This window comes from Notolepis coatsorum (assembly GCF_963971535.1).
Source record: "Notolepis coatsorum genome assembly, chromosome: 8".
In the NCBI taxonomy this organism is placed as follows: Eukaryota; Metazoa; Chordata; class Actinopteri; order Aulopiformes; family Paralepididae; genus Notolepis; species Notolepis coatsorum.
In genome coordinates, this window is record NC_140172.1 from 33,116,775 (window position 1) to 33,260,953 (window position 144,179).

General features: G+C 44.2%; 2 protein-coding genes across 3 annotated transcripts in view; one reads left to right on the forward strand and one right to left on the reverse strand.

Moving 5' to 3' along the window:
* Positions 1–63,130: 63,130 nt before the first annotated feature.
* On the reverse strand, positions 63,131–114,223 carry dtx2 (deltex 2, E3 ubiquitin ligase). Of its 2 annotated transcripts, XM_084320268.1 has the most exons (9): positions 113,630–114,223; positions 106,790–107,372; positions 95,197–95,255; positions 89,697–89,894; positions 84,005–84,072; positions 81,524–81,691; positions 73,856–74,017; positions 69,400–69,489; positions 63,131–67,113 (listed from the first exon to the last, which is right to left on the reverse strand). In XM_084320268.1, exons 1-9 carry the CDS (start codon positions 113,958–113,960, stop codon positions 66,841–66,843), a joined length of 1,932 nt encoding a protein of 643 aa, XP_084176394.1. In that variant the 5' UTR covers positions 113,961–114,223; the 3' UTR covers positions 63,131–66,840. The 2 variants fall into 2 exon arrangements, with proteins under 2 accessions (XP_084176394.1, XP_084176395.1); XM_084320269.1 differs by lacking the exon at positions 89,697–89,894.
* Positions 114,224–140,968: 26,745 nt separating this feature from the next.
* The window catches only part of clip2 (CAP-GLY domain containing linker protein 2), a 74,484-nt gene continuing 71,273 nt past the window's right edge, over positions 140,969–144,179 (forward strand). The window contains exon 1 of the mRNA XM_084320922.1: positions 140,969–141,354. The gene's annotated coding sequence lies outside the window, so the exon portion shown is untranslated. The remainder of the gene's footprint in view (positions 141,355–144,179) is intronic.

Sequence of the window (144,179 nt, forward strand, 5' to 3'; positions counted from 1 at the left end):
ACCACACTATACCATACCATACCACACTATACCATACCATACCATACTATACCATACCATACTATACCATACCATACCATACCATACCACACTATACCATACCACACTATACCATACCATACCACACTATACCATACCATACCATACTATACCATACCATACTATACCATACGGTATACCATACCACACTATACCATACCACACTATACCATACCACACTATACCATACCACACTATACCATACCATACCACACTATACCATACCACACTATACCATACCATACCATACCATACCATACCATACCACACTATACCATACCATACTATACCACACTATACCATACCACACTATACCATACCACACTATACCATACCACACTATACCATACCACACTATACCATACCACACTATACCATACCACACTATACCACAGTATACAAATCCACACTATACCATACCACACTATACCATACCACAGTATACAAATCCACACTATACCATACCACACTATACCATACCATACCACACTATACCATACCATACTATACCATACCACACTATACCACACTATACCATACCATACTATACCACACTATACCATACTATACCATACCCCACTATACCATACCATACAAATCCATAGTATATACCATACCACACTATACCATACCATACCACAGTATACAAATCCATACTATACCATACCACACTATACCATACCACACTATACCATATACCATACTACAGTATACTAGGGCTGTCCCCGACTAAGGATTTGGATGGTCGACTATGATTGGCCAAAATGTGCCGTTAGTCGACTATTGGTCGACAAAAAAAAGTATATTATTTTTACATAAAAAAAGAAAAAATATATATTAAAATTTTTGTATAATTCCATTTGGGCTGTGGGGGTGCTTAATGTCTGAAAGAGTCGACTGAAGGCTTCTTGTCCTCTGCAAAAGCATGCAATTGGTCCACTGATGGATACATCTTGATATTTGTCTAGTCTAGTGTGTTCATTAGATGGGTGAAATCCTCTTTCAGTGCCTCTGTGCCTGTTTTCGTAGGCAGTTAGCCTCTGGTATGCGTGCCATTAGCGTTAGCCACACTTCTAGGCCTCTTTTCTTTTGGAAAGAATGATAAAAAAATATATATATATATATATATATATTTTTGTATTCGACTAAGAGGTTGGCTAGTCGACTACGGCTCCTTTCGACCGATTAGTCGACTAATCGACTAATAGGGGTCAGCCCTACAGTATACCATACAATACTACACCATACAATATCATGCCCGAATAGTATATAAATGCTCACACTAGGTTTTTATTTTAGACAAATCCTGTTTTTCATTGTTGCCAGGAAATTATTATTATTATTATTATTATTATTATTATTATTATTATTATTATTATTATTATTATTATTATTATTATTATTATTATTATTATTATTATTATTATTATTATTATTATTATTATTATTATTATTATTATTATTATTATTATTATTATTTCAGACATGGATTGCCGGTAGTAGCCCGTTGACCTCATTGGTTAACTGTAATTTTTTATTTTTTTTTATGTCAAAGACATTGGTAACGTCATGTGAAGTCCCAGTCCGACATTCAACACAAGACGTGGAAGCAGATGTAGCTAGCTACCTACTGTAACTAGTTTAGTAATAGTGAATTTGCCAGTGCTGATGGGCAACAAGACAAGTATGTTGAAACGTTAGCTAGCACTATATAAAATTACTGACTATTCTGAAAGAGAACGTTGTCAAATTGGTCATTAGTTCCATGGTGTTAATAATAGTGTCAAAGAACGTTAGCTAATGTTAGCTAGCTGATGCTATTCGCTAGTTAGCTATCAAGCTAATGTCAGTTCAGCTAATGTTAGCTAGCTAGCCCAGCTAATCTGCTTGCTACAAAGGTTTATTGCTGCCATGCAAAATGAAAGAAATATGTCGTGGCCTCAAAATGTATTTAGTTACCTCAAATTAATCAATTTGGGGTCTCAAAATAATATTTTGTGGCTTCAAAATAGAAAAATATTTTGTGGCTTCAAAATAGAAAAATATTTTGTGGCCTCAAAATAGTTACCTAAAGTATTTTGTTCCCTCAAATTCCTCAATTTGAGGCCTCAAAATAATATTTTCATTAATGTTACCTAAATGTCATAAGTGAATTGTATAGAAAAAACTCACCAAAATGTACTATTGCACAACTGATTTGACAAAGAAAAATGCCAATGCTCTAGGGGCTAAGCCCCCCTAAAGGTCTGATGCTAGAACTGCCCCTGGTTCAGACTGAACTTGTCAAACTTTGAATGTCTTCAAATGGTTGGTTATCCCTTTTCCCCACTCTCTAGGCTGTGTCCCCACATTCATTATCTTCCCTACTCCCTAAGCTGTGTCCCCACATTCATTATCTTCCCCACTCTCTAGGCTGTGTCCCCACATTCATTATCTTCCCCACTCTCTAGGCTGTGTCCCCACATTCATTATCTTCCACACTCTCTAGGCTGTGTCCCCACATTCATTATCTTCCCCACTCTCTAGGCTGTGTCCCCACATTCATTATCTTCCCCACTCTCTAGACTGTGTCCCCTCATTCATTATCTTCCCTGTATCCCCACATTGTCCTTTTCCTTTTTGTTTCCTGTCCCTTACTTGTTTGTAGCTTAGGTAAGTTAGATAGGTAGTAGTAAGGTAAGTTATTTAGGTAAGTTAGATTTTTTTATTTTGATTTGATCTTTATTTATCTCAAACAAGCATAAACACACAAACTTAATAACAAAAAAAAAATATATATATATATCTTCCTAGACATGGAAGCAATTGTCAACATAGCTCAAGACAAATGGTTTTGTTCGAGAAGGGACAGAAAGAAGCAAAGCTTACTGGTCCTGCCCCTTCCTTACAATATCATATTAATATGTAATAAGTTATCTATCAATATCAAAAGTAATATACCTATCCACTACAGCAAAAGATAAATAAATAATAATAAAAATACTAGTTCACGTTATTTTCAAGGTCCTCTAACTTATACTTGTCCAATAATTCCTGTTTATATCTGCATTTAAACATTTTCAATAGTACTTGTTTTTATTGCTACATCAAGGCCATTCCAAATGGATACCCCACAAACTGAGATGCACTTGCTTTTGAGAGTAGCATGGCCAATAGGTCGTTTTAAATTAAATTCCCCTCTTAGATTATAACCCCCATCTCTGCCCATAAAAGTTTTTTGTATGTTGCCCGGGACTATATTTTGTGTTACTTTAAACATGAATTGTGCAGTTTAAAAAAAAAAAAAAATTTAATCCACTTTTTCCCCCCATTTTCTATTTTTCTCCCATCCCAATTTCGTATATTCAATTCTTCCCTCCCCTGTCTCGAACGTTGCTAGACTATGCCTCCCACAGGTCGGTTGTAGTGAGGACAGAAGCCTTGCATCACGTGTCCCCTCCGCGTGAATACTTTCGGCAACCAACTTGTCCTTCCGCATTGCTCTGATTGGCCGATGTCCTTCCGCATTGCTCTGATTGGCCGAGCGCGCGCATGAGCCGCGACGGGCTCCTCAGCCAGGCAGGAATACTAAACTCCGCTTAAGCTCCAGGAGAGAGGAGAGAGGCTGAAAACCCGCAGTTCTTGCCCGACTGATGGGAGCCGAATCCCGGATCCGATTTTTCTGATGAATACCCCCAAAACATGGAGGTCCCGAACGCAATTTATACGCTGTAACGAATCATTAAAAAAATATATCGTTAACTGGAATATGTTGTTTTTTTACACATATGTTGGATTATGTAATATAATATATTATGTAATAAGGCGTAACACAACAGTGAACACACTGATGTAAACAAGACAAACGTCTTTCTCTGGTCTGCATCCCCTTAACAATTGTGTGTATTGAGCCGTACTGTAATGTACCCATTCTGCAATCTGTTAAATAAAGTTTTCATTCATTCATTCATTCATTCATTCATTCATTCATTCATTCATTCATTCATTCATTCATTCACGACTGACAGATGCATTGCACTATGTGTTCACTGTTGTATTACGCCTTCTCGGCATAAGCCCCATAATAAGACTTTCCAACGGACACCAGAGCTCAGCGATGCCGCTTCATGGCAGCATATTCTCCCCGCTGGCGATCGGAGCACGGAGGGTCGTGGACCCGCACCGCAGCCGCGAAGCCGGCGAATACGGCGATGCGATTTTTTATTGGTTTGTCATGACAAACCAATTACATAATCCAACATATGTGTAAAGGCACAACATATTCCAGTTAAGGGTATATTTTTTTAATGATTCGTTACGGCGTAATCAATACTTCCATTTGTATAAATTGCCTTAAGCGGAGCCTGGCTGAGGAGCCCGTCGCGGCTCATGCGCATGCACGCGCTTGGGCAATCAGAGCAATGCGGAAGGACAAGTGGGTTGCCGAAAGTATTCACGCGTCCCCTCCGGTACACGAGGAGGCAGCCTGTCGCATTTTTTCACCGCAGCAGCTAGAACTCTCAGTGGCGAGGAGTAACGCGTGGGAGGCTCACTCTGCCCCCGTCACTTCCTGCTTCCATCGCACCGGCGTCACCAAACCGACATGTAGGAGTCGCTGTCCACAACGTCAAATCCCCACCCTCCGGCTTTCCCACCCTCTAACACTTGCCAATTGTGTTAGTATGAATGACCAGCCAGCCGGTAGCAACGCCGAGAGCTGGGCTCGAACCCAGCGTCTCCTGCGTTAGAGGCGAGCGCCTTGCCCACTGCACCAATCAGCCGCCTGAATTGTGCAGTTTTGAATTTAACCAAATCTTAAAATTTCAGAGTTTGACTTTTAACAAATAAACAATTGGTATGATCTCTATAACCAGCATGATGTACAATCCTTATAGCTCTTTTTGCAGTGTGCATATATTTTGTAGGTTGGTTTTATGTATTTCCCCAAACTTCAACACAATATGACAGGTGGGGTACAATGAGTGTGCAATACAGTGTGTACAGTGATTTCTGATTTAAGATGTATTTCGTTTTACCCAGAATTCCCAAGCTTCTCGCAATTTTTGAGCATAGATATTTTATGTGTGGTTTCCAACAGATGTGGTCTATTAATAAGACACCCAAAAACTTTATTTCATATACTCTAATGATTTTGACATTATCAATCTCCAGATGGAGTTCTGTATTTATTTTGCTATTTCCAAACAGCATGAACTTGGTTTTACTCAGATTTAATGATAGCTTGTTTGTATCAAACCAGCATTTTACATTTTGTAGTTTATATAATTCCTTCTTTGCCACCTTTAAAAGCTGCTGCAGGAGATATGTAGTAAGGTTGGTTATTTGAGTTCTTAGTGTGTTTCCCTTTGTCACCCCCCTTGTCTGCTTGCTCGACACATGGTGGTCCATTAGGGTGGCAGCCAGGACACTTTTCAGTACCGTGCAAAGCTTTGTGCAATGCAATTTGATGTGATTGCATGTCATTGTGTAATCACGGACATGAGTGCATGTTCAGCCCTGTGACTGTCTGTAATACGAGTGTCAAGTCTGAGTGGCTCTTAAGAGCGTTAAGAGCATGAGTAAGTGTTAAAGTTAGAGGTTCTATGTAGGATTGCAAGTAACTGTCTAACTGTATTTAACTGTTTCCACTGACTGTACATAACTGTTTCCACTAGAGGGCGCTATAGGCGGAGCCACTAATGATACCACCAGGTGGAGAGTATTTAAGGAGATGTCTCCTCCCCCTCTACCTCTTTCCCACCTGCCTCTCACGGAGAGGAGAACTCATGTATTGCTGCCTTACCATGAAAATAATAAACCACGCTGATTAATGGCTGAAGGTAGAAACCATGCCTCTTGACCACATTATTGTCACCCCATAGCCAGACTCTGTCAACACTACAGTAAGTATAGGCATAATATCCACTTGTGGATGGCGCTTTACACCCCAAACCTTTGCTGTGTGGCCATTGGGTGTTACAATGTGTGGACATGTGTTGCAATCGTGTCTATTTACTATTGTTGTGTGTGCCGCCACTTTCTGCGCCATCCAGGTATATACACGTTTTTGCTTTATTTTTATTTTAATATTCTATTCAATGTCATGTCATTTTGATTGACAAGCTAAAAGCAACTGGTTTTGAGTTTATCAGTGAGCTGGATGCAATCCTACCTGGAGGGGAGATAACAGATGGTGGAGGTAAACGGCACTCTATTCCCCCCCCCCCCCCCCCCCCCTCACAGTGAGTTGTGGTGTTCCACAAGGAAGCATACTAGGACCGCTACTGTTCCTAATTTATGCAAATGACATGTCGTCAGCTTGTGACTGCAACTTGTTCTTGTTCGTGGATGACTCAGCCCTGCTGGTCTCTGACAAGGACAAGTTACAGGTTGAAAAAACCCTCAGCTCTGAACTCGGCAGAATCTGCACCTAGCTCGCTGATAACAAACTATCATTACACCTGGGTAAAACAGAGTCCATTCTCTTCCGATCAAATAACAAACTCAGCAAGACCGACAGCTTCTCAGTTACAGTGGGTGACAATATTGTCACAAGGAAAGATGAAATTAACTACCTAGGTTCCATCCTAGAGGCAAATCTTTCCTGTGACAAAATGGCATCCAAGGTAATAAAAAAAGTCAACCAACGAACTCGATTCTTGTACCGGATCTCCTCTCTGGTAAACAAGAATACCCTGAAGACTCTGGCAGGAGCACTCATTCAAGGGTACTACGATATGCTTGCACCTCATGGTACCAAAGCACCTCAAAGGCGCTAAAAACAAGATTACAAACATCACAAAACAAACTGGTCAGACTTCTACTTGACCTTACCCCTAGAATCCACCTCACCCCTGCCCACTTTGACAACCTAGGATGGCTTAGAGTAGACGACAGAGTACAGCAACTTGCAATGGGCCTGGTCTACAAGATACACTATGTGTATCTTGTAGACCAGGCCCATTGCAAGTTGCTGTACTCTGTCAGGTACCCATGTACATGAAAAAAATACTTCCCAAAGGTCAGTGAATACCACGACCACAACACCAGAGGAAGCTCAACAAATCATGTTAAACCCAGATTCGGCTCAAACAAGGGACTAAACACGTTTCGCAATTATGCCACATCAATGTGGAACGCCCTACCCAAAGCTGTAAAGGAATGTGAATCCCTACCCACATTCAAAACCGCTCTTAAAGAGCACCTATGGGAGGCTGCAATTCGAAACTGGCCACCGTAAATGTCCAAACCCCCCCACCTAATAGACAGTCTCCTCCCCACCGCATGTATATATTCTCTCCCCACCGTATGTATATTTCTCTCCCACCCACCCACCCCCTCCTAATGTACAGTCTCCTCCCCACCGTATGTATATATTCTCTCCCCACCGTATGTATATTTCTCTCCCACCCACCCACCCCCTCCTAATGTACAGTCCCCTCCCCATCATAACAGAATATACAGTACTGTTACCCATAGATCCTGACAGAGTATATACATATTATGTATATACTCTGTCAGGATCTATGGGTAACAGTACTGTATATTTGAATATCGTATATGTCACAAATGTAACAGTACTAAATACCTGTATGTCATGTATGTCCCTATGCCATAAATGTCATGTATGTTGTGTAATGTCATAAATGTCACTATGAATTGAAAATGGGGGACCCTGATGTAAACAAGACAAGTCTTTCTCTGGTCTGCATCCCCTTAACACTTTGATTGCCCAAGCTTAATTCCATTTTACCCCCTTGAATGCCCAGCACCACTTCAATGTTAGCGTTAATATCGCCTAATCTATGTTTTAAATTATGGCTATGTGTCTAATCTGCCCGTCGCTTATCAAAGACTCATTTTCCAGTCAACATTGTCAAAGCAGATTGTTTTTTTATCGGTTCATTTCCGTTTTCTAGCATTTTGAAAAGCACTCAATTTCACGGAAAAAATAAGACATTCTATGATAATAGCCCTTTACTGGAATATTCTAGAACGGTCATTTTTTGGCCTATTTATGAATCGTTTTAAAATAAACGCTAGATTATCGATAGTATGTGTGCGCATGCACGCTCGTGCCGCAAGCTGAAAATCGATTCTCCTAGTTACTGACCGCTCGCACAGTGAAACAGCCATATCACGTAATCACATAAAAGCTTATATCTCCGTGAAAACGGATCTGATTATCCTAAGCCTGGTAACATAGATTCCTTACCTGAGATCAGATGGTATCCAAATGGATTATTCCAATTCCTGGTCGCCATTCGAAAAAATCGATAATTTTATTGATTTATTGTGATGTAAAAACACATAATCTCCGCTGCTCTGATGCTCCAGAGTGAAACTGGTCGAAGGCGGTTGCATGAGTGAGAAGTAAAACATGGATTCCGGGTTTTTTTTTCTCATACATTTTCATTGAGTTCAATCCAAAAGGGTGAATTACCATCTGGGAGACGATAGGGGGCGCTTTTTCCACATCTGAGCGCCTGGAGTGGTTGATTTTCCAACGGTAGACTTGGTTGATGAAATATGATTTCAGATCGCTAAAAAAAAAAAAAAAAGGAGAAAATACGAGAATTCTCGTGATGGGCAGTCAAAGTGTTAATACATTGTGCGCCATAAACGCCGTAAGTCGTTATTTCCCGCCATGCGTTGAACGGCAACAACGGCGTACAGCGTTTTTGGGATCAATATTTAATTTTTTCGCCATGGCATTCATAATTCATCCAGCCAACCTCCGGACTCCAGCGGGACCCTGTATGAGATGCAACGCCTCAATACCGCCGCCTGGTAGATGGTCGGGTGAGTTACACTCTCGCCGAAACCAGAAGTGCCGATCGGTGCGTCGAGGAAATCCCTCCGGCACTCACATCTTGTTACGGGACTCCAGACAAACACTATAGTGCATTTGGATCGCTTCCATAATGCAATAATCGATATGATTTCAGTGTTTATTGCGCCATACAAACCGGAAATGGATGTAGGAGATCAGCGTCAAATAATTGGGATCTTTCTCCTCCAGTCTCATCGGCGCACGGTAAGAGGACACTAACGTTATTTTCAGCCCGATTGTTTATTCATTTCACTGCAAACCATCTGATCAGCGTATCAACCCATAGTAAATAAAGCCGTTACTGACGATCAAGGAATTATAAACGACCCCCCCCCCCCCGCCCTTTCCTTCACGGATGATGAAGCATAATGTATACCGATCATATACATTTGAATTTTTTAATATAGCGTGTATAGGAAAGAAACGCCAATCGATAATCTATATATGCTTCAGGGCCTACTGTTTTTGGAATTATAGCAGAAAAGATTAAAAACATACTTATGGGGGCGGTCAGGTGGCGTAGCGGAGATTGTGCTTGTCACCAATGCAAGAGGCTGCGGTCTCGACTCCCGGAGAGTCAACATTGCCTTGGCTCGGGCTGATCGCTATACTAACTCGTTTGGCTGAGTTAGGGGGAGGGGAGCCGTGGGTGGGTCCTGGGCGTTGTGGACAGCGACCCCTACAGTTCGGTCGGGGGGCCTGCTCAGCAAGGGTAGGATCTGGAGAGAGGTAGTGCGACCTTCCACACATTACACTCTCCCGGTGAGAATCTGTGCGGCCACAGGCTGGCTGCCGGCTGGCTGCACATGCGTCGGAGGAAAGCATGTGACAGTCTCTGGCCTCTCGGACCAACAGTAGGGGAAAGTGCGCAACAACCAGGAAGGGGGTTGGGAATTGGCATAACGACTAACAGTGGGATGGGAGAAAAAATCGGAAAAAGAAGGAGGGGGAAAAAGAAAAACATACTTATATTCTTGACGCTAGTAACACAACAATGTATGAATAAAACAATATAACGTTCCCACATCCTGAGCGATAGATAATCGATGTTGAATGGGCCATAGTAATGTCAATATAGCAATACAATTTAAAAAGTTATAGCCCTGCAAAGAAGGTAAACATCTTCATAGGCTTTCAACGGTGGCAGACTGGCTATATTGATGGATATAACCCATGGCGCCCAATGTGTTAACAATTGTGTGTATTGAGCCGTACTGTATTGTACCCATTCTGCAATCTGTTAAATAAAGTTTTCATTCATTTCATTCATTCATGGACCTGTATGTTGCCGTTAACACTTTGGATGCCACGCCCGAGATTTCTCGGGTTTACCCCCCGACCGTTGAATGCCCATCACGAGATTTCTCTTTTTTTTATTTTATTTTTTTTTTATTAGCGATCTGAAATCGTATTGCATCAATCGAGCCTACCGTTGGATGGGCAGTCAAAGTGTTAATACATTGTGCGCCATAAACGCCGTAAGTCGTTATTTCCCGCCATGCGTTGAACGGCAACAACGGCGTACAGCGTTTTTGGGATCAATATTTCATTTTTTCGCCATGGCATTCATAATTCATCCAGCCAACCTCCGATTTCACCCCAGGCTCTCAGATGTGGAAAAAAGCGCCCCCTATCGTCTCCCAGATGGTAAATCACCCTTTTGGATTGGACTCAATGAAAGTGAATGGGATAAAGGATTTCTGACTCCACATTTTACGTCTCACTGATGCAGCCGGGGTTACCAGAGTTCATTCTGGAGCCGCTGAGCCGCGGCGATTATGTGTTATACTGTACACACGGTGGATCAATACAATTATTGATTTTTCCGAATGGTGATTAGGAATTGGAATATACCATTTGGATACCATCTGATGTCAGGTAAGGAATCTATGTTATCAGTCTTAGGATAATCAGACTCGTTTTCACGGAGATATAAGCGTTTCCACTATATGTGATATTGCTGTTTCACTGTAAAAGCCATCAGGAAATAAGAGCAGCGATTATCAGCGCGCGGCACGAGCGTGCGTGCGCACACATAATACTATCGATCATCTAGCGTTTATTTGAAAACGATTCATAAATAGGCAGACAAATGACAACGTTCTGGAATATTCCAGTAAAAGGCGATTATCATAGAATGGGTCGTTTTTTTCGCGAAAACAAGTGATTTTCAAAATGCTATCAAACGGAAATGAAGCGATAAAAAAACAATCTGCCTTGACAATGTTGACTGGATAAGCGACGGGCAGATTAGACACATAGCCATAATTTAAAACATAGATTAAGCGATATTAAGTTAACATTGGAGTGGGTTTGGGCATCAAGGGGGTAAAAAGGAAAACACGGTGTGGCATCCAAAGTGTTAAAAGGCATACTGGGACCCAGAGGGTGTAGTACCGGCCAGACCCTGCTAGATGGCAATATTGAGAGTGCAGTAAACCCTGTTCCAGACCGTGTGTTACATTTAAACCCCACCGGGCAAATATTTTTAGTCCAGGGAAGCCTAGAGGTTCACTCGATCACATTGAAACGTGTCCAGGACACTCGATGCATGTGTTGTGCCGGATTATGTCGTGGACCAGATGGACACCAATACTGGAAATTGTGATCAAACAATTGGAATATTCTTTTTGGAATACCCCCGATCAAAGGTAAGGACTATCTGACAGCAATTCCAGCTTGATCGTACAATGTTTTCATATCGATCCAGCTGATCAGAGTGTGTGGTGTTCAATACGAATGCCGTTACTGGCCATCAAAGCATAAAAAAACGACCCCCCCCCCTTTCATGCATTCATGATGAAACATAATACCTATTATATACATTTGATTTGGAAATAGTAGCGTGTCCAGGCAATAAACGCCAACGCTTATAGTAGAATTCACGTAGCGCCCTATAACTCAGCTTTTCAGGAATGATCCCGGATCACTCCTAAACTATACAATATTCACCACGAGATAACGCGCAAACGTATACATGAACAAATTATATCTTTTTTGCATGTTCGACGGAAGAAAGTCACTGTCAAATGACCATAGTATTGTCTCCATAGCTATAATATAGAATATAGATATAGCTCTACAAAAAGGTGACGCACCCCTATCATTAAAGCATGGCCTAGCTAGAACGGGATGAGGATAATGGCCGGCGCTGAATGAGGGTGCCTCTATTACTATCGCTTAAATGGTAAATGGTGCATTTTATATAGCACTTTTATCCAAGGCACTTTACAATTTGTTCCTCACATTTCTACCCATTCACTCACACATTCACACACCGACGGCGGAGGCAACCATGCACGGTGCCAACCTGCTCATCGGGAGCAGTTAGGGGTTAAGTGTCTTGCTCAAGGACACTTCGACATGCAGCCCGGGAGGAGCGGGAATCGAACCAAGAACTTGCGGTTTACCAGACGACTGCTCTACCCGAGCCACTGGCGCCCTGTTTAGTGCTGGTAGGCCAGGGTACCACCTAAAACCTTCAGTTCAGTACACCAGCAAGCAGCCTTTATCCTGTTGTGTTTTCCGCACATTGTAATATAATTTCCAAATAAAGATGTTAACACCTTCATCTGTTGTCTTGCTGTGTTACTGTGTTGGGAACCTGTGGAGACTAAGTCCAGGTCGATTTCCTGGACCTGTCTGTGACATCAATACAAATTGGCTTCTCATTCAGTGCACCGTACTCGAGCACTTTTGAATGCGGTTAAATATCCAGTTGAGGGCGTGCACACTGCATGAGATATTAAGAATAAAGCAGTTTGGATGAATAGATAGACGACAGGACACACACACACACACACCGGTGAGTGGCTTCTTAACATGGTTGTTTTTACAAAGAGGGATTTATGCCCGTAGTGTAACCTGACGTCCCCCGCGGCAGCCAGCACTTACAGGCCTAACACTCGTATATCATTCTAGGTGGAGTCTTCCTAATAGGTTTTGTGTACCGTCTCTTTATTTATTCATGATAAATAAGAATGAAGTGGCTGAGATGAATTCTTTATCGTGGAGCTGTCATTTGACTTGCCTGTCCCCCCCGCAGATGGAGAGGAATGTTTATGCATCCTTGGTTTGGAACGCTTGATGGAAATAGTCTATTCAGTATATCTATGTTCATACATACATGAGTTACATGTGATTCCATGTGAAGAGTAACAGACATGTGCACAGATAGGGTCCAAAAGGGGACTTAAAGGGTAAGTTCAGAATTTCGACCCCTAGCGCTGGCCTACTTCCACTATGATGGCTTCAGAACGTCCCACTCCACTGACACATGCCTTCTCTATTTAAACGACCACATCAAACAAGAGGTGGACGCGGGCAAATACTGCGGCATGGTCATGCTGGACCTACAAAAGGCCTTCGACACTGTCAATCACACCATTCTGATTAACAAGCTAAAAGCAATTGGTTTTGATAGTCTATCAGTGAGCTGGATGCAATCCTACCTGGAGGGGAGAGAGCAGATGGTGGAGGTAAACGGTACCCTATCCCCCCCCCCTCACAGTAAGCTGTGGTGTTCCACAAGGAAGCATACTAGGTCCGCTACTGTTCCTAATTTATGCAAATGACATGTCGTCAGCTTGTGACTGCAACTTGTTCCTGTTTGCGGACGACTCAGCCCTGCTGGTCTCTGACAAGAACAAGTTACAGGTTGAAAAAACCCTCAGCTCAGAACTAGGCAAAATCTGCATAATCTCGCTGATAACAAACTATCATTACACATGGGCAAAACAGAGTCCATTCTCTTCGGTTCAAATAACAAACTCAGCAAGACCGACGGCTTCTCAGGTACAGTGGGTGACAATATTGTCACAAGGAAAGAAGATATTACCTACCTGGGTTCCTTCCTAGAGGCAAATCTTTCCTGTGACAAAATGGCATCCAATGTAATAAAAAAAGTCAACCAACCAACTCGATTCTTGTACCGGATCTCCTCACTGGTAAACAAGAATACCCTGAAGACTCTGGCAGGAGCACTCATTCAAGGGTACTACGACTATGCTTGCACCTCATGGTACCAAAGCACCTCAAAGGCGCTAAAAACAAAATTACAAACATCTCAAAACAAACTGGTCAGACTACTGCTTGACCTTACTCCTAGAACCCACCTCACCCCTGCCCACTTTGACAACCTAGGATGGCTTAGAGTAGACGACAGAGTACAGCAACTTGCAATGGGCCTGGTCTACAAGATACACTACAGTGACTACACGACCAAGGTACCCATGTACATGTCAAAATACTTCCCAAAGGTCAGTGAATACCACGATCACAACACCAGAGGGAGCTCCACAAATCATGTTAAACCCAGATTTGGCTCAAACAAGGGACTAAACACGTTTCGCAATTATGCCACATCAATGTGGAACGCCCTACCCAAAGCTGTAAAGGAATGTGAATCACTACCCACTTTCAAAAACACTCAAAAAACACCTACGGGAGACTGCAATTCGAAACTGGCCCCTGTAAATGTCCTAACACAACCCCCTCCAATGTACAGTAAATTCAATATTCCAATGTACAGTTTTGTTTGTATAGTTGTACAGTGTCCCCCACCCACCCCTCCTACCCACCCCCCCCCCCCCCCCCCCACCCACCCACCCAACCACCTCCAATGTACAGTCCCCCCCCACCTACCCAATCCAATGTACAGTTTCTACGCCAAATGTATATACTCTTTTTTTTCTGGACTCTTTTTGTATCACAAATAGTACTGTATTTGCAAATCTGGTATGTCATAAATGTATAGATGTAGCAGTACTGTCTATCTGTATGTCATGTATGTCATATATGTTACGATGAATTGAAAATGGGGGACCCTGATGTAAACAAGACGAAAGTCTTTCTCTGGTCTGCATCCCCTTAACAATTGTATGTATTGAGCTGTACTGTACTGTACCCATTCTGCAATCTGTTAATAAAGTTTTCAATCAATCAATCGATGTTAGAGTAGAGTCCGTTCTCAGCACAATCTATGCTGTTCTTGATAAGATAACATAACATAAGTAACATAACATAAGTAACATAACATATACAGGCAGGGTAATATAAATTGGATTGGATTGGATAAATGACAATACAATATAGAGAATAAACATTTCTGAATAGGTAAAACAAAACAAGATAAAATATGAATTAGAAAATAAAGGTGAGGGTGTGATCAGCTGAACAGGTGAGACATATATATACTCTATTGATAATAATAACACACTGCGCCAGAGTCCGTGCAGGGTTCAGTATAAGAGTCTAACACGTTGGCACATATCAACTTTATTTTACCATCACCTCCACTTAGAACGGGTCAGGATATGAATCAAAACAGAGGTGCTCTACAGTATTTAAAAAGGACACCCAGGCTCTCCGTTTGATGGTACAATTATAGTCAGAGTAATTATCATGGTTTCACAGTATTACAATTATTATCCCGTCATTTATTTTGCAACGTTATGGACGGGGAAAGACAGCATTTCTTTGTTATAAAAAAAAAATAAAAATAAAAAATCTGGTCCTGCAAAGGAAGAAGTTGGCCCAGGTTTAGGCTAAAGTGAATAACTGAGCTTAGCTAAAGAATGCTAAACAATATCATAGAATATTGTAGACACAACGACACGATAGCTTTGAAAATGCTAACCATTGTCACACTCTTCACTCACTCCCACCTAGCCTGCAGTTGCCTTTCTCTGCTCTCTCCCTCTGATTGTCAGGTGTGCAGGAGTCAGGCTACCAGCTGTTTGTCGTTGTAGCTTGTCTGCCAGCATTATATTCTTGTAACTGTTCCGCCAGCGTAATACTGTTGTTGCTGCTGCTGTGCCAGCGTTCTACCATGTCTAATTCCTGTTTTGAAGATCCTGTCGGACTCTACTAGGCGTCCTCCTATCTCTGGACCCCTTACCCCCCCCCCCACTTGAGAAACACTGTTGCTGCTGATAAAACTGTATTGCACATTGCATTTTACCCACTGCTAATTATTGCACATTGCTCATTGCACATCACACAACATACTTTTATTTATTTTTTCTAGTTGGAACTGTACATATACATACAATACATTTTATGTTATTTTATTTTTATTCTATTGTCATTTTATTTTATTTATATGATTGGATTCTGCTATGGTTACTCTTTTTTTTACTGTAAGGTACTGAATGACGTGACAATAAAGGAATCTGAATCATCCCTTGCCCCAGCCTGCTCTACCCTCTCATCCCTGGCCCCTCATCCTTGACCAAGCCCTGCCCGCTTGACAATAAATACACCCATTCATGAGTTTTACCTACAACCTGCCTCGGTCTCTGTGTTCTGGACTTGTGGGTTCTTTAGCTAAACCTTGACGATTGTTAATTAACCTTGACCTGATTACCCTTTTTAAAATCACGGTTAATAGTGAAACCGGCTAATTGTGACATCTCTACTTCCCGTTCTAGATTTTGGGATTTATAGGATTTATATGGAGCCTCTGCCCCCTGTGCACAGTCCTGGACGTTTCACATGTGAAGGAAATTAAAATGACACAGGGAATCATCTCCATCACATTTTAAGTGTTCCAAAAACACTGTGGAGTGTGATGGAGTGTGATAGCACGCCAACACATGATCGTGTGCCAGGAGACGTCTGCAGAAAAGTGATAGGCAGAAGTTACTCATCTTCCTGGGGAATGTTTGCACATGTCTTCACAGTAATTACCCCCCATGCTAATGAAATTAATTTGACAAGGAGATGAAAATTCTACTCAAGTCTGTATTCCCTCTGCCATCTGTCTACTGGTACATGTTGCGTGAAATTAACCAGATTCTTATTTGCCATCTTTTAAATGTCTGTGCAAGACAGTTCAATGATTATCAGTCCAAGGATTAGAGAGGACAACGCCACCCAAGGGTTTCATACCACAAGGCGCTTCGGGCACAGTCCTTTGTGCCGTGGCGGTGGCAATCAGGCTCCACAACCAGGCAGGGCCAGGATGGGCTAACTGCCGTGGACTGGAGGAGCTGGGTTGTGGACTGTAACCAATTAATTATTTAACATCACGATTGGACTTGTTTATTTTTCTCTTCTCCCATTCACCACTTTTAGCTCTATTTTAGCCCTATTTTTTAGCCCTATGTATTTGTCCATCTTTGTTTTTAACACATACTAAATAAGTGTATGTTATGTATTAACTGTTTCTATTAATAATTGCTGTGATGGACATCTGAATCTCCCCTATGGGATAAATAAAGGTTTTCAATTCAATGAGCATACGGATCTCTGAATGATATGTAACGTATAGATTCCTTTTAGTTCAGGGTCAGTGGTGAACAAAGCAATAGACATATAAAGGATTTCTTTTACATTCTCTCATAAATCAAATAAACCAGAAGGCACAGGAGGCATCGCAGCCCCAGAGGCAGGAATTCATTCTTCTTTGACATTAAACAAGTTGCTCTCATTCTAGCTTGCAGCAGAATTGGTGAAAACCTGTTACAAGAAGCAAAGCTGTTGTTTGTTTGTTATTTCAACACATCTGGATCTGAACGTCAGAATAATAATAATAATAATAATAATAATAATAATAATAATAATAATAATAATAATAATAATAATAATAATAATAATAATAATAATAATAATAATAATAATAATAATAATAACTTTATTTATATAGCACCTTTCATACATGGATTGAAGCTCAAAGTGCTTCACAGCAAATAGCATAAAACATAGGCATAACATTTGCATACAGTTGACAGAATAAAAGCAATGCATAAAGTGCAGACATAAGAATAGGTATAAAAGACAATAAAAGTAGTGCAATGTAGAAAGTGCAGACATAAGAATAAAATAAGTACAATAAATACAGTGTTGCTCGAAAGCCCTCGGAACAGCCAGTCCCCCAAACACCCCAAACATCAATCCCCCATCATATCCCCATTCAAGACACACCCCCTGATAAAGCATGTCATGACCGAAGGAAAACACAAACAGCCCGCGCGCCACTCACACCCCCATGCATGGCAATGGGAGTGCCACCCCCGCGGGCCGCACCATCTCCCCCGGTCCCGGCGACCTTGCCACCACGAGGAAACCCGCTAACTCCATGACACATCACGCACCCCAGGACCTGCAGCCACGCCAAAGGAGCCACGCAGCAAGGCAACGACTCCAAACACTCAAACAGACAGACACAACAGCGGTCAAATGAAAAGACATGCAGCACCACCAGGCACGTGCACACATAGAGCCCAAGGGGTGCTTGAGCACCTGCCCTTTTGAGCCTCATAAAAAAGTGCCCTTTTTGTATTTTATTTTTGTTTATTATTTTTTAAACAAACACATAAACAAACATGACAACACACGATAAGATATATATTTAAGTGCCCTTTTTAAAGCCCTTTTTATTTTTTTTTACCGTTACAGACGACACCTTCCAACTGAAAAATGTCAGGATAGAATCAAAATATTAGGTAAAGAGAGAGAGATGCCCCATATTCCATTGCAGTTTGCACGGCCTCCTCAGCCTGCCTCTCCGCGGACCTATATATTTTATGCATAGCGTGGGTGGTGATGATTGATGATGATAGAAACCCATGGGATTTGGGAATCTCAAATACAAATCGGGATTGGAATAAAAAATGCATTTATATTAAACAATACAGAATATACAGCACTTCTTGGGGTCTGTAGGGTAAGCACTTATTCCCTCCCCCCTGAACATTTATGGAGATGTATGGGCCTTTTAAGTCAGTGATAAAAGTGTCTTTCAAGGATAAGTGAGCTCCTGCACTGATTATTATAGTTCAATATTCAATATTTGATCACCAAAACCTCCCAAAAAGCATAAAAAGCCAAAAAAGGGCCCATAAAAATCTGGCTTGCGCGCTTCTCACGCTCGGTTAAAACACACACAGGTATAGTGCCCTTTTCAGCCTTTGAGCACCTGCCCCTCTAAAGTCCTGTGCACGTCCCTGAGCACCACGGACGGTCCGAGACAACGCCGGGACACCCCGGGACACCCCGGGACACCGCAAGCCCCCCATGCAAGGAATCCCCAAAATGCCAGCGAACCGAGGGAGCCCAATGATGAAAACCAACCAAAATCCATCAAAACACATGCAAGAGACCAGCACCCAACTCCAGGAAAGGTCCGGGAAAGGCCCAGCCAAAACCATGGGCTCCAACCAAACCCCCCCAGACCTCCCCCAGAGCGGAACACCAGTCTTCCGTACGCACCCCGACGGTCCCCGGCCAGTCCCCACCACTGAACTCCCCCAACCCACCGACACCCCAGGGACCCCCCCCCCCCGCTTGAAGAACCCACCACAACCCCCACAGCACCCCAAAGGTCCCAGTGACACCCCAGACCACCCACAATGCCACATGCTCCCCCCCCCCCCATTCATTGTATACTTGTATGCCGTGACAATTAAAACTCTTGACTTGACTTGACTTGAACTTAAATCAGAGTCTAAAATAACACCTAAGCTTGTTACTTCTGCTTTATTTTGTAGAGCCAGATTTCCTAGCCTATTAAAAAGTGCATCCCTTTCGGCTTTAGGGCCAATTAAAAGTATTTCTGTCTCATCCAGTTCCACAGGGGAGCTGCCTTGGTCCATTATTATTCTCACTATGTATGTTTCCATAGTTACGCAGATGACACACAATTGTACAAATCTCTGCTGAACCAAATGATCACACAGCTATTAACTCCATTTCCGCCTGTCTCTTAGCAATAAACAAATGGATGACGAACAACTTCCTAAAATTAAATGTGGGCAAAACTGAAATCGGTCCTATAACAAAAAGAGAAATGTTACAGAGCAATATGGGGCAACTTACTCCTTGGATCAAACCCGAAGTTACAAGTCTTGGTATATATATATAATATAATAGACTTTAAATCACACATCAACAAGGTGACAAAAACAAAAAATGTCCACCTTAGAAACATAGCTAAGGTACGGCCGTTTATAAATCAAAAAGACACTGGAAAACTGATCCATGCCTTTATCTCAAGCCGACTTGACTACTGTAATGCACTCCTCACTGGCCTCCCAAAAAAAACGACTCCAACTCATTCAAAACTCAGCAGCTAGGCTACTATCTAGAACCAAGAGGAGAGACCACATCAGTCCAGTATTAGCTAACCTACACTTGCTCCGGTAAGATTTAGAATGGATTTCAAGGTCCTCCTCCTTATATACAAAGCACTAAATGGAACAGGACCAAGCTACATTGCAAATTCTCTAGTCAACTATGTGCCTCCTAGAACATTGCGATCATCTACTACTGGTCTATTGAAGGTTCCAAGCCACAGTCTAAGGAAAATCGGAGATGCAGCGTTTGCAAACTATGCACCAAAGTTATGGAACACTATGGACATCAGGGAAGCTAGATCTCGGGTGTTTTCACACCTAGCTCGTTTGGAGCTGTTGTTCCGGAACCTGGAGTGTTTACCCCCTATTTCGGTTCATTTGGGCATATATGAACACAGCAATCGCATTCTGTTGCGGAAAAAAACAAGCGGGCCGAGACCGCCTAGAGAGGGTGGTCTCGGCGCACTTCCAACCGAACCGAAGCGACTCGTATTCTCATGCTGTGAGAATGCAATCGACTTAACAAACAGACACAACTCACTTGCCGTACTGTATACGATAAAATAGTTTTATCGTATACATATATACCCATGTACATGTCAAAATACCACGATCACAACACCAGAGGGAGCTCCACAAATCATGTTAAACCCAGATTCGGCTCAAACAAGGGACTAAACACGTTTCGCAATTATGCCACATCAATGTGGAACGCCCTACTGTAAAGGAATGTGAATCACTACCCACTTTCAAAACCACTCTCAAAGAACACCTACGGGAGACTGCAATTCGAAACTGGCCCCTGTAAATGTCCTAACCCAACCCCCTCCAATGTACAGTAAATTACCTAGTATGGTTGTCAATATTCCAATGTACAGTTTTGCTTGTACAGTTGTACAGTGTCCCCCCCCCCCCCCCCCCAAAACATTTTACCTCTTCACCATACCCTTCTAATACACTAGCACTATTTTACTCTGTCCATTCTATTGCATAATTGTACTATATATTCTATTCTATTTTATTTTCACTATATTATTTTACTCTGTCTATAACTTTTTATTACAGGTTCAAAACTGTCAGGTATTAAACTGTGTGGGTATCAAACGAGGAGGATTGCCCTGAGTGGGAGGTTCGAAGGGTCAAAGTGGGTATAAAACAGGCGGGAAGACTGTCAAGTTTTAAACTGTGGATACCAAACAGAGAAGGTAAAGACGACTTTGAACTGTTGAACAGTAATCCAGAAAAATGTTATTGCACTGTAAAAAAAAATATTTTATCTATTCTGTAACTGAGGGGTACAATTCCCTGACTGTATTGATAAGTATGGTATCATTAAACCACTACCGCTTTATGTACTTTAATTACTGGCCATACAGTACACGATATATGAATATGATGAACACTTCCCACAATGAAATCGGTTCCAGTCAAAGGTATTAATCAAGTATTTAATGGAGCAAAAGGTACATAGGATACTTTACATTATTCTTTGAATGCACTTGTAAGGCAAAGGAGTATGCGTAGGCAAATCAATAACGAATGTCCATTCTCTGGTTACGCAGGAGGTAATTATACAACCTGAATCTTAGGGAATTATATCTATGGTACACTAGTAATAGCGGGAGATACTGGAAGGGGTTCCCACTGGTTGTAAGCCAGCAAGGGGGTAGAAGATCTGTCGGTAGTAGGACGTCTGGTCAACGATGACTAGGGAGACTTCAGGTACAGAAGCCGGTGCAGTAGTCTCTTGATCCACAGACGAACACAGCTTGGTTCTCTTGTAGACTGTAGCTCTACAGTGAAGAAAGCTAGGCGGCCTCAGGCTCTCTGAGCGCCGACTCGACTTGACTCCTCTCGGGGTAAATCCAACACGTGCAGGCGTCGGCGATTATCCGCTCCATAAATCATAGGACCAAAGCAAATATATTCCAGCCGCAAAGGGCTATGTAGACGTCGGGTAGATTAATCCAGTGTACATGTCCATACGGTTCTCGCCTAGGTCTCCTCGGGTGAAAGCGCCATGCGGTCGGCCCAGCCTGGATAAGAACTCTAGCTAATACGAGAAAGCGTTGGCGATGCTGGTCACTATAGAATTCTAACCGCACGATACACTATACACAAATAGACTATTAAAGACTCAATAGAAATATGTCGCACTCGACAGTATAGCGCCAAACTCTGACAATTCAGTTACTAATTCGCACGCGGTCTCGATGCTCTATTCTGAGGCCAAACAGGCCATACTTCACCGCACGTTGTATCGTGGGTGAGGCTTCACTTAGTGGGTAACATACTAAAAGGACGAAGGGTACGGAGGTAAGGGGCTATGGGGGTTTCTACATTCACCTGCGCCGTATTTATATGCACGGTGAACAAATAGTGCCACTCTCATTTCTGTCGCCGTATCCCTGGGCAGGGCCGGGGCAAGTACAGACATGTCGTGTCGGTGACTTTGAACTTGGCTCCGGGGGCCGGTCCCTGGCGCCGGTGGACCACTGTCCAATAGGAGAATGAAATATTATGGGCTGGACTAAAGGGATATTCCGTGTATATGTACAAGGAATATACAGGGGATATCAAACGATATACAAATACTATGCAATATATATCAATAAATAAATATATATATTCGGTTTAATCTGATCCTTCGTAACAGCCGCCCCCTAATTAGTCCCACCTAATTAGCTAAACAGAGACAGATTAACCGCACTGTCCACTACTCAATGTCTGCTGTGAGGGTCAGTTCACAAAGTCATGGGGTCATGGTCGTCATCGATAGTATCGGGGAGCCTTGGCAGTTCTATTAGCCTCGCCACGGGTCGGGTGTAGGTCCGCCCTTGGACAAGCACTTCAGCTGCTCGGACCTTTCCGTCGGCACCGGTGATCACTTTGCTTACGCGGCCAGCCGGCCACATAGCTCGGGGTAGTGACTGGTCGATAATCATGACGACTGTTCCTTCTGTCAAATTGTCTCTCTCTTTTACCCATTTCTGGCGGGTCTGTAGAGATGGTAGGTAGTGGAGTAGGAAGCTGTTCCAAAACTTGTCAGCCAATACTTGACTGTACCTCCACATTCTTCGGCCGTTCGCTTCTTCAGGCCTGTACATTGTCTGGGGTAGCGCGGGGTCCAGCCACCCCATCAAGAGTGTGTTGGGGGTGACTGGGTCGACATCTGCTCGGCTTGAGACGTAGCCGAGGGGCTTTGAGTTCAATACTCCCTCGATCTCCGTGAGGACTGTCATTAGGACTTCTTCCGCCACGGTCTGGGCCCCAAGCACGGCGTACAGGGCTGTCTTTATTGAACGTACTTCTCGTTCCCAAGTTCCACCGAAGTGAGGTGCGTTCGGGGGATTAAACTGGAAGTCAATCTGGTATGGAGCGAGGTGGGTCTTAAGTTCTGGGCCCATAGCTTGGAAGCTCTCTCTCAGCTCTCTTTCTCTGCCTTTGAAGTTTGTCCCGTGATCAGACAACAATATAGACGGTTTGCCTTTCCGCGATGTGAATCTTCGGAAGGCCATAAAGAATGAGTCTGTGCTCATGGTTGGAAGGAGTTCTATATGTATCGCTCGGGTGGTCATGCATTTGAATACAATACCCCACCGCTTCTCGGTTCCTCTTCCTTTCTTTATATACAGCGGGCCGAAACAGTCCATACCGGTGGAGTGAAAGGGCTTGTCGCCGAGTCGGAGGCGACAGGGAGGTAGGTCAGCCATCCAGGGTATACTGGGCTGCGCTCGCCACTTACGACAGTCTAGACAGGTTCGCTGGAAGCGCCGCACTGCTTCTCTCCCTTGCAGTATCCAATAACGACGTCTGATCTCCGCGAAGACTCTCTCTGCCCCGGCGTGATGCACATCCTCGTCGTATTTCTTTATGATCAGCTCTGTGACCTTGTGTCGGCTGTTTAAGACTATCGGGTACTTGACGTCATCCGGTAAGTCTGGGGCTCTCCGCAAACGACCACCCACTCTGATGAGACCATGGGCGTCGCTCTCGGGGGCTAGGTGGAGCAGTCTGCTGTCTGATGGGACGGGCTTTGCTCCCTGTAGACAGTCTAGCTCATCGGGGAACGAGTCTCTCTGGGCTCGTTGTAGTAGAAGAAGTTCCGCTTCTTCGTAGTCAGCTGCAGTAATGTCAGTAGTGAGCTGAACCTCTGGGTGGTGCCACAGGAATGTCTTTAGCTGCGCACTCTCTAGGGTGAGGCAATCGTCTATGTCGGGGTCTGTGGAGACGAGTGTGTTCAATCCACAGCACAGATTTCTTGTTTTCGGCCTCCTCTTTACTCGCCTCCCGTGGGGTGGGTGTAGGCCACTCTTCTTCCGGGAGCTTGAGAAACTCTGGTCCGTCACTGTATGGGTTGTGACGGGTGAGGTCATCCAGGGACATTCCCCGGGTGATGACGTCAGCTGGGTTGTGTTTTGTGTCCACATACCTCCAGCTTGCTACTTCTGTTAAATCTTGAATCTCTGTGACTCTGACCCCCACGAAGACCTTGTATCTGCACGAATCAGACCGGATCCATGAGAGTACTGTCGTGGAGTCTGACCACAAGATTGTTCTTTGCACCGGAATGGTGAGTTCACGTTGGATTAACGTGGCGAGGTGCGCTCCTGCTAGGGCTGCGCAGAGCTCTAGACGCGGGATAGATTGTTGCTTTCGTGGGGCTATTCTTGAGCGAGCCAGGATGAAGGCGGTATGTATTTCTCCTCCCTCCTCTCGGGCACGCAAGTAGGCCACCGAGCCGTAGGCTACTTCGGAGGCGTCGCTGAAGACGTGCAGGTCCATCTGGCACGTCTCCGGCCTCACTGTGGGTGGGAAGTAGCTGCGGCGTATGTTATCACCTGGGAGTGAGCTGAGTTCCGTCTCCCACTCTCTCCATGTGGATGCAAGGTGTTCGGGTATGGGGTCGTCCCAGCCCTGGTCCTTGTCCCATAACGCTCTTACAATCATCTTTGCCCTGGTGGTGTAAGGTAGAATACATCCCAACGGGTCATATTGTCTGGCGAGTGTTCTGTATACACTCCGTCTGGTGGTCGGTAGTGCAGTCGACCTTCCCTGCTCCTTGGTCAGGGGTGTGTGTTTATAATGGAGCGAGTCTGTTTTGAAGCGCCAGACTAGTCCTAATGTCATTTCTTGGGCTTCTCCTGGGATGGTCGCCATCCAGGTTTCGCTGCTTGCTGCCTTGTCCTCGGGGGAGAGGCTGCGCAATACTTGCGGGTCGCTGCTGGCCCACTGCCTGAGATCAAAGCCGCCTTTGATCAGGGAGGCGCGGAGCTTGAGTAGAAGGGCCTCGGCTTCTTCTGGCGTCGAGACGCTTTGCAGACAGTTGTCCACGTAGAAACTATTTTCTACACTTTTTCGGACCTCTTCATCAGCTGCTGGGTCCTCTGCAACGTGTTTTTGCAGTGCAAACGTAGCACAGCATGGGCTGCATGTGGTTCCGAAAGGGAGGACTTCCCATTGATAGATGGCTGGTTGCTCATCCCCGATCCTCTCTCTCCATAGGAACCACAGCAAGGGCTTGTCCTCCTCCACTAGTCTCACCTGCAGGAACATCCCATTGATATCCCCGCTGATGGCCACCTTGTCCTGGCGGAAACGTAGTAACACGCCTAGTAGGGAGGGGCCGAGTGTTGGGCCGGGCAAGAGCTCTTTATTCAGATTTTGTGATCCGATCTGGTAGCTGCAGTTGAACACAATACGATCCTTGCCGTTGTGGTGGACTTTGTGGTGCGGCACGTACCATGATTCGGTCGTCTGATCGGATGTCAATTTTCTTTATGTGTCCCGCTGTGATTAGCTTGTTAATCTCAGCGCGGTACACAGTCTCTTGAGCGGGGTCTCTGGCTAGGCGCCGCTCTGTGTTCAATAGATACCGCTCCGTCGCTTCTTTTGGGGCGTGGAAGGTGGGCATACCCTCTCGCCTCAGGAGTGGAGTTGCGTATCTCATCACTCCGTTGACTTTGACTCTCTTTGTCCCTTGCTCGAGGAGTGCTATGGCGTAAATGTCTTCCTTGGAACGAATGTCTTTCTTTTCGTTCTTAAAGGGCATTGTCTCTAGTGTCCATAGCCTCTCGACATGCTGTAGGAGGGTGGTGTCTTCTTCTGTCACTCTGGAGTGGAGGCAGCTAGTGGCTGCTGTTCGGTTAAGAGACTTAGCGAGGGGGCCTTGTAATGTCCATCCTAGGCGGGTCTCGACTGCTGCAGGACAGCCTCTGGGCCCTGTGTGGACCCGGTCTATCGGGACTATGAGGTCTGCATGGTCGGAGCCTATCAGCAGGGTCGGGGTGGCACCGTCTATGAGCGGGATAGGTAGTTGACGCAGGTGCACATATTTATCCATCAGCTTGGCGATGGGGTAGGTGTACTGCGACAGGCCTATTTCTTGGCTGGTGAAAGCATTAGTAATCCTATACCGTCTCTCTGGCTGCCCGCTTGCTGCGATAGTGAAGGAGACATTCTCGCCCTTTATCGTCTTTAGATCTCTTCTTATTGTCCGAATCGTCATCTGGTTTTCGCTCCCCCGCAGCCCCAGCTGGGCCGCAGCGGATGCGAGGAGAAGGGTCTTCTCTGACCCGTCGTCAAGGACGGCGTAAGTGTCCATGACCTTGTCTTGGTAACTCAGTGTTACGCGGACCACCTTTAAGAGCACTCGGGCGCCCCCGCTGCTGGCGGGGTCAATGTACATAACACTTGCCTTTGTGCTGCTTGAGGGTGCGGGCTTTCTTCTGTTACTGTCGTGTAGGACATCTAGGTGGGCTCCGTCACACCGACTACACCTCTTCTTTAAGCGGCACTCGGCTGCCATGTGACTGCGCGCACATAACAGCGTCGGTTGGACTTTATCCATTGACCCACTTCGTCGGCAGTCATCTTCTTGAATGTGTCACATTGTGACAACCAGTGTTCTTTCTCGCAGTACGGGCACACCATCTTCCACTTCTCTTTCATCGAGGGGGTACTGTGGTTCTTGCTGCTCGGTACTGGTTCTGATTGGTGCATGACAGTCACCAATCTTCGGCCATCGTTTGCTCTCCTAGGTCCCTCTCTGGAGCTTGGTGTGCTCCGCACGAACGTATCCAATCGCAGGCTGCTGACTTCTCTCGCCAGGAAGTCGGCTAGGTCTAGGAGGGATGGCTCGGGACCGTTAGGATCACGGTGGTCTCTTTGCCGCCTGAAGCGCTCTTGTCGGGCGGGCGGAAGCTTCTCTAAAATCCTCTCGACATTAGAGTTTGCGTATAGTTCGTGCATACCCTTTTCTCGTTGCGCCCCCAGCATCCCTACCAGGGATTGTACCTTGATAGACAGGTCGTCTAGTGCAGGGGTTCCCAAACTTTTCAGGCCGGGGCCCAGAAAATAAGGCGTCAGAGAGCCGCGGCCCAATGCACATCGTCTGGCTTTTTTTTTCTTTTTTTTGCCAGGCGACCGATTTTTTAAGCCAAATATCACTTCAATCCTATTAAGTTAGTTCAAGTTAGTTATTCATTTATATGTGCTATTTATGAGAGGGCTAACTTGTTGCAAAATAATAATGATAATAATAATAGCCTCATTAAAATACTATTGTTGCTTCGGTTGTTTTCAGCGTTTTATGTGCATAATCTGTTATTTAGTTTGAAATGTTCGTTGAAATAAGTAGATTTTTCGTTTTTGTTTATTTATTAAGTTAATATAAAACCATATAGTCACATTTTAGAATACAATAGAAAATAATTTTAGAATACAACTAGAAACACTGTCCTGGCCTGCTTCTAAGTTCAGTGGCCTGACAAAATAAAAAATAAAAAATAAAAAAAAATAAAATAAAAAAAATGTTTTATTTTTATTTTTTTTTAGTTTTTTTTTAAATCATCTCGCGGCCCATCCGTGGCTGCTCGCGGCCCAACTTTGGGTCGCGACCCCGACTTTGGGAACCACTGGTCTAGTGAGCGATTGTCTGTTGCTGGGGGTAGGCGGTCAATATGCCTTATCTCTTGTATTACGTAGTCCCATATGCGTCCATATCTTTGGTCGAGTGCTGCTAGAGCCGCTGTGTATGGGGTAGTAGAGGTGGCATAGGCCAGCGCTATATTGTGCGCTCGGGGCACCTTGAGGTGCTTCAATAGGATAGCATACTTGTGGCGTTCATCAGCTACATCAGCCATCATTGTCTCTAAGCACATCCGTAGCTCCGTGTACTGTGCTCTGTTCTCATGGGTGAAGTCTGAAAAACGTCGGTGTGCCAATGTATGATGCCGTAGATGGCTGGCACATCGGTGAGCGTTGGAAGAGAGGCCTCCTAGGCGAGTCTCCTCTTACGCCTCTCGGTGGGCTGGTACCGGCAGGGTACCATGGCCCGCGTATCCAGGTGCTATTCCTCGGGACTGGTCGTGCGTCAATCTCACCCGTGAATTGAGTCGGGGGTCTGTAGCGCAGAGCCGCGGGGGTAGAGCCTGGGCTGTACTGGACCTCCTGGTCCTGTGGAGTACTGTGCTGCTGTCGGGCTTGACTCTCCTCCTCTCCCTCTTCTTCTTCCTCTGTCCGGTCCTCTAGATCCTGTAGTCGTCTATTTAGCCTCTCCGCGGTGTATACCGTTCCTTCCTTGTAGCTGGGTCTCACTGGGACCGGTCGGGGAAGGAGTTCGGAGGGGGGTATAGGCTCTCTCTGGTGGTCGGGCTCAGGGTCGCTTGATCGGTTAGGGGAGGGTGCCCTTGACCCGTGTCTTGACGAGGCCCTGGAACCCCGTGCGGAGGGAGGGGGTGTTGCCCTGGCGATCAGCTGCTCCATTAGCTGCGCTTGTAATCGGTCGCGCTCGGCTTCGCGCTTGGTGAGAGCGATGTCGCGCTCTGCTTCTCTTTGGGCACCGGCAGCGGCGCGCTGGGCTTCGGCGGCGGCGCGCTGGGCTTCGGCGTGGTCTCTTACCATATTCTCTTCCGTCTGAAGGCGTCTAATCTCTAGACGTATACGATCTTCGTCGCTCCGTTGCTGCGCTTGGAGGCGTTCTCTTTCCATGGAAGAATGTTCGCGCTCACTAAGCGTCTGTGCTTGGAGTCGATCGCGCTCTGTTGAGGCTGCTAGGCTGGCGAGGAACGCCTGTGCCAGCATCTTGTCCGCCTCGCTGGGGGAAGACGCTGGTTGAGGTGATCCGCTCCTGGCAGTACTCGTTGGAGATGCGTTCTCCTGCGGGGAGTCCTGGAGCTCTATCTCCTGGGCGCTCTCCTCTTCTTGTACCGGGCAGAGTTCCATCTCTGGAGGGTTGTCTTTCTCCTGGAGCTCTCCGGGGACTACTTCTTCGGTCTTGGCGGGGGGTAAAGTCGTGTCAGTTCCCTCCTGGTCCCTACCGTGAGCTTGGTCAGTTACATTAGAACCCACTAGGGCCTCTGTTGGCGGGGTAGCCTGGTTGATAGGGTCGGACATAATTTCACTTTCTACTTTTTCCGCGTTTACCGTCTGTAGAAGGCTAGGTAGTATACTGGCAACGTAATCCTCTAAGTACTGAGGTGGCTGCCGTCTACGCTGCGGGCGATCTACTTTAGGAGAACCGTTTTGTGGAGTGTTCATCATAGGCCATTTCAATATTAATACCACTATATTAATATTACACTAGTTATTCTCCGGCTCGAAGGACCAATTGTAACTGAGGGGTACAATTCCCTGACTGTATTGATAAGTATGGTATCATTAAACCACTACCGCTTTATGTACTTTAATTACTGGCCATACAGTACACGATATATGAATATGATGAACACTTCCCACAATGAAATCGGTTCCAGTCAAAGGTATTAATCAAGTATTTAATGGAGCAAAAGGTACATAGGATACTTTACATTATTCTTTGAATGCACTTGTAAGGCAAAGGAGTATGCGTAGGCAAATCAATAACGAATGTCCATTCTCTGGTTACGCAGGAGGTAATTATACAACCTGAATCTTAGGGAATTATATCTATGGTACACTAGTAATAGCGGGAGATACTGGAAGGGGTTCCCACTGGTTGTAAGCCAGCAAGGGGGTAGAAGATCTGTCGGTAGTAGGACGTCTGGTCAACGATGACTAGGGAGACTTCAGGTACAGAAGCCGGTGCAGTAGTCTCTTGATCCACAGACGAATACAGCTTGGTTCTCTTGTAGACTGTAGCTCTACAGTGAAGAAAGCTAGGCGGCCTCAGGCTCTCTGAGCGCCGACTCGACTTGACTCCTCTCGGGGTAAATCCAACACGTGCAGGCGTCGGCGATTATCCGCTCCATAAATCATAGGACCAAAGCAAATATATTCCAGCCGCAAAGGGCTATGTAGTCGTCGGGTAGATTAATCCAGTGTACATGTCCATACGGTTCTCGCCTAGGTCTCCTCGGGCGAAAGCGCCATGCGGTCGGCCCAGCCTGGATAAGAACTCTAGCTAATACGAGAAAGCGTTGGCGATGCTGGTCACTATAGAATTCTAACCGCACGATACACTATACACAAATAGACTATTAAAGACTCAATAGAAATATGTCGCACTCGACGGTATAGCGCCAAACTCTGACAATTCAGTTACTAATTCGCACGCGGTCTCGATGCTCTATTCTGAGGCCAAACAGGCCATACTTCACTGCACGTTGTATCGTGGGTGAGGCTTCACTTAGTGGGTAACATACTAAAAGGACGAAGGGTACGGAGGTAAGGGGCTAAGGGGGTTTCTACATTCACCTGCGCCGTATTTATATGCACGGTGAACAAATAGTGCCACTCTCATTTCTGTCGCCGTATCCCTGGGCAGGGCCGGGGCAAGTACAGACATGTCGTGTCGGTGACTTTGAACTTGGCTCCGGGGGCCGGTCCCTGGCGCCGGTGGACCACTGTCCAATAGGAGAATGAAATATTATGGGCTGGACTAAAGTGATATTCCGTGTATATGTACAAGGAATATACAGGGGATATCAAACGATATACAAATACTATGCAATATATATCAATAAATAAATATATATATTCGGTTTAATCTGATCCTTCGTAACATATTCTATTCTACTATTTTATTGCACTGCACTATTTTATCTATCGATCTATTTTATCTTACTCTTTTTATCATTGTCTATTTAAAACTGAATCAAACCATAAACAAGGTGGCCTGTTGGGATGTTAGATCCTAATGTGAAAAACTGTGATTTTATATGTCTGCACTTTATGTGCTCATTTTACGCCTGTCTTTTTTCTGTTGTGAAGCACTTTGAGCTGCAGTTTCTGTATGAAAGGTGCTATACAAATAAAGTTTATTATTATTATTATTATTATTATTATTATGATTATTATTATTATTATTATTATTATTATTATTATTATTATCCGGATCAGGATCTGAACTAAACACACTTAAAGTTGTGTTGCTATTAACACATAATTTGGGTTGTTTTTCAAAAGGGGGAAGTGAGCTGCCAGTAAATGCAAGAACAATAAAAGTTTTATATAGGGAACTTTACAGTCCAAAAAGAAATTCAACAAGGGAAACGCAGCGTTCACAACAAAATTCTAGAATCATTCAAATGAATTTAGACTGAAAAGAAGGCTGAAAGCCAGTATTCAAGCATTTTAATATGAAAATTCAACAAATATTTGAAAATAATTTGAATTAGAAAATTCAAGTAAGAAAACCCATAGCATTTGCAACAAAATTCTAGAAATCTGAAATAACTCCCAAGATTCAAGTGTAAATTAATGAAAGAATTTCAATCCAATTTACAATTTAATCCAAAGTGTGGCCACGTGTAAATCGATTTAAGAATCTTAAATCAAATTCCGAATAAAAATTGGGTATGTGTAAATAAAATCCAAGATTTACACATAAATGTATGTAGAATCTTACACCCAATTTCCAATTAACTTTAGAGTGCATTCAATTAGGAATTACATTCAACCACCCAATCAGATCATTAGAAACGTATAATCAAAGTCCGCCTCAGGTTCTCAGGATCTCGTGCGTCAGTGCGGCCCTCTCTCTCTAAATGTTGGTTCAAGACCGAGAATCTCTCTCTGGAGCCGCCAGTCACCGCCCTCCGCTAATGGTCCCCCTGGAGATCCTGCCGACAACGCCAAGTTCTGTGGAGGAATTTTAGCTAACAATGACCCAGTTGGAACTGTGAAAGAATGATTACTTGAATCAAGGATATAAGCTGATAAGATACATTTATTTTCTGTGCACAGAGTATCAGTTCAGTTTACAAGGTGTAGCTGAAAGGAGCCCCGATTGAAGATCGGACTCGGTTTAAATACAAAGAGACAAACAGGGGGTGGGGGGCAGGGGGCTGCCAAGAATCAGACATTTCTAAGAAGCTGCGCTTCGTATGTTAATGCTGGAATTCAGACATGGCCATGTCTGGACTATGTAAAATGCAAACCTGCAAATGCAAATTTTTTACTAGACATCACTCAGGTGTATTATTGATGCTCTCATTGATACTATGTTTGTTTCTGAAGTGTGTGTGTGTGTGTGTGTGTGTGTGTGTGTGTGTGTGTGTGTGTGTGTGTGTGTGTGTGTGTGTGTGTGTGTGTGTGTGTGTGTGTGTGTGTGTGTGTGAGATATATAGAGAGAGAGGGGGGGCTTTGGTAGACTATTGCATTGGTCCATTCAAATCAAATCAAATTTATTTATAAGGCCCGACAACACACGTTAATGTCCCCATGGGCCGTACAGGTCTTCTTTAAATAAGTCAAGAAGAAAACATAACAATAAGTCAAGAACAGAACAAGAACACCATAAGGTCCAAACATTTTTAGATGAATGCAAAAAAAGTTAAAAATTAAAAAATTAAAGAATGCAAGCACTCCCAGACATACCCCACACGAAGGTAAGGAAAAACTCACTAAAACCTAACAATAGGGAAAAAAGCTCCATTCATTGAAGATGAACGCAATGCGACGCTCACCCACCAACAGTGCAGGTGCTGAACTGCTGATCCGAATGTATAGGTAAAAACCATATTATGCGTTTTCATCAATAAAAAAATGGCCAAACAATTTTCCGCTTGCGCACTTACGCGCGCTCGCATTCGCTGGGGGCCTACAAATACATTCTTTCATGGGGCCCAGAATCTGGAGCTACACCCGTGTGTGTGTGTGTGTGTGTGTGTGTGTGTGTGTGTGTGTGTGTGTGTGTGTGTGTGTGTGTGTGTGTGTGTGTGTGTGTGTGTGTCTGCCTTTAACCCTTGTATGACCCCTGCCACTGAAGACAGGACACTAAAGATGACCTACCGCTAAGAGGCTTGGTTGCCCCTTAAAGCCCCAATACATGTTTTCTTTTTCTTTACCATATCAATGTGGGGTAAATTCATATACATTCTTGAAGTTTCATCTGTAGAAGGAAAATACAACATACCCTGTATTTTCACCATATAACATGTCTTAACCCTGTTGTAAATCAGAATTTAGGTCTATTTAGTTTTACTCTAGTATTTACAAACATAAACCAACATAAACAAACCTTTTGCAACCACAAAATACAGCAATTGCCATTCAAACTTGTCTGTTAGTCACAGTATCTGGAGAATGAAAACATGTCTTGCTAGTTCTTATTTTTAGTGTGCAAGGCGTTTGTTTATGTTTGGATCACAGATTGGGGCTTTATGCACCTTCCTTGGAGGATTAACTGAATTACGAACTATATGAATTCGCTCCTTTAATCTCTCGGACCTAATTCCCATGTCTTGGCGATACTGTATACTCATGGGAGAACGGCACAGATCTTTTTAAGGTATTATCCAACATTTAGATCCGGTGGTGGAGCTACCCATCTGTTTACCCCTTATATATAAAAGCATCATGTTACTTCCATAAAAGTGTCATGGTATTTCCATAAAGGTATCATGGTACTTCCATAAAAGTATAATTTTACTTCCATAAAGGTCTCATGGTATTTCCATAAAAGTATAATTTTACTTCCATAAAGGTCTCATGGTATTTCCATAAAGTTATCATGGTATTTCCATAAAGGTATCATGGTATTTCCAACTAATTTCTTGGGTGTGCTGTATACCTTTGCCCTGCATAGAATGTTGGCAGGCCCGGACGCTTCATTACTTCAGGCAACCAACTTGCGCCTAGCCACGCCCCCGCGGCGACGCGGCAGCGCCAGAGCGGAGCGGCAGGCGGCAGCGGCGCGCAGGTTGCCGCACGCAATCCCCCCTGTTTTAACATCGACGGTTAGCTCAACTCGTTCACCGCCTTGCTGTGGAGCCTGCGGTCCAGTTGGTGACAAGTTCAAATCACTTCATTTTTTTTATTTTTTTTTTTATGTTTAATTAATTTATCGCCTCTCTATATAAACGTCTTTCTTTCGCCGGTTAAGTTTAGGCATTCTTTCAGAGTTGGTTAAGTTTAGGCATTCTTTCGGAGTTGGTTAAGGTTAGAGTTTGTCTTAGAGAGTAGCATTGCTAGTGCCACAACAGTTTTATTTGAGGTTCATAACAGTACAAATTGTACTAAGCAATTGTTGGCTCATTAGTTTGTGATAAAATTTCACATGCACTAAAATTCACCAGAATGCAGGAAATTAAGTCTTTGTAACTAAAATTCTCCTGGTGAGGGACCACCAGACCCCCCGCTTAAAAAGTGGCCTGACTGGGGCTATATTTCGCGCTATATCTCCCGGTATGAATTATTTCCCCAGTTGGGGAGTGGTTACCATGGTTACGTGCTGCCTTGCAAGTACCTTTGACTAAGAAAAATATATTACACAGAATAATATTACTGTATTGTTTGTTTATACTTCAGAAGTATTATATTTAGACTTGGTCCTCAAATTGAATGGAAGTGAATGGGGAGCCTGACACCTGGGAGGAATGGTGGTGTTGACAGCGGACAACAGGGACAGCAGTGGTCACCAGCATACTTGTAGATTACTTTAGATGGAGGTAAGACTCTACTAAAGTGGACCATGGTGAGGTGATACATAACTTTTACCATGGTCAATTATTTATATATGGTAAAAGTGAAATGACCATAAAACGTCATTTTTGTAAGAATCGTTTGGATCACTGATTGTGCCTTTAAGACTTTAATAATTTGGTCCCTTCGTGGTCTGAGTGCCCGCGAGGCACAGCAGCGGGGACACCACTTCACTCATGGCCAAGAATAGCATGTTTACTCCATGTCCCTGTGCCCAACGCTTTTATTTTTATGGATATATATATATATATCACTACATGGATGCACTTAAAACAACACAGAATGAATGCACCAAAAAGATCATGGCTGAAGTACAGTCTCCCACACAAATTATTTATAGTCTCACTCTCTTCCAAAATCGTGTTTTGCTAACAGGTGGGGGAGGAGGAGGACTGAGGAGATGGCTCTTCCAATTTAAAAATTACGGAGGTCGCTGAAGCAAAGTCATCGAACAATCCCTGTGTTGCCAGGAAATATGATGTCACTGAAAATAATTGGTGAAGGTGGCAAGGAAAGTCATCGTGCATTGTTCTTCAAAACAGCCACCCCATCCCCTGACACAGACACACACACAGGGTGTAAAAAGGGGTGGACGTCGTGTAATCATGGCTGCCTTACATATAATAATAATAATAATAATAATAATAATAATAATAATAATAATAATAATAATAATAATAATAATAATAATAATAATAATAATAATAATAATAATAATAATAATACATTGTATTTGCTTTCTCACATACAAAAAGAAAAAATTATCATAAATGTACATATTCAAGGTAAGCTCACACACAAAATCCAAAATCAACGACCGAAAAAGAGGAATAGGCTGAAGCACATGGTTATTTTTGCCTATCCTTTACAAATTCTTAAAAACTAAATATATTGTAAATATTAAAAACAACATTTATAAATATGCTGCAAAATATAATAATAAAGAAAATTTGATGTTTTACTCAACTTTTTTATTATTTTATCCTTTAAAGCTTTTTTAAATCTCCCCTGAGAAGTACACAACTTCAACCCGTCACTAAGGCTAATCATCTAACTCCCCAAATTTAAACACATCTAGCTTTTACATTAGTTCTTACTTTTTTACATGTTTTAAAAGAATACATAACCCTCTTAAATTATACTTTCCTTCTCTTGGTTTAAAGATACATTGAATACAAACTGGTAGGCTTTTACTCTTAGCACGACAAATTATTTCCAAGGTTTTTATGTACACCATATCTACACATTTGAATGCAAATTTTATTCAATTTTAATACTCAAAGCACTTACAGTTGTAGGGGAGAAGATTCCACAGACGAGGGGCAGCAGCGGAGCGCCGTCACCCACAGTTCAGAGTCTAGTTTTTGGGCTAGTGAGGAGTTCAGACAGGAGAGAGCAGGTAAGACAGTATGGCTGGATGAGTTCAGACAAGTAAGACAGTATGGTTGGATGGGTTCAGACAGGTAAGACAGTATGGCTGGATGAGTTCAGACAGGTAAGACAGTATGGTTGGATGGGTTCAGACAGGTAAGACAGTATGGTTGGATGAGTTCAGACAGGTAAGACAGTATGGTTGGATGAGTTCAGACAGGTAAGACAGTATGGTTGGATGAGGTCAAGGTCCTGGCGGGATGGTGCCAGGAAAACAGCCTCTCCCTGAACGTCAGCAAAACAAAGGAGATGATTGTGGACTTCAGGAGGTCGGGGGTCAAGGACTACAGCCCCCTCAGCATCGACGGGGCACCGGTTGAGAGAGTCAACAGCTTTAAGTACCTCGGAGCCTACATATCCGAGGACTTGACATGGACCACACACATTGACAGTGTTGTGAAGAAGGCACGACAACGCCTCTACTTCCTCAGGCGCCTAAGGAAGTTCCAAGTCAGCCAGAAGATCCTTAAGAACTTCTACTCATGTACAATAGAGAGCATCTTGACCGGCAACATCACCTCCTGGTTTGGGAATAGCACTGCACAAGACCGAAGCAGACTACAAAGAGTGACACGTTCAGCCGAACGCACAATTGGAGGGGGGCTCCCCACCCTCCAGAACATTTACTACAAGCGTTGCAAGGGCAAGGCTAAGAGAATCATTAAAGACTCCAGTCACCCGAACAACTGCCTCTTTGAACTGCTGCGGTTAGGCAAGCGATACCGGAGTCTCAAGGCGAGCACAGAAAGACTCAGAAGAAGCTTCTATCCCCAGGCCATCAGGCTGCTAAACGAACAATGAATGAACACTACACAACAACAACCACCAAACGCACATAGCACACACATCCACACGCACACACTCACTTTAAACAAACACACTGTAGCACCCACTCCACACACTTTATAGCACACACCCACTTTAAACAAACACACTGTAGCACCCACTCCCCACACTTTATATTTATGGATGAAGGATTGCACTACAACTCGTACACCTTACTGTAAATTGCACCTAAAATTGTACCTCATCCCATTTCTGCTTTGCACTAGATAGTACTGTACATTAGTACACTGCATAGTATTGTGTATTGTATATTATATGGTAACTCAGAACATTGTACATATGTCTATACCGAACACTGTGACCTCATTTTTCTTCTTCTAAATTCATGCTATATTATGTTATTATGTTATTTGATACTATCTTGTCTAGCACAGTCTCTGGAGCGTAACAGTAAGAAGCATTTTGTATGAAAGTATTCTGTACTTCTGTATGACAACTATTAAAGAACTTGAACTTGAGTTCAGACAGGTAAGACAGTATGGTTGGATGAGTTCAGACAGGTAAGACAGTATGGCTGGATGAGTTCAGACAGGAGAGACAGTATGGTTGGATGAGTTCAGACAGGTAAGACAGTATGGCTGGATGAGTTCAGACAGGTAAGACAGTATGGCTGGATGAGTTCAGACAGGTAAGACAGTATGGTTGGATGAGTTCAGACAGGTAAGACAGTATGGTTGGATGAGTTCAGACAGGAGAGACAGTATGGTTGGATGAGTTCAGACAGGTAAGACAGTATGGTTGGATGAGTTCAGACAGGTAAGACAGTATGGTTGGATGAGTTCAGACAGGTAAGACAGTATGGCTGGATGAGTTCAGACAGGTAAGACAGTATGGTTGGATGAGTTCAGACAGTATGGTTGGATGAGTTCAGACAGGTAAGACAGTATGGTTGGATGAGTTCAGACAGGTAAGACAGTATGGCTGGATGAGTTCAGACAGGTAAGACAGTATGGTTGGATGAGTTCAGACAGGAGAGACAGTATGGTTGGATGAGTTCAGACAGGTAAGACAGTATGGCTGGATGAGTTCAGACAGGTAAGACAGTATGGCTGGATGAGTTCAGACAGGTAAGACAGTATGGTTGGATGAGTTCAGACAGGTAAGACAGTATGGTTGGATGAGTTCAGACAGGAGAGACAGTATGGTTGGATGAGTTCAGACAGGTAAGACAGTATGGTTGGATGAGTTCAGACAGGTAAGACAGTATGGTTGGATGAGTTCAGACAAGTAAGACAGTATGGTTGGATGAGTTCAGACAGGTAAGACAGTATGGCTGGATGAGTTCAGACAGGTAAGACAGTATGGTTGGATGAGTTCAGACAGGAGAGACAGTATGGTAGGATGAGTTCAGACAGGTAAGACAGTATGGCTGGATGAGTTCAGACAGGTAAGACAGTATGGCTGGATGAGTTCAGACAGGTAAGACAGTATGGTTGGATGAGTTCAGACAGGTAAGACAGTATGGCTGGATGAGTTCAGACAGGTAAGACAGTATGGTTGGATGAGTTCAGACAGGTAAGACAGTATGGTTGGATGAGTTCAGACAGGTAAGACAGTATGGTTGGATGAGTTCAGACAGGTAAGACAGTATGGTTGGATGAGTTCAGACAGGTAAGACAGTACGGCTGGATGAGTTCAGACAGGTAAGACAGTATGGTTGGATGAGTTCAGACAGGTAAGACAGTATGGCTGGATGAGTTCAGACAGGTAAGACAGTATGGTTGGATGAGTTCAGACAGGAAAGACAGTATGGTTGGATGAGTTCAGACAGGTAGGACAGTATGGTTGGATGAGTTCAGACAGGTAAGACAGTATGGTTGGATGAGTTCAGACAGGTAAGACAGTATGGCTGGATGAGTTCAGACAGGTAAGACAGTATGGCTGGATGAGTTCAGACAGGTAAGACAGTATGGCTGGATGAGTTCAGACAGGTAGGACAGTATGGCTGGATGAGTTCAGACAGGTAAGACAGTATGGCTGGATGAGTTCAGACAGGTAAGACAGTATGGCTGGATGAGTTCAGACAGGAGAGACAGTATGGCTGGATGAGTTCAGACAGGTAAGACAGTATGGCTGGATGAGTTCAGACAGGTAAGACAGTATGGTTGGATGAGTTCAGACAGGTAAGACAGTATGGTTGGATGAGTTCAGACAGGAGAGACAGTATGGTTGGATGAGTTCAGACAGGAGAGACAGTATGGTTGGATGAGTTCAGACAGGTAAGACAGTATGGTTGGATGAGTTCATACAGGTAAGACAGTATGGCTGGATGAGTTCAGACAGGTAAGACAGTATGGCTGGATGAGTTCAGACAGGAGAGACAGTATGGTTGGATGAGTTCAGACAGGTAAGACAGTATGGTTGGATGAGTTCAGACAGGTAAGACAGTATGGTTGGATGAGTTCAGACAGGTAAGCCAGTATGGCTGGATGAGTTCAGACAGGTAAGACAGTATGGCTGGATGAGTTCAGACAGGTAAGACAGTATGGTTGGATGAGTTCAGACAGGTAAGACAGTATGGTTGGATGAGTTCAGAGAGGTAAGACAGTATGGTTGGATGAGTTCAGACAGGTAAGACAGTATGGCTGGATGAGTTCAGACAGGTAAGACAGTATGGCTGGATGAGTTCAGACAGGTAAGACAGTATGGTTGGATGAGTTCAGACAGGTAAGACAGTATGGTTGGATGAGTTCAGACAGGTAAGACAGTATGGTTGGATGAGTTCAGACAGGTAAGACAGTATGGTTGGATGAGTTCAGACAGGTAAGACAGTATGGCTGGATGAGTTCAGACAGGTAAGACAGTATGGTTGGATGAGTTCAGACAGGTAAGACAGTATGGTTAGATGAGTTCAGACAGGTAGGACAGTATGGCTGGGTGAGTTCAGACAGGTAAGACAGTATGGTTGGATGAGTTCACAGGTAAGACAGTATGGCTGGATGAGTTCAGACAGGTAAGACAGTATGGTTGGATGAGTTCAGACAGGAGAGACAGTATGGTTGGATGAGTTCAGACAGGTAAGACAGTTTGGTTGGATGAGTTCAGACAGGTAAGACAGTATGGTTGGATGAGTTCAGACAGGTAAGACAGTATGGTTGGATGAGTTCAGACAGGTAAGACAGTATGGCTGGATGAGTTCAGACAGGTAAGACAGTATGGCTGGATGAGTTCAGACAGGAGAGAGCAGGTAAGACAGTATGGTTGGATGAGTTCAGACAGGAGAGAGCAGGTAGGACAGTATGGCTGGATGAGTTCAGACAGGTAAGACAGTATGGCTGGATGAGTTCAGACAGGTAGGACAGTATGGTTGGATGAGTTCAGACAGGTAAGCCAGTATGGTTGGATGAGTTCAGACAGGTAAGACAGTATGGCTGGATGAGTTCAGACAGGTAAGACAGTATGGCTGGATGAGTTCAGACAGGAGAGAGCAGGTAAGACAGTATGGTTGGATGAGTTCAGACAGGAGAGAGCAGGTAGGACAGTATGGCTGGATGAGTTCAGACAGGTAAGACAGTATGGCTGGATGAGTTCAGACAGGTAGGACAGTATGGTTGGATGAGTTCAGACAGGTAAGCCAGTATGGTTGGATGAGTTCAGACAGGTAAGACAGTATGGCTGGATGAGTTCAGACAGGTAATACAGTATGGCTGGATGAGTTCAGACAGGTAAGACAGTATGGCTGGATGAGTTCAGACAGGTAAGACAGTATGGCTGGATGAGTTCAGACAGGTAAGACAGTATGGCTGGATGAGTTCAGACAGGTAAGACAGTATGGCTGGATGAGTTCAGACAGGTAGGACAGTATGGCTGGATGAGTTCAGACAGGTAAGACAGTATGGCTGGATGAGTTCAGACAGGTAAGACAGTATGGCTGGATGAGTTCAGATAGGTAGGACAGTATGGTTGGATGAGTTCAGACAGGTAAGACAGTATGGCTGGATGAGTTCAGACAGGTAAGACAGTATGGCTGGATGAGTTCAGACAGGTAAGACAGTATGGCTGGATGAGTTCAGACAGGTAAGACAGTATGGCTGGATGAGTTCAGACCGGTAAGACAGTATGGCTGGATGAGTTCAGACAGGTAGGACAGTATGGTTGGATGAGTTCAGACAGGTAAGACAGTATGGCTGGATGAGTTCAGACAGGTAAGACAGTATGGTTGGATGAGTTCAGACAGGTAAGACAGTATGGCTGGATGAGTTCAGACAGGTAAGACAGTATGGCTGGATGAGTTCAGACAGGAGAGACAGTATGGCTGGATGAGTTCAGACAGGTAAGACAGTATGGCTGGATGAGTTCAGACAGGTAAGACAGTATGGCTGGATGAGTTCAGACAGGTAAGACAGTATGGCTGGATGAGTTCAGACAGGTAAGACAGTATGGCTGGATGAGTTCAGACAGGTAAGACAGTATGGCTGGATGAGTTCAGACAGGTAAGACAGTATGGCTGGATGAGTTCAGACAGGTAGGACAGTATGGCTGGATGAGTTCAGACAGGTAGGACAGTATGGCTGGATGAGTTCAGACAGCTAGGCAGGGGCAGCTGAGTTCTGCACATGTCGTAGTCTGTTGAGCAGGTGAGGGGAGACTGCTGAAAAGGGCAGCCGAGAGGAAATGAGTGCATGTATGACTCATTCGGCATCGAAAAAGGAGAGTAGTGGGCGGATCGGGGCAATTAGCTATCCTGTCTTGACCAGTGTTCAGGACTGGCTCATAGACCCATGTTTTGCTCCTGAAACGCAAAAAAAGACAGTGTGCATGGCTTTTAAAGAAAAATCAGTTGTGTTAGAGTCCTCAAATGTGTTTCTGGGCGGGGAGGAACTTGAACTTGTGTCAGAGTCCAAGTACCTCAGGGTCATGCTAGACTCAACCTTAACCTTCAAAAAACATGTGAAGAAAGTTACAAACACAATCAAATTCAACCTTCAAAACTTCAAACATGTTAGACCCTTCCTGACAGTCAGTGCTGCTAGATCTTCACTGCATGATTCTATCACACATACTGTTCTATCTATCATACTACTTCACAAACTGGTCTTGCACAGTTGTGACGATTCTCAAACCCATAGAACAGCTATACAAGAGTGCACTTAAAGTATTCGATAAGAAACCTCATTCATATCACCACTGTCACATTCTTCGGAGGAAAATGTTTTGAGTTTTGCCAATTTAAACGTTTTTAAACAGGATATTGTTATATACAAGGCCCTACATGGTCTGTGCCCGCCCCCTCTGAGGGAATTCATAGAAAGGAAGCCCGATAGAGGAATCAGCACTAGAGCAACCACTAGAGGGGATTGCGAATTGCCCGGCCGGCAAACCGCCTTTGCTAAAAACACCCCCTCAGTCCAGGGCTGTTTAATCTGGAATGATCTACCATTGACCATAAGAGATTCTATATAATTTCCATCTTTTGAGTTCAATCCAAAAAAAAAGAAGTTACTCGACAACCAAACCTGTGACCATGTATAGTCAAATAGTATAGTCGTGCACCGTGACAACATCCTACAACTTTATACGTTGTACTTTGTTTTTTTTGTATGTATGTTTTTATTCTTTGTCTCGTAGCATAATCAAATCAAATCAAATGTATTTTTAAGGCCCGACAACACATGTTAATGTCCCCATGGGCCGGACACGTCTTCTTTAAACAAGTCAAGAAGAAACATCACAATAAATCAAGAACAAAACAAAAACACCATGAAGTCCAAACAATTTCAAATAAATGAATGCAACACTCCCAGACATACCCCACGCGAAGGTAAGGAAAAACTCACTAAAACCTAGCAATAAGAAAAAATCCACCACAGGCAATGTGGAGGAGAGAAACCTTAGAAGGGCCGTTCAAGCATGTTATGCTTCACTTGTTAGGGCAGAGGTGGCGGAGCCCAATAGCAGAATACAGGAGAAGAGAGGGCAGACCCCAGGTCCTGGTTGGCCCGCTCCGACTGGCCATTGGTCTGCGGGTGGTATCCGGAGGAGAGGCTGACAGTGGCCCCCAGGGCCTGGCAGAAGGCCTTCCAGACCTGGGAGATGAACTGAGGCCCTCTGTCGGAGATGATGTCCACCGGGATCCCGTGGAGGCGGAAGACGTGGAGCACCATAAGGTCCGCAGTCTCTGAAGCAGAGGGAAGTTTGGGGAGAGCGACAAAGTGAACGGCCTTCGAGAACCGATCGACAATGGTGAGAATGACTGTTACCGTGTGAGGGAGGCAGACCGGTGACGAAGTCCAGGGCGACGTGTGACCAGGGCCGGCCAGGAACAGGCAGCGGACGGAGGAGCCCGGCAGGTGGTCGGTGGGAAGCCTTCCCACGAGCACAGACGGTGCAGGCAAGGACGAAGGCACGGGCAGGCCCGGACTGGCCATCGGGAGCACCGGGAGTTTTCCCGGTGGCCTGGCCTGCACAGATAAAAAAAAAAATTATATAAAAAAAAAAATATATATATATATATATATTTTTTATTTTTTTAGCCAGGCCATTGTTTCTAGTTGTGGCGGCGGCGCGGCGCGATAGTTAGATAACCTAGGTGAGTGGGGAACAACCAGGATTTCACTGTCTGCGACAGAGTTGGAGAACTATCTCTCTCTCTCCCTCACGCGGATCACACACAGAAATGGAGCCGTGCTGCTGCTTGTGATTGGTGGAGGCGGGACCAGACGATACAACTGATTGACAGCGGAGGCGGCGAATGGAATGGCAGATAAAGAGAAAGTCAAAATAATTCAAAGATAATTCAAAGATTACACACCTTTGCCACATTGGCTACAAACAATCACTGTAAAGTTATCAAAAAAATAAGAATCTGATCAGACACAAGGGTTAAGTTGTTGTTCCCTTTCTAATTTCCTCAAAAACATCTAGTCTAGTTAATGTGATCAATATTATTTGACAATTGATGCTTTTTGTTGGAAATTTCAGTCAGTGAGCTCATACTTTGAGCTCATTTTATAGTTAAAATGATTGAGACAACGCAATCTTCTGTCTTCGTTGTGCATGCATGCGTGTGTTCACCACACGCGATACATGTGTCACTATTCTGGCAGTGGCTACTGTTATTATAGTATTGTAATGAAAGGTCTGTTATTTAATGTTTGTGTAAAGGGCTATTTTAACTGTTGATGGGTAGTGCATCAGTAAAGTGAATATGGTATTGTGCTCTTGCTCTGTGAGAGTGGTTAACTGTATTATAATAGTAAATAGAAAAATATGTTGTGCTCTTGCTTTTTTCTTTTTGAAGGTGGAGAGAGTAGCATTGCTAGGGCCACAACAGTTTTATTTGAGGTTCATAAGAGTGCATTGTACTAAGCAATTGTTGGCTCATTAGTTTGTGATTCACATGCACTAAAATTCACCAGAATGCTGTCTTTGTAACAAAAGATTTCCGGGTGGGGGACCCCCAGACCCCCGCTTAAAAAGTGGCCTGATTGGGGCTATATTTCGCGCTATATCTCCCGGTATGAATTATTTCCCCAGTCCGGCCCTGGGCACGGGTGTCTTCCCTCATGGAGACCCACCAGAAGTGCCGCTTCAGTAGGGACAGGGTACGGTCGACCCCAGGATGACAGGCGAACCGGGAGGCGTGGATCCACTGGAGCACCTGGGAGCGGACAAGGTCGGGGACAAAAAGCCGGTTAGGTGGGCCGTTACCTGGATCAGGCTGAGCGCGCTGGGCCTCTCGGACGACGGACTGGATCTCCAAGGTGGCGGAAGCCACCAAGCAGGAGGAGGGGAGGATGGTGTCAGGGTGTGAGGGACCCCCTTCGGGGACAAACTGCAGGGAGAGGGCGTCCGGCTTAATGTTCTTGGAGCCTGGCCTGTAGGTCAGGGTGAAATTGAACCGGCCGAAGAACAGCGCCCAGCGGGCCTGGCGGGAGTTCAGGCGCTTGGCCGTCTGGACGTAGGCGAGGTTCTTATGGTCCGTCCAGACCAGGAAGGGGTTCTCTGAGCCCTCCAGCCAGTGCCTCCACTCCTCCAAGGCCAGCTTGACTGCCAGGAGCTCCAGGTTCCCAATATCATAGTTGACCTCCGGCTGTAGTCCCTGATGAAACGGCGATAGAAGTTAGAAAATCCCAGGAAGCGTTGGAGCTGCTTGACGTTGGTGGGTCTGGGCCAGTCCGACACTGCCTTGATCTTCTCGGGGTCCGCCCGGATTTGGCTGCCCTCTATTATGTAGCCGAGGAACCCGATGGAGGAGACGTGGAACTCACACTTCTCCGCCTTGACGAACAACTTGTTCTCCAGCAGGCGTTGGAGGACCCGGCGGACATGCTGGACGTGCTCTTCCATAGAGTGGGGAAAAATCTGAATGTCATCCAAATAAACAAAAACAGAGCGGTTAAGGACATCACGGAGAACGTCATTGACAAGGGCCTGGAAGACAGCAGGGGCGTTGGTCAGCCCAAAGGGCATTACCTTGTACTCGAAGTGACCGAGCGGGGTCTTAATGGCTGTCTTCCATTCGTCCCCCTCCCGGACACGGACGAGGTGATAGGCATTCCTGAGGTCCAGCTTCGTAAAAATGGTGGCACCTTGCAGGGGTTCAAAAGCAGAGTTAATTAACGGCAGGGGGTACTTGTTTGTGATGTTGTTGAGGCCCTGGTAGTCAATACAGGGGTGAAGTAACAAAAAATAAACCAGCGCCGACAGGAGAGGAGGAGGGGGTGATAATGCCCGAGGCCAGGGACTCGTGGACGTATTTCTCCATGGACTCCCTCTCCGGGCGCGAGAGATTGAACAGGCGACTAGCGGAGAGCGGGGCTCCCGGGAGCAGGTCAATGGCACAGTCGTACAAGCAATGGGGTGGCAAGGAGAGAGTATGCTGTTTACTAAAAACAGCCTTTAGATCATGATAAATTAGAGGGATAGCGGAAAGGTCAATGGGTTTGTTGGGAACGTGAGAACCAGCGACCTCCAGTGGCGGCCGAGCAGACTGTAGGCAGGTGGCGTGGCAGTGAGCGCTCCAGCTCACGACCGAACCAGTTGGCCAGTTTATCACTGGGTTGTGTAACTTCAACCAGGGCATGCCGAGTACAATAGGATTATGGGGGGAATTAGTGACGTGAAAACGAATAACCTCGTTATGATTCCCTGAGAGCAGCAGGCGGCGTGGCATGGTGTGGTGAGTTATCCGTGAGTGTAACCTCCCATTTAGACCGTGTGCATCGCGGGGGATAGGTGAAGCGTCAGTAGCAATACGGAAGCGGGACACGACGCCAGCGTCAATGAGATTTTCATCAGCGCCTGAATCAACCAGCGTGGACAGGGGAAGCGACTGGCCATTGCAACACAGCGTGGCACTGAATTGCATATTGGGACCGGAGCTAGGTGCATAATTTAGGCTCGAACATGCGCCCAGCATTACTGTCGAGCCCTGCCTTTTGGGCGAAGCGGGCATGAATCGAGGAGGTGGCCGAGCTGACCGCAGTACAAACATGCCCCCGTTTTGAGTCTGTGGAGGTGTTCGTTGGGATGGAGATGAGAGCGGTCAAGTTCCATTGGCTCAGAGGGACGCGGGCAGCGCGCTTGGGGGGAGGAGAGCGAGATGAATTGGGCAATGGAGGGCGAGTGCCGCTAGCCTTTTCACGACGGCGCTCGCGAAAATGCGTGTCCAGTTCTCTGGCTAAATTAATTAGCTCGTCCAGGGAGGTCGGTTTCTCTTTAGACGCCAACTCGTCTTTTAGAACGTCGCTGAGGCCTTGACGGAATGCCCCTCTTAACGGAATGTCATTCCACTCGGAGCCCGCTGCTAGGATACGGAATTCAATTGCATATTCGCTCACGCTGTGGTTTCCCTGACGGATAGTGAACAAGCCAGCAGAACTATCCGAGCCCCCGGGAGGGTGGTCGAAGACCTTTTGCATGTCGTCGATATATGCGGAGAACGAATTGCAGAGGGAGGACTGACTGAAGTGGAGAGCTGTTGCCCATTCTAACGCAGGACCCTTGATCAGACCCGACAGGTAAGCGATTTTAGATTTATCACTTTGGAAGGTGTGTGGCTGTTGTCCGAATACTAGCGAACATTGAAAAATAAAGGCACGACATTTAGAGACGTCCCCGTCGTAACGTTCTGGGGCGGGGACATGGGGCTCTCTGTGCGGGGCACAACAGGTGGGGTTAGCTGGGCAGAGATGTATGCATCAAAACGGTTACATTGTCTGTATCGCTCCGCAGAACTGAGTGTGAGAGCGCCAAGTTGGGCAGTGGTCATTCCTAAGCAAAGTGTGGGATTTATCTATTTGAACTTGTGCTTGACTTTGTGCGTATATTTAAGCACAGGTCGGACCATGCTTAGCTGACGCCCTGTGGTAGAATATGGGGACTGCAGACGGACGGCATAGATCAGTTGCATGCATTAGTTTCAACGCGGAAATAAGCTTGACTGACGTGTTCTGTATGACCCCCGTAATTCATTATAGTTCATTGTGAAATAGCGATATTAGTGTAATTATTGTCAAACCCTAAATAGCATGTGGAATAGGTCTTTCTCTCCGAATGAATGCAGGTTTATATATATAGCGTTATCGGGTGCACTGACTGCGCTCGCAGGAACTGTTTTCAGAGATAGCATCAGATAGGGATGAATGAATGAATGAGGGGCAGTCTAATTGCAGAGAGAACATAATATTAACTAGAGTCCACTACCCGAGACACCTCCTTCATTTGTACCGCAATTTGGGACCCAAATTGGAGCTATACGCTTAAAAGCTTTTCCGTGCTTATTTGAGAAGGTCCAGCTGCAGAGCTGGAGAGACAGACAGCAGAGAGACAGACAGACAGACAGACAGACACTGTTCTGACAGTGTGTGTGTGTGTGTGTGTGTGACCACTAGTCTCCTAGTAGAGACCCCCCCCCCCTCTGGACCACCTCCCAGTAGAGACCCCCCCCCCCCCCCCCCCTCTGGACCACCTCCTAGTAGAGACAAGTTTTCTGAAATTTATGTTTATATATGCAAATGAGGCACTTCTCCATTAAATATGTGGACATTTATGGATGCAATAAGGCAAAATGAAGTAAAATAAACAACTAAATGTGTGTTATTGACGTTTTATTGTCACTAGTTTCATAGAAGACATGTTTAGGAAGCAAAATATAACAAAATCTCAAAATCAACAAAAAAAGAATATTTGCCTATTCACCTGCAGTGTCTCGCCTTAATCCTCATCTTCGTCTTCTTCCTAGAGAAGTCTCTACTAGGAGGTGGTCCAGAGGGGGGGGGGGGGGGGGGGGGGCTGAGTCTCTACTATTAGACTAGTAGTCACACACACGCACGCGCACACACACACACACACACACACACACACACACACACACACACACACTGTGGAACAGTGTCTGTCTGTCTGTCTGTCTGTCTCTCTGCTGTCTGTCTCTCTGCTGTCTCTCTCAAAATAGTATAAGTGCTATCTTGGCCCTGAGAGTTGCTCTCCGGCTCTGCAGCTGGACCCTTCTCAAATCAGCACGAAAAAAGCTATAAGCTTATAAAACGATTTAATATGCTAAACTTCGTTTTAAATTCTTTAATTCACTTTTGTTTATTTCATAAAGATTTTCCCGACATAATGCTACCTGCCCCGACGAGATCCGTGACTCTGTTGCGATACAGATGAATTATCTACTCAGAATAGTATTATAAAGTGGCTATCTTTTATGCTGTAGATCACTGCTGGTATGTGCGTGCAGAACCTTTATTTCAGCGGGGACTGTAGTATTTATTTGACGTTACTGTACAATATATGTGTATTAAAAGACGGAGCTGTCTTTTATTGTATTATAATAATTATTAATATTAAAAATAAATTAAGAAAGGCATTCTTATTCCAGCATGCATTAATGACACTAACGGGCAACGGCAAAACAGTGGTTAATGGTCTTTATTAGTGTTTGCAGTGTCCAGGCAGCAATGGTCTTTTAGGAAGTTAATAGATATAACACCCTCGCTTAGTCCACTTTTCCACATTTCATGGGGGTGTCCATTACCGGTTAATCGGGGCGGTTCTGGTATGCAAATACGTGAAAGTGAGCACGAGCCTCGGCGTAGGACCAAGGTGATATTTATCATGACAGGTGTGTGTAGGACCTGTGTATGCACGTGTGATGAATCCAGTTTTTTTTGTGCGTGCACACATTCTAAATTCTGTGCTTAAGTATGGAAATAGAACATTTTCTACGTCACGTTGATGAATGAGGGCCCAGTGGTCTAGTGGTGATTAAGTGGGGGGGAAGGCCAGGGAGAACAGGTAGGTTTTTAAAAGTGATTTAAAAGCCTGCACGGTCTGGGCGGCCCGTAAGCTGAGGGGGAGGCTGTTCCACAATCTAGGCGCTGCGGTGGAGAAAGCTCTGTCTCCCCTAGTCTTGAGCCTAGTTCTAGGCACCACCAATAGCAGCTGGTCAGCTGATCTGAGAGATTGGTGGGGGGTGTGGCGGTGCAAGAGCTCGGATGGATAGGGAAGGGCCGTGCCATTTCGTGATTTAAAAACATTTAGGGCTAGTTTAAAATCTATTCTAAAACGAACAAGTAGCCAGTGGAGCGAGGCCAAAACTGGGCTGATGTGCTCATGTTTTTTTGTTTTGGTGAGGAGGCGCGCGGCTGCGTTCTGCACCAGTTGTAGGCGGCGAAGCAGGGATTTGTCGATGCCTATGTAGAGGGCATTGCAGTAGTCGAGGCGAGTGGTGACAAAGGCATGTATCACCGTCTCTAGGTTACTTTGGGAGAGGTATGCCTTTGTCTTCGCCAGGAGTCTGAGGTGGTAAAAACTGTTTTTTGGCGCTGACCTGTTTGTCGAATAAAAAATTGCTGTCGAAGATGACCCCGAGGTTCCTGACAGAGGTGGAGAGGTTTGGACCCAGGGGACCAAGTGCGTCAATGAGGAGGGCCGGGGGGGCACTATTAAAAACAATGGCCTCGGTTTTTGTGTGTGCTGGTTTACCAGAATGGCGTGTCCGTTGACGACGGTCTTGAACTCTTTCTGGAACTCTCTCCATTCTCCGGAATCCTGAGATGCTGGGCTCGACATTTGGTCACAGTGTTCTGTTAGGGCAGAGGTGGCGGAGCCCAATAGCAGAACACAGGAGAAGAGAGAATGGAGCATTTTAGGTTGGATTTAATAGTAGGCACCAAGCAGACAGGTATGACAACAGGAATGTGCAATAGACGTGAGCAGGTGCACTCCTTGTGCAGCACAGGAGCGTCCAGGTGGGTGGTGTCTCGGGAGCGGTGGTCCTGGGCACAGAGAGAACAAGATTAGGACAAGGTATTTCAACAAGGACAGAGTAGCAAGGCTAGGGTTCGTCGTCGTACCTAGGTTGTTAGGTTAACACTGCGACGAGGGAGAGCAGGATCCGTGGGCTGAAGTAGGGGTCTGATGATGAGGGAATCCCTCACAGCCATGTTGATTGATCTCCCTCCGACAGCGTGGGAACGCAGGGACCGGATGCTGCCCATATAAGGGTACGGAAGGACGAGGGGTGAGGAAGGCTCTCGCCGTGATGGTGTGGAAGGAGGAGGGGTGAAGAAGGCTCTCGCCGTGATTATGACATCACTGCCTGCCTGTTTCGTTTTTTATGCTTTGTGTGGGGACTGTGGATGAAAATTTGCATCCTTGCTAAATCCGGTGTATTTACACTGCATTTATTAAATAAATAAAATGTTGGAAGAAGGATAGCTGTCAAGTTTTTGACAGGGGGGGCACACACTGTGTATGTAGGACAGTGGATGGGTGTGACTGGACATAAACTGTTGTCGGTTTGTGAGATAAGATTTGAACCAGGAAAGGATGGAGCCTGAGAGCCCGGAAAGGCTTTCAAATAGTTTCAGTAGGATGAGTCAGCAGCCACCAAGGGGTCATTGGTCACTCTGACCAAGGCTGCTTCAGATTGAAATGGGTCAAGTAGCATGAAATGGGGCAAGAACATAACATGCTCCAGCACTTCGGAAAGGAAGGGGAGGTGGGTTATGGGCCTGTAGCTGGTCAGAGCAATCAGGGTTGAGGCCTGTCTTTTGAGAACAGGTGTGATGGAGCCAATTTTCAGAGCAGCAGGGACTGAATGAATGAATGAATGAAAACTTTATTTAAACAGATTTCAGAATGGGTACAATACAGTACGGCTCAATACATACAATTGTTAAGGGGATGCAGACCTGAGAAAGACGTTTGTCTTGTTTCCATCAGGGTCCCCCATTTTCAATTCATATAGACATTTATGACATACACAACATACATGACATTTATGGCATAGGGACATATAGGTATTTAGTACTGATACATTTGTGACATAAGCGGTATTCAAATATACAGTACTGTTACCCCTAGATCCTGACAGAGTATATACATATGATGGGGAGGGGACTGTACATTAGGAGGGGGTGGGTGGGTGGGAGGGAAATATACATACGGCGGGGAGGGAATATATACATGGGGTGGGGAGGAGACTGTCTATTAGGAGGTGGTGGGGGTTTTGGGCATTTACGGTGGCCAGTTTCGAATTGCAGCCTCCCGTAGGTGCTCTTTAAGAGCGGTTTTGAATGTGGGCAGGGATTCACATTCCTTTACAGCTTTGGGTAGGGCGTTCCACATTGTTGTGGCATAATTGCGAAACGTGTTTAGTCCCTTGTTTGAGCCGAATCTGGGTTTAACATGATTTGTTGAGCTTCCTCTGGTGTAGTGGTTGTGGTATTCACTGACCTTTGGGAAGTATTTTGACATGTACATGGGCACCCCGTCGTATAGTGTATCTTGTAGACCAGGCCCATTGCACGGGACATGACCGTGTTCAGTGGAAAAGTGTATCACCTTTATCGTCAGTGGGCACAGCTGGGATAGACGGGCTTTGACCAGAGTGGTAGTCATGGTGTCAAGGTGGCAGGTAGTGGAGTGCAGCCAGACAGTATTACGGTGACAGCAGGCTCTTCAACCTGGTTGAATGCTGTGAGCAGGCAGTCAGGCGGTCAGGCATCACATGTGGTGAAGGTGGGGAGCCGAGTGTAGAGATTACTTTGGAGTGGTTTTTATTGCTCTCTGTGATGGTGGAGCAGAGTGGGTGGATTTCAGTGCCTCTCTGTAGGAAGCAAAGTGGTGGGCGTGCATCTGGTCATGGACAACAAACCCAGACTTTCTCTACTGATGGCCAGCCATCTTTAAGGAGTGCAGCTTTATCTGTGTACATGGGGGTGGAGTGCTTGAAAGAGACTGCCCTGGTCTTGAGAGGGGTAAGCTCATTCTGGGTTTGAGAGCGAGAGAGAGAGAGACAACTCGCGGCCCGTGGGCCAATTGCGGCCCGCTGGATGATATTTTGCGGCCCCCTACTTTTTTTGTATCTACTTTTTCTCCTCCTTTTTTTCTGTGATTTTACTCCCCATCCAAATTTACCTCTCGTGCCAATTCTCCCTCCCCTGATCATTGCTCGCATATGCCCCCCACTGGCCGGTTGTAGGATATAAGCCTTGCATCACATGTCCCCTCCGATACATGTGGAGGCAGCCTGTCACATCTTTTCACCTGCCAGTGCAGACTCATTTGGCGAGGAGTAACGTGTAGGAGGCTCACACTGCCCCCACCATTTTCCTGACTTTGCTGTGCAGGCGCCCCAACCGACCTGTAGGAGTCGCTGTTCACAACGACCAGACTACCACCCTTCGACTTCCCACCCGCTAACTCTGCCAATTGAGTTAGTATGATGGCCGGCCCAAGCCGGAGGCAACGCAGACAGCCGGACTCGAACCCGGTGTCTCTTGCGTTGGTGACGAGCGCAATGTCCGCTGCGCCACCCAGCCGCCTTTGCGGCCCCCTACTTGACATCAAAGTTTAGTGTTAGTTTGGAAGTTTTATTTATTTTATCACTTGTAGGCTACCATAGCGCAGGCTCATGATAGCAACGTTACGTTAGTGACTTGGTTGAAACGTGATTCCGGAGTGATATACCAAGTAAAGTGGAAGGAAAATATATCAGTCACCCAGTGCGTATGGCAGGCATCCTCAAAATTCTCCGCTATCTCCTCTGCAAGCACTGCTCCACTATCTGTGTCTGTCTACTCTGGTCCAATCACATTCAGCTTCCCGTCAGGATTCCCCCCCCCCCCCTCCCCCCCACTAACCTCGTTCCCAGCTTTATCTCGTGAGACGGAACGAGTGTCGTCTCTTTCAGCGGTTAGAGTCAGAGCGAGAGTTGACAGCGCATCTACAGGTAGTCTAATCTGCAGGTACTGTAGCTAGTAATCTCGTTCCCAGTTTTATCTCTGTGAGATAAATGTAGCTAGTAGCCTAGTTTCGCCAGCAGGCAACTAGTAGAAAAATTTGGCATGTTCAAAGATGGCCAGTAAAAGAAAAGTCGACAGTGAAAATCGCTGCAATTCAAAGGTGAATGGACTGAAAAATATGCGTACATCCTCCCAGCACCAAACCAATGTGCCTAATATGCCAAGAAACGGTAGCTCTTGTGAAGAGTGGCAATTTGAAACGCCACTATGAAACAAAACAGTTGTTTTGAATGATGCAACCTTTCCTCAAAATTCAGTGCTAAGAACCACAAAAATAAATGGAATGAAATCATCATATCAAGCTGCAAGCAGAATTATTGTTAAATCTATGTCACAATGAGAAAAAGCAACCAAGTTCTCACTCAGTGGCATGGGTTTTGGCTAAACACAAGAAGCCGTTATCTGATGCATACATAATAAAATTATGTATGACTGAAGTGATGGAGACCATGTTTTAAGGCAAACAAAAGCAAATCCCCCTCAGATAGTACAGCAACCAGAATAACTGAAATACTGGCTGGTGATTTGATTAAACAGCTTTGTGATAGAATAAAAAAATGCACAGTGCATTTCCATAGCTGTGGATGAGTCCACTGACACCACTGAGAAGCCTATGTTCTGTAGAACCGTTCATGTTTTTTTTTTTTTTTTTTTTAACCTTTATTTACCCAGGGTAGGTTCGCTGAGCACAGATGCTCTTTTTCAGGAACGCCCTGCTTCACATTCACACAGTTCCATTCACACCTGGGAGCTGCCCAGTACAACCACAGTTGACACCATTGGCCACTGAGCAACTCCACTGGAGCAGTTGCTCAAGGGCACTTCAGCGGTTGGTGTTCCTGCCGGTCCCGGGGATCGAACCGGCAACCTTCCGGTCACAAACCTGCTTCTCTAACCTTTAGGCCACCGCTGCTAAAGATTGAGAAGATTGGATCAGTTGTACTTTTTTTTTTAATACTTGAAACCCCTTTTTTGTGGAATATTTGATGCGGCCCAGCCTCACCCAGACTCTACCACCAGCGGCCCCCAGGTAAATTTAGTTTGAGACCCCTGCTGTAAAGAGACACTGTATCCTCACTTGAGCTGGGTAGAGGGGATGAGAGGTTGAGGGCCATAGATTGTAATCAAATGACCCGAGATTGCGGAAGGTTACAGTGCATTTGACAACATGGAGGACAAGATTGATGTCCATAGAGATTGTTTTGTGGTCAGAGAGCCCCAGGTCGGCACTGGGGAGTTTGTTGACAGGCCATTTCAACACACCAGGTTGAGGATGTGACCGTGATTGTAAATGGTGAAATCAATGAGTCGGGTGTAGCCAGCTCAGCGGGGCACAAACATTTGTTTGCCAGGTTACAGGTGTCTGAGTCCATGTGGATGTTGAAGTTACCCTGTGAGAGTGAAACAGAACAGAGGGGGCTGAGAGAGGTGATGATTTCAGAGAACTCAGTAAGGAACACAGGGTTGGGGGTTTAGGAGGGTTTGATTGATTGAAAATTGTATTAACAGATTGCAGAATGGGTACAATACAGTACAGCTCAATACACACAATTGTTAAGGGGATGCAGACCAGAGAAATACTTTCGTCTCGTTTACATCAGGGTCCCCCATTTTCAATTCATCATAACATATATGACATACATGACATACAGATACAGTACTGCTACATCTATACATTTATGACATAACAGATTTACAAATACAGTACTGTTTTTGATAAGAGTCTAAAAAAAGAGAGTATATACATTTGACAAAGAAACTGTACATTGGAGGAGGTTGGTAGGTAGGAGGTTGGTAGGAGGGGGTTGGGTAGGTGGGGTGGGTAACTGTACATTGGATTATCGACTAAACCTTACTTGGTCCCAAGAAGAGGGTCTTGTGTATTATTGGGTTTAATAGGAAATTTATTGTACATTGGAGGGTGTTGCGTTAGGATATTTACAGGGGCCAGTTTTGAATTGCAGTCTCCCGTAGGTGCTCTTTGAGAGTGGTTTTGAAGGTGGGTAGCGATTCACATACCTTTACAGCTGTGGGTAGGGCGTTCCACATTGATGTGGCATAATTGCGAAACGTGTTTAGTCCCTTGTTTGAGCCGAATCTGGGTTTAACATGATTTGTGGAGCTCCCTCTGGTGTTGTGATCGTGGTATTCACTGACCTTTGGGAAGTATTTTGACATGTACATGGGTACCTTGGTCGTGTAGTGTATCTTGTAGACCAGGCCCATTGCAAGTTGCTGTACTCTGTCGTCTACTCTAAGCCAGCCTAGGTTGGCAAAGTAGATTACGTGGTAGGTAGGGTGGTAGATTACAATAATCAATCACAGCCAAACATTAAAAGAAATGTACAGTGGGCTGGTCGATGCATAACCAGAGGGAGCAGCGTGGTTGAGTTGGTAGCTGGGTCATTGCCATGTCTCGGTCAAGTATGAAGTCAATGTTATTGTTAGAAATATTTGCTGATTGTTGCCTTGTTATTTCTGAAACAGATTTTTGTAGAAGGCAGTTTTGGTTGTTGTTGAAACAGGCGGGGGTCCAGAGAGATGGGAGCTTGGCCCGGCATCTTGACACTTGAGAAAGAATTGCCTCCCAGAGCTGCGATGGATATACGCTGGTGAGCGTTTGATGCCAACAGAGTAAAGCGAGTTGATAATATGCGAGCTCGGCTGCCATCGTGATTTAGGCTGAGTAGTGCAGCGGTAGAATGCCTGATCATCCTTGTCAGTGATCAACAGCGGAGTTCACAGGAGGGAGGAATAAAAATAAAAAAACAGAGTAGTCCAGCTTCGCTGTTAATTACAGCGGGGGATCGTCACAGAGCTGCGGTCTCGGCGGGGGCTAACCGCTACAGACAGGCTGATCCAGGGCAGCGAGGAAAAGAGAACTCACCCTGCTGGGATAATTGAGCTTTATGGTCAACAACCAATCTCCGCCGGTGGTAGAAAGCCTCTCCAGGCAGGAGGCTCCAGACATGGACAGATGTTAGAAGTTCGATCCGATACGGCAAAACGGGATCAGCATCAATCACAATCATTAGTTGAAGCGACAGCGATTGATCCTATACTTGGGATGGGGAAAAGGCAGTGGGTCCGCAGCAGGTGAAGCGAGCCAGGTAGACTGATGGGAGTGTTTAGACCAGAGCGCGCTGCAAACCGAGCTAACGCACCGATCAAAGGGAGAAGACGACCCTTACACAATGTTCTGGCAGTTTGGGTCTCGGTTGAAGAACTCGGCTAGCAGCCGCGGGACAGACGAATGAGCAAAAACACCAGCAGAGAAGCGGCGGCCAACATGCTCGATTTAACTCTCACGGTATGGTGCTTAATTAACTCTCACGGTATGGTGCTTAATTAACTCTCACAGTATGGTGCTTAATTAACTCTCACACTATGGTGCTTAATTAACTCTCACGGTATGGTGCTTAATTAACTCTCACGCTATGGTGCTTAATTAACTCTCACAGTATGGTGCTTAATTAACTCTCACGGTATGGTGCTTAACTCTCACGCTATGGTGCTTAACTCTCACGCTATGGTGCTTAACTCTCACGCTATGGTGCTTAACTCTCACGCTATGGTGCTTAATTAACTCTCACGGTATGGTGCTTAACTCTCACGGTATGGTGCTTAACTCTCACGGTATGGTGCTTAACTCTCATGGTATGGTGCTTAATTAACTCTCACGCTATGGTGCTTAATTAACTCTCACAGTATGGTGCTTAACTCTCACGGTATGGTGCTTAATTAACTCTCACGGTATGGTAACTCACGGTATGGTGCTTAACTCTCACGGTATAGTGCTTAATTAACTGGTGCTTAACTCTGACGGTATGGTGCTTAATTAACTCTCACGGTATGGTAACTCTCACGGTATGGTGCTTAACTCTGACGGTATGGTGCTTAATTAACTCACGGTATGGTGCTTAATTAACTCACGGTATGGTGCTTAACTCTCACGGTATGGTGCTTAATTAACTCTCACGGTATGGTAACTCTCGCGGTATGGTGCTTAACTCTCACGGTATGGTGCTTAACTCTCACGGTATGGTGCTTAATTAACTCTCACGGTATGGTGCTTAATTAACTCTCACGGTATGGTGCTTAACTCTCACGGTATGGTGCTTATAATGATACTGACCTTACATGCTAGAGGGGGTATACTATATAATCTATGGCACAATGATATCTAATGAGAGGTATGTGGCTGGTTTTCAAGGTTTCAACCAGCAGATATATTCTATCCATCTGTGTATCTAAAGTGCTATTCTGATGTCATGCTGAGTATTTAGTCGGTTTCTGTATTTGTGGAGTACAAAACAGAGATTCCCATAAGTAAGTGGTGCCAAACTGAATCAACACATCTACAGCTGTAATAGCCATGAGAGAGTGCCCCCTACTGGAGATGAGCAGTCCAAAACTGATGATAGTCTCAATCAGCGTCGTACTGCCATCGTTGACCTGCCTGCAGTGTGACCGGCTCTGACTTAAGCTGCGGTTACACTAGGCCTGGTTTTCGTTTCAGTTTTCAGTTTCAGTTTCGCTTTTCAGAACGCTACGTAATGGCAGGCAAGTTAGACATCGTTTTTGCCTCCTGAGCACAGTGATGTATATACATGTAGTACAATGCCAAAGCAGTAGGTGGCGATGTAGTTCAAACATGAAGGCCATTTTCAACTAATCAGAAAAGTTGAATGTGCCAATACACTTCCTGCTAAAAATCAACAATCCACCATCTTTAAATGCCTCGCGTGAGCCATTTAGCCAACGTAGCATTTATTTTTCAGCAAAGAAAGTGCAATAAACAAAACAGATACATTCACTGTGTGTTCTGCCTCTCATTTGTTGATGAAACAAAAGCAACATCAACACAATTTACCACCAGGAGCGTATAGTTTAGTCTCACAAAAATATCGCCGATTTCGTTAGTTCACTTTAGTAGAACCTGTCAAGTTTCAGCAGTCTTACCGCTATGTAAGTGCATCTACAAGTAAGCTAGTGACCACTGCTGTCCCTGTTAACACCAACATTCCTCCCAGGTGTCAGGGTCCTCATTCACTTCCATTGATTTTGAGGACCTAGTCTAAATGTTATACTTCTGAATTATAAGTCACGTGAATGAGGCATAAGGTGTAAAGCACTTTGGATTTGGAAAAGAAAAAGCGCTATATAAATGCAGTCCATTTGAGAGCAGGATAGGAACAATGGGAAGGTGGAGCTGGAGGAGATAGGAGAAGGGGTGGAGGAGGTACTGTCAGAGACGGGAAGGAACAGAGACACGGAACGCCCTAGCTACTTCCGTCACCAACTCTGGGAAAATAAGCAGACATGGGGACCCTATGAAATTAATCAAAATGACTTATACCAGTAAAGGTAGAAGTGGCTTATTTCATTGAGCAACAGATTTGCCATGTTAAGGGTCTTAGAAACATATTGAGGAATAATTAGGGTAAGCTAGGCTAACGATCTGGCCAGGGGCGGAGCTAGGGGGTGGCTACCTGGGCTCAAGCCCCGGATGTATTCTGAAAAGCCCCGAATCTATTTAAAAAAAAATTAAAAAAAAATTAAAAAAAATGATTTTTTTTTTTTACAATTCATCATTGTTACATGAAAATATGTTTGCACCAGATTTAGCAGAAGCTAATTTCCATCTGTGGTCTATCCAGCTGCTAACTGTATTTGAGTGAGTTAAGTCTTGGTGTTATGGTAGACTCAGACCTAAGCTTTAAATCACAATCAACAAGTTGACAAAAACTTAATTCTTCCACCTTAGAAACATAGCTAAAGTACGGCCATTTATAAATCAAAAGGACGCTGAAAACCAGATCCATGCCTTTATCTCAAGCCAACTCGACTACTGTAATGCACTCCTTACCGGCCTCCCGATTAAATACGATGATAACTATTTTATTGCAATGCACTATTGCATTATTTTATTCTATTTTACTAACTATTTTATTGCACTGCACTATTTTACTTTGTATCAGTGAATCATAGACGCCTGGCCATAAGAGCATTCGGAGCATCTCTGCTCTTCCACTATTGAACTTGGGGGAGCAAAGGTATAATCTTGCTCCACCACTTTTTGATTATATGGAAAATATGATATATCCCCCCCCCCCAATATATAAATCTAACCATAACTACGTTATGGTTAACTGAGTTTTATAGTGAAAAGAGCAGCTTTATTGGTCAAGATTGAAGGCTCTATATTGCAGGAAATTGCACATACAGGTTCATTAAATTCAAAAAAATCTGTCGTGGAGGGGGTCGTGCCTGAGCCCCTCCAAACCACCCCTTGCATGCCAAAAAAAATTAAAAAAAAAAAAAAAAGGGGGGGGGGGGGCCCATCTGGGCTAAGCCCCGGATCTCCTACAATCCTATCTGGCTAGTTTTGACATCAAAATTGAGAAAATAACTAAATTACATTCCTGATATTTAAGCAGTTGCTATTGAATACGGTAAGTCAGTTTCTCCGATGACATGAATGACGTGTGTTGGGTTTTCAGTGAGGACATCATCCTCCTATTAATTTTCCCACCCGCCTTCCCTCTTCCTCTTTGGTACCGTACCATGAAGAAGCAGGATGAGATGGGAGCAGAAGAGGAGATGGGAGCAGAGAGGGAGGGGGTACCAATGTTGGAGGGGCAGGATGGTGGGGAGCAAGTGATGAAACATACGACCTCCTCTGAGCTTTTAAAAGGCAGAGCAGGAAGCACGCCATGTCTATATAGGGAACCTGAACAGCCAGACTGTTCATCCACTAGGGTTCTCTTGGAAGTGGGCCAGTGTGGTAATAAATATCCAGAAAGGGTTGCTCAACATTCCAAGCTGGATAAAAAACAAAATCATTTATCTATCAGGGAATGTCAGCGTTGAAGATAAGGGGGCGTGTGGATGGGGTCAGAGTGTGGATGGGGTCAGTGTGTGGATGGGGTCAGCGTGTGGATGGGGTCAGTGTGTGGATGGGGTCAGAGTGTGGATGGGGAGCGTGTGGATGGGGTCGGAGCGTGTGGATGGGGTCAGAGTGTGGATGGGGTCAGCGTGTGGATGGGGTCAGTGTGTGGATGGGGTCAGCGTGTGGATGGGGTCAGAGTGTGGATGGGGAGCGTGTGGATGGGGTTAGAGTGTGGATGGGGTCAGTGTGTGGATGGGGTCAGAGTGTGGATGGGGTCAGCGTGTGGATGGGGTCAGTGTGTGGATGGGGTCAGCGTGTGGATGGGGTCAGAGTGTGGATGGGGTCAGTGTGGATGGGGTTAGAGTGTGGATGGGGTCAGTGTGTGGATGGGGAGCGTGTGGATGGGGTCAGAGTGTGGATGGGGTCAGAGTGTGGATGGGGTCAGTGTGTGGATGGGGTTAGTGTGTGGATGGGGAGCGTGTGGACGGAGTCACCGTTTCTCAGGATCCCATCTGCTTCAGCATTTTCCCTTGGATGAAGTCACTCTTTATATACACAGAAGAACATTATGTGTGAATTCTTCAAATGGGTGGTACTCCCCTTTAACGGTAGGTAAAAAGAAGTCCGAATTAGTTCTGAAGCAGGTGTGTGCAGACAGTGTGGATGTGGCAGAAAGACTCAATTAAAATCACGGACATGTTGTACTTCACTTGAGTATTTCCATTCATTCATTCATTTCCATTTCATAGTCGATTCATTGATTAAATCGGTCGCTTTGGTCTCATCAACTAAGTTGATTGGAATTATAACCCTTTCAGTGCCGCACTATCAAATGGTTAACCTTTTCACTGCGACAATACAGGTTAACCATTTCACTGCAGGTTAACCCTTTACTATCACACTACAGACAGTAACCGTCTGTAGTGTGATAGTAAAGGGTTAACCTTCTGTAGTGTGGCAGTGAAAGGGTTAAGAATGTTATTATTTTTTTTATACTGAATGAGTTAAATCCTGGCTTTCAAAAGGAAATAATTAATTTATCTGAAGCCTGCTTTTACTAGTTACTTTGAAAAGGAAAAAGGGTTTTGCAAACCAAACATGATGAGTTGAACTTTTGAAAGGAAATACCTAGTAGGCTATTACTGGACCAGCACCCATTTCACCTGTAGCTTTAGAGAGGTCAAGACAGACAGGATCCCTTTATATGATCAGTTCTTTATTGCAGAGAACATTTATTTTTCAGTTACGCTTGCATACATCTCAAGACTCAGTTAAACAAATGTACTGCAATATTGTGGGTAGAGTTTAAGTGAACAATTCTACCCCCCCCCTGGTTTAAAGTGTTTAAACCACGGCTGGTAATTATTACATCAAGACTGGTCTTGTAGGCAACGTTTTCATGACCTTGATTGTCACACTGTCGAGTCGCTCGGCCAGAGGTTCTCAATAGCCTGCTGCTCTGCTCGGACGAAGGGGCCAAGAGGTCAAGCTATATTTGTATATATATACACAACCTTGCCTTGTCTCGTGTTAAGTAGGGACACCGACCAAAACATGTTGATAACAAAAATAATTATTCTGGAATTCTCAAGGAACCAATCAATCGTTAGATTCAAAACGATAAGTAATCACTGTGACAGTGCATTAGACATCTGCTTGTTGTCCAGTTAGAGCTGCTACACATAGGACTTGTACACCAATAGACCACTGTGAAGAGTGTAGAATTACAATTTAAAAAAAGATGGTAAAGAAAAAATTTAATTAAAGAAGCTGAAAGTCACCGAGAAGATCAGCAACTTCCATAGATTGCTTTTCATTTTCAAACAACCTTACAAGTTGTGTATTGTGTTTCGTCTTATCATGCAGAAGGAAAAAATAAAAATATATTTTTGATTAAAAAAAACTACGTTGCTGAAGGTTTTTTTCCCTAAAAAAGAAAAGAGATAACAGTAATGGTAAGGGGTTAATGTTGTGAACAACTACTAGTGACGTAACCATATTATTATTATTCATATTTTTCTTAATGAAAACGGTAAGATTTGGCAGATACTCCGAGACAAATGGATAGAAGAATATTGGAGGGGAGTTATTGTCCCTCTGGTCCAGGGATGGAACCGGTGACCCTCCCACTTCTCTTAGCCGTTAGGCCTTGACCCCCGAGGGCAGCATGTTCTGGGCAACGCTAGGGCTTTTCTGTGGTAATAACACATCAAAATATATTTGATAGAAATGTATTGATGCGGAAATCATACTTGTAGCAGCTTAACGTAAACACATCAGATTATAGCAAAATATGGTTCAATTATAACAGTATTTTATGTTATAAAATACTGTACCTTTAAATGTATGCTCCTGAACTGTCATGTTTAGACAAATTCGTTTTTGTCTTTGTTTTTTATTTGATTTTTTATTCCCAACTTTTTACATTTACAACAAACTATTGCCTTTACCCACCAATTAGGCATCATCAAACATATACCTTACATTGCTACTATTTTATAGAATTTTCAGTGTGTCCTTGTGCTAAAACACATGGCCTTTCAAAAGAAACAAATGTCCAACTGCATACGGTTCCCAGTTGGAAAAGAAAAGGGTAATCACAAAACCTGTTAATTAAATGCACTGTAAAAACTAAAGTGCTTTAATGAGATTTCTAGTTTTTTTTTTTCCATCCCTCGTGTTAGCTTCCATTTTCATGGTGCTTGTCAAAAGGATGCAAGTGAGGCTGTTTATGATTTTATATATATATACATATATATATATATTATATATATATATATATATATATATATATATATATATATATATATATATATATATATATATATATATATATATAAGAAAAAACACAATCTGCAAATTGTGGAGGTGCAGTGAATCTGGTTGCGATGTAAATTAGCCTCCGACGTAATCTGTATTCACAGTTTCAAATGTACTGCACATTTAACAGGCTTGGATACACGAGCAGGAATGTAAAGGAGCGTAAACTCAGGTTAATGCCGTTATGATAACTCTCTGATGAGCACAGCTGTCGGCACCTCGTCAGTCACATGATTCTTAGAGGCGCTGTAAAGAGGACATGAAGCAGCCATATTGTCAGTATGGTATGTCGATCTACGTACAGAACAATACAGAACCCACCTACTGTAACGCGTTAACAATTCTTTCATGAAATGGATGTTTTTACCAAGTGGTTTTGCGATAGAAGTGTGCTGGCATTTTGACCGTGGCATCGCAGAGTCGGTTGGTCCACCTCTACTGTACTGTAGGGTACAACAGTTTTGAAGCTGGTCTGATAAGAGGAAAATTATTAAAAATAAATAATTATAAGAAGCGGGATGAAAACGGGGTCGGATATGGATCAGTCACACGATCTACCTGTTCATCCCAGTGTGCTTTCAGGCTGATCATAAGTTCATATCCATCTATTCAGCAGTGTAGAAAACTAGGAGGCAGTACCATTTCCCTCTATAGCACAGTTTACACAGGTAATACTGACCTTCGCCACAAGAGGGGGCCCGTCAGCTTTCCTTATGATAAGTCTAACACACACACACTTGTGCCCAGAGATGGTGTGGTGGTTAATGCCGGCGGGTGGGGGCCTTACCAAGGCGGGTTACGTTTTTTCCGACCGGTCAGTGTGCGTGGCCTGCTCCGGGGCGTCGCCCACAGGTGCCCCTGGTGGCCTGGGATTAATCCCACCAGAACCCACTCCCCAGTGTCTCCCTCTCAGCCTTACACCTGTCTCAATGAAGAACCTTCTCTCCTGTGTCTCCACTACTGTCTCAATGAAGAACCTTCTCTCCCGTGTCTTCCCTACTCTGTCTACCTCTCAGCCTTCCTACTGTCTCAATGAAGAACCTTCTCTCCCGTGTCTTCCCTACTCTGTCTACCTCTCAGCCTTCCTACTGTCTCAATAAAGAATCTTCTCTCCTGTGTCTTCCCTACTCTGTCTACCTCTCAGCCTTCCTACTGTCTCAATAAAGAATCTTCTCTCCTGTGTCTTCCCTACGGTCTCCCTCTCAGCCTTACAACTGTCTCAATGAAGAACCTTCTCTCCTGTGTCTCCCCTACTCTGTCTACCTCTCAGCCTTCCTACTGTCTCAATAAAGAACCTTCTCTCCTGTGTCTTCCCTGCTCTGTCTCCCTCTCAGCCTTCCAACGGTCTCAATAAAGAACCTTCTCTCCTGTGTCTTCCCTGCTCTGTCTCCCTCTCAGCCTTCCTACCGTCTCAATAAAGAACCTTCTCTCCTGTGTCTTCCCTGCTCGGTCTCCCTCTCAGCCTTACAACTGTCTCAATGAATTAAATAAGTAAAAGTCTGGATATCATTATCAATATAGTTCTTTAAAATGTTGTTGCGAAACAAACTTTTCCTGAGGTGTGATTGATAAGTGCAGCAGCAAATAACCTATGAGAGCTTCCCTGATTAGCTTAAAGTGTTAGGGGGGGGGGGACTATTTCAGAATGCGGAAAAGCTCCAGTGCCCCCTCCAGTCTCCCCCCTCTGGTTGTGGGAGACATTTTCTCTAAAAGATTCAACATTTTTACTACCCAACATTGAAACCCACAATCATAAAACAGTTCAAACAAACGGTTGTAACACTTTCAACCTTGCCTAATAGCACTGTTTGTTGAATCACCGTTTCCTGGTTTCGACAGACACAAAGGGAACCTAGTTCTAACCCAGGGGTCAGCAACCTTTACTATCAAAAGAGCCACTTTTCCCAGGGAGCCGCACAACCTATTTACCCTTAAAATGAAGATAACACAGTGTATAACGTTTTATATATCCCCAAGCATAGCCCACATTTAGCATAAAACGCCTGACAATTGCATACCCAAAGTAATTTGCGATTTATTATACTTTATACTTATAGCACACAAGTTTGTTGCATTAATGGAATTATAAAGCAACAAAAAGAAAAATGTTGACTTTTTATTGCTGTTTTTACCTGTTATAACAAAGGAAAACCTCAAACTCTTATGAAGAGGAGAAAAAATACTGGCTGTGTAGACTTATTTTTAAATAAAACACAGAAGAGGAGACAAAAAAAACTGAACTATGCAGCTCTATTTGAGTCCTTCCCTTATTTGTGGAAAATCTATAAAATAAAAAGTAAATTTTTCGTTGTTCGCAAATTTCGCACCACATATCAGGCATACAGGTAAACCTGCCTCGTTAGTCGTGAAAGCAAATTAATCTGTCCACGCTGAATTAAACCCTCTATTTTCCTCAGACTTTCCTTTTTTTGGATTTATCCATGGTTAGTTTACTGGGGGGTCGGAAACAAGATTAGCCACTTGCAGACGGCAGGGAGAGGCGCGGGGTGTGACGTACTGTATATTTTAGTTGATGAAATATTTTTGTTGACTAAATATTTTTGTTGATGAAATATTTTTTTTATGACATCGATCTAAAAAATAAGAGACTTTTTTTTTTTTTTTTTTTGGGCCAGGGAGCCGCAGCTGATTGGCTAAAGAGCCGCAGGTTGCCGACCCCTGTTCTAACCGATTATCACCAACCGACCTCATGTGTCTTGTGAAAGAGAAGTACCAGGGAGGAAGGGGGAAGTATCGTTACAAAGGAAGTACCAAGCACTGTACTTTTAGTTTTATGTCATCTTGACTATTGCTCTGCGATGTGGTCGTCTGCTGCCAGTGGTGACCTCAGGAAGCTGGTGGTCCAGAACAGGGCAGCACGGTTGGTACTGGGCTGCACTAAGGTCTAATGTGAGCCGTATGCATGCCCGCCTCTCTTGGCTTAACTTTGAAAATAGATTGTCTTTTAATATACTTGTGCTGTTCAAGTTGGTCATGAGCAGTAAAACTCCTGTTTTTATACATAATCAGCTTGTTTTTTAGTAATACTGTGCACGAGCATTACACTATAGAGGTTCCAGTAGTGGGCAGCTTGAATTGCCAGGTCCTAGAACCAGCGCTTTGGGGAGCTCTTTTATTTTTAGAGCATTAACTCTTTGGAATGGCCTGCCTCGGAACCTCTGCTGCATTTACAGTAGATTCACTTTTAAAAATAACCTTAAATTGTTTTTAAATTGTTTTTAACACTGTAAAGTAATTTTTTGTTTTTGTTTTACACTAATGTAATTTTAGCTATCTTAATTGTTACAGTAGTTTCATTATGCATTGTGTGTACTGACTTTTAATCATTTTGTTTTTGCAATAGTGATTGTTTTTGTATGTTTTTTTGTGTGTGGACCCCAGGAAGACTAGCTGGTTGCTATCGCACCAGCTAATGGGGATCCCTAATAAAATCAAATAAAAATGTACGTTTATTGGTAGTGTCGTGTCATCTGGTGAGCTGAGCGTCCGTTATTTTAACAATCTCATCTTTCCCAGAGTGCTTCATGTCCTCTTTTTAAAGACCATTTCACGCTCCACCTACAGTACATCCATAGTGGTTTAACAGACTTGGTGCAACACTGACCTCAACTAATACAAGACCTAGAATGCAACGAGAGCGCCAGACCAGACTAGGGGTAGATGTGAATATATGACCGACTTCTCTTCAGAGAGAGAGAGAGAGAGGGGGTGGGGGGGGGGGGGCGCTACAGTGGTCAGTAGTCAGTGTGACAGTCTGGAGCTGGGTGCTCGGGCCTGGCCGGGGCTGGGTGGCTTGTTGAGACAGTCCTCCGTCACGCCCTGAGAGGCCAACTCGGAGAGGACATTGTCCAGGTAGTTGGGGTCGGGGTAACCGTGCCCCGACAGGTTGGACATCATCTCAGTCTTGTGGTGGATCTCGTTCCACACCACCGTGTCCGGCTCGCCCGTGGTGCTCGACGTCCCCACGGTGAAGATGAGCCGACGCAGCCACGCCACCTTCAGCAGCTCCAGGACCTGGCCGGCGCAGAGAGGCACAGAAGAACACCAACACAGATGTTAGGAGGGGCGCACCAACACAGATGTTAGGAGGGGCGCACCAACACAGATGTTAGGAGGGGCGCACCAACACAGATGTTAGGAGGGGCGCACCAACACAGATGTTAGGAGGGATGCACCAACACAGATGTTAGGAGGGGCGCACCAACACAGATGTTAGGAGGGGCGCACCAACACAGATGTTAGGAGGGGCGCACCAACACAGATGTTAGGAGGGGCGCACCAACACAGATGTTAGGAGGGACGCACCAACACAGATGTTAGGAGGGGCGCACCAACACAGATGTTAGGAGGGGCGCACCAACACAGATGATAGGAGGGGCGCACCAACACAGATGTTAGGAGGGGCGCACCAACACAGATGTTAGGAGGGGTGCACCAACACAGATGTTAGGAGGGGCGCACCAACACAGATGTTAGGAGGGGTGCACCAACACAGATGTTAGGAGGGGCGCACCAACACAGATGTTAGGAGGGGCACACCAACACAGATGTTAGGAGGGGCGCACCAACACAGATGTTAGGAGGGGCGCACCAGAACTGGTACCTGGTCTGATAGGAGGGGGGCACCAACACTGGTACCTGGTCTGATAGGAGGGGGGCACCAACACTGGTACCTGGTCTGATAGGAGGGGGGCACCAACACTGGTACCTGGTCTGATAGGAGGGGGGCACCAACACTGGTACCTGGTCTGATAGGAGGGGGGCACCAGAACTGGTACCTGGTCTGATAGGAGGGATGCACCAACACTGGTACCTGGTCTGATAGGAGGGGGGCACCAACACTGGTACCTGGTCTGATAGGAGGGGGGCACCAACACTGGTACCTGGTCTGATAGGAGGGGGGCACCAACACTGGTACCTGGTCTGATAGGAGGGGGGCACAGACACTGGTACCTGGTCTGATAGGAGGGGGGCACCAACACTGGTACCTGGTCTGATAGGAGGGGGGCACCAACACTGGTACCTGGTCTGATAGGAGGGGGGCACCAACACTGGTACCTGGTCTGATAGGAGGGGGGCACCAACACTGGTACCTGGTCTGATAGGAGGGGGGCACCAGAACTGGTACCTGGTCTGATAGGAGGGATGCACCAACACTGGTACCTGGTCTGATAGGAGGGGGGCACCAACACTGGTACCTGGTCTGATAGGAGGGGGGCACCAACACTGGTACCTGGTCTGATAGGAGGGGGGCACAGACACTGGTACCTGGTCTGATAGGAGGGGGGCACCAACACTGGTACCTGGTCTGATAGGAGGGGGGCACCAACACTGGTACCTGGTCTGATAGGAGGGGGGCACCAACACTGGTACCTGGTCTGATAGGAGGGGGGCACCAACACTGGTACCTGGTCTGATAGGAGGGGGGCACCAACACTGGTACCTGGTCTGATAGGAGGGGGGCACCAACACTGGTACCTGGTCTGATAGGAGGGGGGCACCAACACTGGTACCTGGTCTGATAGGAGGGGGGCACCAACACTGGTACCTGGTCTGATAGGATTTACCAGATACTAGAATCCGATGGCAAAGTTGACTAGGTTGCCTGCAGATGTGTCTGCAGACATTTTTTGTTTGATAAACTCTACCTCTACCAGAAATCAAAGCTAAGTGACGTCATTTGCTGCATTTCTGACACACAAGCATGTTAGATCTCTTTAATAGAGAAAATGTATTATATATCTTTTGTCCGGTGGCCCCATACTGACGGTCCAAGTCCATACTGGTCAGTAAAGGTACTTCTTATTGGTCGATCCCTATATATTGTCTGAACTCTGAAGTGTTTTAGAGCCTAATATGTTACCATGACGATGCTATGGAAACAGGCTGTCTCGAGGACAGGTGTTGCAATAATGGTTGAAATTTATTTTACAAAGAAAAGCAAACTACTCCATTTCAGGTTTTTAGAGCAACAAACAAATGTTTGATGGTAAGTTGGTAAGATGGTAAGTTAAGAGTGTTGTGTACATTCATAGTAAAAATACAGCAAATGCTGAGTAATTTCATGTGATCACATTTAATCTCCAAGTGATTTGGGTTGACCTTACAACTGCAAATACATTGAACTGTCCAACAACAACAACAAAAGAAAATGATTTATATGGTTCTTTGTGTCAAGGGTTCAATTGTATTCAGAAGAATTTGTGATGTCACTGCTTTAAAATAGACGTGTGCACATCTGAGTGTTTGTGTATGTGCACGGTGTCAGTCACAGCGGTTGGTGATCTCTTCTGTGTTTACCTTCCTGCCTTTGTCGTTGTCTGGGAGGAAACAGAAGCGAGGGAAGCCTCTACAGGTGTACGGCTGGCCTGGGTTAGGATGCTCTGGACCCTGGAGGGAGGGAGAGAGAGCGAGAGGAGGGATGGAAAGAGAAAGGGATGGAAAGAGAGGGATAGAGAGAAAGAGGGATAGAGAGAAAGAGGGATAGAGAAAGATAAACAGAGAGATGGAGGGATAGAGAAAGAAAGGGATATAGACGGATTAGCAGGGATGTAGAGGAGGGTAAACTCAAAACTCTGTTTAACCACCTTTTCATTTGTGAAATAGAATTTATCCAAATGTTTAAGCTCCTATAAATCTTTAAGATTGAAATTCATAGTACTATTCTAAAACTGGAGGCAGGCTACGATCATCAGGGCGGCTTAAAAGCTTGGACAATTATGCTCAATTGAAATGGTGTCTTTAGGGCTCATGTAAATTAACTCATAGTGTTACATTAAAACCATTTAAACATTTTTTTTAGTTTTTTTTTTAAGCCTCTAGCCTTTTTGAGCAAATAATACTTGCGCCTGCCAGAAGCTGGGTGATCAGACAGAGCAAAGACTGATTAGAGAGGCTGTGGGTAAAATCTAGTCTATTGCCCACCTCCTAATCAGGAAGCCAAATATTAGAGAACAAAATAGATTGATTATCATACCATAATAATCATAATATTAGAATGAATCTCAGCTGGGTAACATAACCGGTAGAATTGGAAGCAGAGGTGGAAATGTGCGGCGTGAGGCTTATGTTTGCAGCAGAACAGACAGACCAACTCTGAATGCATTCCCGGGGGTTTGCGAGTGAATCTCTGTGGCTTTCTATGGAATGTGCGTCCTGCTCTGAGAAAATAGACTCGGGGCAGATTTTCTCCCCACACCTCCGAGCACTACACCACGCACACAAAGCTCCACACCAGACGTAGCCGGTGTGAACAGCAGTGGCCACCAGCCTAAGTGAAGCATGTGTGATTCATCCGCGCTTTAGCTTACAGGAAGTTCAAAGGAACATGCCAACATGTTCTCACAGTCTTCTCCGACAAGTCTGACAAGAAGATAGATACCAATTTCCTCTGTGCGTTCAGTAGAAAGCTATCTGGCTGCAAGCTAGCCTAGCTTAGCACAAATGAATGGAGGCGGATACAGACGTCTCCCGCAGTTTTGAGCTATGCTAGTGGTCCGTATCTGCTTCAATTAATTTGTGCAGATAGCTGTCTCCTGAACACAGAGAGGAAATTGGTATCCATCTTCTTGTCAGACTCTGGAGAAGACGGTAAGCGCATTTCCCATAATGTTGGTGTGTTCCTTTAAAGTTAAATTGTACTTTATTAATCCCTATGGGGAAAGTCCTAAACATAGTAGTGGGCATCAGTAACTTGGTCATGGGTGATAGCAGGAGTATGTACCTAGTATGCATGTATTTTATGGTGTGGGGGGGAAATGGGAGCAGCCGCAGGAATCTCACACACAAAGGCTCTGTTGTGTAGTGCAGGGTGTTACCTGCATACCAGGGGGTATGCTGTAGATCAGTGGTGCCCAACCAGTCGATCGCGATCGACAGGTAGATCGCGGGCTGATTTCAAGTAGATCTTGATTAATAAAATTTGATTATTAAAAAAAAAAGAAAAAAAGAAAAAAAAGGCTAAATCAACTCTTCCTCTCCTTGTTAACTACAACAAGCAATGCTGTTTGTTATTTAAGATGAGGTCGGACTCGGCACTGACAGATTTGTGTTCATTATGCTGCTTTTATAAAGCCTCAAATGACTGCTTACAATATACAATTTTGGCTGGTAGCTCTCGGGCTAGGTGGTAAATAAAAAAGTAGATCTTGGTTCAAAAAAGGTTGGCCACCCCTGCTGTAGATTATCTAGTAGCACGAGGTGTTACCTGTATACCAGGGGGTATGCTGTAGATTATGTAGTAGCATGAGGTGTTACCTGTATACCAGGGGGTATGCTGTAGATTATCTAGTAGCATGAGGTGTTACCTGTATACCAGGGGGTATGCTGTAGATTATCTAGTAGCATGAGGTGTTACCTGTATACCAGGGGGTATGCTGTAGATTATCTAGTAGCACGAGGTGTTACCTGTATACCAGGGGGTATGCTGTAGATTATCTAGTAGCATGAGGTGTTACCTGTATACCAGGGGGTATGCTGTAGATTATCTAGTAGCATGAGGTGTTACCTGTATACCAGGGGGTATGCTGTAGATTATGTAGTAGCATGAGGTGTTACCTGTATACCAGGGGGTATACTGTAGATTGTCTAGTAGCATGAGGTGTTACCTGTATACCAGGGGGTATGCTGTAGATTATCTAGTAGCACGAGGTGTTACCTGTATACCAGGGGGTATACTGTATATTATCTAGTAGCATGAGGTGTTACCTGTATACCAGGGGGTATGCTGTAGATTATCTAGTAGCATGAGGTGTTACCTGTATACCAGGGGGTATGCTGTAGATTATGTAGTAGCATGAGGTGTTACCTGTATACCAGGGGGTATGCTGTAGATTATGTAGTAGCATGAGGTGTTACCTGTATACCAGGGGGTATGCTGTAGATTATCTAGTAGCATGAGGTGTTACCTGTATACCAGGGGGTATGCTGTAGATTATCTAGTAGCATGAGGTGTTACCTGTATACCAGGGGGTATGCTGTAGATTATCTAGTAGCATGAGGTGTTACCTGTATACCAGGGGGTATGCTGTAGATTATCTAGTAGCATGAGGTGTTACCTGTATACCAGGGGGTATGCTGTAGATTATCTAGTAGCATGAGGTGTTACCTGTATACCAGGGGGTATGCTGTAGATTATCTAGTAGCATGAGGTGTTACCTGTATACCAGGGGGTATGCTGTAGATTATCTAGTAGCATGAGGTGTTACCTGTATACCAGGGGGTATGCTGTAGATTATGTAGTAGCATGAGGTGTTACCTGTATACCAGGGGGTATGCTGTAGATTATCTAGTAGCATGAGGTGTTACCTGTATACCAGGGGGTATGCTGTAGATTATGTAGTAGCATGAGGTGTTACCTGTATACCAGGGGGTATGCTGTAGATTATCTAGTAGCATGAGGTGTTACCTGTATACCAGGGGGTATGCTGTAGATTATCTAGTAGCATGAGGTGTTACCTGTATACCAGGGGGTATGCTGTAGATTATCTAGTAGCATGAGGTGTTACCTGTATACCAGGGGGTATGCTGTAGATTATCTAGTAGCATGAGGTGTTACCTGTATACCAGGGGGTATGCTGTAGATTATCTAGTAGCATGAGGTGTTACCTGTATACCAGGGGGTATGCTGTAGATTATCTAGTAGCATGAGGTGTTACCTGTATACCAGGGGGTATGCTGTAGATTATCTAGTAGCATGAGGTGTTACCTGTATACCAGGGGGTATGCTGTAGATTATCTAGTAGCATGAGGTGTTACCTGTATACCAGGGGGTATGCTGTAGATTATCTAGTAGCATGAGGTGTTACCTGTATACCAGGGGGTATGCTGTAGATTATCTAGTAGCACGAGGTGTTACCTGTATACCAGGGGGTATGCTGTAGATTATCTAGTAGCATGAGGTGTTACCTGTATACCAGGGGGTATGCTGTAGATTATCTAGTAGCATGAGGTGTTACCTGTATACCAGGGGGTATGCTGTAGATTATCTAGTAGCACGAGGTGTTACCTGTATACCAGGGGGTATGCTGTAGATTATCTAGTAGCACGAGGTGTTACCTGTATACTAGGGGGTATGCTGTAGATTATCTAGTAGCACGAGGTGTTACCTGTATACCAGGGGGTATGCTGTAGATTATCTAGTAGCATGAGGTGTTACCTGTATACCAGGGGGTATACTGTAGATTATCTAGTAGCACGAGGTGTTACCTGTATACCAGGGGGTATGCTGTAGATTATCTAGTAGCATGAGGTGTTACCTGTATACCAGGGGGTATGCTGTAGATTATCTAGTAGCACGAGGTGTTACCTGTATACTAGGGGGTATGCTGTAGATTATCTAGTAGCATGAGGTGTTACCTGTATACCAGGGGGTATGCTGTAGATTATCTAGTAGCACGAGGTGTTACCTGTATACTAGGGGGTATGCTGTAGATTATCTAGTAGCACGAGGTGTTACCTGTATACCAGGGGGTATGCTGTAGATTATCTAGTAGCATGAGGTGTTACCTGTATACCAGGGGGTATACTGTAGATTATCTAGTAGCACGAGGTGTTACCTGTATACCAGGGGGTATGCTGTAGATTATCTAGTAGCATGAGGTGTTACCTGTATACCAGGGGGTATGCTGTAGATTATGTAGTAGCATGAGGTGTTACCTGTATACCAGGGGGTATGCTGTAGATTATCTAGTAGCATGAGGTGTTACCTGTATACCAGGGGGTATGCTGTAGATTATCTAGTAGCATGAGGTGTTACCTGTATACCAGGGGGTATGCTGTAGATTATCTGGATGGTGCCACAGTCTGTATGTCCAGGTAGCGACTGGGCGATGCTGTAGATCTCCATCTTGCCCTTGGGCTGGGTCCCGGTCTTCTCCCCGTAGATTGTCTTGCATGAGGGACACTGGAGGCTACCGTCCTGGAGGGGAGGGGGGGGGGGGGGGGCACAGCAACATATACTGTATCTTAAACTGGAATAAATTTTTTTTTTATCTTTATTATTATTATGTTTTTGGTAGATTTTTATTGTTTTTACTACCGGGCAGTCCGGTAGAGAGAGAGAGAGAGAGAGGAAGAACAGGAGACAGAGCGGGGGGAAGACATTCGGCAAAGGACGTCAGGTCCAGGAATCAAACCCGGGTCGGCCGCTTGGCAACGCAGCACGTTACATGGTTCGCCACTTGGGCGCCCGGAATAACAACTTGTTGTACAATAAGTGTACAATGTGTAAATCCCTTTGGATAAAAGCGTCAGCTAAATGACTCCAATGTAAATGTAACCGCCCTGGCCACATATACTGTCAACACAAAACACAACCGGCCTGGGGGAACATAGCCACACATACATTAAACTTATAACTGGAATATTCAGGATATATTTCTTTTTTATATAAATAAAAATGTATAATATTAATAAAAAGTCACAATATACAGGATTTATATTTGTTAGAGATTAAGGTAAACATTTTTAATTTTCAAAGGTTTTATACATATGATACAAACAATATATATCCACTTCTGTATGAAATACCCCATGTTATATAGTCTAATCATTGTCCATCACCTTGGACTGCAGGATAATGCCATATATGAGGTAAAAAGAAATACCACAGTATGAAAACACAGATGGATGATAAGACAATATACTGTATTGCCGGGCCAACCCTAGACTGACCATGTAGTAACAAACAAAGAAATAACATAACCCTCTTCCTCCACTAAATGCATCTTTTTTGTTTGTTTGTTTAATTCCCAGCACTTTTATTTTAAGCTACCATCGGCTGATGTCACAAGAATGATTTTCTTAACACTTTGGTCGCCAGGCTTATATTCTTAATAAACCATCCCACGCCAGCTCTATTTGTCTATGGAGAAGTTCCCCTTCTTTGCAGGGCTATAACTTTTTAAATTGTATTGCTAAATTGACATTACTATGGCCCATTCAACATCAAGTATCTATTGTTCAGGGTGTAGCAACGTTATACTTTTTCATTCACATATTCATACTAAAATACGGTCTAAAGTATAAGTATGTTTTTATCGTTTTCTGCAGCTTTCTCCAGAACGTGATTTATAGCCCTAAATGCATTATATTGATGATTGTATAGTTTGATAGCAATCGGCGCGAGACAAAAAATTTCAAATGGACGTGCTTCTAGAAGTTACTACTTATCATCTGATGTTGACCGGATGGGGGGGGGGGGGGGGGGGGGGTCGTTTATAATTCCGTGGCCAACGTTAGATGATTCATCTAGTGTGGGTGACATGATCATTAGAGCAGTTTGTATCGAACACGTTAAAAAATAACGCTGAAACTAACCGTAGCTTCCTCGGGCCGTTGGGCGATGAGCGTGGAGCAGAAATATTCCTATTATGGGATGTAGAAATATGCGATCCATCTCCAGGTTGTATAATAGTATATACGTCCAAATCATGTTGTTTATCGAGTTATTGGTAACGGATTGCTATCCATTGTGTCTAGCTCGAGTCCTGGGACTATTAGCGAGTGATCGGACCGAATTGGAATGAGCACCAGCTTCCATTTCCCGTTTCCGGTTTGAGCGATCCGCCGATCGGCCACCAGATGGAGCTCTTGAACCGTTGGAGAGTTGAGAGGGGATCAACAGTAGATCTCAAGTCTCCGGGGGAGAAATATGATTGCGATCACAGATTTTTGAAATATTGATATCAAAGACGTGGTACGGCGTCTTTGGCAGAATGAGCATGGCGGGGAATGACGTGGTAAGGCGTTTTTGGCGACCATAGTGTTAATTATTCTACAGTCTTGGAAGGGTTGATTTCCCCCTCTCCTACAGATCGGTCGGGGCGCCTGCACAGCAAGGCCGGGTCCTGGGAGAGGTAGTGTGCTCCTTCCACACGTTACACTCCCCCAGTGAGAGTCCGCGCCGCCAGGTGAAAAGAAGTGGGGATTGGCTACACATGTGTCGGAGGAAGCATGTGAGTCTCCGCCCTCCCAGACCGAGAACAGTAGGGGGCAGAGCACACAAGGACCAGGTAGGGGATTGGGAATTGGCATAACGACTAACATTGGGATGGGGGAAAGATGGAAAAAGAAAGGGGAGAAAAAGAGAAAGTAAAAAATAAAAATAGCTAGATAGGACAATTTGAATTTCTTTTTTTAATTATATCCAATTTGTTACATTTTGTTTCACTAAGTTAGGAAAGTAATGTTTTAAGTCAAGCCTGATGTTGCCTTGCACAAAAGAATGATCCCAGTCTCTTCCAGACAGTGAGGCATACAGTTTATTAATTGAACAATGGGTATCGGATCGGTACTCGGTATCGGCCGATACCCAAAGCCGAGGTGTGTGAGACAATATCATTATGACCATTTAACACAATCTACTCTAACCAATTTAAATCAACTCACAAAACACATCAACTTATATCATTCATATCAACTCACCAGTCTGTCAAATACGATGATCACATATATTCACATAGGCTTCTGTTGTACATCCGTCTGTAGTGATAGCGACTTGTTCTGCATTCATTAACTCACATTTAACTTGATTGTACAGACTCTGTATGGAAGTTTCAGACGTGCCGTCTTGATGGGATCGCATGTTTTGGCTCCAGAGTACGCAGTAGCTGAACGTTAATGGCTGCATTTATATAGAAGCTTTTATCCAAAGCGCTTTACAATTTGTTCCTCATACTTTACCCATTCACTCACACATTCACAACGACGGCGCCAACCTGCTCATCAGCAGCAATGGACCTGTCTCAAACCCTGCCCTCTTTTCTTGATCCTCCAATCACAACTGTCGCTTACCTCGGACAAACCAAGTTTGTCCGAGGTAAGCGACAGTTGTGATTGGAGGATCAAGAAAAGAGGGCAGGGTTTGAGACAGGTCCATTAGGTGTTAAGTGTCTTGCTCAAGGACACTTCCGACACGCTGCCCACGAGGAGGAATTGAACCGGGAACCTCCGGATTACCAGACGACTGCTCTATCTCCCGAGCCACCGTCGCTCCTAAATTTGTTCCGTTTTTATGGAAAGAATCTGGTGAAAGGAGCCAGTGACACGTTAGTGGATAACGTTAGTGGAGCCAGTGACACGTTAGTGGATAACGGAGGTCAATGCTGCGCTTCCCTTTTTAGACGCCTGGCCAGGTTCGCCGTTTCCTGAGTATTTTATCTCGTAATCCACACTACTGATCTATTCCCGAGAGGGGGGGCGAAAACATCATCATTGTCTTGTTCTTGGCTGCTTGCCATTAGAAACAGCTAGCACTGTTGGAACGTTTATTGAGGAAGTGCGCTTGCACATAAATGGTGATATAGTCGTACCATAATGGGAATTTCAAAATAAAGGTATCTTAAAGATGATGATATGGATCTATGTTGTCATTATGCATCGACGCTGTTGGATCGTCGATCGTTGAATCGATACAGATCAATAGATTGTTACACCCCTATTAAAAGTGCCAGTCACTTTAAAGCCAAAATCCACCCTAGAATAGAGTCTTAGATCTGATCGAGAGACAGTCGAGGAGAGTGAAGAGGAAAGGCTTCAAAATATATGAAAGGCACACCATGAGGTCTCTACCAGAGATGGAAATAACACAGACCCTGATGTAGTCGTCAAGAGACTGACTGAAAGCCCATCAGATCCAGCTCCATGTTGTGTGTCAAGAGGACAGTTAAAGGAAGGCACCTTCTCACTGCCGACAGAGGCACCGCTACCACCTTCTCACTGCAGACAGAGGCACCTCTACCACCTTCTCACTGCAGACAGAGGCACCTCTACCACCTTCTCACTGCAGACAGAGGCACCGCTACCACCTTCTCACTGCAGACAGAGGCACCGCTACCACCTTCTCACTGCAGACAGAGGCACCGCTACCACCTTCTCACTGCAGACAGAGGCATCGCTACCACCGTCTCACTGCAGACAGAGGCACCGCTACCACCTTCTCACTGCAGACAGAGGCACCGCTACCACCTTCTCACTGCAGACAGAGGCATCGCTACCACCGTCTCACTGCAGACAGAGGCACCGCTACCACCTTCTCACTGCAGACAGAGGCACCGCTACCACCTTCTCACTGCAGACAGAGGCACTGCTACCACCTTCTGACTGCAGACAGAGGCACCGCTACCACCTTCTCACTGCAGACAGAGGCACCTCTACCACCTTCTCACTGCAGACGCACCGCTACCACCTTCTCACTGCAGACAGAGGCACCTCTACCACCTTCTCACTGCAGACCGAGGCACCGCTACCACCTTCTCACTGCAGACAGAGGCACCGCTACCACCTTCTCACTGCAGACGCACCGCTACCACCTTCTCACTGCAGACAGAGGCACCGCTACCACCTTCTCACTGCAGACAGAGGCACCGCTACCACCTTCTCACTGCAGACAGAGGCACCGCAACCACCTTCTCACTGCAGACAGAGGCACCGCTACCACCTTCTCACTGCAGACAGAGGCACCGCTACCACCTTCTCACTGCAGACCGAGGCACCGCTACCACCTTCTCACTGCAGACCGAGGCACCGCTACCACCTTCTCACTGCAGACAGAGGCACCGCTACCACCTTCTCACTGCAGACAGAGGCACCGCTACCACCTTCTCACTGCAGACAGAGGCACCGCTACCACCTTCTCACTGCAGACAGAGGCACCGCAACCACCTTCTCACTGCAGACAGAGGCACCGCTACCACCTTCTCACTGCAGACAGAGGCACCGCTACCACCTTCTCACTGCAGACAGAGGCACCGCTACCACCTTCTCACTGCAGACAGAGGCACCGCCATCCATCTGATCCTTCGCTTTTAATGAACAGTATAGACTTAGACCATCAGTTTAGGGTCAGTGGACAAAGATTATTAAGATATATAACACAGGTGTCTCCATTAGAGAAATCTGCCAATGTCACTTGCTTTGATTTCTAGCACGTTACACGTTTCTTGGCATCATATTTTCAGGGTTCCCACAGACATTGCTAAATGAAATTAAAGTACTTTTCCAAGCACTATTTTTCATTTTCAAGGATGTCACTCGAAGGATACAATTCACTTTTAATTGCTGTGTTTTTTTAAGCATCTTCTTGGCCTGCTGGCCAGCTAGAGCATCATGAGGAAAAGCAGCTGGAGCGCGTGAGACAGTGAATCGTCAGATTTTATTCAAACAGAACAATAAAAATAAGATTTCTTGATTCAGAACAATTTGATCATGGATGAACAAAACATTCAATGCGAATGGTTGATTTGAATTTCAATGACTTTTTACCCCTTTCACTGCCACGCGACAGAAGGTTAACCCTTTACTAGTAGTAAAAAAATTGTAAAGGGTTAACCTTCTGTTGTGTGGCAGTGAAAGGGTTAACCGGCTGTCGTGTGGCAGTGAAAGGGTTAACCTTCCGTGTATTGTCGCAGTGAAAGGGTTAACCGTTTTGGTAGTGCGGCAGTGAAAGGGTTAAGCACCTCGTTAAAAAATTGGCTGTTTAAGGAATTCCATGCCTTGTTTTTTTTTGTAAAAGATCAAGCACTTTAAAGGCCCACTTGCATGTTGTATTTTTGTTCAATAAACAATGTGACTAGGCCAACAGTGACTTTCATGAAGAGGGGGAAAAAATGTATCGAAATTGACCCAGTTTTAGCGTTTTTATCAAACATTTTGTCGACCCAACCACAACCACCACGCACGTGGATATTGTAATCCATGGTTCATAACGTGCGTGTGTCATCTTAATGATGACGTCACAGCAGGTACAGGGCAGCAGGGGGCGCTGAGAATCACAGGCAGGTAGTGGCAGGAAGCAAAGAGCCTTCTTGTTATTAGTAGCCGAGGAGCTAGTATCCGTTTCACCTAACACTATTGCTCCGTGATCATAGCCATTTATCTCTAAAGCTAACCACTATTTGTAAAAGCCACAACCCCGTTACCATATTTGTAATAATGTAAATCATTGTGTCGTTGTACATATTGTGTATATAACGTTAGTAGCTAAGTTAGCTTGCTAGCTAGCCAGCATTCTCGAAACTCCTAACATGCCCCGATTTAAAATGGTTCTCTCCTCTTTGTATACCTTTGTCCTCACAAACAAAGTATTCTGCCAGGGAACTTATGGACACGACAGCAGTTATAAGGTGTTTGAGCTTGTAACGTTAACGTTAGTTAGCTATCGTGGTAGCCCCTTTCGTGACCGAGTGCATCACAGTCATGAAAGGGGCTACTATCATATCAACATGCCGTGACGTGTAGCTTGCTAGCCGGCATATGCGTGTGCAGTGCTTTTGCCCACAGGTCTGAGAAGAGGACCTGCACATTTTACTCGTTTCCGAAACTCTTTTACATGCCCCGATTTAAAATGGTTCACGACAGTAGACATAATGCTAACGTTAACGTTAGCCAGAGCCATATAGCCAGCTTGGTACTATGACCCGCGACAGCCCACAGACCAGTAGCGCTGCTGTACTGAACAACAGGCTGCCTAGTGGTACATGTAGTTCTTTTTTTACAACATTAAAAACCTTATAACTACCTTGTTTCAACCAGTTGTAGCTGGACCATCAAAGTCTCCAACAATTAAACCCATTTGCGTCTTGTAAGGCGTCCATTTGGATCAAGGAAATAGCTTTCTGCACTCGTCAAACTCCATCGTAGTGGATCAGGAGTAGGGGAAAGTTACCTGAAGTGACGTCACGGCCCTGATAGCGTCTGATAAGCTTTTTCATTGGCTCCATACATGTTATTCGTGCGTGGACATTTTTAACCCTTTGAGTGGAATTTACGGCGTCAAATGGAAAAAAATAAATAATGAAATTAGATACCAATGATGTAAACTACCCATAATTGAAGAGTAGGGTTTAACCTGCAAGTGGCACTTTAAGCACTTCAAGGACCTTGTGTGAACCCTGTATTTTAGTATTGGAGAAATGCCTCCGATGCCCTATTTTAACCTTGCATTGGACTGATACTCAACACCAGTATCTGTATCAGTGCATCCCTACACTTTACATCTAATTTAACAGACTTAATTAAATGTGTGGGTCAGTAGTGGGTTGGAAATTGCAAGACTACACAGATATTTCCCAAGTTCACATTTTAGGATTCAAAATGACAAAAGGAATAATTAATCTCCATAGTATCTTTTAAAACGTTAGCTAGAAGCTCAAATTAGATTAATGACTATTATTAATGATAATTGTTCTAGTGCTAATTATGGCCTCCAGTGAATGAGGTTGGTACACATAACTAACACCTGAATGTTAAACCTAAATAATGGATTTCTTTGTTCTTTGTTTTTTTCGGATAATAAATTAAGCCTGTAATAATCAAACTGAAAAGGTTTCCGGTATGTATTGTGAACATGACGTCCATATTCCCAAAACACACAAAGAAAATACTGTCCCATTTCCATGGAAATGTAAGTCTAACAGACTGGTACCTTGGTTCCATTGTTGTACATGGCCAGCATGCAGAGCATATGCAGGGTGTGGCCACACTTTGTGAACCTGCCCACTGTGTCTGGCAGGATGCTCTGGGCGCCGCTCTCCGACGACACTGTCTCGTAACCAGATGGAGAGGACAGATGGTCCATGCAGATAATACAGTCCTGGAGGAGACAGTGGGTGTGTGTTAGGGGTAGGGTTAGGTATCAAGAACTGAGTGACGCTGGCTCCAACATGATCGACACTAGCCAGACCAAATCCCGTCTGGCACCCAAATGAGCACCTAAACTGTAAGGAAGCAACAACAACCAGGGAGAAAGAATAAACAGCCTACGTCCTATAAATCAAACAGCTAGTAGCAGAGCTCCTATAGCTAACATAGCTCATATAGCTAACAGAGCTCATAGCCAGCAGAGCTCCTATACTTAGTAGTAGAGCTCCTATAGCTAGCAGAGCACTTATAGCAAACAGAGCTCCTATAGCTAACAGAGCTCCTATAGCTAGTAGCAGAGCTCCTATAGCTAGCAGAGCAACTATAGCAAATGGAGCTCCTATAGCTAAGAGCTCCTATAGCTAACAGAGCTCCTATAGCTAACAGAGCTCCTATAGCTAACAGAGCTCCTATAGCTAACGGAGCTCCTATAGCTAACAGAGCTCCTATAGCCAGTAGAGCTCCTATAGCTAACAGAGCTCATATAGCTAACAGAGCTCATATAGCTAGCAGAGCTCATATAGCTAACAGAGCTCCTATAGCCAGTAGAGCTCCTATAGCTAACAGAGCTCATATAGCTAACAGAGCTCATATAGCTAACAGAGCTCCTATAGCTAACAGAGCTCCTATAGCCAACAGAGCTTGTATAGCTAACAGAGCTCCTATAGCTAACATAACTCCTATAGCTAGTAGAACTCCTATAGCTAACAGAACTCCTATAGCTAGTAGAGCTCCTATAGCTAACAGAACTCCTATAGCTAGTAGAACTCCTATAGCTAACAGAACTCCTATAGCCAGCATAGCTCCTATAGCTAACATAGCTCCTATAGCTAGTAGAGCTCCTATAGCCAACAGAGATCATATAGCTAGTAGAGCTCATATAGCTAACAGAGCTCCTATAGCTAACAGAACTCCTATAGCTAGTAGAGCTCATATAGCTAACAGAGCTCCTATAGCTAACAGAGCTCCTATAGCCAGTAGAGCTCCTATAGCTAACAGAGCTCATATAGCTAACAGAGCTCATATAGCTAACAGAGCTCCTATAGCTAACAGAGCTCCTATAGCCAACAGAGCTTGTATAGCTAACAGAGCTCCTATAGCTAACATAACTCCTATAGCTAGTAGAACTCCTATAGCTAACAGAACTCCTATAGCTAGTAGAGCTCCTATAGCTAACAGAACTCCTATAGCTAGTAGAACTCCTATAGCTAACAGAACTCCTATAGCCAGCATAGCTCCTATAGCTAACATAGCTCCTATAGCTAGTAGAGCTCCTATAGCCAACAGAGATCATATAGCTAGTAGAGCTCATATAGCTAACAGAGCTCCTATAGCTAACAGAACTCCTATAGCTAGTAGAGCTCATATAGCTAACAGAGCTCCTATAGCTAGCAGAGATCATATAGCTCATATAGCTAACAGAGATCCTATAGCTAGTAGAGCTCCTATAGCTCATATAGCTAACAGAGATCCTATAGCTAACAGAGATCCTATAGCTAGTAGAGCTCCTATAGCTAACAGAACTCATATAGCTAACAGAGCTCATATAGCCAGCACAGCTCCTATAGCTAACATAGCTCATATAGCTAACAGAGCTCCTATAACTAGTAGGAGCTTTATTTTTTGGGATTATTCGGGTTGCATCAAATTTTAGTTTATCAAGTGGATTATTGCTAACTCATCATTACCTACTCTGAAATTAAATATGTGGAAATTATTGGTTTTGCCAGTGACAGCTCCATTAGAAAGAGATGCTGAGGTGAGAGATGTTTTCTGTGTGCTGCACGCCTTTCATTTGTATTTACTTCACACTCAGGATTGTCAAAAAGTAGTCATGAACTATGTGGTTATTTTGTAGACAAATGTTTTATTGAATTTACAGAAAACAAATAGTGATACATATCGTTGAGATATGAAATTCCCTTTATCATGATAGAAGATTTTGTCCATATCACACAGCCCTAGTAAGCAGTGTGAAACATAATAATATATGGCGGGTGAACAGTGGAATATAGTTCCTACATGATTATCTTGAGTAACTGTGTCATGATTTCTGGAGATTGGTGTTTTTCAAATCAATTTTTTTTGGGGGCAATACAAAAGCGCCCCAAAGCCATTCAACTCCATACGGAGTTCATCTCTACGACAGATATCTCCAGAATGTGGGTGGATCAATAGCACTCCGGGGTAAGGACAAGTATGTTGTTGTCTTTTGGCTGAACTGCCCCTTTAAATCAAAATAATTCTGTGATACTGAAATGTGTACCTCATCTGGCACCGTAGACACCTCCTCCATGTAGTGCTGAATCACCTCCTCGGGTCTCTGAGCTGAGGCTAGGAGAGAGGAGAGGACACTATGGATGAGTTGGAACGGGGCCCAACACCATAACACCTTATAAGACAGCCGTACAAAACAGATATATGATCCGATGAGATGAAATGGGATTTTCTCTGCAACGATGATACAGTTCTCAGTCTTGCGTTTGAAGAGTCGGGGCTCATGCAGATCAGACAATGCAGGGAAAAAAAGAGCATTTAGTTACATTGGGCTCCAACAGTCGTTACCGCATTAACGGAGCGGCATTCCACGAGAAAGTAGATCTCAACACAACCCCTCCCCAAGCTGCGGCGGCCAGCCGATCACAGCGGAAGACAAGGGATTTGGGGGGGGGGTGCTTTAAAAAGCTCACAGCATGTCACACAAATGACCCATCCACAAAAACACACCACCCTGCAGCAAGGTGCCGGACTGTCGGATGTGATCCGAATGAGTCTCACGCACTGCTTAGGCCTCTCTTCACACTACATGCAGCACTATACCGGTGCAGGAGAAAGGTCTGGCAGAACCCATTATCTTTCATGAATAGAGGGGGAAACTAATGTTCTGGGTTGTTTGATAGAATTTGTAATGCCGTCAAACAGCGACCTCTAGGAAAGAGGGCCCCACTTGGTACTGCACTTTGTTTACATTATTTTGTTTTGGTCTGATGTGTGGGTTGGGGAGGGGATGCTATTGCTGGTCACACCTCGGGCTCTTCCAAGAGAGGTCTGGAGAAATTCACAGAACAACAAGTACTACATAGCTATATATATGATATATACCATATATATATATACCATATTATATATGCAGTATATACAGAATATATTATAGCTGTATAGTAACTTATTATATTATATATTTACTGTGAATACCTCAGTGGAGAGCACACGCCTCATCCTAACCTAAAGTAGAGATGAAAAAGAAAACACGTGATTTTGCGATCATCGATTTGTCAAAGTGATGAGAAAGGTGCGCTGGAGGGGAGGAGGATGCTGACTTGACGGGAGAGATGTGCCCACGTCCATCATCCTGTGGGTCAGGGCACATTGGCATGGACTCCTCCTCCTCCTGCGTATGCTACTCTTCCTGACTCCACTACACTTAGAAACGAGCCCAGAGTCGCTGCCGATGACATTATGAATGATAAATGACTAAAGAAGCGGCAGATGGACATTTTGTAAATGAGAAAGCAATAGCGGGTGTAGCGTAGCGTCTCTCCCCTGCCCCTCACCGCTGGCTCCAGGGCAAAATGTCGATTACGCACCAGGTCCATTTACCCGACTCCAGAGTTTTTTTTACAGCATTATTTTTTATCTTATACCTATTTATGTTATAAAAAAATGTGTATTGCCCTCGTAGGTTCTCATAGTGCTGCTGACGATGACACAATTTCCCCGTGGGATATTAAAGGTTCCCTTATCTTATCTGTATGTGTTGACAGATGTTATAATACGTTAATGCATGATAAGTCATGATTTGTGGTGAGGGGTAGATACCCAACACTAATAATAATCACATATGACTACCTCTCTTTGCGTCTCTCTCACACAGCCGTGTGAAGGTCCGTTCTGGAACAAGACACAGGGGAAGTGAGCGTTCATCTTTTTCTGGTGGTATTTTTGGTTCAGTAATACAACAAGTCTGTGTAATTTCTGTATTGCAGACAGTGATCAATTTCAAGACATTCAAGCTATTATTTGTTATCCCCCATTGTTCCAAATGCAAGTACTGGAGGTAGCAAGTAGCAGACTGAGCTTTGAAGAACAGATGAATGATTGCCTTCACAATTGTATGCACAGATGGCGTGTTAATGATAATTCAGAAATGGCTAATTTAATCAGCAAGAAATTAAAGGCCCGCCAACGGTCTACAGAGATGCAGAAAAAAGCTACCAAATCCATTCTGAGACAACTCTAGGGCTGACCTTCATTTTTTTTTTTGGAATTCGAAGCTTCGGGCCGAGATTCGATTTTAATTCGAAGCTTCGAAATAAAAAATAAAATAAAAAATTATGTTGTGGGACTTGTACAGCACTTTGTTCAACTTTGTCAGTGCTGTAAAGTTTAAACCTTTTTAAATCTTAGACAAACAAAACACTTTGCTTTAATGAAATATTGTAAGCCGTCATTTGAGGCTTTATAAAAGCAGCACAATGAACACAAATCTGCCAGTGCCGAGTCCGACCTCATCTTAAATAACAAACAGCATTGCTTGTTGTAATTAACAAAGAGAGGCAGTTGATTTAGCAAAAAAAATAAAAATCATATATATATATTTTTTAATAATCAAATTTTATTTTCATATTCGAATCCCATGCCCATCGAACAAAGCTTCAAAGCTTCGAAGTATTTAAGACAGCCCTAGACAACTCAGACAATTCCGAGACTGACTAGAGTCGCGCATAACAAGTCTCAGGGCTAGATCCACAAAGAATGGATTGCACGGAGCAAGTTGCACCCTTATTTACAATTCATTATTGTAAATGGGGGACCCTGATGTAAACTAGACGAAAGTCTTTCCCTGGTCTGCAATCCCTTAACAATTGTGTGTATTGAGCCGTACTGTATTGTACCCATTCTGCAATCTGTTAATAACATTTTCATTCAATTGCTGACATACCTTGCCAGCACCAGCCTAGTACTAACGTTAGCTCCCAGAACGATAGCCAGTTAGCCAGCACCAGCCAGGTACCAACATTAGCTCCTAGAATGATAGCCAGTTAGCCAGCACCAGCCAGGTACCAACGTTAGCTCCCAGAACGATAGCCAGTTAGCCAGCACCAGCCTAGTACTAACGTTAGCTCCCAGAACGATAGCCAGTTAGCCAGCACCAGCCTAGTACTAACGTTAGCTCCCAGAACGATAGCCAGTTAGCCAGCCTACTACTAATGTTAGCTCCCAGAACGATAGCCAGTTAGCCAGCCTACTACTAATGTTAGCTCCCAGAACGATAGCCAGTTAGCCAGCACCAGCCAGGTACCAACACTAGCTCCCAGAACGATAGCCAGTTAGCCAGCACCAGCCAGGTACCAACGTTAGCTCCCAGAACGATAGCCAGTTAGTTAGCCAGCACCAGCCAGGTACCAACGTTAGCTCCCAGAACGATAGTTTCATAAAAAAAATATATATATTACAAAAAAAGAAAATATTACAAAAAAAATATATATTTAAAAAATATTTAAAAAAAAATTGTTGCCACAAATATCGGAATCGGTATCGGCCGATTGTGTTAGTTGAACAATCGGTATCGGTATCGGTGGCAAATTTTCATATCGGTGCATCCCTAATAGTTATGTGTTGTATGTGCCTCCCTGTATTGTAAATAGTTAATATGTGTGTTGTCACTACTGTATGTATAATTGTAAACAAGTTCATTTACGTGTTGTAAATAAATATTGTTAATATTTATTTACCTAATTTATGTGCAATCGTTTCAGTGTAGAGAAACGCACTGATACTAACAACGGCCTTACTGCGCACGTCTATGACGACACTGTTGACACCACATATCCATGACACGCACGCCCTGCGACAACACTAGCAGCAATGAAATTAAAGCATAATACAAACTGCTCTGCAAGAAGCCACAGGAATCCACTCAGTTTGACGAGTCTCCAAAACTCATGCCATCTTTTTGGTAAAGGGGCTTTTAACACTATGATCGCCGGGGACGAGTTAAGACGTCATTCCTAGCCATGCTCATTCTGCCGAAGACGCCGTAACTCGTCTTTGATGTCAATATTTCAAAAATCTGTCATCGAAATCATATTTCCTTTCTGGAGCCCTGAGATGTACTGGTGAGCTCCACTCAACTGTCCAACGGTTCGAGAGCGCCATCTGGTGGCCGATCGGCGCCAAACAGGAAGTGCTCATCCATATGTGCTCCGGGCACTCGCGATCGGTAGCCGGACTCCATCTCAACACACTGGATGATCAATCGCTCGCCCTAACTCAATAAACAACGTTATTTGGACGTATATAGTATTATACAACCTGGAAATGGTTCATCAGGATCAACATCCCATAATCGAAAACGGTCTACTCCACGCTGATCGTCCAACGGCGCGAGGAACATACGGTAAGATTCAGCGTTATTTTCTAACGTATTCCATATAAACTGCTATGATGAACATATGACCCACTCTGGATGAATCATCTAACGCTGCCCACGGAATTATAAACGATCCCCCGCCCATCCGGTCATCATCAGATCATACGTAGATCATTCTAGAAGTACGTCCAGTTGAAATGTTTCATCTCGCACAGATTCCTACCAAACTGTATTTGATCATCAATATACTACATTTAGGGTTATAAATCACGTTCTGAAGAAAGCTGCAGAAAACGATAAAAACATACTTATACTTTAGACCATATTTTAGTATGAATATGTGAATGAAAAAGTTTAACGTTGCTACACCCTGAACAATACATATAGGACATTGAATGGGCCATAATAATGGCAATGTAGCAATAGAATTTAAAAAGTTATAGCCCTGCAAAGAAGGGGAACTTCTCCATAGACAAATAGAGCTGGCGAGGGATGGTAAATTATGAATTTAACCCATGGCGATTAAAGTGTTAACTGTCAACAACATGATGTCAACATTGCACCCCCCCCCCCCCCCCCCCCCCCCCCCACGATATGGTTGCAGAAAACTTTGAAAATCTATTAGGTTTGAGTGAGTCTCCACTGAGGTTGAGGGATTTCTGAAAATGACGGGGAATCTGGTATTGCCGATTGGCCAAATTCATCAACCACAGCGTGGAGAGAGAATAAAACAAGATGCTTCGACATCATGTCACCCTATGTCTTATATATATAAACAAACTCTATTGAAACACCCCAGTGGTGTTATTAAGACTGGGAGCTTCTCTCATGAAAAAAAACCAACCAAATAAATAAGTGATTCCTTAGCTCTAGTATTCTAAAAGTACAACATGGCATGATAGGAGTGCGCTGAATAGTGAAATGTCTTGAAATGCTAGCAGCATGTCAAGCTCAGGGCAGCGGGTGGACCGGCCAGTGACAAGAGAGGGAGAGGGAGAGACACACACACGGAGACAGAGAGAAACAGAGAGAGGGACAGAGAGAGAAAGACGGACAGACAGAGAGGAAGATGAACAGACAGAGAGAGAGAAAGACGGAACGGGTGAGAGAGAGAGAGAGAGAGAGAGGAGGCGGACTAGAAATGGGAACGTGGCAGTTGTGGTGGTGGTGGTAGTGATGGTGGTGGTTGAGTGGTAATGGTGGTGGTAGTTGTGGTGGTGGTAGTAGTGGCTGAGCGGTGTTGGTGTTGTGGTCTTGGTGGTGTTGGCGTGGTGGGAGTGGTGTTGGAGTGGTGGTGGCTGCATGGTGGTGGCATGGTGGTAGTGCCGTGGTGGTGGTGGCTGCATGGTGGTGGTGGCTGCGTAGTGGTGGTGGCTGCGTGGTGGTGGCTGCATGGTGGTGGCTGCATGGTGGTGGCTGCGTGTGGTTGGTGGTGGCGTGGTGGTGGCTGCATGGTGTGGTGTTGGTGGTGGTAGTGTGGTGTTGGTAGTGTGGTGTTGGTGTGGTGGCTGCGTGGTGGTGGCTGCGTGGTGGTGGTGGCTGCGTGGTGGTGGCTGCGTGGTGGTGGTGGCTGCGTGGTAGCTACCTCTCCTGTGCTGTCTCTTTGCTCTCCTAACTGAACTGCTGCTGGTGTGAGACCTGCTGGGCCTGCTGCCTGAGGGGAGGGCAGGAGGAGGAGGAAAGAGAGGAGCAAGCTGCTGCTGCTGCTGCTGATGCTGGGGGAGGGGGGCACCGGTGAAGTGCACGCCGAGGCCCACCGCTGACATCAAAATGGAGGCCATGCCTGGAGTGGAGTGGGGTGGGGTGGGGTGGGGTTGTTGGGGCGGAGCCAGCAGAGATATGCAGGGGGAGGAAGGGAGAAATCAAAGGGGATGAGAAATGTAGAAGGAGAAAGTAGTAATAGATGCTTCCTTCCACACCAGACCCGGGTCTGTCCAACAGCACAGAGCACTAGATTCACACTACTAGGGTTATACCAGTACATCAGCACAATACCGGCCTCTCAATCAAATGTCTGATAGCAGCCTCTTAAAAACTGGATATCGTCTCGCCGGTGTCGTTCCACCTCAGAGGACATGCTAGCCAGAGTTGTTTGGTCTGATTTACTTTTTAGTTTGAAACTGGAGCGGATTTTAGTGCACTTTTATTTAGTACCTCAGACGAAGAACCACATAACTCCCGTTTAAGGTTTTCAGATAAGAAATTTTTCAAATTGTATTATCTAAGATGGTAAGTTTGTGTACATACGTTCATAGTTAAAGATAGAGGTTGAGCACTTTCTTATGATTTATATCACATTCAATGTGAATACATGGGCTGTCGACAATTGAGTTATATGGTTCAATTGTCCAATAATGTATTCAATCATTTATTTTATTTTGTAAAAAAAAACTAAAAAACAAGGGGGGGGGGGAATGGTGGTGGGTGGAGTAGAGGTGAAAATGTTCACATATGCACAAAATATCGGCTACTGGCAGATTCAGTCCAAAATATCTGTATCTGCCTTTAAGACCAACATCGGTCAAACCCTGATTCACAACTAGAATAACCAAGTAATGCGGCTGAATAGGTCCAGCTTCCCTCTTCATATCAAATGAAGTTTGAGTTCAAGATGCTACATGTATGTTTTTCTCATTGATATATTGTTTTAAATTAGTTGTGTCTGGCATTCTAATGACAGCCAATAAAACTTTATCATTACCATCACAAACACTCCCTATACACTATAGATCCTCTCAGTAAAATTGCTGAAGGGGAACAGCTTGGGCCCCATTATATTAGCCAACACTGCAGCAGAAAATAAACTTGGGGCCATTTAGAATGTTTATTTAGGTCTATAAACTATTTTATGGTTTCATTTTGGATTTCTCTAACTCAACAGCCCTACTTCACTCTTCAACTACACATCACAACGTAAACACCGCATTGTGCTATTGCGCATAGCCGAGGTGAACTCAAGGTCTTAATGGGGCTATGTCACTGAAAAACAACGATTTAATTTGCACATAATCTCGCAAATGTCTCAAAGCTCTAAACCAGTTTGGCACTTTCATTTAGTTCGACAGTCATTGAGAGTTAATGAGTTTAACTAGATGTCCTCTAGTAATGTCAATGGGGCACAATGAATCCGTGTTAATTACAGCTTGTTAAAATGACGAAAAATAGCAATCCCCATCACTAATTATCCACCTACAGACGACAGGCCATAAATATGTGGACATTGACACAATGTTGGCTGTACACCACCACACCGGACTTGAAATTAAACAATCAAGATGTGCTTTTAAGTGCAAAGTATTTACATCCAAATCAGGTGAACGGTTTAGGTTTCTACATGTGCACCCCCATTTTTACGGGACCAAAAGTAATTGGACAAACTAACAATATAAAATGAATGGTCAAATAAATAAAATGGTCACTCTTAAAACTTTGTTGCAAAATCTTTGCAGTCGTTGATAGCCCGAAGTCTGGAACCCAGAGACATCACCGGACACTGGGTTTCGTCCCTGGTGGTGATGCCATAACACTACCGCCACCATGCTTCACTGGTAAAAAAGGCTGGTTCAGTCCTTGGCAGGAGTGTGGACTCACTGGGGGTTGTGGTGGAGAGGCGCACATCTAGTAAGCTGCAGGCCATCATGTACAATGACAGCCACCCTCTCCACCACACCCTGGCAGGACAGAGGAGCAGTCGCAGTGGGCGGCTCCTATCGTTGCGCTCGCGGATTGAGCGGTAGAGGGGGGTCCTTTGTCCCCACAGCCATCAGACTGTTCAACGCCATATCACCCCCCCCTCCCCCTCTCATGACCTGACCTGGGCTGCAGGCTGCCCTCATCCATTGGACAATGCAGTCCAGTGCAATTTTATATTGTAATTTCATATTTTTACTTAACACTGCAATAGTGCTCACTATTTATTTATTCATTCATTGGAACTTTTTAACTTCAGCACTGACTTTCATTGTTTGTTAGTTGTATTGGTTGTCCTTTATCGCTTTTTATTGTCTGTCAACTGCACCGAGCTACCGGAATAACCAGATACCTGAATTTCCCCAAGGGGATGAATAAAGTATCTATCTATCTGATGAGGTGGTATGCTTTGGATCATGAGCAGTTCCTTTCCTTCTCCATACTGTTCTCTTCCCATCATTCTGGTACAAGTTGATCTTTGTCTCATCTGTCCATAGGATGTTGTACCAGAACTTACAGGCTTCTTTAGATGTTCTAATCTGGTCTTCCCGTTTCTGAGCCTCGCCAATGGTTTACATCTTGTGGCGAATCCTCTGTATTTCCTCTGTCTTCTCTTGATTCTTGACTTTGACACAGATACGCCTCCTGGAGTGTTCTTGATCTGGCCAACTGTTCTTCACCAGGGAAATAATTATTTCGTCATCCACCACAGTTGTTTTCCGTGGTCTTCATGGGTGTTGCCGAGCTCACCAAACTCACTTTAAGAATGTACCAAACAGTTGATTTGGCCACACCTAATGTTTTGCCATCTCTCTGATGAGTTTGTTTTGGTTTTTCAGCCTAATGATGGCTTCACTGATCTTTGGACCTCATACATCACACTTGAAATTAACTGTAGATCTGCTCCATGTAAATTAAATAGTGAGGGAATAACACACACCTGGCCCTGGAACAGCTGAGCAGCCAATTGTCCAAATACGTTTGGTCCCTTAAAAAGGAGGAGGCACATATAGCAATTGTTGCAATTCTTATACTGTTCACCTGATTTGGATGTACCCTCAAATTAAAGCTGAAAGTCTGCAATTAAAGCACATCTTGATTGTTTCATTTCAAATCCATTATGGTGGTGTAGAGGCAAAATTATGAAAATGTATGGACCAGACTGTATATCAACTGGCTCTCATGAAAACACCCGTTTCACCTACAAAGGCTCACACATTCATCAAGACCCCACAAATATGCCAAATACATTTTTTATATAGAGATGATTCTGCTACTTTGAAGTGTATTTACAATAAACTAGTGTTGGTTACAGACGGTTTTCCTTTCTGGTAATTTATTTACGATTGATAGCATTATTAATTATTATTAGCAGGGAGTGCCAGGAAGCATGGAAGAGAGATGATGACAAAACATCCAAATAATGTGCAGCAAAGGTCGTGAATCAAGATTGCATCACAGATCTTGCATTGTGATTAGCCGAGATATGTTCGAACGAGTCAAAATCACGCACATTCCTAATGCATCACTCCACTCTTAACCCTACAGTGTCAACTCCTCATACCTCATGCATCACTCCACTTAAAAGTTTACATTCGGTCACAGCCATATAAATTAACTTGTAACCTACAAACAGCTTTCGTCACTGCTACATTTTCCCATTCTACGCCAGCAGAAAGTATAGCTTGCTGTGGACAGAAATGCTAACCAAATTAATCGTGCTATTCTGCACTGCTCCACTATCTGCCAGTGAGCGCAGCACAGCGGTGCCAGGATCTCACAGTACAGCGCTCCCTATTATGTATCACTGCTTAATTCAAACCTGTGAGGCTGAGAGCAGACGGTTTGCACCGCCGTCCGCGAAGCCGCCAGTATTCTCCCCAGTCTGTTCTCCCGACATGCTGCATTAACCTGAACCTAGACGGTGCCAGGATCAGCATTAAGGCTGTCCCCGAAGCCTTGTTTTTGGGATTCGAACTTCGTCAAGGTTTTTCGAACGGACGTTCGAACCTTCGTTTTTAATTAAAAAAAATTTATTAAAAAGAAATTTCGAAATTCTTTTTTTATAATCTTTTTATTTTATTTTTATATATATATATCCTCAAACTAAATCCTCAATTTTAATCAAGTGATTAATCTGATTAAATTAGGCTCTTTTTTATTTTATTAAAGGGGAACTATTTTACTATTTCTTTCACTATTTGGGCACTTTTACACAATTCCTGTGAGTCTATGGAACACCTCTGTAATATATATATTTTTTTTATTCATTGTTTTGTATTTCTAATCAAGTCCTCAAAAACAGCATTTTTCTACCTCAAGATTTCGAGCTGTTTTGAGCCTGGGCTCCTAAACCACTGCGCCGGGCCTGCTGAGCGTCGTGTTCGCCTGAACATTAACATGCAGCAGTGACTATATGACATCACATATAGGCACATTTTCAAACAACTCAGTTCAGTGAGGGTGAATATTGTGAGAGGAGAATTGGAAGAATGCACCAATATGAGAATTTTGAGACATAGATCATATTAATATAAGTTCACATAGCTAGGAAACAATGCTAAACACTCAAAAAGGCCATTTATAAGATGGTTCCCCTTTAAATCAACTTTCCAGCCCCAGACCCAGCCCAGGGAGAAGCCCCAGCCCAACTAAATCAACTTTCTTTAATGAATATAACTCATCAGTTTTTTTGTTGATGTTGATTTAGAATTCAAATGCCAACGTAACAAACGAAGGTTCGAACATTTGGGCTCAGCCCTAATCAGCATGCAGACAACTCTTTTCTCAAGGTTTGGATTCTCCCCCCTTTTAATTGAGGTTTGGGATACGTGTATTTTCCTTTATGTTGGGTTCTTTTCTACACTTCTATTGTGTTATTTAAGTCCATCACCGTTCTGGAACCTGTTATTCCCAAAAAGACTGACACTCACGAGACAAAACGTTGAAACAACCACAGCAGTTCCTTTCCCAAACGCACTTTTTTTACGCTGTCAACTTGTAGTGGGACATTAATATTTAAACAACACTGAATGAGATCCGAGACCAATTACCCCATTTCGCTACCCCATTACTATGTAAACACAACGGTTTATGGGAGGAGGGTTAGCTAGTCAAAACTATTGTAGATTTTTGCCGTTTTTATATATTGCAATGGCCATTTAGTAATTAAAAACACAAGCACTTCCAATTCATTTTACAGCTGATATGAAGAAAAATTATCATAACATGGCGATTTACAAAAGGTAATTTGAACACAGTTCCAATGAGGGCGAGTGGCATTTACACCCCCCGACCCCTCACTCGGCGGCCATATGCATTCCGTTTCCATAGTGACGTAACAGTGAGACGGTTCAAAGAGGTGACACAGGATGGGTGGCTGGTGACCCTTTTACCTGCCAGGGCCGAGCTCACGCTGGTGGATCCGTTCAGCGGCACAGAGATGGCAGGAACACTGCAGGGACAGGAAACAGTCAGGAAAACAACAGTCACTATTTCAACTGCTTTTAATGGCACACAGAGGTATAACAGCTCACTGCCTTAAAAGGGACATTTCACAGACATCTAACCTGAATCATAGAGTTCTGTTGTTGACTTTGTTAGTTTATTTTATTTAATTTTTTCGAGATAATTCCTGAAAGGCCTCTCTCTGGTGAGCACTGGGTTCAAAGAGGTCCTTCTGCATGATTGCATTGTGGGAATGTGTTGATTAAATCAACAAACCGATTAGACGACAAATTCCATTACTGGTAGTCGACTACTGTATTTAGTCGAGGGCAGACCTACCTGTTTGACCAGAACCACCCCACCCCGATCATCGATTATTTTGACTGATTTTGAAATTGCGATTATCAGACCACCATGTGACAATATGGTTCCACTTTTAAAGCAGTCACACCACAACAATAGTAGCAGATACCGCGAGCACTGACGCATGACGCAACCCACTTTGTACGTATTGTACAGACAGTTTGGAGTAGTGTTTGTACAGATACTTCTTTTCAGTAGGGCTGGGTATCGTTTGGACTTTAATATGGATTCCGGTTCTGGTTCCACTTGTCGAATACGGTCTCATCAAATCTCTGTTCCGATTCGAATACTTCTGGTGATCGAGAAAATGTAAATAATTTATAAAAATAAAGAACCAAAACTATTCTACCTTTCATTCTTGGCCGATTTAGGCTATAAAGTCAGTAAATTGTGAACCATGATATGAAGGTATCTTTTTTCTCTTAACCTGCCGTTCATCCGTTTATGATGCATCATGACAGGAATATTTCAAGGCTTATTAAGTTAATTAATATTGCTGTGGATAATAATGCATTTTGCTTAAGTATTACCTGTTGCCAAGGAATGTAAGCTGCTGTTCACCTTAAATCACTGCTCAGTGATATTCATCCATTCTTTTTTGTGAAGCTGTTAGCCAACGGCCGCAGTTAGCCACGGTACAGCAAAAGTAACCAACAGCCTCTGTGCTCAGTTGACGCAATCACATAATCAGTGAAATTACATTGGTCCAAGCAACAGGTCTTGACAGTTGAGTAGATTGTTTTTGTCAGCTTGTAGGATGTAATCTTTACTCGCATATGTGCTCCTTAATTATTTATTCTGGTTCACACACAGATCTATTTTTTATCGCAAATGCGAGTGAAACGCCAACACTTTTGCGCCCTGCCCCCCTAGAAGATTCCTAGGGGAAACACTGAGCATCTCTTCAAACACATTCTAAAGATAACACCACTGATGACAGACATGCACTACAAATAACTATCTAACTGGGAGCATATGGGAACACAATGGGAGGAAATGTGTCACTGATGTGGTCTTGACATCATCTGGCCTATTGACCAGCTGGTCACAGACTTGGTTTCCTAAAGCATGACAACACAGCTTTTTTCATGTTGACATTAGGGGTGGGCGGTGTGGCCTGAAATATATCATGCTATATTTAGAAATGTGTATATATATAACGGTAACGGTATATATCACGGTATATAATAATAAAAACACACACATCCGGTAGAGTCTAATCTCTACTTTGGCACTACTACTGGTATACCGGTTCAACCGTTATACTTCCCACCCCTAGTTGACATATTGCCCAATAATAATATGTCATGTTTACCATTAGTGAAGTCACTATAAGGGCTTCTAAAAATGTATAGACCCCAATGCTCTCTTAGGGCTGGGCGATATGGCCAAAAACGTTATCGTGATAAAATTATAAAATTATTTTCATATAACTCGATATCGATAATTATCGTCGATATAATGTCTGTCAAGTTTAATTAACTTCTTATGCCCGGCGCCGATGGACGGGCTATTAATAGACTTGTTTTGCTGCTGCGAATGTCTCGAGAGTCGAGTTGATGTCGTCATCAGTCCGCGCACGTTAGCAGTTAGCCAGAGCAAGCGGAGTATCTCATGACAATGTACTAAATATGACCCTAAAATACTCTGTTCCGCCCCAATACATTGCAAAGACGTCCACCGTATACCCCACACTACTATAACAGTTACCCTCAGAATTCAAAAACACACACGAACTCGGCAGGTAAACTGTAAAATAGCGCCGTGCAAGCTAATTATCCTAGCCAGCCTCGTTTCCAAGCGGTGTATTCCATGACAATGTACTAAATATGACCATAAAATACTCTGTTCCGCCCCAATACATTGCAACGACGTCCACCGTATACCCCACACTACTATAACAGTTACACTCAGAATTCAAAACACACACCAACTCGGCAGGTAAACTGTAAAATAGCACCGTGCAAGCTAATTATCCTAGCCAGCCTCGTTTCCAAGCGGTGTATTCCATGACAATGTACTAAATATGACCATAAAATACTCTGTTCCGCCCCAATACATTGCAACGACGTCCACCGTATACCCCACACTACTATAACAGTTACACTCAGAATTCAAAACACACACCAACTTGGCAGGTAAACTGTAAAATAGCGCCGTGCAAGCTAATTATCCTAGCCAGCCTCGTTTCCAAGCGGTGTATTCCATGACAATGTACTAAATATGACCATAAAATACTCTGTTCCGCCCCAATACATTGCAACGACGTCCACCGTATACCCCACACTACTATAACAGTTACCCTCAGAATTCAAAACACACACCAACTCGGCAGGTAAACTATAAAATAGCGCCGTGCAAGCTAATTATCCTAGCCAGCCTCGTTTGCTACTTGAGCTCTACGTCTCCTTCCGCTGTCGGCCATCTCCTTCACTGATTGGTTGTTAGTGAGTGTGCTCATATCCAAGCTTGGAAAATCGATATATCGAAACTTTGCGACCACGTTTCATGTTTATTTCGAGGAAATAATTTATCGCGATAGTTATCGTTATATCACCCAGCCCGCTCTCTTATCAATAATTTGTTAATGAAGCCACTTTTCCACTACTGTGACGACTAGTGACTATCAAAAAATCTCCGAAGACCCAAGATCAATGGGTCTGCTGTGGAGATAGTTAGCAGCTTCAAGTTCCTCTGTGTTCACATCACCTGATCTGGGACAAGCACACTGGACAGGTGATAAAGAAGGCACAGCAATGCCTCTTTCACATCACCTGATCTGGGACAAGCACACTGGACAGGTGATGAAGAAGGCACAGCAATGCCTCTCTTTCACATCACCTGATCTGGGACAAGCACACTGGACAGGTGATGAAGAAGGCACAGCAATGCCTCTTTCACATTAGGCGGCTGAAGAAATTGGGCCCCAGATCCTACGGTCCTTCTACTGGATGCACCACCGCCTGGTATGAAAACTGCTCTGCTCTCAATCTCAAAGCACTACAGCAGGTCATATGAGCAACAGCTCAGAGCATCAGCGGATGTGATCTTCCCTCCATCCAGGACATAATACAATGGACGGTGTGTCATTAAAGACCGCAGGTTTATCAAAGACCCAAACCACGAACCGATGCCGTCTGGTAAACGGTACCGGATAGGGGTGTAACGGTACACAAAAACCACGGTACAGTAGGTACCTCGGTTTTGAAGTCAAGGTTCGGTACGGGTTTTCGGTACAGTGGGGGAAAGTTTGGCTTTCCATGTTCCACTCAGGGGTGATGTAGTGTGCAGTAACTAATTGTACTTGTAGGGCTGTCAACGAATATTCTATATTTGAAATTAATAAATCGACTTGTAAAAAAAATTAAAAATAATAATTATTATTATATTAGATTGTGAAAAAACTGCCCCCGGTGGGCAGTCGTCAGTGGTTAACATACCGTTGTATTCGTTCGGTACGGTAACACACTGAAACGGTTCGGTACGGATACGTGTACCTTTACACACCTAGTACCGGAGTATCAGGGCTGGGACCAGCCCCCCCCCCCCCCCCCCCCCCGGGAATAAGGCTCATGAACAAATAGCATAACGGCCTGCTGCCCCCTACTCACTCACTGTACGTGTCAATGTGATTATAGTATGTTGTTCTGCTGCCACCTTGCACACACTAGTACTGTGATTGTGATTCTGTGACTACTATATCAGGGCTTTCCCTAAACAATGGTATAGGGGCGCAGCGCCACTAGAATAACACGCTAGCACCACCATGTGTTTAAAAAAGTTTTTTTCTTTGCAGTGAAAGCTTGGGGCCAGTTTAGAAACGGACACATCATTGTCTAATACATGATTGCTCAGTCCTCTGTTCCACTGCGCGTGTGTGTGTGTGTGTGTGTGTGTGTGTGTGTGTGTGTGTGTGTGTGTGTGTGTGTGTGTGTGTGTGTGTGTGTGTGTGTGTGTGTGTGTGTGTGTGTGTGTGTGTGTGTGTGTTCAACGTTATTGTGCAACCTTATACACTGTACTTCTTCTGCCCCCGACTCAAAAGGCAGATTACATCACGGTTACAGACCATGGAACGAACTGTAAGACTATGAGTTGAATGAGAACTAGAACCATAGAAAACAGCACTATGGGTGAGATGAATGCATCAATGTAGGGCATGGGTGGAGCGGTAGAGGGAAAGAAGCTCCAGATCTGTCCTTGTGCCAGAAAGTAACATAAGTAAAAGGCCTCAGAATACACCAGGGAATCGGGCGGTCAGGTGGCGTAACGGAGATTGCGTTCGTCACCAAACCCCGGAGCGGCTAGATTCGCCTGTTCGAATCCAGCTCACAGCTCCGGGGTTGTCACCAGCTTGGCTGGCCGTTCGCACTAATACAATTGGCTGTATTAGAGGGTGGGAGAAGCTGGCGGGGTGGGTCCGGGTCGTTGTAAACAGCGACTCCTACAGTTCGGTCGGGGCGCCTGCTAAGCGCGGATAGGACTTGAGGGGGATAGTGTGATCCTTCCACACGCTACGCCCTCTCAATGAGAATCCACACTGCCAGGTGAAAAGAAGCGGTTGATTGGCTGGATGTGTGTCAGAGGAAGCACGTGGTAGCCTCCACTCTCCCAGACCAACTGTGGGGCCGGGGGTAAGTGCGCAGCGACCAGGAAGGGGATTGGGAATTGGCATAACGACTAACATTGGGATGGGAGAAAATCGGAGGAAAATGGAGGGGGAAAAAGATCAAAAAAGAAAAAAAAGAATACACCAGGGAAGGAAGAAGTGCTTGGTAGAGGGAGTGCGGGTTGGCCGCATTGATCAGCAGGGCTGATCATTACTTCTTAAGACGGTTGAAGTCCAGCGATAGAAAACCACAGTTTGCAAGATATCAGTAACCCCCGTCACTGAGGAGGGGGAAAGCGCTGTAGGAGGGGATGTAGAGATGGTACTGAGGCCAGCGTCAGAGAGAAGAGCTGTGGGCAGAAAGCTAGAGTTAAATGGCCTAGGGCAAATGAAAGAAAAGAACAGGAGATGGATAAACTTCATCATTATTGGGAGAGTTGGGGATTGGGGAGCGGAGTTTGCGAAAAGCGGTAAATGAGATGTCGGAAGAAGCATTGAAAGGCAGTCAGTGGAGTTGGTTGAGGAAAAATAATGTCACCTGGAGGCCAAATTAAAACAAATGGTAAGAGTTATGGCTGCCCTTCAAAGCTTTTTTTGGCAATCGAAGCTTCGGGGCCGAGCTTCGATTTTAATTCGAAGCTTCTTATTTATTTATTTTTTATCTTATGTTGTGGGACTTGTACAGCACTTTGGTAAACGTTGTTTTTAAATGTGCTCTATAAATAAAGTGGATTGGATTAATTAATTAAGTAGCCCCTTTCTTGACTGTGACGCAGCCAACAAGGTTTCACTCGGCTGCGCTGCCTGGGTGCAGTGGGGCTGCTCTCACAGCCAACGACATGACATTACATAATTATGGTGCAACCTTCGTCTATCAAGCAAACAATTATATAAATATTTATATGTAGTTGATAGAGACAAAGGCAGAATTCGACTTAATTAAGCATGTTTTATTAAGACATATTTTTATATGGGTCGGGACACTTTAAAAAAGCAGCACAATGAACACAAATCAGTCCGACATAGTCTTAAATAACAAACGGCATTGCTTCGCTTCTTCGTCGACATGTCTGCTGCACATGTCCTTGTTGTTTTCATCACAGATAATCTCCACATGCTTGTTGTAGAGGTGGAGTCGAGGCGCCGCTTACTTTCGTTTAATTGGAATGGAGGCGGGAAGGCGCCGCTTACTTTCGTTTCATTGGAATGGAGGCGCAAGATTAAATTTTTTTTTTTTACTTCGCTTTTTTTTAATGTTCGAAGCTTGTGCCATCGAACGAAGCGTCGAAGTATTTAAGACAGCCCTAGAAGAGTATTCCTTTTCTTCTCTGTTGTCGCAGTGCCATGTGTGGTATCAGGAATTGTTCTGGGATGCTGGAACTAACTGGTGAGCCTTCCCGAGGTGTTGTGGGTGCCCACTTGATAACCCTGGTGATGTGCTGGCTCTCGCTGCCTATCTACACACATTGGGTTGTGGAGGCCATTGGGTGCCATGTGGTAGGGTATGTAGCATCGGCATTTGAACCATTTCCTCCTGCACCCACACCCCCCTTACCCGGGTTCATATTGTATTCGCTACCCCTACACCCCTTACCCTAAACCAGGTTTGTATCCTTTTTAAATTGCAGGAAATTACAGCAAATGGCTTTCTTTATTGTAGGGCTGTACCGAATGTCATTTTTTAACATTCGAAGCTTCGATTGAAGTATTCCAGGCAGGGGGCGAATTTAGAGCCCGCCACCCGCCATTGGCGCTCAGTTTTTACGTTTGGCGCCTCCCACTGAGAGGTCTGCCCGCCGTGTGGCGTGTAATCAATCAATCAAGTTCATACGATACTCTTATTTTGAAAATGTGTGCGGGTCTCATTTCCGCCCCAAGCGCAGCTCCAGTCATAATATCGATGGCTCCGGCAGTTAGCAACATTCGGTTCGTATGATACTCTTATTTTGAAAAAAAACGTGGCAACGAGTCATATCCGCCCAGCCCTGCAGCGGGATACTATTGGCTTCTGCTCGTATCAACACAGAGGCAGTCTGCTCTAGTCTAGAGCGGACCTCCATGAGCTACCGTTACCGTTTAAACAATGACCCAGTCAACTATTCACCTTTAGTTTAATACATGACGAGGCATTGTCTAACGGTATCTAGCTAGCTAGCTACTGATAGCTGCTGATATCAACAAATGCTCCAGCAATAGTCGACTCGAGTGCATAATACCTCCGTTCCCTCGTTAGCTAGCTCACGTTAGCTAGCTCACGTTAGCTAGCTCACGTTAGCTAACTCACGTTAGATCTATATGTCCCAGTAAACTAAATTGTCTTAACGTTATCTAGCGGGCTAGCAGTAGCTATAGATAGCTCCTGATATCAATGTCTTATAACATTGATTCAATGTGTATTCTAGCTGAGGGCATGTTGAATGTGATTTGACCAAAGAACCGTAACATTATACCAATAGGGTCCAGCTGCAGCGCCGGAGAATCCTTGCATGCTGAATGTAGGGTCTAGCTAAATATAGGGTCTAGCTGCAGCGCCGGAGAATCCTTGCTGGAGCTGGAGGCTACTCAAGTATACACACAGACAGTGGAGCTGTTTGCAGATAGCGAGCATTTTGACTTATTGCGTGGTGGCGATGTCTCGCAGATAATACAACTACAAGTATGATTATATAATATATATTTTATTAAAAAAAAATTATAATGTACATTTCTCCACCATTTTTCATCATATTGCAACACCGTTTTTTGCAAGACGGTCACAAAAAGGTAGAGAAACTAACTGCGTTCCGTTTTATGGCAATAACGTTCAGGTTTGTGGGAGATAATCCCAAAAAATAAGAGAAATAAAAAAGTAAATCAATTTGAAAGCCCTGAGTCTCTTCCTTCAAAAGACTACACTCACTTTTGGATGTGCCACTTCCTCCTATAATCTATAATCTTATTTCACTAATAACAGTTAAAATAATTGGTAAACAAACGTAATGCTGAAAATATACACTTTTACTGTATATCTCGGGCTAACCCTGTGAGGCCCAAATTAAAAAGACATTAATAGCAACTTCAGAGGCCAGAGGGTGGGACATAAACACATTACTATTAAATAGCATTGTGAGGCTGAACAACAGGACCAATTGACTATACATGGGGAACTATCTTAAAGCTTAAAGGGGAACTATCTTATAAATGGCCTTTTTCAGTGTTTACCATTGTTTCTTAGCTATGTGGACTTATATTAATAGGATCTATGTCTCTAATTCTCATATTGGCGCATTCTTCCAATTCTCCTCTCACAATATTCACCCTCACTGAACTGAGTCATCTGAAAATGTGCATATCTGTGATGTCAGAGATTTCTCAGCTGCATAATAATGTGGCAGTTGATGTGGCAGTTGGCACCAGGCCACACAGTGGTTGGAGCCCAGCCTCAAAACGGCTTTTTTGTGGCTCTTGGTCTCTGACTGGTTGGCCACCCCTGAAGTATTCGAACAAAGCTTCGAATGTAAAAAAAATTACTTAAAAAAAAAATAATAATAATACTGTTTATAAACTAAATCCTCAATTTGAATAAAGTGATTAATCTGATTAAATGAGTATTTTTCTTTTATTAAATCAACTTTCTTTAACAATTTGGTCGCCAAAAACGCCTTACCACATCATTCCCCGCCATGCTCATTCTGCCAAAGACGCCATACCACGTCTTTGAGATCAATATTTCAAAAATCTGTGATCGCAATCATATTTCTCCCCCGGAGACTTGAGATCTACTGTTGATCCCCTCTCAACTCTCCAACGGTTATAGAGCGCCATCTGGTGGCCGATCGGCGGATCGCCCAAACCGGAAACAGGAAACGGAAACTGGTGCTCATTCCAATTCGGTCCGATCACTCGCTAATAGTCCCAGGACTCGAGCTAGACACAATGGATAGCAATCCGTTACCAATAACTCGATAAACAACATGATTTGGACGTATATACTATTATACAACCTGGAGATGGATCGCATATTTCTACATCCCATAATAGGAATATTTCTGCTCCACGCTCATCGCCCAACGCTACGAGGAAGCTACGGTGATTCAGCGTTTTTTTTTAACGTGTTCAATATAAACTGCTCTGATGATCATATCACCCACACTAGATGAATCATCTAACGTTGGCCACGGAATTATAAACGACCCCCCCCCCCATCCGGTCAACATCAGATGATAAGTAGTAACTTCTAGAAGCACGTCCATTTGAAATTTTTTATCTCGCGCAGATCGCTATCAAACTGTATTTGATCATCAATATAATGCATTTAGGGGCTATAAATCACGTTCTGGAGAATGCTGCAGAAAATGATAAAAACATACTTATACTTTAGACCGTATTTTAGTATGAATATGTAAATGAAAAAGTATAATGTTGCTACACCCTGAACAATAGATACTTGACGTTGAATGGGCCATAGTAATGTCAATTTAGCAATACAATTTAAAAAGTTATAGCCCTGCAAAGGGGAACTTCTCCATAGACAAATAGAGCTGGCGTGGGATGGTTTATTATGAATATAAGCCTGGCGACCAAAGTGTTAATGAATATAACTCATCAGTTTCATCAACATAAATAATCCAATAAGGGCATGGTTGGTATGAAAGTGATGGTGACGTCATATAGTATAATATTATAATATTAGTGTAGCCTAATCTTTAACTGCAACTGTGAAGAAAACCCCCATTGGTTTAAACAGATTGAATAGACACAAAAAAAAAGTTAAAAAGTTAAAAAGAAATTAAAATTTTTAAATTGGAATGTTGATTTATAATTCGAATGTCAACATTATGATCGAAGCTTCGACGCTTCGAAGCATTTGGTACAGCCCTACTTTATTGCAAATCTTACAGATCCCTAGTTGCTTCTTGTTTGTCCCATCTTGTTTGAAAATCCTGGGGAAAGCCCTGTATATGATAACTTAATGTTACTTTATTGTGTTTCTGCCGTTACTTCTGTATGCACTACATCCACACTGTGATTGTTGAATTGTAATTTAGAGCTTTTTTTCCTACAGCTTATTTGCACACAGTGCACTTATGCTGTGATTGCTATATTGTAAATGAGAGCTATTTTATTGTTGTTTATGCTACTTATTGTCCTACTTTATTAATGCCAATGCAACAAGGTCGAGGAGCCAAAAAAATAAGAATTGCACTCCTTTCTGCACGTAAAGTATGGATGACGTGAATAATAAATCGGAATCTGGGAAAAAGTTGCCACCTGGGACCGAGAAGATGTTGTGTGAAGTCAATCTGGTGACCTATGTCACATAGCCTATGATGTTTAATTACATTTGTTTTATGCAATAGAAGAGATTCATCCATTTTGCATACTTTTTCGACGCAGTTCTTACTATTTCTGCCTGCTGTCTGTGTGCCAGAGGTTCATCAGCTGGAGTTAAGTTAAGAGCCGATAGGGAGGGATAAGCTGTCTTTCCCTGATCATAAGAAGCTCCACTCTAATAACAACAATTGACTGGCCTTTTCGAAGAACCACATAACTAAAGATGGCGAGGGAGTTAGCATGTTGTGGTCATTCATAGTTAAGCGCCTTGGGTCTCCTGAAAGGTGCTATATAAATTTAAGATATTATTATTATTATTATAGTTAAAGACAGTAGCGGTAGAGTACTTTCTATTATGACATTCACAGTCCCAATTTATTTGGAATAGTATAACTACAAATATATGGGGGTGTCCAAAAAATATCAAAACAGCCCTAGATGAATCCCTAACTCAATATAGTCCTATAAAGCCACCTGCATTAGGAATGCATTAGGATGAGAAAACACCAGCTGACCCATTCCAGTGCATGAGTGGGTAGATCTCAACGAGTGCAAATGGAGGCACATTTAACTGATGGCACTCTGGCTGACTGGAAGCAAGGAGGTTCTGACATCACCTTCACCATCACATTTCCTAATCTACCTACCACACCCACCCACCCACCCAAGCCCAGTGATTCATTTAGACCCCATTTCAAAGAAAATGTAGGATTCATATTTCTCTCAGGTGAGGAGGACTTGTTTCAGTAGAACACGGTAGTCCAGGCAGGACACGGTAGTCACGCATGATGCCAATCGGCTGATCAGGGATAATCAAACATGACATGTTTGTGTAAAACTCTGAGAACAAAGCGGCCCATTTAAAGTGTTCTGCCTCTCACTCTGAACTCTGCTGCGCTGCCATTACCACAGCATGGGGTTAGTAAAACAGTGCTGACTGCCCAGGCTGTGGATGTTTTGGCAGGCTACCTGTTACAACAAGGCTAACAGCACAGCATTCAGTTGAATTGATGGGTTTGGTAAAACTAGGTAAGCTGCCCGGGCTGTTGATGATTTAAATATTAAGGTTAAGATCAGTTTCCAGTGACTAATCTGCACTAACTGAACTGGGACCGCCCTGATACATCAACCAGAAAATAAATATGGGGGGGGGTATTAAAATGTACTAATCAACTAACAAAGTCTTGGTCGACTAAGACCAAACAGACCCATTCATCGACTATGAGGGAGCAGCCCTAAAAAGATCCATCCACACCCACCTTAACCCGTTGGCGCTGCTGGAGCTGGGTAACGGAGCTGCAGAGAGTTGACCCCCGCCAGATGGCAGCGGAGGCCAGGGGCTGCCCCAAGCCATGCCCCCCACAGAGAGAGGCCTCCTCGGGTAGGGTTGGTACACCTGAGCGGCTGTGGGCCTCCCTGTCCCCTGGAGGCTGGGCCGGTTCAGCTGCCCTGCCGAAAAGGAATGTCGGGAGCGACTGGGCATGGGGCCCGTGCTGCTGTGGCTCAGACACTGCTGACAGGAGCAGGCGGGGCCAGAGTGGATGACCGACGGACCAGAGGAGGCCAGCGGGTAGGGGAAGTTACCCTGCCGCCGTACCTGCCGTCTGAAGCCCGTGGCTTTGTTGACTTGTGCCAGGGATGTAAGATCCACAATGTAATTGTATCCATGAGGGCTGAGGTCCGCCGTGCCCTGGCGGGCCTGGAAACTGTGCTCCAACAGGATAGAAGTGCGTGTTTCGTACGGGGTCCATCCTCCCTCGTCGTTGGCCCATTCCCAGTAGACGCCGCTGCCCAGGCCTGAAGACTGCGGGAACAGGCTGCGACGCACTGATCTCGTCTTCCCTGGAAGAGAGAACAGTTTTTGGTTGTTCAATAAAAGGTCTATCCAAGAGAAAATGCTGCAGTCACAAGTTAAGGAGAAAAGGAGAAAGCCGAAAAAGCAAGCGTTACGGGTGTATAATGAACTCTACATTAGCCCACTTCATACATTGTTACTGCAAAGTCCAGAGGACAGACCCTACAGAGGACAACACGTCACCACCACTTTCCCACAGCACCCTGGCTGGGGCTCGAACCGGCAACCTTCCGATCATGCCACACTGCTGGAGAATATGAACACAGTCATGTACACAGTGAACAAATTTGAATCATATTATTGTTAACACATTCGGGACGGGCCACGGATAAATCCGTGTTTCGAATCCACCGGTTGAAGACCAACCACGGACATGTCCGTGGCAAGGTTGTTTTGGCTTTTATTCCATTGCAATAACCTACTTGATGTCACCGAGCGGCACTGCAGATCTACCCTCCTCTTCGAATTCTGGAAAGTGCATTACCGGCCAGATCCTCTTAGGGGCGCTGTCCCGATAATGCAGTGTGCCCTGTGGCAGAACGGTGCATTCTTTTTTTGACTTTCAATGTAGTTTCCAGTAGCTGGATTCTGGATGTGCAGCATAGTAGCTTGGAATACCTTTTGCGACGCCGAATTCACTATGCAGTAAAGGAATATATCATCAGCCAATGGACATCGATCTACCAGATGGCGATCGATAACTGAGAAATGCTCTGGGGGATCCAACCGGTAAGATCTTTTTCACGTAAATTACCTGCTGATCAGGGCTATGATAGCCATCCACCCGATCAGCGTATGTGGCTACTGAGGCTAATGCGGTTATTGGTAATCAATAATCAGAAATTACATCCCCCCCCCCCCTTTCATGCATTCATGGTGGACCATCATACCGATCATATGCAGTTTGAGTTTTAACTGTAGCTTCTGTATAGCCGAAATGCCATTGGATTTAATTTAACATTAGTAGCTTAGCGCCCTGTATCTCCTTCGAGGAAATATACTAGTCCAAATCCCTTATATTCAAGACGCTATAAAATGAGAACGTATTGATGAAAAAATTATTTCTTTAAGCCATTTTGAATGGACGGTTTATGGTGTCAATTGACAATGAGAATGGACACATAGCAATACTATAAAGCAGGGGTAGGCAACCCTAGGCACGCGTGCCTGCATAGGCACGCGGGGGCATTTGCATAGACACAGGGGGCAGCAGTAAAAATTGTTTAAAAAAATAAAATAAAAAATAAAAGTATATATATATTTTTTTTGCTCTGAAATATTATAGTGAAATATTTTGCACTGTTGTCGCATTTATCTTGTTGAAATTCTCCCACAGGTTCTTTTTACTACCACATATTTAATTGAGACCCTTTATTTGTTTATTATTTCAATTTAGCTGGAAATACATTGCTACATCATTCAGTAACATTTGCAGAGCCTTATAACAAAAACATTATTACGGTCACCATTGTGACCAGTGGGATTAATCAACACATTTTATTATTTATTTTTCTATTTCATTGAACATTGCACATGTTAAAAGCCATTTTTTTACTCAAAATGTGAGTATTACCAAGTCAACTTGTGTTCTTAAAACAATGACAATAAACATAGTTTTATTAGGTTGAAATAATGTGGTTGTGTACTTATTTTTCTGTTAACTTATTATGGATTGAAAACTGAAAACCTTAATGCACAGTAACTGAACTCAATATTTTTAAGTTTTTACAGTGTTTTTACAGTGTAGTCTTGCGATCAATCAAAACGTATTTACACGATATACCTCACATTCACCCTCCATTCACATCCTGGTGTTCTCCATTAGGCCTGTAGGTGGAGCTATGACAGCACACGTACAGTACACACACCGATGGTGTGTGATGTGTCCAAAAATGAATGGGCAAATGTGAGTGAAATGGTCGCACTGTATGCAGCTGTTTGTCTGCAGCTGTTTGTCTGCATTGCATCCCCCCCCCCCCCCCCCAACTCAGATTTAGGGTTGATACAACCATCATAATAATATTGTTAATAATAACAATAATGATGTAATAATGTAAAAATTATCATTAAAAATACCTGATTATGAGAAGAAAAAAATTACGATGCATGGAATATTGTTGAGGCACACTAGTTACAACTATATTTCAAACAGGCACTCCATGTCAAAAAGGTTGCTGACCCCTGCTATAAAGTATAGATTTAGCTCTACAAACAGCCCCACGGACTATGCAAGTCTATTATGAAATGCTGGCCGTCTAGAGTGATTTTAGAGGGATCCAAGTGGCCGCGAAAGTGTTAAGAGATATGAATGTGATTTGTGTGATGTCACAGTATGATGTCATAATAGAACATTCTAGGACATTTGTGATGTCACAGTATGATGTCATAATAGAACATTCTAGAACATTTGTGATGTCACAGTATGATGTCATATTCAAACATTCTAGAACATTTGTGATGTCACAGTATGATGTCAATCGAACATTCTAGAACATTTGTGTTCTATATATATTCAACAATTCTCGCAACATTTCCTGGCATTTTTTCAGACTACAACATGAATCCAGACTGGTTTCAAATGGTCAACCGAATGGTCAAAATGGTCCACCGAAGTCAAACACATGTGGGTAAAGCCCTATTTTTTATATTGTTTTTTGTCTATTTCAGACGTGTAACATCCATAACGCAAAAATGTAACATCCATAACGGCACTTTTTTGTGATTCATTCCTTGAGAGGAAATGCCAGGTTTTCCTGAATGTGCTTTTTGGGTACCTCAAACCCTTCCCTACAAAGTGATAGTAAACATGTTATTCTTTGAAAAAGATATTCACAGGGCGCCCAAGTGGTGAACCATGTAACGCGCTGCGTCGCGGCACGGCCGACCCGGGTTCGATTCCCGGACCCGGCGTCATTTGCTGAATGTCTTCCCCCCGCTCTGTCTCCCGTTCTTCCTCTCTCACTCTCTCTACTGGACTGCCCAGTAGTAAAAAGCGATAAACGCTAAAAAATAAATATTTAAAAAAAAGATATTCACAGTTTTCATCATGTGTTCAGTGAGTCCGAAAAGCAAGACATACTATTGCACAGAGAGAGAGAGATGCATACATGTATAGAGGAGATATATACAAGTGTGTATATATATTTGAACCATACTCCCACTACCAGCACATGTGATGTATCTGTGAGGCGATGCTGCCATGTGCTCGTCATGCAGTCTTGTTTTTTGGCAGGACAGACCTGGTACCACCTGCTTAGTCAAGCCTGGACCTGCGGTTGTGCTGGAAGTTTTTGCCTACAGAGCCAACATTATGCTTGCAGGTTCTGGGCTTCAGGGAGGAGATTCTGGGCGTCTGGAAAGATGCTCTCTCTTAGTGGAATGCAGGAGATAACAAGGGCTTGGTGTCGCTCACATAAATTCTGACTGTGCTTTCTCACAGGAAAAGTCCCCAGTGGAATAAAAAATAAGCTATAATTTCATTTGTTGTGTGGAGGAAGTGACAGTAGGAATATCATGGTACCAATGCCCCACCAATCACCACACTGCTTTTTGTAGCAAGAAATGTTGGATCCTTTGCTCATATATGATCATTAAAGTCACATTGACGATTTTCAATCTTCTATCGTTCTGAATCTATCGTTCTGTGGTGAGGACATGTGATAATCAGAAAAGTAACTCACCAACGTAATCTATGTCTCGAGAGCTAAGCCACATCGGCATTCGTCCGGGTCACGTCACAGAGAGAAGAGCAGACATCTAGCGAACTGCAGACACTATTTCCATTTCTTCTACTTTCCTCGAGTTGGGCCTCTACTACAGTTGAAAATAGTTGAGGAAATAGTGTCTGCAGTACGCTAGAGGTCTGCTCTTCTCTCAGTGACGTCAACCGGAGGAATTGATCAGGGTACCTGTATTTTCACATGTCGTCCTCACAACAGAATGATGGAATTAAGGTTGAAAATCTGTGAAGTGGTCCTTTAAGCTACTTATCATGAGCACTGTATTCTACACTCTGCTGAAGTTAATTCTCAACTATCATAATTTTCCAGTGAGTAAGATTTGTAGTAATAACACCTTTACGCAGACATTGCAGAGCTTCTTAGACTGCGTAAATTGCCACCACCAAATAGCCTATCAGTGGAAAGATAGGTTAATGTGTCGTTATATCAATTTGTGAAATCTATTTGTGGCCTCCTTTATATTGCAGTGGTAAATGGACTCCATTTATATAGCGCTTTTATCCAAAGCGCGATATGGAAATACTGAAAGCAGTGGGTTAACGTTGGGCTGCAGTTGTCTGGTGTACAATAATATAATGGCTCTGGCTTGGATTCCACCATCCATTATTCACAGATCAAATGGTGATGAACACAGACAGAATGGATCTGCAATCTCAAGACTCTTGCCATTCCCAGCAAAGCGACTGCACTTTGATTGAAAACTTTATTAACAGATTGCAGAATGGGTACAATACAGTATGGCTCAATATACACACAATTGTTAAGGGGATGCAGACCAGAGAAAGACTTTAGTCTTTCACACCACCAGATAGCATCAGCCTACGTTCTTTCCACACGTGTAGATAATCTAATATCCAATCTATAATTGTGTGATGTAGTCAAAAGAACCACTTCAATTACCACAGACTTTTTGTACTGTTGTCATTATATTTATTACGTTATTATGTCTTAGTTATTCTCAGTGTCAAGAGTTTATATCAAGAAAGGTCAAGGTGCAACTAGGAACATATTATTTACCATGGCTCAAGGTAAAACTACATGTTGACGGCTCATCTCCTACTTGTAAAGCAAAGTATGATCCTTTGATTGAATAACAAACAAAAAAGAAGAAGAACTAGTAGGCTAAGCTATATGCTATAGACAAATAAAGGCTAAGCCATGGTATTATTTAACTCGAATAGGGGGTTCAGGGATGCACATTTCACATTAGAGCGCGCAGCACATCTGATCATGAAAGGCCAAATCTGTCTTGGTTGTCTTTTGGGGGTTTACGACGTTGCCCCATTTGGATGATATGAGAAAGAAAAAAGAGACGGTAGAACTAAGCTTCCCACTCTCCAGGGCATTTACAACAAGTGGTGCATGGGCAAGGCTAAGAGAATTATCAAAGACTCGAGCCACCCAAACAACTGCCTCTTTGAACTGCTGCGGTCAGGCAAGTGATACAGGAGTCTCATGGCAAGCACAGAAAGACTCAGAAGAAGCTTCTATCCCAAGGCCATCAGGATGCTCAACGAACAATAACATTATGTAACAACCATCAAATGCACTCACAGCACACACATTCACATGCACACACTCACTTTAAACATACAACTCACTGCAGCACCCACTTTAACCACTTTAGTACTCCTAAGCACACTTTATATTTATCTGTAAAGAATTTGCACTACAACCCATACCTCGTTACACCTTACTGTAAATTATATTGTACCTAAATTGTACCTCATCCCACTTCTGCTTTGCACTATATAGTATGGTAACTCAGTTACTTCTACTCTACATAGAGCACTGTATATGTATATACTAAAAAAATTTGTCTACGTACTTGACTTCTATTTTATACTTGCTATACTTATTTTATTATCTATTTTGCCTAGCACAGTCTCTGGAGCTAAACAGAAAGAAGCTATTTGTATAAAAGTATTCTGTACTTCTGTATGACAAGACAACTAATAAAGAAACTTGAACTTGAAACTAAGCTAACCTAGATAACGTTAGCTTGATTGATTGAAAACTTTATTAACAGATTGCAGAATGGGTACAGTAAAGCTCAATACAATTGTTAAGGGGATGCAGACCAGAGAAAGACTTTCGTCTTGTTTACATCAGGATCCCCCATTTTCAATTCATCATAACATACATGACATACAGATAGACCGTACTGCTACATCTATACATTTATGACATATCAGATTTGCAAATACAGTACTGTTTGTGATACAAAAAAAATCACAGTAAACAGCAGACCAAAAAAACAGTGCCGGGTGGGACGTTAAAGCTAAGCCTGCTAGCCTAGCTATGTTGCTAAATACAATGGGAGAAGAAAAAAGGGAAAAAAAATACAACATTAGACAACAACAACAATATACCGTACGTGGAACCACAAAGCCAGAGCAAGCTTAATAACCACCAAGCTTGCTAGCTTCATCAGCCACTACACACCACCACAACAACACAACATGTCTGTTTGTCTGTCTCCTATCTTTGATCGCACTACTCACCAGTATCCTGGCGGAACTGCTTCAAGCTCGGTATGTCTATGAGATAAGGCGACAGGCTGGGATCCGACTGTCCGAGGCAGATGCTGGTGGCCCCGGGACCCCCTCCTCCTCCTCGGTGTTGTCCCCCCCGCGGGGAGAAGCACCTCTCCACGTAGCAGCTCACCTGGCCGCTGTACGGCCGCCAGTAGCCCAGGTCGTCCTGCCATTCCCACACCGCGACCATGGGCTGAGACTGTGAGGGTGTGGAGGCGGACACCGAGGGCCCGTTTGTTGTTGTTGTAGACCCGTTGATCATGTCGCACGACGACGAGCCTGAGGAAACGATCGCCATGTTCAGCCACAGCTAGTAGCGTTGTGTTGGCTAACAACAACAGTTAGCTTGGTTAGCTTAGCTAAAGCTAACGTTAGTCAACTGACTGTAGCTATATAGTACTAGGTTCATGGTTCAAAAAGAAGTCGCGAAGTCGGAACGAAATGACACCGTTTGTCCTCTTGTTGGTGTTCATACTTGTTGTCCTCCTTGTTAAGAGTGAATTGTTCAGTCTGACGTTGCTAAACAATGTCGCGTTTGTTTGTCCAACTGCTGGCGGAGCAGAGACGTTGTTCCAGAATGAAGAACCGCTTTGCGTTTCTCTCTCTGAAGCAGGAATTCCCTGACACCCGAGAGAGACGTCACTTCCGGGCTGGCGTCATCCAAAACCGTCAAAATAAAAGTCTCCATTGATTGAAAACTTTATTAACAGATTGCAGAATGGGTACAATACAGTAGTTTTCATCAGGGTCCCCCATTTTAAATTCATCATGACATATATTGATTGATTGATTGATTGATTGAAAAGTTTATTAACAGATTGCAGAATGGGTACAGTACAGTACATCTCAATACATACAATTGTTAAGGGGATGCAGACCAGAGAAAGACTTTCGTCTTGTTTCCACCAGGGTCCCCCATTTTCAATTCATCATAACATATATGACATACATGACATACAGATAGACAGTACTGCTACATCTATACATTTATGACATATCAGATTTGCAAATACAGTACTGTTTGTGATACAAAAGTGTCCAGAAAAGGAGTGTATATACATTTGGCGTAGAAACTGTACATTGGAGGAGGTTGGTGGGGTGGGGTTGGGTGGGTTGGGTGAGGGCTGTACATTGGAGGTGGGGGGGGGGGGGGTTGGGTAGGGGACAGACACTGTACATTGGAATATTGACAAAGCCTTACTTGGTCATTTACTGTACAACTAGGTTAGGACATTTGTAGGGGCCAGTTTCGAATTGCAGTCTCACGTAGGTGTTTTTTGAGAGTGTTTTTGAAGGTGGGTAGTGATTCACATTCCTTTACAGCTTTAGGCAGGGCGTTCCACATTGATGTGGCATAATTGCGAAACGTGTTTAGTCCCTTGTTTGAGCCGAATCTGGGTTTTACATGATTTGTGGAGCTCCCTCTGGTGTTGTGATCGTGGTATTCACTGACCTTTGGGAAGTATTTTGACATGTACATGGGTACCTTGGTCGCGTAGTGTATCTTGTAGACCAGGCCCATTGCAAGTTGCTGTACTCTGTCGTCTACTCTAAGCCATCCTAGGTTGTCAAAGTGGGCAGGGGTGAGGTGGGTTCTAGGAGTCAGGTCAAGTAGTAGTCTGACTAGCTTGTTTTGAGATGTTTGTAATTTGTTTTTTAGTGCCTTTGAGGTGCTTTGGTACCATGAGGTGCAAGCATAGTCGTAGTACCCTTGAATGAGTGCTCCTGCTAGAGTCTTCAGGGTATTCTTGTTTACCAGAGAGGAGATCCGGTACAAGAATCGCGTTCGTTGGTTGACTTTTTTTATTACATTGGATGCCATTTTGTCACAGGAAAGATTAGCCTCTAGGATGGAACCCAGGTAGGTAATTTCATCTTTCCTTGTGATAATATTGTCACCCACTGTAACCGAGAAGCCGTCGGTCTTGCTGAGTTTGTTATTTGAGCCGAAGAGAATGGACTCTGTTTTGCCCATGTGTAATGATAGTTTGTTGTCGGCGAGCCATATGCAGATTTTGCCTAGTTCCGAGCTGAGGGCTTTTTCAACCTGTAACTTGTTCTTGTCAGAGACCAGCAGGGCTGAGTCGTCCGCAAACAGGAACAAGTTGCAGTCACAAGCTGACGACATGTCATTTGCATAAATTAGGAATAGTAGCGGTCCTAGTATGCTTCCTTGTGGAACACCACAGCTCACTGTGAGGGGGGGGGATAGGGTACCGTTTACTTCCACCATCTGTTCCCTCCCCTCCAGGTAGGATTGTATCCAGCTCACTGATAAACTATCAAAACCAATTGCTTTTAGCTTGTCAATCAGAATGGTGTGATTGACAGTGTCGAAGGCCTTTTGTAGGTCCAGCATGACCATGCCGCAGTATTTGCCCGCGTCCACCTCTTGTTTGATGTGGTCGTTCAAGTAGAGAAGGCATGTGTCAGTGGAGTGGGATGTTCTGAAGCCAGATTGGAATTCGTAGATATGACATACAGATAGACAGTACTGCTACATCTATACATTTATGACATACCAGATTTACAATACAGTACTGTTTGTGATACAAAAAGAGTTTAAAAACAAGAGAGTATACATTTGACGAAGAAACTGTACATTGGAGGAAGTGGGGTGGGGGGGGATTGGGTAGGTGGGGGTGGGGGAACTGTACATTGGAGGTGGTTGGGTGGTTGATTGATTGATTGAAAACTTTATTAACAGATTGCAGAATGGGTACAGTACAGCTCAATACATACAATTGTTAAGGGGATGCAGACCAGAGAAAGACTTTCGTCTTGTTTACATCAGGGTGGGGGTGGGGGGGCGATGGATCCAAATATTGTTTATGGAGAAAATTAAGTTTATTTATACATGATATTGTTTCTTCGCTCGTATTATTAAACGGTATTTTCGGCAGCTAAATCAAACCAAAAAGTATTTAACGATTGTATTAGAAACGTTCTTTGATCAAACCCGCAAAACTATAGGGACACTATTGTCAAAGACAAAAGGTTAAAAAAAGTGACTGGGAAGGGAAACTGGCGACTGTCGTCATCTAGTGGTTTGAGTTCATAAAGATTCCAATCACCATTCATTTCCCCCATATGGATTTTTTTTATTGTTGATTAAACGTGAGGGAAAGTTTGAACTTGTCAATCAGACATTTTGCACTATACTATGGATAGAAAAGCCATAATTTTGCGGAGTCATTATTTATGACATTAAAATGCAATTGAACATCTCCAACCATTTGGTTTGCTCATTATTTAAAATAAAAATAAAATGTAATGCATTGATTTATCACTTACCTCTATGCATTCAACGAACAATTGCGTTTCAGTATCTTTTTATATACATATTTTTCTAATGAGGATTTGTCATTTATTGACCATTCATAGTGGAAAAACGAATAACAACGTATAATGATGCTTTTAGTGATTGAAACGTTACATTAAATTAGTGTTTACAAATGTGGAGTTTGGAAAGTCCATTGCATATTGAATCACAGCTCATTGTACATTCTGGCCACAGGATGATGCTGTTGGGCAAGAGAGTAGCCTACTCACTTGAGAGTATAGAGATGACAAAAACACTACGAAATCATATCAACACTACGAAATCAACATCAAGAAGTTAGTCCAACATTATTAGAATGAGTCACATGTGAGAGGGGGAAAATATAAATATAAATTATATATATTGTGTGGCAGACCGGCTGGCGTGGTACTGGAGGGCCGCTATTATGTCTCGGCCAAGATACTGGGGCATATGCCCATATTAGGAAGTCCGAGGAGACTCCCCGATGCTGCGCACCTACATGAGGGGTGGTGGAAATAACAAAAATTGATAAATGAATGTGTAACCGATTAAACCTGTGCCAGGCGCGCACGGGACAGGTGAGCTCAATCAAAGTGCAATTAAGCGTGATAGAAAAGGGAAACAGAGAGAAGGAATCATTCCGATCTGGTGACCGATCTGGTGACCGCTCAATACACCCCAGACTCAGGGATGTATATATATATATATATATATATATATATATATATATATATATATATATATATATATATATATATATATATATATATATATATTAGAGAGAGAGGGGAAACATTTTAAGGTTCATATGAGCGATTCGATTTCTAAGGATGTTAACCGACACAAAGTCTAGATTGACCCCACAGTCATGCACACACACTGAAGGAATGTTCTACTAGCTTTCAGGAACAGTGCTGTGAGAAAAACCACAATGAAAGAGCAGATGAGAGACAGAAAAGCAAACAGAACGGCCAGACGAGGCAAATAGTAGTAGGGTATGGTTACCATGGTCACAGAGTAAGAAGACAAGAAGCTGCAGGTATGTATCCCAAGATCTTAACCAACCAATCAAACATGAGCACCACCCACTGCTCTCTATTTGGGAATGTACCCTCATCTGCAGGTGATTATATACTTTAGTGGATGTTTATGACTTGGCTCCACCTCCCTAATTTAGAAGGGCTCACTCTGTGAGTCCCATGCATCTGTGAACCAACCAGGGGTGTGTGTGTGTGTGGGGGGGGGGGGGGGGGGGGGGGGGGTGACCTGAGGGAAGCAACAGTTGTGATTGGAGTTTCAAGAAAAGAGGGCAGGGTTTGAGATAGGTCAATTGTGGAATTGGTTACCCAGGGCCTGTAGCTGGGGGAAAGCTACCAGAGGGTCTGGACTGAAAGATTGAAAGTGTTTACTATTGTTAACAGAATTGGCTATGGGGCGACAATAATATGAACAAGAGGCATGGTTTCTATCTTTGGCCTTGCTCTGCTGGCAGCGGTTTATTCATTCACATTGATTCATAACACAGCAGCTCATGTGATCTCCTCTCCGGGAGAGGCAGATGTGGGGAAGAAGAAAGAGAAGGAGAGAACCAAGGCTTATATACTCCCAACCTGGCGTAGACAGTAGAAGCTCCGCCTATAGCGCCCTCCAGTGGACACAGATATATATATGCAGTCATGGGAGCAGTAGAGGACAGTTACAGTTAGTTACAACCATACATACAACCTCTAGATTCAACAACTATGTGCGTATAGTGCGTATGAGTCACAACTGGGGAGGGGAGGGAGGCCCAGAGACACATTTGGAGGGGGGCTTCCCACCCTCCAGAACATTTACAACAAGCGGTGCAGGGGGAAGGCTAAGAGAATTATTAAGGACTCGAGCCACCCGAACAACTGCCTCTTTGAACTGCTGCGGTCAGGCAAGCGATACCGGAGTCTTAAGGCGAGCACAGAAAGACTCAGAAGAAGCTTCTATCCCCAGGCCATCAGGCTGCTAAACGAACAATAACACTATGCAACAACCATCAAATGCACACAGCACACACACCCACACGCACACACTCACTTAAACCACACAAACACACTTTATATTTACTGATTTAAGGATTTGCACTACAACTCGTACAACCACTGTAAATTGTACCTACATTGCACCTCATCCCATTTCTGCCTTGCACTATATAGTATTGTATTAGTACACTGCACAGTATTGTATATTATATGGTAACTCAGTTACGTCTATTCTGCATCGAACATTGTACATATGTCTATACTGAACACTGTGACCTCATTTTTTTTTACTTCTAATTTACATGCTATACTATGTTATTTTATTTCATACTTATCTTGTCTTGCACAGTCTCTGGAGCGTAACAGTAAGAAGCATTTTGTATAAAAGTTTTCTGTACTTCTGTATGACAACTATTAAAGAAACTTGAAACTTGAACTTGAACATTGTGCACAGGGCCCAGAATATCTTGCTACAAACAACGCTGGAACTAACACAGCATAAGAGTGGATGTCAACAAAAATGTACGGTCCCCTTTGTGAGGCAGACTTTAACTATGGACACGAGTGGGCTCAGCCCAACCAAACTTGCGTCTTGCCCACTCAATCAAAAGTTAAGAAAAAAATACTTTGTTCGACCAATGGGAAAATAACAGAAACTACCAGTACAATTTCTAACTTCTGATTGGATGGGCAGCCTACAGCCACTGTAACTGCAGCTATGGTTAACAGTTGGTTAATATAGTTATATTTGTTTACAATTTTATGCTTATTTTTGCATATTAATAATAATACACATGATTGTATTTCATTGTATTTCATATGGGTTTATAAGATATATGAGTGGCGCATGATTTCTCTTTGTTTGTGCAATTATTTTAGACGAGACTTGGTTCCACTTAATATCCGGTGACGTGTTTCCGCCTTCCTTCTCTTGAGTCCCGACATGACTGAGGGATGGATATATTGACTTTTCTGTCAATCCCAACAAGTAAAAGATAGTTGTCTACAAGACAACTTAACAAGACAATCTACCAAGACAAAGATTAAAGACACAACACCAGAACGTATCGATGTTCACTTATACTGGCACGCAGCCAATAAGGTATTGATTGTTATGGATGATGATTTGTTATATGTGACGGTTGATGTTTTAGCTACGGTTTGGATGAAGGTTTGGATGGAGATTGGACAAAGCTTCATTAAAATCAGTTCAAGAAATCTACTTGTGTTAATTGCGTCGTGCCCGGAGGATGTCACAGCCGCTTCCAAAGTTCCACACTGCCCCACCTCATCGTCTCATCCTGTTCAGGCAAACGATTGTGAAGTAAACCCACTACAGGTGAGGGACCTGGAAAGAGAGAGAGATAGAGAGCAAGTGAGCAAGGAGTGAGCTGGTTGACTGCTCTGGAAGGGCATGTTGAGCTGGTTGACTCTCTAGTCTATCTAGTCTCCAGAAAGCAGGTTTAGTGCTGTCCATGGTTCTGAAATGGCCACAACTGTAAAACATCTCTCTCTCTCTCTCTCTCTCTCTCTCTCTCTCTCTCTCTCTCTCTCTCTCTCTCTCTCTCTCTCTCTCTCTCTCTCTCTCTCTCTCTCTCTCTCTCACACACACACACACATCTCTCTCTCCTGGTGATGAACGTGAAATGAACATGATACGATGATGATTACAAAAATATATTTGCACTGGTCACAACTACATTTACATAGTCATTTAGCTGACGCTTTTATCCAAAGCGACTTACAAGTTCTGTACGACAGGTCAGCAGGAACTGGAAGGGTATAAACTCTTTCAGCTAAGTAACAATGTTCATAAAATGGTGTTGAACTTGGGTGCTACAGTAGTAAAGACATATTAGCATAGTAGGTAGTAATATAGGCTAGGAAGATTATTTAGTAGCAAAGTGCATGATAGTAATCAGATATTGATTGAAGAAGTGTATTTTTAGTCGATAGCGGGAAATTGGTCTCGTTTCTGCTGTCCTGACTGTGGTGGGAAGTGCGTTCCACCATTGTGGAGCAACTAGACACACTGGTGCTACTAGTTATCATTTTTAGCAGCACCATCTAAAAAGATGGCCACAAAATGCAACTAAATGGTCACACTCTGGAGTCCAGTTACATTTCGTTCTTGTTCTCGTTCTGCTCTGCTGGACCATCTCATCAATACTTATTGTATCACTGAAAGCTTTTGCCACATGCACCTTCATTTGCCTTTTGCCGTACTCTTCCTTTCCTCATCTTTCATTCGGAAGTGTTTGGCTACAGGCGCACTTTAACAGGGGAAATATTAGCTTTTTTTCTCTTATAGTTTTTTCTTGTTCAAGTCAAGTCAAGAGTCAAGTCAAGAGTTTTATTTGTCACGGCATACAAGTATACAGTGAAATGCAGGGGGTCTTGCCCGCAACGATGGTGCATAATACAATAATAAGAATCCAATAGGATGAGAATACGACATTTGTGCAATAATACAAGTAATCAAAGTAGGGCATATCAGGTATATGTACATGAGTTTTACAAGAGCATGGTAAGACATGCTAGGTCCTGTGATAGTGCAATACACTGTTAGCTACGGATGAGGCACTGGGGCTTTATGTACACTGCTATACAATGCTATATTATACAATCTCAAGTTATACTATACTATTTTTTAAAGTGACCTTTCATTTTGTAAAGTGACCATAAGTGTGAGCATGTGCAGCATGAGTGTGTGTGTGTGTTCATGTTAAAATGACTGCTAGTGTGTGAGCGTGTACAGTGTGTGTGTTGTGTGTGTGCTCATGTGTGCTTGTGTGTGGAGAGTTCAGTGTTCAAGGCTCTGATGGCCTGGGGGAAGAAGCTGAGCCGAAGTCTCTCTGTCCTAGTTGCTGGTGTTCGCAGGGGTTTGCCTGACCGCAGCAGCTTGAACAGGCTGTTGTTGGGGTGGTGAGGGTCTTTCATTATTCTGCAGGCTCTGGATTTGCACCTCTTGTTATATAGGACCTGCAGGGGTGGTAGTGCAATACCCGTAGTACGCTCAGCTGAGCGTACCACTCTCTGTAGGGCCTTCTTGTCCTGTGCCGTGCTGTTTCCATACCAGGCAGTGATGTTTCCAGTCAAGATGCTCTCTACAGCTCCGGAGTAGAAGGACTGGAGTATCTTCCCCGATACTCTGAACTTCCTTAACTGTCTCAGGTGGTAGAGGCGCTGCTTCGCCTTTTTTACGACTGAGTCTATGTGTGTTGTCCATGTCAGGTCCTCTGAGATGTGGACCCCCAGGTACTTGAAGCTGCTCACCCTGTCCACGGTAGCCCCGTTTATCCTCAGTGGTGTATGTGTCCCCTGCTGTTTTCTCCTAAAATCCACGATCAGCTCCTTGGTTTTACCAATGTTCAGGAGCAGGCTGTTGTTGCTGTTTCTACCGAGATGGCATCACCACCGAGACCCGAGAAGCCTTTCTTGGGGCTCCACCAGCGCTTCCTCCTTACAACCTCCGCCGTTCGCCGCGGGGGCTCCCTACTCCCGCGTTCAAAGCGGGAGGGTGAGCCCCGTCGGCGTGCAGCAACGAGTGCATGCCGCCCGGAGGCCCTCATTCATAAGGAGGATCTCCAGCCCCGGCGTCCCCATCAACAGACCCCCCACCTCTCTGGTGGCGGACGATTTGCGGCGCAAGCTCTCCGCCTCCGCTTGCTCCCGCCATTCAGTGGTGAGCGAGTATAGAGTACATGATAGAGTAAAAGTAAAACGGGGGCAGCAATTCTTGCTTATGAAATGGAGCCGCAGGAACTCATGTGGACACGTTTTATACAAACGTAGACCCAGAGCCCACGGTTGGTAGCTAGCTATCGTGTTTTGGTTTTTCAAAGAGATGAAGCGAGCATATGGCCATATGCTTGCGTATGTTTTCGCTTGTAAAATCAACACATGGCTAGACACTCCTTTTTTCACCTCATATGTCTTTTCACTTTACGTGAGGTTGGTTGGGGGGGGGGGGGTATAAACCCTTCATTTGGGTAATGAGGAGGTAGCTTAAAACAAGCGCTCTCATCACTAGGGATCCCCTGTACGCACCAGCATGATGATGCACTGGGGGGACTGGGATTCCACTCTGTCAGGTTGGGCTGACGTCCTCAGCATCCTCGGCGTCAGAGCAAGCATTAACATATCCTGCTCGTCGCAGAGGGGGGGGGGGTGCTGGGGTCCCCTGCCGTAATAACATCACAGGTTTCGAGTTTTCTTATTGACCCGAGGGGTATACCCGTGAGTTGGGGCCTGCGTGGTTCAGATCCCAACTCACGTTGTCGAATGAGGTCTCTGCGGGATAAACTGGCGTCTTCCCCACAGTCGGTGTCCTGTCCCCCCCCTCTTCGGCTCTTCGCGTCCTGCTCCGCTCCTGTGTCCAGCAGAGCAGAACAGGAACAAGAACGAAATGTAACGAAGGTTATCCTATAACCCTAGTTACATATTTTTTTTTCTGTTTTCGTATTGTTCCTGTCTTTTTTGTTTCTCTTTCTTTCCCGGGATGCGCCCCGGGCCAATGTAACTATTGGTTGAGGGGCGCATATCATGTATCATATCATATCATATCATGAGTTCTTGTGAGCGCTCTGCTTTCACGCGCTGAGGACCCCTGACTGTCTTCCAAATATAGGTCAAGACTCGGGAAGGAAGAGTATGGCCACGCTCCACGCTTATGTACATAAACGGAAATGGGCGTGGCCGGGCAAATGAAGGTGCATGTGGCAAAAGCTTTCAGTGATACAATAAGTATTGATGAGATGGTCCAGCAGAGCAGAACGCTCACAAGAACTCATGTAACTAGGGTTATAGGATAACCTTCGTTTCATTGACGTTTGATTATAGGCTTGATTAGTTTATTTAGTTATTTTCTTTGTCACTTTTCAGTTTGAGTTTGAATAAGATAGGGCTGTCCCCGACTAAGGATTTGGATAGTCGACTATGATTGGCCAAAATTTGCCGTTAGTCGACTATTAGACTTTTTTTTTTTTTTTTTTTTTGTATCATTCCATTTGGCCTGTGGGGGTACTTAATGTCTGAAGGAGTCGACTGGAGGCTTCTTGTTTGATTGATTGAATTGATTGATTGAATTGATTGATTGATTGATTGATTGATTGATTGATTGATTGGTTGATTGATTGGTTGATTGATTGATTGATTGAAAACTTTATTAACTGATTGCAGAATGGGTACAATACAGTACAGCTCAATACACACAATTGTTAAGGGGATGCAGACCAGAGAAAGACTTTCGTCTTGTTTACATCAGGGTCCCCCATTTTCAATTCATCATAACATATATGACATACATGACATACAGATAGACAGTACTGCTACATCTATACATTTATACATTGTCCTCTGCAAAAGCATGCAATTGGTCCACTGATGGATACATCTTGATATTTGTCTAGTCTAGTCTAACATAAATGACTACACGGAGACAGTGCTGGACTTTATATGTACTTTGGTGGAAGAAACAATCCCCACTACCTTAGAGTTTACCCAAACCAAAAACCCTGGGTAGACAAATCTGTCCGTGAGGCTCAGAAAGCACGAAGTGCAGCCTACAACGCTGGGCTTGTGGCAGGCAACATGAATGACCACAAGGTGGCGAGATACAATGTCAGGAGAGTAGTAATAGAAGCAAAGAGGCGCTACAGGGATCAAATTGAACTGCAATATGAACAGGCTGACTCTAGAGCTATGTGGCAGGGCCTCAGAACGATGACAGATTACAAAGGCACCTCCCTCAAGCTGAACAGTGACATCTCCTTAGCAAATGATCTCAACACCTTCTATGCGAGGTTTGAGGCTGGGAATAACAACACCAGCCTACAAGCCACTGCAATGGAGGGGGGGGGGCTGCTGAAGGAGACTCAGTGTTCAGGGTAACAGAACATGAGGTGAGGAGGACCTTTAAGAAAGTGAATATCAGGAAGGCAGCAGGACCGGACGGTATCCCCGGCCGCGTCCTAAAAGTCTGTGCCGACCAACTGGCCCCGGTATTCACTGACATATTTAACCTGTCCTTGGAACAGGCTGTCATCCCCACCTGTGAAGAAGTCCACTATCATCCCTGTACCCAAAAAAATCCAAGCCTGCTTGCCTCAACGACTACCGCCCTGTAGCTCTCACCTCTATAGCCATGAAGTGCTTTGAGAAGCTAGTAAAGGGCTACATCTGCTCCTCCCTCCCCATCAACCTGGACCCCCTGCAATTTGCATACCGCCCCAACAGGTCCACGGAGGACGTCATAGCCCATGTGCTGAACACAGCAGCATCACACCTGGACAAGAGGCAGGGGAACTATGTGAGAATGCTGTTCATCGACTACAGCTCAGCATTCAATACCATAGTCCCCTCCAAACTCATAGCCAAGCTCAGGGACCTGGGCTTGAACTATGACCTCTGCCAGTGGGTCTTGGACTTCCTGACGGGCAGACCCCAGGTGGTGAGAGGAGGCAACTGCACCTCCTCATCCATCACCTTCAACATAGGGGCCCCCCAGGGCTGTGTTCTGAGTCCCCTCCTCTACTCCCTGTATACACATGACTGTGTGGCACAGCGGAACAACAACACAATCATCAAATTTGCTGACGACACAGTAGTGGTGGGCCTGATCTCTGCAAACGACGAGAGGGCCTACCTGGAAGAGGTCAAGGTCCTGGCGGGATGGTGTCAAAAGAACAGCCTCTCCCTGAACGTCAGCAAAACAAAGGAGATGATTGTGGACTTTAGGAGGTCGGGGGTCAGGGACTACAGCCCCCTCAGCATCGACGGGGCACCGGTTGAGAGAGTGAACAGTTTTAAGTACCTCGGAGTCCACATATCCGAGGACTTGACATGGACCACACACATTGACAGTGTTGTGAAGAAGGCACGGCAACGCCTCTACTTCCTCAGGCGTCTAAGGAAGTTCCAAGTCAGTCGGAAGATCCTTAAGAACTTCTACTCATGTACAATAGAGAGCATCCTGACTGGCAATATCACCTCCTGGTTTGGGAATAGCACCGCACAAGACCGTAGCAGACTACAGAGAGTGGCCCGTTCAGCCGAGCGCACAATTGGAGGGGGGCTTCCCACTCTCGAGAACATTTACAACAAGCGGTGCAAAGACTCAAAGACTCCAGCCACCCAAACAACTACCTCTTTGAACTGCTGCGGTCTCATGGATACCGGAGTCTCATGGCAAGCACAGAAAGACTCAGAAGAAGCTTCTATCCCCAGGCCATCAGGTTGCTCAACGAACAATAACACTATGCAACAACCATCAAATGCACTCACAGCACACACATCCACACGCACACACTCACTTTAAACAAACAACTCACTGCAGCACCCACTCTACACACTTTAGAACACCTAAACACACTTTATATTTATTGGCAAAGAATTTGCACTACAACAATTTATAAAATATACAATTTGCAGTACACCTTACTGTAAACTGTACCTAAATTGTACCTCATCCCATTTCTGCGTTGCACTATATAGTATATTGTATATTAGTATATTGTATAGTATATTGTATGGTAACTCAGTTACTTCTACTCTGCATTGAACATTGTACATATGTACATACTGAACACTTGTGTCTATGTACGTGACTTCTATTTTTTACTTCTTATTTTATTTTATACTTGTCTTTTTTGTCTAGCACAGTCTCTGGAGCGTAACAGAAAGAAGCATTTTTTATAAAAGTATTCTGTACTTCTGTATGACAACTGTTACAAAGGGTCAGATTAAACCGAATATATATATTTATTTATGGATATATATTGAATAGTATTTGTATATCGTTTGATATCCCTTGTGTATTCTTTGTACATATACACGGAATGTCCCTTTAACCTAGTAGTTACTATAGCCCATAATATTTCGTTCTCCTATTGGGCGTTCCACCAGGCGCCAGTGACTTACCCCCTAGAGCCGACTTGAAAGCTACCGACGGGACATGCCCTTACTAGCCCCAGCTCCGCGCAGGAATACGGCTACCGAAAGCAGAGCGGCACTATTTGTCCACTGTGCATATAAATAGGGCGCAAGAAATGTAGAATTCCTCTTAGTCCTTGTCCCGTTCAGTCTCGTTCAGTTCCAGTTATCCAAGTGACGTCTCTCCCCATTACGCAACGTGGGCAGAGTAGGGCTCGTATTGCCCCAAATAGAGTCGTGTTTATCCTACTACGTTTGTTTAACGTATCGTTCGCTACTTACTAGTAAAAGCCTTCATTATGAGTCAAAGACCACGTGAAGTGGGTAATTCTGTGTCTACATAGAGCACTTATTGCCGCGTGCTAATAGGATAGTAACGTCAAGTTCAACCGTGGACCACCGCGCACCACGGAGGATACCTACACCGGTGATTGCAGAGCCACTTTCCGGCAGGATTACTATTATTATTCTTCATTCTTCACCAAGCTGCTGGAGCAGAGAACCGCCTACCCCGCTGCTACTGTGGGATCTACACATGCCCGTGAGGACATCATTCGAGCCCGTCTCTGTTGGAGCAGAGACTCCACGGCTTCCACCTGCGCTGCTGCACACTGGAATTACAGCGGCTGCTTTTCCCCGCGGAGCAGGGAGTAATATACCGTATCCAGGTGCCTTGTTGAAGCCCCTGTTGAACCCATTGACTTTGTATAGAGCATTGCCTCCCCCTGCTGGCTTACAACCGGTAGTACCCCTTTCCAGTATTTCCCCTGAGTACCAGAGATAATTACTAATATTCACTATTGATTTGCCTATGCACATTCGATTTGCCTTATAAGCGCATTCAAGTAATGTAATAATACCCTTTTGATGTAATAAATATTCTAAACGAGTATTTGTGTGGAAACCGTGTTATTGTGGAGAAGTTCTCATCATATACCTGTGTACGGTATTGGCCAGTAATGTACATAATACGGTAGTGGTTTAATGATACCAATACTTGATTAATACAGTCAGGGAATTGTACCCCTCAGTTACAACAACTAATAAAGAAACTTGAAACTAGTGTGTTCATTAGGGTGAAATCCTCTTTCAGTGCCTCTGTGCCTGTTTTCATAGGCAGTTAGCCTCTGGTATGCATGCCATTAGCGTTAGCCACGCTTCTAGGCCTCTTTTCTTTTGGAAAGAATGATAAACAAAATAATAATAAAAGAAAATTATAATTCTTTTTTTTTATAATTTTTTTTTTACTAAGAGGTTGGCAGACTACGGCTCCTTTCGACCGATTAGTCGACTAATCGACTAATAGGGGTCAGCCCTAGAATAAGACTACCTTCTAGCTTTGTAAATATTTGCTATGAGAAGTCTCACTGGATATTATTTGAGAACTAAGCTCATCCAATGAAAATAATTGTTATGGCGATGTTAAAATAGCAGCAAGCTTAGAAATGCTGCTTCAAATTGTTCTTTGTAAATTAGAATAGAATAAAACAGAATGAAATACTACTTTATTAATCCCCATGGGTCTGCATTTAACCCACCCACACCCCATACGCAAACGCGCAGACATAAGCTGGAGAGCCCTGAGGGTGTAACGATCCCAGGCCCAGCCCTTTGTGGGCCTGTGATGAGAAGAGAAACATTGGTTCCCTACCTCCCTTCTATGATCTCATACCACCCTCTAGTGGTCACCAGCAGATGGTGCAAACTTTCATTCTACCTGTGTTAAAGGAAAACTCCAACATTTTGGGAAATTAGCTTATTTAACATCTTCCCTGGAGTTAGACAAGAAGATACATACCTTTTTTGTCTCTGTGCGTGCATTTTAGCTTTGGGAATAGACGCTCCGTTAGCATAGCTTAGCTTCATCACTGGAAGTGGGGGAGGGTTAGAGCCTTACAGTGCCTTACAGTGTATTGCAAGGTCTGACATTGACCAAACTTGATATGCATGACCTTGGTGGGCTCTAGGTCAACTCCTGAAAAGGGGGTCAATGTCAGACCTTGCAATCAAAAGTTAGGGGCGCACTGAAATTATGGCAAGGGTTATTAGCCCCCTAACTTTTGATTGCAAAGTCTGACATTGACTCCCTTTTCAGGAGTTGACCTAGAGCCCACCAAGGTCATGCATATCAAGTTTGGTCAATTAATGTGATTTCATTGTGTGTGTTGTTGTTGAATTTCCCTTCCCTTGTGTGATGTTGTTCTCCTGTCTAGTTGTGTTTTGTAATATGCCTTTGTGTCTAGTTGTTGATTCAGTGTTTTGGACTGATTCGCCAGCTGGTTCCAATTAGAATTAGTCTGTGTATATAAGTGTGGTTCTGTCTTCTCCTCATTGTGGCGTCATACCTCCGGTTACCCCTTGTTCCTGTCCATGTCGTCTTGCACTGTTGTCATTCGTCCTAAGTAAGTGTTGTTAGTGTTTCGTTTTGTTGTCTTTTATTTTCCGTGTTCACAGTTCAGTTCGCTGTTATTAGTGCCAGCACGGCTGCACCGTTTATGTTTCTTTTTGTAACGTGTCGTCGTCCTAGTAAAGTCTGTATTTACACGTTATCCTGCCGTCTCTGCCTCCTCCATTCCTGTCCGCAAACTGGGTTCTCCTCTCCTTCCTTCACCTTCCCCGATTCGTAACATGAGGGCACAGTGGCAGGAGCTTTGCATCTGATCCTGATACTGACAACCCAGGGCTCAACAGCTAAGGAGAGTGGAAGAGAGACGTCTTTATTTGTCATGCAGCAAACACACACATGTAAGATGGGTGACACACAGGAACACACTCACACACACACACACATGCATTGGGTCGCCGATGAAACGCCTCGCGTGACCCATCCTTCCCCCCAAGGGCAGCCGGGAGTAGACATGGGCGTGGCCGTGCCCAGGGACCAATCCAAGTGCTCCTGTCCGTCTTCGTCAGGGATGCGACAGCGGTAGCATTCTGCATGTTTTTCCATTGGGTTTATCTCTTTTTTTGGTGGGAAACATGCTAACTCCACACAGAAAGGCCCGGGAGATACCCTACCTGGGTACCTGGCAACCCGGCAACCTGGTCCCCATGCGGGAATCGAACCCAGGACCTTCTTGCTGTGAGACAATAGTGTTTAACAACTACACCACCATGCCGCCAAGGTGAGAGAGAGGCTGATAAAGAGGTAAAGTGCCAGACAGCACAGCAAAACACACCCGAAAACATTTTCGCGCTCCGCATGTGTCTAAGTTGCCTGCCTATTATTTCTACCAGCCTACCATAATATAGCAGGCTAAAACCAGCCCTGACCACTCGGATCCTCCAAGTGGTCACAACCTTATCTCAAGGAACAGAAAAGCACTATAAGCAAGTTGTAACTGAGGGGTTACAAAACCCTGACTGTATTAAAGATTGTGATAGATTAAACCACTGCTAATTATCATTATTATTACTTGCCAGAAAGTACAGTTAATTATGGCAGACACTCAGAATAATACGGCACGGTGACAAAGAAATATCATTTAGAATATTTATTATTATGCAGCAAATTGTACAGAGATGGGAATTAAGGTCGCGCTTGTATGGCGAAGAATATGAATAAAGTCAGTCAGTAGCAAACGTCAGTTGGAATGAATAATTCCTACGATGGGGTACTAGACTAAACGCCGCCTGGCGTAGGATGGCAATATAGGGGGAAACGCTGGTACCGCTGGAGACAGGGGGGTTATCCTCCCAGAGATGTAAGCTCTGGAGGAAAGAAGAATGTTCGGATACTCAGTCTGTTCAATTGAAGAAGAAGGGGTTCTCGTATAGATCCAGTCCTTGTAATCCAAAGGCTCAGCAACAAAGCAATAGCTGTAATCCAATTGCCCGATAGCAATGACGATAGCCAGCCAGCTTCGGTCATCGAAGCTAGCCCGAAGTAGATCTTCAAGGTGGTTAAATCCAAACGACAGTGGGTATTAACGAGGCTCTTCTCCCAGGGTAGTACGTTCCACAATCACTATAATCCAACCAATACTGGTTCTGCAATCGCCGCCGTAGGTTCCAATATGCACATGTCCAGTAGGTTCCACGACTAGGCCCTCCTCGTGTACTGGCACCAATGTATTTAGTCCACGCACACTGGCTAAGGTTCCACTAGCTACTAAACGAGCGAACTGCTGGGTAATGCTGCACACGAACGAACTGCTGTAACACGATTCACACTAAATGACGACTCTTTACTTCACATTAAGCTAAGTCGAACTTGACGTTACTGCATTAACTCTGACACTTTTACTATTCACTTCGCACGTGGTTCACAACACTCTGTTTAGACGAACTGCTTGCACTTCACTGTTTTACCGAACGCCGAACACTGCTGTTCGCACCTGCCACGATATATATACTTAAGTGGCTTTCTAGTGCCAAACCTCAGTTCTCGTCTCGAATCAATGCGCCGGCTCCAGGCATGTTCCAACATGCCCAGGCTCGCCTTTGAACCCGACTTTAGGGGCGCGCCGCAAAGACATTATCCAATGAGGAAAGTGAATATTACTAGGATTCAAACGCAGGCTTAAAGGGATATAACTTGTATATATAAATAATATACAAGGTATATAAAACAATAAACGTAGATTCTCAGCTTTAATCTGGCCCTTCACAACACAAGTTATATTGTATTATATTTATTATATGACAGACTCAAGATAATAAAGAACTGTGTGTGTGGTTCATGGTGTATCTGTAGCTTTTTCTACTACCTCTTCTGCTAAAGGAGGAAAATATACAGTGTCCACACACATACAGTATATTAATGTAGCTAGTAGGCTATACTTTAAAATGTCCTTACACAAAGTTCATACATTTAAATTAAGCATAATCGGTGGAGTTTCTCGGAGAGGGGGGGGGGCTGTTTGTGTATTTCAGTGTTTGGGGCGTGTTCAAACCTCGATCCATTGACCTCTGAAGGTTATGTTAAGTGGTATGTGGTCCATTTATGCTGGCTCTGATTATGATTACGCCCTCTTGAAGTTGGCAGGCTTCAAATTTGAAAGTGTATCATCTTCATCAACTTTTATCCCATATGTCTTTATGTGACTAGTGCAGTGGACTATAAAGACAACCTTATTATTTTGAAACGTAGTGGAGTATAAGTACAAATGAAAATACTCAAGTAAAGTGCAAGTACTTAAAAATAAAAGTATACTTGATTACTTTCCACCATTACTTCTGGGGGCTTCATTGACATCCCCACTGATTTACTGTCAAGTTTCTTTGCAAAACAGCGTGGACTCCCACCCTGGCAGCAGACAGGACCAGGTGGCCTGAACTTTGTTTTAGTTCAAACGTAAAGGAAGAGAGGGTTATAAATAGGGATGTCTCGGCCTACCGATATTATCGGCCGATATCGGCATTAAAATGTAATATCGGAAAATATCGGTATCGGTTTAAAAAAAAAAAAAAAAAATACATTTCTATAACCTTTATTTACCCAGGCAAGCAAGTAAGAACAAATTCTGATTTTATTTATTGTCAAAAGTATGCATAATGTTGTGTTAATTCCACAACAAGAGATATGTAATGTTAATTACCTGAAATTATTCCATTTTTTTGGGGGGGGAAACCCTGCATATATCGGTATCGGTTGATATCGGTTGATATCGGTATCGGAAATTAAGAGTTTGACAATATCGGTCACGGTGACCAATCGCGGCCACTCTTATTGTCTGGGACCAAATACGGCCACGCCCCACTCCCAGCAAAAAGTGGGAATCTCTAGAATGGGTTTGGGGCGTCGCTGTATACGGAAGTGGCTCTCAAGGTGACGATTAGACAACACTTTTTTGTTGTCAGTAGATGGCAGCATTGGTTTAAAATTAAAGGCTGAAAATGTTGAGAACTACAACACTGCATTTCCCAAGAGCGTTAGCACAGGTCGCAGGTCACTGGGATGTGTCTATATTCTCCGACGCGATCTGAACAGCGTTAAACGATACTGCGACCTCGGTATAGCGACCGAGAATGGCCAACTAATTATCTTAACAGAAGTGCGCTGGTAGCGTTACATATGTTGTCTAAAGGGGGACATATGGTACAATTTAAGATTCTAATGATAATCGGCATATAAAGGACAACATAGAGCATCGTTAATTTGTAAGAAACCTCAATGAAAACGGCGCAGGGTGCTATTGTTATGAAAATGTGATAGAATCCTATAAAAATGTGGACGCATTTGGCCTACGTTCCGTTATATCCGTATCGGTAAAAAAGCCAATATCGAGCATCCCTAGTTATAAATCATCAGGCAAAAATGCAGGCTCCTAAAATAATATTTCCGCTGTTTTGTCACAAGGTGGGAGAAATTAAGGTTCCACTATGGAAGTAAATGCTTGTCTTTGTGGATCCATGGTTTGTGTTTCTGTGCCTTGCTAAAGGGCACCTCGGCAGTAATGGTGGACAGTGTACCAGCTGACAGGTGGAATCCACCCTCCTGTGGTGCAGGGATCAAACAGCAACTTATTTGTGATCATTCCATCTCCACAAAGTCATTATGACATCATTCTATCTCCATGATGTTCACAAAACAAATACATTTGTCAAATCCTCAATCTGGCTTTATATAGAATGGAGGGCTTGTTTCCATCAGTTAATCAGGTAGACAAAAACATCCGCTCATTTGTTTGAAAGCTTTATTGGATCTGATTATTTGTGTGTGTGTGTGTGTGTGTCTGTGAGAAGGAGAGGGAGATGGAGGGAGAGTGAGAGGGAGAGGGAGAGAGAGATGGAGGGAGAGAGAGAGAGATTTTACTCTGCTAGCTGGCTCAGCAAGCCTTGTTAACGATCTCAATTTTAATATCCATTAGCCTACCCATTGCATTTCTCAGCATTTTGGAAAGGATTCCTGCTTTTTGCACCACACTCTACGTCGGGAGCATGAAAACACCCCATGCAGTACAATTATGAGATCGTATTTTTGGTGAAGGAGCAACCACTTTGTTTACTGTATGTTTGGATCACTGATTGGGCCTTTAATTGTGCCACAATGACGATGCAATAAAAGGCTGGAGACCACTGTAACATCAAAATATCTAATTCCTTTCCTTCATGAAATGCAATATTGTAATCTTCAACCTTTGTTAACCAGCAGGTTGAGTAAAAGCACAGATGTAACCTGCATAGGTTATTCGTCCAAACATACGACTGGTCAGACTACTGCTTGACCTTACTCCTAGAACCCACCTCACCCCTGCCCACTTTGACAACCTAGGATGGCTTAGAGTAGACGACAGAGTACAGCAACTTGCAATGGGCCTGGTCTACAAGATACACTACACGACCAAGGTACCCATGTACATGTCAAAATACTTCCCAAAGGTCAGTGAATACCACGATCACAACACCAGAGGGAGCTCCACAAATCATGTTAAACCCAGATTCGGCTCAAATAAGGGACTAAACACGTTTCGCAATTATGCCACATCAATGTGGAACGCCCTACCCAAAGCTGTAAAGGAATGTGGATCACTACCCACTTTCAAAACCTCTCTCAAGGGACACCTACGGGAGACTGCAATTCAACACTGGCCCCTGTAAATATCCTAACCCAACCCCCTCCAATGCACAGTCATTTACCTAGTATGGTTTTGTCAATAGTCCAATGTACAATTTTGTTTGTTTGTACAGTGTCTCCCCCCCCCCTCAATGTACAGTTTTACTTGTTTATACAGTGTGCCCCCCCCCCCCCCCCCCCCCCAACCACCTCCAATGTAAATTACCCAGTATGGTTGTCAATATCCCAATGTACCCAACCCCCCCCACCCAACCTCCTCCAATGTACAGTTTCTACGTCAAATGTATATACTCCCTTTTCTTGACTCCTTCTGTATCACAAACAGTACTGTATTTGCAAATCTGGTATGTCATAAATGTATAGATGTAGCAGTACTGACTATCTGTATGTCATGTATGTCATATATGTCCTGATGAATTGAAAATGGGGGACCCTGATGTAAACAAGACGAAAGTCTTTCTCTGGTCTGCATCCCCTTAACAATTGTGTGTATTGAGCTGTACTGTATTGTACCCATTCTGCAATCTGTTAATAAAGTTTTCAATCAATCAATCAATCAATCAATTCAATCAATCAATCAATCACACACTTGGCCAAGCTGCAAAGCCAGAACTTGTCATAATTTCCATCTATAAATTGGTTTATAAACCTAACCCTAACCTTAAATGCATAATCTGTAATGTTGTCAAAGAGCAACCTCTAGGCAAAAGATGACAACATGGTACTACTGTATGCTTTATTATTCACAAAAAAGTTAACGAAGTGCAATACCAAGCTGGGCTCTTTTGCCTAGAGGTCGCTGTTTCATGGCATTACAGATTATACTGTACCTTTAACCTCAGTGGAGATCTCACATCCCGCCCTAACCTAAAATATAAATAAATAAATGTATTTTTTGCGATCATCAATTTTCAAAGATATATATTTTTTTACTTTGCAGCTTTGTCGTGACTACTAAAATGTCACATGGTGACACACAGAGTAGACCTTCTAGGAGGATATTTACTTTACAATCAAGATATGGTGCAAATAAAAAAATGCAGGATATATATAATTAGAGTCGAAAGGGCCCACATTGGCCACACTAGTGGCTTGACCCCAGACAGGCCCAAGCATCGGGCCGACCTGAGTCCAAGCCAACTATGTCACGTTATAACTTTACATAAATCAGCCTTTTGTTCCACCCAAATGTTAATTCTGACATACAGTATAGGGAGACTTTATACCTGAAACTTTGAAGATGATGTTAGGAGCATGGGAGTTGTATTCTTATCCTGCATTTGAAATCCTTGTCTTATCTCATTAAACCATTTAAACAATGTTATAACAACATTGGTCTAAGTTAAGTTAAGTTAAGTTGAACCTTTATTAATCCTCTTGGGGAACTTCATCCTCTGTATTTGACCCATCCTAACTATTTAGATGGATTGGTAAATGGACTGCATTTAAAAAAAAATTTACAGCTTTTATGGGGGGGCTCATACAGAACCAAGCATTTCACTGTAATGTACATGTACTTTACATGTGACAAATAAAACAAAACTTGAAACAAAACTTGAAACTTATCCAAAGCGCTTTTTAACTGCCTCACATTCACCCATTCACTCACACATTCACAGACCAAATTCACACATGCAAGATGCCAACCTGCTCATCGGGAGCAGTTAGGGGTTAAGCGTCTTGCTCAAGGACATGCTGCTGGGAGCAGCCAGAATCAAATCAGGTACCCTCATGTAGACACCTGAATATTTCTGACAATGATTCAATGTGTCTAACGCAAATTCTTTGCATTCCCTGTGTCCGCAAGGATGTTGTGTTACCGGCTGACCGCTCTTGATCCTCCCTACCCTAACCTTGACACTTAACTTGCTACCTCTCTTGACGGGTCCCTATCCTAACATTGACACTTCATAGTGGGACAGGATACAGGTGCCGCCAGAGGGAGCTGGTGGTTACATTGGGCAGGGAGACACAGGTGAAGAAGGATGGGCTCAGAGCGCGGTGCCGAGGGAGGGGCTTCCTCTTCATCGTTTTCCACAGAGTGAGGAGGACGCACAGAGCTGGAGCTCCGGAGATTCACGAAGCGGGTTATTAAAGAGACATCGTGGATGAATGAGCCTTGTGGATGAATGAGCCTTGTGTGTGAACGAGTATGCGATAGTTTAGCGTTTGGTTAATGCGGAAGAGACATTGTGAATAAACCAGCAGACGTGCGACTGCCGAAGACCAGGTGGTAGATATTGTCCACCTTGCGTTAGCTGTGTATAGGCGTTATGACAGGGGGTTCACCACGACCCACAGCTTAGCTTCAGTTAGGCTAGCACCACAGTTTAGCCTGCGTGTCGGCCCACCCCTTCAGCCCAGCAGCGGACGTCACTACACTGCACGCTCCTCCAGCCCCTCCGAGCCGTTACCCCGGCAGTCACCTGCCTAGCGTCTACCCAGCCCCGCTGCCTGTTATCGCGGGATCTCCCGACGGCCATCTTACCACACGGACGGTTGGTGGTGAGAGCAGGCCCGCCATTTGGATAAGTACAGCGGCGCTCCGAGTGCTGAAACTTTATCGGTAGACATTTTCTCTGTGTGGCGCGGGCTCTCTAAGGGCGAAGATAAACGGTGCTTTGAACTGACGCTGGCAGCAGTGGCTATAGGGGCGCCCCGACCATTTATTATTTTGGGGAAAAGCCGGCTATAGATAGGATCTTTTATTTGATAACGTGAGCCCACTGTCAATCTGGTTTGAGTGTAATAATAATGTGTGTTTTCTTATAAAAAATCCCATTGAACTCCTTTACTCCTTTCCCTCTTCCCCCCACCTACGGAGAAGCGGAGCAGTAGATAACCCTTAAAGGGAAGAGGTTATTACTGTGTCTAGCCCAGTGTGGGGATAACTTGAGTCTGTAGTACAGAGCGAGAGCACTAGGTGCCCGGTGTGGAAATAGCCTTTATGTGTGGTAATTTGTAACGTGAAATAGACTTCAGTAAAGGAGACGTAAATGGGAGCACTGTGTGTGTGTCTTTAATGTGCATTCTGTCTAACCCTTTTCTCTCCGGGTAATGCTCATTATAGTTTAACCCTTTTCACACCCCCTGCCTATAGTCATTGTGAAAGGTCTCCACTCATCATTGAGGAAGGGTACTGCTTTGGGGAGCGAATATATCATCCATCTTTACTGCCATCGGGTGTGGGAGGGCCCAGGAAGTATTGGGGGAAGTGTGGGTGTGTGGGGAGCTACTGCTGACCGCCCTGGAGGGCAAGAAGGACCAGCGTATCATCCCTAGGTCAGTGAATCCTAGGCCCCATCCACTCCTGCTGCTCGACCTCCACTTCAACATTCCTGGCCTACAGTCGGGGACCCAGCTGGACCCAGCTCTGCTGCGTTCTCGCTACCAGGTGGCCGTGTACAACCACTCCCATAAAGCAGGGATAATCCACCCTGCTACACTCAGATTACCAGACGGCCACTCTACCTCCTGAGCCACTGTTGCCCCTTATTTAGGAGCAGTGGGCAACCACACAGTGCAGCGCCCAGAGATCAACTCCAGTTGTAATGCCAGTACCTTGATCAAGGGCAATGGCAGGAAACCTAGCATGCATGTCTTTTTGGTGTGGGAGGAAACCGGAGTACCCGGAGGAAACCCATGCAAACATGGGGAGAATGTGCAAACTCCACACAGAAAGGCCCCCTGCTGAGGTTTCAACCCAGGGCATCCTGGCTGTGAGGCAACAGTGGTAACCACTACGCCACTGTGCCATCTAAAGAGCAATGTTAGAAAAAACTTACATTTGACCCCTTTTGGGCTGCTGTTTGAACACCCTGGCCTAACAGCCAATAGACATCACAATGTTTGCTGGGGGTGTGGACCATGTGGGCCCTCTCCTTCAGAGCAGAGAACAGCGGGTTTGTTGAGTATTTTGGGGATGGGGTGGGGGGTCAGTTGGTCGGTCAGTTGGTTGTGATAATCAACAGGTCACTAAATGTGGCAGAGACATTGCTGACCTAATTCCTATATTTTGGATTACTTAACACTAAGACCCTTTCCCCCAATATTAAACCTTAAAGGGCCACTTCATCGCACTGAATCCTTGTGTTGTGTTGCGTTACAGTTAAATTAAATGAAGAATTGTTCTTGTAGATGAAGAAGAAGAAAAATAAAACGATTCAGCATGACATCACTGTATGATATTCAAACTCTTAATAACTGTCAAACTAAACAAATGTGTGGAAATAGTTTGTGGAAGAATTTGTGTGAAACAAAGTGCATAAGAAATCAGCATTGTTTTTCAGCGAACTACCCCTTTAATAGTTGTGTGGTTGAAAACTTTAACAGATTGCAGCAGGTACGATTCCCCATGATTACTCGAATCTCTCATCAACATAATTCTGAAATCAAGAACAAGTTACAGGTTGAAAAAACCCTCAGCTCGGAACTAGGCAGAATCTGCATATGGCTCGCTGATAACAAACTATCATTACACATGGGCAAAACAGAGTCCATTCTCTTCGGTTCAAATAACAAACTCAGCAAGACCGACGGCTTCTCAGTTACAGTGGGTGACAATATTGTCACAAGGAAAGATGAAATTACCTACCTGGGGTCCATCCTAGAGGCTAATCTCTCCTGTGACAAAATGGCATCCAATGTAATAAAAAAAGTCAACCAACGAACTCGATTCTTGTACCGGATCTCCTCTCTGGTAAACAAGAACACCCTGAAGACTCTGGCAGGAGCACTCATTCAGGGGTACTACGACTATGCTTGCACCTCATGGTACCAAAGCACCTCAAAGGCGCTAAAAACAAAATTACAAACATCTCAAAACAAACTGGTCAGACTACTGCTTGACCTTACTCCTAGAACCCACCTCACCCCTGCCCACTTCGACAACCTAGGATGGCTTAGAGTAGACGACAGAGTACAACAACTTGCAATGGGCCTGGTCTACAAGATACACTACACGACCAAGGTACCCATGTACATGTCAAAATACTTCCCAAAGGTCAGTGAATACCACGATCACAACACCAGAGGGAGCTCCACAAATCATGTCAAACCCAGATTCGGCTCAAATAAGGGACTAAACACGTTTCGCAATTATGCCACATCAATGTGGAACGCCCTACCCAAAGCGGTAAAGGAATGTGGATCACTACCCACTTTCAAAACCTCTCTCAAGGGACACCTACGGGAGACTGCAATTCAACACTGGCCCCTGTAAATATCCTAACCCAATCATTCCAACCCCCTCCAATGTACAGTCATTTACCTAGTATGGTTTTGTCAATAGTTCAATGTACAATTGTGTTTGTTTGTACAGTGTCTCCTCCCCCCCCCCCCTCAATGTACAGTGTTACTTGTTTATACAGTGTGCCCCCCGCCCCCCCAACCACCTCCAATGTAAATTACCCAGTATGGTTGTCAATATCCCAATGTACCCAACCCCCCCCACCCAACCTCCAATGTACAGTTTCTACGTCAAATGTATATACTCCCTTTTCTTGACTCCTTCTGTATCACAAACAGTACTGTATTTGCAAATCTGGTATGTCATAAATGTATAGATGTAGCAGTACTGACTATCTGTATGTCATGTATGTCATATATGTCTATATGAATTGAAAATGGGGGACCCTGATGGAAACAAGACAAACGTCTTTCTCAGGTCTGCATCCCCTTAACAATTGTATGTATTGAGCCGTACTGTATTGTACCCATTCTGCAATCTGTTAAATAAAGTTTTCATTCATTCATTCATTCATTCATTCATTCATTCATTCATTCATTCATTCATTCATGTAGACACAATCAGTAGGCTACATCTTCATTGACAGGTTAGAAAGGTCTGGATGGGGCAGTCATCACTGAGGTGTTTCCCCCGATGGGACCCCAGCTGCTTACGAGACAAAGGGGCCTTAGCTTGAAGGGATAATTCATGTTAAAAAAAATAAAAATAAAGGAATTATTTATGAGGGAAACAATCGCCCACGTCCTTTTGGAGCGGTTCGGTGGTTTCTCGTTTTTCGTGGCGCATCCTGCTCGCAAACTTTTTTCTTGTGTGTGTAACTTGTTCGCCTTCCTCCTCGGTGTCCGTGCGGGTTATTCTACCGTATTCTCGAAATACGCTCAAGTCATTCCCCCCACCGATTGGGCAACATGGTGTGAATGAATGAATGAAATGCTACTGAACCACGCATGGAACATCATTTTGGCCTAATCGGCCCCTCGTACATTTCGGCCTCTCATCATCATCATCATCGCCCTTGTTGTCCCCATTGACACCGTCGCTGTGGCTGGAGAGCGAACAAAAGATCCGAGGCTGCACAGCCGCTCACAACACAGCTGGTGACATTTATTATAACCTGGTCAATAATTATCCCAGCCTACGCGAATTATTCACCCCAAGAAGAGAAAGGGAGTGAACCCCCCTCCCTCCCTTCTTTTTCTCCCGACGATTATCTTTTCCCTGGAAAACTATGAATACACACAACATTGAGTCTTTTTGAGAACCTGAAACGGAACAAGTTATATTTACTAGTGCCGATGCTGCAATATATTCCGAAGCGATCTGGACCTATGCGTTGTTGTTGTTACACTCTGTAACCACAGTAACCACCAAAACAATGATGGCAAGACATTGTTTTCTTTGAAAGCAGCATCATTGTCTTTAAAAATGAGCCGGCAGCAGGGCTAAACGCTAAGCTATCTTCAGTCCTGATAGACCTATTCTGCAGGTCGCATCACCACTGTGTGATGCACACACGCACACGCACACACACACGTTCCCTCTGCTCAGCATCCATATTTGCATCCCAGGGAGTGGCATCAACTCTAAACCCATTTCCTGCAACAACCACACAATTGAAAGTGTGCCGGGTTCTCGGACACCTCGACCCTAATAATGCTTTGATTTGAACACAGGAAGGTAGGTATTTTTAATAATACTTATTAATATGTTTTCTCAGCAGCTGTGATGACGGCGTCAGGGTGTCAGTGAAGGGCAGTCTCTAGACCACGCTGCCGCAGTAGCTACAACAATAGATAACCGGTGTTGTAGTGTGGGGCTGTTGGGTGCGCATTATAACGGTATCCTTTAAAAAGAAATCCTACATCTTATTTCACTGGAATTCTTTTGTCGGTGGAGATCAGAGACTATAATTGCTGAAAAAACGCAGGCCATACAAGCTAGAGGCTATACTCGTTTGAAATCACAGCAGCCGACACCTTTATTTCGCGAGAGCCTCCCCTTATTATTATGTTGTTACGTGTTATTATAAGGGCTCATTGTGAATAGGACACATTGCTCCAAATGGGGGAGAGAAAAACCTCAGCTCATTGTCATTATTATGTGGGAAATATCTAAGCTGAGTCAACCGAACGGACGAGGGGGATGCTGAGAGACCGGTATCATGTTGCATTATTTCCTAACGTTCTTCTATCCTATACACTCATTAACCCGTAAAGTGTCCATGTGTTGTAGCCTGATATGAAACGTGCACCGATGTAACATTTGCCATATTAATGGATTACGGCTGTGATTTGTAGGCCATGCTCCAATTGGGAATATACAGCCCTACATATACAGCATAGCGCCCCCTGTCGTCGAACCACTATCGTCTCTCACACTATTGGCTTTGTTTACATGATGATTTATGGGAATGAAGACATTTTTTAAATGTATTGTCTAAAATATTTGATACAAGGACACGGGAGTTTAAAGCTGCACTGTGCATTGTTTGGGAGAACATTTTTAAACCCAGAGAAGTAATAAAAAATGCTATTGTGTATATTTTGTATTTAACTGAATAAACAAACTGTCCTCGGAGAAGAATTCCGTGCCTGGAACTCTGCTTGAAGCCAGAACGCAACCTGAAATGTTACTATTTCCACTGTTGATATTATGCTTCACACAGTGCCTCAAAATTATTTTGTTTTGATTTATGATGAAATAGCCTAAGAAGATAGAAACATTTGTTTTGTAAACAACTAACTGTGTGCTGGCTCTCCATATGTAAACAAATAATTTGTAAACAAAAACAACTGTCCTTCCCCTGAAACGGCATATTAGTGCACCTTTAAAGTGACGCTGGTCTCGGTGGAGACTGTATACGGTTTGTTTGTTTGTTTACACATACAATGTCTGTCAACGTGGCAGTAAAGCAGTCGTCAGTTGTGTGATTAGTAGAAAGTTCACAACCGCTTTTCTATCTGTAAGTCAATATTTCCGTCAAAAATACTGGTATGCCCACCATTGTTTATGGCCAGATAACCCCAGCAGGACTGCATCTTTAACGAGATGTTGAATATAAGTGATGCATTATGTTGGTCCACAGCCAATTTGGCTGCATTGAATTCTTCCAGTATCTGACATTATTCAACCAGGCAAGCTGACAAAGAACAGTCTTATAGAAACATTGGCCATGTGAGGTAAAACTGCTGGAGAGGAAGAGTTACACGCACGCGCGCACACACACACACACACACACACACACACACACACACACACACACACACACACACACACACACACACACACACACACACACACACACACACACACACACACACACACACACACACACACACACACACACACACACACACACACACACACACACACACACACACACACACACACACACTGGCGGGCTGCCCAGTACAACCAGTCTCGTACTGTGTTGGGCACTGAGAAGCTCCATTGAAGCTCTGCCGTTTTGCGGTTCAATGCCTTGCTCAAGGGCACATACAAGAGTTGCAGAAGGCGGGGGAAACACTTCCAGTTTACTGGACTCATCCCCTGCTGGGGTCCGGATGTTAGACATGCTGCTCTCTGCCAGTCTAAACCCTCACCAGTGCCCCACGAATAGCCAGTGCAAAAGTGTGTCTGTCCTATTGTGAATGACAGTCAAAGGCAACGCATGTAGTAGCGTCTTCGTCCCAATGTTTCCCAGATACATTTTTCCTGCCTATTTCTATCACTAAGGAGGGTGAACCAAATCATTTTAGCCACTACCCAAGCAAAAAATTTTTTTTGGCGTGACGCCAGGTTCACCCGCAGAGGCCTTTCGCCAGTCAAGTCCCTCAAAACGCCACGGAAACTCAGGGTCCAGTTGATTAAATTCAGCATCCAGCCCCAAAAATACCTGAAAATTAATCTGCAATCCATAGGCTTTGCGGTAGTGGAACGCCCTACCCACAGCCGTAAAATAATGTGAATCCCTACCCACCTTCAAAACCGCTCTCAAAGAGCACCTACGGGAGGCTGCCATTCGAAACTGGCCCAGGTAAATGTCCAAACACCCACCCACCCAACCCCCTCCAATATACAGTTTCTTCCCCCTTGAATGTATATATTTTCTTTTCTCTGTTTTTCTCCCCATCCCTATTTAGTCGTTGTGCCAATTCCCCCCCTCCCCTGCCTGGTTGTTGTGCGCATGTTCTCCTACTGGTCGGTACAAGGGAACCCTGAAGTCATCCGCACGCTTCCTCCGACACGCGCGGCGACAGCAAGGACTCTCATTGGTGAAGCGTAACGCGTGGGAGGTCACGCTGCCTTCATCAAGTCCTGCCTCCGCTGAGCAAGCGCCCAGACCTGACCTGTAGGCGTCGCTGTCCACAACGCCAGTTTCCCACCCACGGCTTCCCTCCCGCTAACTCAGCCAAACGAGTTAGTATGACGATCAGCCCAAGCCAAGGCAATGCTGACTCCGGGAGTCGAGACCGCAGCCTCTTGCATTGGTGACGAGCGCA

Excerpts from the sequence above, each read along its gene's own strand:
- dtx2 (XM_084320268.1), bottom strand. The coding sequence starts at position 113,960 with ATGGCGATCGTTTCCTCAGGCTCGTCGTCGTGCGACATGATCAACGGG. Across the intron at positions 95,256-106,789 it reads AGCAGCGCCAACGGGTTAAG|TGTTCCTGCCATCTCTGTGC; the intron begins GTGGGTGTGGAT and ends CTGTCCCTGCAG. Across the intron at positions 84,073-89,696 it reads AAAGAGACAGCACAGGAGAG|CCTCAGCTCAGAGACCCGAG; the intron begins GTAGCTACCACG and ends CCTCTCTCCTAG.